The sequence below is a fragment of the Dermacentor andersoni genome, chromosome 7 (genome assembly GCF_023375885.2).
Source record: "Dermacentor andersoni chromosome 7, qqDerAnde1_hic_scaffold, whole genome shotgun sequence".
Taxonomy (NCBI): Eukaryota; Metazoa; Arthropoda; class Arachnida; order Ixodida; family Ixodidae; genus Dermacentor; species Dermacentor andersoni.
Genome location: NC_092820.1, coordinates 111,003,896 through 111,148,074, shown reverse-complemented (window position 1 = coordinate 111,148,074; position 144,179 = coordinate 111,003,896). Strand labels below are relative to the sequence as shown.

The 144,179-nt window shown below is 46.8% G+C and overlaps 4 protein-coding genes across 4 annotated transcripts in view; 3 read left to right on the top strand and 1 right to left on the bottom strand.

Annotated features, from left to right (window-relative positions):
- Positions 1-234, top strand: part of LOC126534646 (protein toll-like) — an 18,316-nt gene extending 18,082 nt beyond the window's left edge. Inside the window, exon 3 of the mRNA XM_072289496.1 lies at positions 1-234. This exon is cut by the window's left edge and continues 3,031 nt beyond it. The gene's annotated coding sequence lies outside the window, so the exon portion shown is untranslated.
- Positions 235-32,447: 32,213 nt separating this feature from the next.
- On the top strand, positions 32,448-91,620 carry LOC129385807 (keratocan-like). Its single transcript, XM_072289495.1, has 3 exons — positions 32,448-33,515; positions 83,806-84,093; positions 91,615-91,620. Exons 1-3 carry the CDS (start codon positions 32,628-32,630, stop codon positions 91,618-91,620), a joined length of 1,182 nt encoding a protein of 393 aa, XP_072145596.1. The 5' UTR covers positions 32,448-32,627.
- LOC126534620 (protein toll-like) lies at positions 41,273-71,369 on the top strand. Its single transcript, XM_050181889.3, has 5 exons — positions 41,273-42,111; positions 48,165-48,733; positions 61,963-62,101; positions 65,351-65,666; positions 70,375-71,369. The coding sequence occupies exons 1-5, from the start codon at positions 41,379-41,381 to the stop codon at positions 70,754-70,756; spliced, it is 2,139 nt and encodes a 712-aa protein (XP_050037846.3). The 5' UTR covers positions 41,273-41,378; the 3' UTR covers positions 70,757-71,369.
- Positions 91,621-133,512: 41,892 nt separating the features above from the next.
- Positions 133,513-135,469, bottom strand: LOC126534626 (uncharacterized). Its single transcript, XM_050181896.3, has one exon. It carries the CDS (start codon positions 135,367-135,369, stop codon positions 133,786-133,788), a length of 1,584 nt encoding a protein of 527 aa, XP_050037853.1. The 5' UTR covers positions 135,370-135,469; the 3' UTR covers positions 133,513-133,785.
- Positions 135,470-144,179: the final 8,710 nt, after the last annotated feature.

The window sequence follows — 144,179 nt, the reverse complement described above, 5'->3', positions numbered from 1 at the left end:
AGCCTGAAGCTATTTATCTCCATATAAGATTCCGATTGTCACATTATTTGTGTGACATGTGGATAGCTGTATCTTATTTGATGCTTTTTAATGAATAGTCGTGCACATGTCTTATGCTGCTGTTTGGTGTGGCTGTTCTCGTGCTTCGGACAATTTCAAGTCGCTTTTCGTGGCTTTTCGTTCTGATGCCCCTGTGCATGTATTGTCACGAGAATAAATAAACTTCAATCCTGCACCTCCCATGTGACTGGTGCTGTTACTTTTCATAGATACAATCTCTGGAGGCTGCACCGCACTTGCAGCGTGATCCGAGCTTACAGCTGTGGAGCATCGTTGGCTCGTGGACGCGCTTGACCCATATTTCATGGCGCCAAAATGCTGCGGATTTTTAAGGTGCGCTTGCAAGTTGGCGAGCATAGTAAGCACCGGCCACCAGTGCACGGTCATAATCGGTAGTTAACGCCATGGTGAATAAAAGCGTATTGCCGGGAGCGTCGGTTCTAGACGATAACTCTGGTGGAAGGGGTAATAGCCAGCAGTTTCAAGACGGGAAGTGCCGTAAATAAAATAATGCAATATGGACAAAACTCATATTCATGAGGTTGGTTGAAAAAGTACTTTGATAGCATGCCTATAAGGGTTCGGCTCAAGCAATCACTAAAGTCGTTCGTTTGTAGATAGTAGGAAGTGGTAACTGTATGTTGCGTAGAGCGGACATGCATGATGCCATCAATGAATTTTGACAAAAAGGTACGCCCATGCTCTGTGAGTGTTTGACATAACAGATAACATCATGTGGGAGAAGTCCGCTGTATACGTTGTGCAACTGGTAGGAATGGCGCGTCTTATAGCGTTGTGAGTCTCAAAATCTGCAGTAACAGCAACGGACTTGTTCTTCGATGAATATTATGTATGTGTAGTACGATGTGTATTATGCATTATGTATGTTCTCCGAGGTCTAAGCCGTCATAATAAAGGTTCCGCCGGGATGCTGAGTGGCTGCAGGGAACCATCCTGGAGCAGGGCTGGCTTCTTGCGAAATTAATTAACATAGGTCACAAGCGGCGACATTAAGTGGTATAACGCTTATGGCACGAGTATAAAAAACAGTGCCGTACTATAGGCACGAAAGACGCCGAAGTGTCCCGGTCGCGCAGCTGGTGTGTTGTGTGGTTCTCTCAGAACGGCTTTAATAAAGGAAATAGCTCTCTTATTTAAGAAAGCAAACAGCTTTCCAGAAACGTTTCGCTATTCTGTAGCATGCCAATAATTGTCGATGGTTTGTGCACAAATTTTAATGCTACTAGCATTCTTAGGATCCTTGAGGTACTCTTTGGTGTCTGTCCGTCCGTCCGTCCGTCCGTCCGTCCGTCCGTCCGTCTGTCTGTCTGTCTGTCTGTCTGTCTGTCTGTCTGTCTGTCTGTCTGTCTGTCTGTCTGTCTGTCTGTCTGTCTGTGCATCTTTACATTTCCCACCAAATTCGAACACTGGGTAGCCTATGGTCTGCTAAGCAGAGCATTGAGTTGCTGAGCTCAGGGCACCTGGTTCGATAGGAACCATCGGAACAAGTTAGGTTGCTTGGGGATACAGGGCACGTGCTGCTGTTCAATGAAGCTCTTTTATACCATTGGGTCACTTTGTATCTGATACTGGAATTGTGCCACGCTTCAATGAACCTCTTTCGAGTCAACTTAGATGACTGGATGTATGCCCCTGGGTAAGTGCCTTTGTTCTATGACAAAAAATAATTTAGAATAGCTTCGGTGCTGGATGTAATTGAACCCACGCCATATATACTCAATCTCGTCTCAATATATAATCACACGTGTGCCACGGACGGGTTTCGCGGTGGCGACACTAGATGGCGCAGCGTGTCCAGAGGAAAATACGCTGCATACATGACCCGTTCATGAAGCCTCTCTGGGATGGCTATACGGCGTGTCGCTACATTACTTGAACGCTAATCGTGTCAACGTCGTCATTCACCAGGAGACTGATTATGTCGTAATTTCTTGAAACGGGGCTTTCTTTGCCCACCTCCCTTGCGTATGGCATATCGTCCTCGTATTACTCTCGCCAAATACACCAAGTTAATCCTAAATATAATTTAATAATAAACCGAGCCGATCCCACTATTCGACATGACAACTTGGAGGGCCAATTCTGACCCCAGTGCACAATATCTACATTAGTAAGAAGTTTACTAATGTTACTGTTTTGGCATGTTGATAGGACATGAATGCAGCTTATTGCGCATAAGACGAAGATGTGTATCTCAGCCTTTCCTTTGTCCTTGTATTGTGCGCAAAAAGCTGCATTATTCGCAAGAACTTTAATGCGGTTTGTAATGCAGGTGAATTCTGGGAGCAGTAAATAAAACATGGACGTGGGTCCAACGATCGTGGATATGGGGCACAATGGGGGATCATGATTTGGAACGCGTTCTCGGTTACGCCGCGCGCTATTGGCTTAGTCCGCGCCGAACCTTGAGCCATGGGTGCGCCACGTTTTTGGTGACGTCAAACAGACGACATGCTTCTGTAACATTTTTGGTGACGACACGCGGCCACGTTTTTGGTGACGTCAAAAACGACGACACTATCCTGTCAATCACATTCAAATCGAGCAGATCGTCTGCTAGGAACAGAACGCGACGAGAGCTGTGAAGTTCGACTGGTCATGCGCTCGTTACGAGCACGGCTGGTGGATTGGATTCGACCCAAAAGGCGACTGCGGCTACGGACTGGCATGTCGGATCCAATCCATAGTCTAATTCAAGAAAATGGCGCTTGCAATGGGAGCTTCAGTTGTTGCGTTGGCGTTGCTCGAGATCGAAGCAGAGCGGTTGCAGATGCAAAATGCGCTGAAAGAGAGGGGAGAAAGCGAATTCCAGCGTCGCTTTTGTTTCTAGAAACGAACAGTGCGTTGTTTTGCGACGAACTCGACCCTATCATTGGGTGCATTAGCCAGTGGAATGTTGTTGTGGTGTCTTGAAAAGCGTGCCACTTTTCTCGTCGCTTCTTTTTTTAACGCAGTAGCGTTAAAGGCCCCGTCTTGCAGAAAATCCGGCTTCGGCGTCCTGCATCCAACCTCGACTGTAGTTCTGTCAAAAATCAGTCCGAACCATGCAAAGCCAACCACGCACACCCGAACACGCAGATCCTCCGTGTAGCACAAACAAGTTACAGAACTATTTGAATTTCTCAAAGGAAAATACGTCAGAAAATTTGTAAAGTACGACTTACACATCACCTGAGGAAAGGGAGAAGAAACAGAAGGGAGCGCACTTGCCCCGCATCGGTTTCATCTCTCTTGAATGGTTCGACAGGAAATTTTGGCAGGGCCACGCATTCAAGCATACCAACGGACTCCTGAAGTTGACGTGAATCGGTGGATACCTTTGGACAAAATGGGCCAGCATTTTTGCGACTTTTATTCCTTCTTTTCCGTGCATCGCAAGTGGGTGCCCCGTAGGGCCTAACTCCATGTAGGTCTAGCGAGCCCGCCAAGCCAGTATGGCTGATACACGTATGGACGACGAACTCTCCTCGGGAGATGGAAGATGGCGAGGAAAAAATGGGTTGCCAGGTGGTCTCCAACCGAAGATCGCGATCTGCAAAAAAGACTTGAAGAGCTGGTGGAACCGCCGGTTTGACCCAAGAACCACAAGGAAATGAGATTGCTAACAAACGTGCCGCTGGAGCCGACAAGCCGTAGCGCCGGAATGTGAAGGCTTCAAGGATGCCGCAACTATAGGAGGAGCAGAGGAAAATCATTGTTAGGCCTTGTGGAGGGCCTCAACCTGAAAAAAGGCAGCACTGCAGCTATTGGAGAAGCGATCGTCGACGCGGCCGGACTTATAGCAGACCAAGCGAAGGGAAACATTGTCTGTCCCAACTTCGCACAAAATATCGTGATGGTTGGTACATGGGACTCCGATCATTCCGAAAGGTATGTAAAAATCAAGAGTGTTAGGGTCATGGAGGCGGAATATGAAGTAAGCGCTTATGACACGACCCCCACACTACGTTCAAGGTTTATTAGAAGAGTAAGCTATTAAAGTAATCGAGTAACCTATTAGAAGCAGCGGTACCAAATACCATATGTAGTGAGAGTAAGAAGAAGAGGGCGCTCTAAAGCGGAGACCCAAATGGAATCGGCTCAATGGACAAAGGAAACCACTCCGGGTGTCGGAAGGCGTTCACGTTCAAAAAGCACATTAAGATCAAGACAGCGTTCAACATCGAGGGGAAGAAGCCGTTGCAGGTCTCGGTAGGCGCAGGTGCGCTTCGAGGAGCAGGAGCTGAAGACAAAGAAGAAAAATGAACCAGGAGCGACCTGGGCGTAGAAAGTCAAAGGTATTGTGAAAGTCCCAGGTAGTAGGACAATAGCCTCGCAGGAACAAAGCAATGATGCCTGAGTAGAACAGCTGCTCAGAGAGGTTATATCGCTAAAGGAAGCAAATGAAGATAAGAAGCAGATGCAGGAAAGGAACAAAGGGTCGAGGGCAGATAGCGGCAGTGTGGCAATAGCGAGGCAGGTGAGTAGAAGTAACAGTAAAGCGGAAGAAGGCGCACCGGTGCCCAAAAAGAGAGTTGGAATTGATGTGCTCGGTTTTGGAGGAGATTAGGAATGCGATTAGAGACCTAAAGGACAAGTAGACAGCGTTAACCTTAAGGCAGACATAATATACAAGTGGAAATTAACAGCCGAGAAAAGGCTGAAAAAGCTAGAGGCCCAAGGAGAAGATGAGGAATATATGCCATCAGAAGCCAAAAGCACTAAAACACTCCCAGAAGTGGTAGATAGTAGTCAAGATAACAATGACAGGGGGTAACGGCAATAATAATGGATAGCAGAAAGAGACTTAGTGTGTGGCAGTGGAATTAAAGAGGATTGCAGCAAAAAAGCGCGTCACTAGCACAGATAATCAAACCAGTTAAAAATAGGCCGAAATTAATAATGCTGCAGGAAACTTTAGTTGAGCAGATCGGGCCGTCCGGCTTTAACTCGGCCTGCAAACGCAAGGAACTGGGCAGAGGAATCGCCGCCCGAAATGACAAGAACATTCCCAACATAGAGCATGATTTAAAATTAGGGGTGAGTCAACTTGAATAGATATTAATAGAAATGTTCCTACAGAGACATTGATGTAAAGCGGCAAGCATTCTGCCTGAACATATATAGCAGTACCAAAGAGATGAGACAGAGCTTCAGAGCAATTTTTAATAAGGCCATCGGGGTAGCCAAAAATGCGCCCCTCCTAATGGGAGGGAACATCAATGGGAGGGTCCCCCAAGGCAGATGAGGAGACGGAGGAGAATGGAGAGGGAATCGAGTCAACCGGCACACACTGTGATGCCGATACTAGACTGCAGAAAATGGAGGCTTTACAGGAAGAGCTTGTCAAACAGGTCGAAGAGCTAAAAATGAGCTAAATAGGGAGCCTGATGCACGGAAGGTAGTTGAAGAAAGACTTGAAGGAGCTGAGGAAAAGCTGAACAGGGCCAACATTGGGAACGAGAATGTCCGTGACAATGGAACGCAGACCCCCGACGTGATATGAGAGGGAGTGCTACCAAAGTGCGTAGAATGCGTGCGACGTGGTGAAGGGTTAGCTGGATAGTACGACACCTACCTTGAAGCCGCCACGCGGAAAAAGCCGCAGCACAAGGGACAATGCAACTTGTCGAGTCCGAATCACGCGAAAAAGGACAAAGGGAAGCAGGGATAGGTAGGAGAAATTGAAAGGGTGCATCTCGCCGGTGACTCAAACCTGTCAAGGTGTTCAGAAGCAATTCTGCAGAGGGTGTGATAAAAGAGTGGCGGTAGAGACATTTCCGGGGTGGACACTGGGTTCTGTCATCGAGCGAGCAAAAGAAAAGCTTGCGGAAAATACCTACGTGTGCAATCTCTTCTAAGTAGCAAGGGGCTAAATTAAGTCCTAAACAGAAAAGGGACCGGAACAACCCAGCACTTGGCGAAGGGGGTGGACGACTTGCACGAGCTGTCCCCTCAGGTGCAGATCGTGGCGTGCACTGTGCCGTAGGTGCCTGTACGGGACAGTCATGTACAAAGTGCCGTAGTGGCAGCAAATGAGGCGATATGGAAAATGAGCTGAGCGAAAGGTTTCGAGGTTGCCGAAATAAAGAGGGAAGTGCGAAGGTGTGGTCGTTTTAAACGAGACGGGATCCACTTCAATTAAAGGCTTGGATGAGAAGTGGGCTAGCGACTTGCTGGCCGCGCTGTTGCTTTTTCCAGCGTGCCCATGGGCGCTAAGGAGGCCACAGTAGGTAGCAATGAAGGAAGTCCCCTAGGGTAACTGCATAATAGCATCACCGCAAATAAAATAAAAAGGAGGAAAACAAGAAAGAGCTCGCCATGCAATAGTCTACATCAACATGCAGGGCGACAGAAGAAAGGAAAAGTTGGCAGAGATTGAGGAACAGTTAAATAGAGAACAAGTAGGGGTGTATGCGGTTACAGAAACGCCTCTTAGAGATTCGGAAGAGCCGCCACTGATTGAGAATTATGTTTGGGAAGGGTGCAACAGAACTAAGTCGGAAAGGAAGGGGGGGGGTATCGAAATGCTCATTGATGAGGGAGCCAAATGGAAAAGAGTCAATTCAAAATGTCAAGAACAACTCTAATTATCAAGTACAATGAGTGGAAAAAAAACTTGGCTAAGCGTAATATATTTGCGGACCAGAAATAATTACACAGAGCAGAATCAAGAGTTAATGGAATGCATAAGTGCTGATAATACGGGTTTAGGAAATGATGCCAAAATTATCCTGTTAGGTGACATGAATGCCCCCATGCAGGATCTAGATGGCTATACTGACAACGGGAGGTCAATGCTAGATCTTTGTGAGCAACATAACATCGTTATCATGTATACAGGGCCTGAGTGTAAAGGGCAGATCATGGTGGAAGTGGGATACCATCAATCATCCATTGATTACTGTCTGATGATAGAAGGAATTTGTGATAAGTTGAGAGAAATGGTCATTGACGAGGAAGGGTATAATAGCATAGGGAGTGACCATAAACGCATCATTTTGAAAATGGGATAGGTAGTTGGGAAAGAGAGCAAGGAGTGCAGAATGGCGAGTCCAAATTGGAACGTTGAACAAATAACAAATATAGTCACTAGAGTCGAGGAAGAACTTGGCAAATGGCCAAGTAAAAAGTGGGAATATGTTGAGCTTCTAAGAGTAATAATGACAGAAATACGGAAAGAAAAACAACATTTCTTATGAACAAAAATTCTTACGAGAAGACTCGCAGATTTCTTGGAATAATCATTGATAGAGATCTCTCATGGAGACCACACGTGACCTACTTGGAACAGCGTCTGACAGGAATTTCCCAGATTTTCAAGTTTCTGGGTGGAAAGATGCATGCATGTCAGTGCATGCAATGTTGGAATTGTACAGGGCTCTCTTTATGGGCTCCTTGAGGTACAGTTTGCCCGTAATGTCCAACACTTGCCAGACAAATCTTCGTGCTCTACAGGCTATTCAAGCTCGGGCTCTCAGGGTTTGTCTTGGTTTGCCAAAATGCACATCGACAGTAGCGACTATTACAATCGCCCGGGACCAACCCATACAAACACACATTGCGGTGGAAGTGTTGAGAGTGTACATTAGGCACGTTGCCCATGCCCGTTCCCACCATCTGGCAACACTACCATCAGAAAGGCCGCAGACATCATTTTGTACCACGATTTCGGATTATTACACCTGCCTTCCATCAGCCTTCACCCCCGCAACTAAGCCATCGATTCCTCCATGGTGTTTGGCTCGACCTGCAGTGCACCTCACTATACCAGGAATCAGGAAAAAATCTCAGCTGTCATCACCTGCTCTTAAACAACTAACTCTTCTCCTTTTGCACGACAGGTACGCCAACCACGTACATATTTATATTGGTGGATCGGCAACCCTCCTGTGTTCCTTTGGAGCCGTGGTTTTCCCAGCGAAAGCCACCACCATCGGTTTCAAGACATTTCACCCAACGACACCGATGGCTGCGGAACTTGCAGCTCTTCGGGCTGCACTTCGTCTCGTCAGCCAAGAACAACCGCGAAGATGGTCAATATTCAGTGACTCGAAGGCAGCACTGCAGTCTTTGCTATTAGCCCTGCGGCGTGGACCACACGAACAACTGATATATGAGATCAGAGAACTAATCCATACCTTGACTGAGAAAGGACACCACGTGACATTTCAGTGGCTTCTAAGTCACTGCGGCCTCATAGGAAACGAACACGCCGATAACGCTGCTCGGTCGGCTCTTCAAGGAGACGAAGAGGAGCCGATACTATTATCAAGGACAGATGCCGCAAGAAAACTTCGAATGCTCAGCCGAAATATTACGTTCTCCTTGTGGAATGTAGGAAGTTTTCAAAACAACCGGCTGCACAACCGAGACTCTTCTCTACGCCTTTGCATTCCAGCTAGACTCTGCCGTCGCGTAGCTACGCTGCTTTGTCGAATATGGCTAGGGGGGGGGGGGGGCCTTCACCAAGTCTTTTGCATTCCAAACGGATGGGCCTCTTGTGATAACTGTGGTAACGAGGAAACTGTTCAGCACCTTCTTTGTGAATGTCCTCGCTATAATTTACAGAGACGATCGCTCGCAAACGCGATAGGGTGTTTTGGCCGAAGACCTCTAACAGAGGAAGTTATATTAAAATGCCGCCATCACAAGCCATCGCATCAGAGAGTGACAAGGGCTCTGTTGCAGTATTTAAGGGCTACAGAATCGGTCAAGCGGCTGTAGCATGAACAGATGTTCATAGTGCTGCAAGTGCTACTGTGCTGTGCCGTGACAGTGTGCGGCGACAGTGACAAATTGTGATTCTATGTCTGTGCTCCCTTCTTTCTTTATCTCTACTATGTTATCACTTTTCCTCCCTCTCCCCTCTTTCCCCAGCGTTGGGTAGCAAACCGGATCTTCCACTCTGATTAACCTCCCTGTCTTTCCGCTTTCCTCTCTCTCTTTCTTTGAGAAAGCCGAAGAGAAAATTCCTGAGCGCACAACCACAGGGCTAGACGAGGTTCCCTTTAGGCTGATAAATGAACTACGACCAAAAAGTAAGGAAGCTCTGGTGAAAGCAGTGAAAATACTTAAATACATAGACGAATACAAGGCAGTTGGTGACAAAGTGGAATGAATTTAATTTATAAAGGTAAGGCGGAGAAAGATAGAATTCACTCGTATAGACCGTTGACCATTACATCGCTAATATACAGGCTAGCAATGCAGGCAATCAAAATAAAATTTCAAGAATGGGCAGAGAATAATGGTGTTTTGGAAGAACTTCAGAATGTCTTCAAAATAGGTAGGCGTTTAGATGATAAGTTATTTATTCATACTCAGTGTATTGAAATGCCAAATGTAGAAAGCAGACCGTTGTGGCCTTTTGGACATTACAGGAGCCTATGACAACGTAGACCGCGACATTTTGTGGGATATTCTGGTAGGGGAAGGCTTAGGTGACGATTATCTACAGCGTATGAGAGAGATTTATCTAAAAATGCCATTTGCGTTGAATGGGAAGGGAAGAGGAGCCAGAAGAAAGTTCATATCAACAAGGGACTGAGGCAGGGGTGCCCTTTATGCCCTCTGCTATTTATGGTGCACATGGTGCGGATTGAGTGGGTGCTAGAAAGAAGTAATATCAGGTTTAATCTCTCATACAAACAGGCGGGTACAGAAGTAAAGCAGCAGCTTCGTGGTTTATTTTATGCGGACGGCATTGTGTCTCTAGCTAACAAGCAAAGTGATTTGAAACGTCTGGCTAATATCTGTGGACAAGAAGGCAACAATTTAGGTTTGAAATTTAGTGTTAGAAAATCAGGTGTTATGGTATTCTATGAAAACAGCGAACAGACAGTGGAGATACAGGGCCAAGAAATACCTCGGGTAATAGAACAAATATACCTTGGTATATGGATAAACGAAGGCAATAGATATATGGAAACACAATAAAAAACAAAAACAGTAAAGGGGAAAAGTAATGCAGCCATAATGAAGCACAGAGCGCTATGGGGATACAATAGATACGACGTCCTCCGAGGTATGTGGAAAGGTGTAATGGTTCTAGGACTTACTTTCGGAAATGCTGTTGTTTGCTTTAAATCAGGGATACAATCAGCACTCGACGTGAACCAAAGGTCAGTGGGTCGCCTCGCATTGGGCGCTCACGGGAAGACTACAAATGAAGCTGTGCAGGGTGATATGGGCTGGACTAGTTTTGAAGTGATTGAAGCTCGCAGTAAAATTGAGTATGAAGAAAGGCTGAGAAATATGGAAGAAAGTAAATGGCCTGGGAGAGTGTTCAGGTATCTCTACAGAAAAAAACATTGATTCAAAGTGGAGGACAAGAACTAGGAAGCTTACCAGCTAGTATGCGGCCTGTATGGTGGGCAACACAGCAACAAAGAAGGTCAAGCGGTAAGTCAGAGAAGTTGAAATAATCTCATGGGTGGCGGCAATGAAAAAGAAACCTGCCATGAGTAACTACTTCAGAGCAGAAAACGAAATAACGAAAGGAACAATTTATAATAGCTCAAAGGGAAGCTCATTACTTTTCGAAGCGAGATCGCGATGCCTTAGAACAGGCACCTATAAAGCGAGATATAAGAAGGAAGAAGAAGCATGAGCTTGTTGCGGCAAAGCTAGGGAAAATATGGAGCATGTTTTATTAGAATGTGAAGACGTGCGGTGATTTAGGCTCCACTGGCCTCCTTGAAGCCCTTGGGTTCAGCGAGAGCAGTGGAAAAGTCAAAATATCCGCAATAGGCATTAGTAATGGGCGATTGCAGGATTGGTGGAAGAAAAGCAGGGAAACGACAAAAAACGGAAACATACGAAAGCACAGTTCGCAATAGGAGATCAGAAAATTTGGTTGTGGGAGTTCATAGTGTTTTTTTTTCTTTTTTATTGTTTAACCTAAGTAGGAAATTAGGCAGTGTAATTAGCAAGATCTTGGTGGCGCAGCCCAACGCCCCGTTCCAAAGGGGACGCTCATACCATCCATCCATCCATCCATCCATCCATCCATCCATCCATCCATTCATCCATCCATCCATCCATCCATCCGTCCGTCCGTCCATCCATCCATCCGTCCGTCCGTCCGTCCGCCCGTCCGTCCGTCCGTCCGTCCGTCCGTCCGTCCGTCCGTCCATCCATCCGTCCATCCATCCGTCCGTCCGTCCATCCGTCCGTCCGTCCGTCCGTCCGTCCGTCCGTCCGTCCGTCCGTCCGTCCGTCCGTCCGTCCGTCCGTCCGTCCGTCCGTCCATCCATCCATCCGTCCGTCCGTCCGTCCGTCCGTCCGTCCATCCATCCATCCATCCATCCATCCATCCATCCATCCATCCTTCCATCCATCCATCCATCCATCCATCCATCCATCCATCCATCCATCCATCCATCCATCCATCCATCCATCCATCCATCCATCCATCTATCGCTGCCCCCGCAAGAGGCCGCGTTTCTACTAGAAAGCTCGCCTTCGTGGAAAGCGTCCGCCGCCAGTGTTTACCGCAAAACATTACGGTTACATAAGCTGCAGTTGCCGGGAACCGTGAGAAGCAGTGAGAGATCTTTGAATGCTATCGTGTTCCACTCTTAAAGGTGAAGCTTAAAAGCACACTAAAGAGAAATATTAAGTTCAGCTAGATTGAAAGAATAGGCCTTTGTAATAACAAATTACCATTCTTAGCGAGTAGAATTTATTTCTAAGCAAGAAAACGAAGAAATTGAGAAATTGGAGCAACCACCGGTCGTGCGTTTTACTACTGCTACAGGCTAAAGGTGAAAAGTAAATTAGATAAATTTCGCAACAATAAGTCATGCTGTAGGTCATAGTTATTGCTGCAAATTACGGCCGTCGCACTCACTCCACAGTAGTGCCGAGAAATTCTGGTTTCGCAAGGCCGCGCTGACCGCGCTCGCACTTTCGCTTGGTGAATGGCAAAGATTTCATTTAGTGGCGTGCTATGCTGTCGACGTTGTGTCCCGAAAGCTTTTGTAAGCTTTAGTACCCAGTTTCCAGCGGTGAAATGCTGGGTCAATTTGATATCACGGGAGTGCCCTAACGGTAAACGTCGTCTGAACAAGGATACCGAAAGCTCCTACACCAACATGCACTACCATGCACTACCATGTAATCCGGTTGGGCGAACCTCTACGTCCTGGCTGGCTCAGTGCATTTCCCATGCTACAGCGGGTAGGAAATGCGCCAATCAGACTACATGAATGCTCGAAGCATTTCTGCCCTGAGCATTATGAGCATATTTCCCTTCTAAGGTAGTCAATGGACGTGCGTTTTCAAATGCGACTTCGTGGCAACAGTCTTCTGTCGATGTTGCCTTCATCCCACGAAGAACAAACGCCCTTGCTGCAAGACGAAAATTTCATGGTGAGTAGAGCCTCTTTAAGACGCGCATGTTATTTTCCGTTCAGTACTAAACTCAACAAGTGTGCGCAACCCTTTACGGTACTGATAGCCAGCTGCCTTTATTGACAGGCTAACGTTGGTGACTTGGTCACGGAAAATGACAATGATGGAAGCGCCATTAAAAGCAACGCGCATTACGAGCCCAATTCTCTCCAAAGGCAGTCAATCGAATTGCCAAGCTCGACTGAATCGCAACGTTGTTCCGTCGGTATTGCCTTTATTCCATGAAGAGCAAGCACTATTGCTGCAGGTCGTAAGTTTTATAATGAGTCGTGCCTCTTTCTTGACACCGTATGCTATTTAACTTTCAATACTAAAGCTCAGCAAGTGTGCGCCGCCCTTCACGTTAGTCATTGCCAGGTGCCTTTATTTACAGGCTAACGTTGCCGACCTCATCACCGAAAATAACACTGCTGGCACCTTCACCGAAAGCAACGCGGTGGTATGTGTGGGGGTTTTATCGCGATGGTGGAAGTTGTACGTAGATCAGGCGCAACACACAGCTTCGTAAACTTTTGGCACATTTCAGATGCTTCCCTATGGTGCGAAAGGCGGGGAGGCGCAGACAGATTTCCTGCATTTCCCCGCGAAAACAAGCAGTTTTCGCAGCGTCGGGATTGCGACAGGAGCGCAGGCTAAACCTCTGCACGAGCATAGGTAAGTACACCCGAACTGTTACCTAGCGTTTAACAAAAACTACTAAAGTTTGTATGATGGAGTCTGAACCAGCAACAAATCTTATCTTTTGTTTGGTAACATCACCAAAAAAATATAGGACAGACTAGTAGAACCTTTTCTACTTCAGCATGTTTGAGGTTGCCTTGTATTATGCAAATTTAGTCACAATTGCTGTCGTCTTCTTAACTTTTCAGGAACTACGTGACACAGTGTCATTTTACTTCGCATGGTATTTCTGTGCTCTCCAGCTGCTCAGGTGAACACATCTCCGAACGAAATGAAATGCAAGGCACTTGAGGTGAATGTTCGGAACATACCTACGCCAATGACATCAACTGCTATCAAGAGAAGGTGTACCACTTGTGTCGGGAAACTAGTCAAGCACCGGAGACATGCACCAGCAAAGGACATCAGCTCCATTTCCTCGCCTAACGTATCCCCAGTACTACAATACCCTTGCATGCATTACACAACGTACGAGCCGGAAGAATTGACCTGCACCTCAGAGGTGGCATTTGGTGAGTAAGTAAACATCGCATACTGCTGTGCACGTTGATGTATAAAAGCTCAGATACGAAGGTGCAAAATGTATCCGTGCTCTTTGCGTGCTTATGGTAGAGTGATATGTACTGATATGAAAAACAATATGACAGTTATAAGTGATACAAGGATGCATGTGATGCATAGAAACAAAAGATATACCTACAGCTGTCCACGTCAGTCCCTGGCCTGCAGTAACTAATTGCAGTGACAGATGTGAAAAAAACCTTCCATCATTTGAGTGAAACTGTCGCAAAGTCACTCTTAGAATAATGGCGTAGCAGATTGAGGGAGCCGTCCGGCATTTGTGCATGCAGATTGCAGATAATTTCAATCCTGTGTTAGCAATTATTTGATGCACAGGTGCAGCATTAGGTGCACTTCAATGTAATGTAGAGAATAAAGGGCAATTATTGCTGCTAAAAGAGAAAAGTGTGCGAAATTTCAACGCAAACTTTTTACTGAGTGAGGGAGGGAATTTGTATGAGAGTGCCTGTATAAAAGTTTACAGTAACGTTTTCTTTTTTTTGAGGTACGATATGAATGACGTCTGTACGGAACACAAAGATTGCTTTCTTTTGTCCCATGACAACATGCGGACCTACGCACTTGCTTCTCTACATTATGCACAGTGAGCCTCTCCTGTTCTGGGACACGCATCACAGCTAAGATTGAATGCTCACGTTGACATTAGCACACGTGAGCGAGCCAGCCACTACAAGGAATGAAAGCAAAAGGCAACGTCGAGTTATCGGCTGCAATGCTCTTCCCCAGTTCTAGTGCTGCTGGAACACTCAGAATTATGAGGTTGATGTGTTTTTAAGTCATGGGCGGTCAAACAATCTTCAGTTACCGGAATGCATATCTTTTCCAGCTTTCACTGCAGCAAGCACTTTGTTTCAAGTTTCCTGAATATCTAGCCAGCCACATATTGAACAACGGCCCAATATCTCGGCAGCAGGTAGTAGTGCATATTGGTCCTTTGTGTAACTATTCACTCCAATGGTAGAATGTTAGGGTGCAAAATATTTGTAAGCTGCTGTGACCCTTCATTAACATACAAAACTGCTAATCTGCTTTCTTTTCATGTAAAAAATCTGTACGGGAATGTAATTTTCATAATTTGGTGCAGCTAATTTGCACTAAGCATAAAACTGGCATTCCGAGAGTAGTTTGTAACGCTTTAGGATTACTAAAACCAAACAACAGAATGAAGGAGTCATTCCCAAATTTTCAGTCACTTTTATTGAGCATAAGAAAGGGAACAAAGCACATAGACAAAAAATATCTCCGACATGAAATGAAAATGTTTCCCAAGAACAGACACTGGCATTATTCCAAGCAGCCTGGAAGTTCATATTACATCTTCGCTAGCACGCAATGCATGCAGCTACATAAATTGTAGCATATAATTTCAGAAAACCCTAATGGAATAGTAAGGAAAAGCTCCGCATGGTTCTGCATTTGTAGATGGCATTTTTGTAACATTCTCTGCTTATGCAATGCAGGAAAATTTGCTGAGTATTGGAGAATGTGGACGGTCAATTTCTGAATTTGTGGCTCATATGCGCTACCGAAGATTCCATTGCGATTACGAGAATTTCAATGTTGTTTCATTTACTTGCATCTCTTTGATGCCGTTAATGCCTGCAAAGCTTTGTTAGGCCAACTCGGCATTTTTAACGTAATCTATTCTTTTTGCATGAACCGATGAGACATTTAGGGCTGAATGTCTTCGACATCTGTCACGTAACGTGGGAATCGGAATGATGTTACAACCTGTGCCTCATTCTTGCATATCATCATAAGTAAAATACAAAACACGAATACAATTCACAAGATTTACTTTGTTTTTAGCCAAGGCCTTGTGTTAGCATGTTCTGTACGTCAATGCTTGTTACGTTGTTCTGTGTTCTAGGCAGAGCTTACATGTGGGTGGCGTTTCTCCTTCATGTCCCTTAAAAGAGTGCACAATATTTTGTAATTGCTACCATTTTTTTCATGCTGATTGCTATCAGACATAAAGCATGTGCACTGAACTGTACACGCAGCACATAGAGTGGATCAATACTCAATATGGAGGCCAAATTTCTTGTAGGTCTGGGATGAACACCCGAAAGCACTTCTGGTGGCAGGTGGTGACAGCAGCTTGGAGCTCTGCAGGGACGAGCGCTGTGACTCGCCAGGCCACAGTGCCAAGTTCTTGACATACTCGTTCTTGTGTCCTAGCACGGGAAAGGTAATACACACTGAGCAAATTGAAGTCAAAGATGTAAGTAGAAAAAAAAGCATCGAGCATCATGTGGCACAATATTTGATTACTGCTATTTTGCAAACATCGTGCAATGATTGTTACATGTTGATCAAGCATTCCAGGAAGCACGAGTCAATCGCATACACGCCTCAGTATTCTTTTTAGCTTGTCAACGCACAGGTGAATGTGCACACGCTGTATTTAGAAGGCCCATCCTTCCTTGCAGCAAAACCTTTCACAATTCCTACGCCCTTGACGGTTTACTTACACACACCTGAATTGATGTATACATAAAGGGCCGTGTGCACTGGAAGAAGACAGTGCCGCAGCGATATGACTGTTTGTCATATTCTTGTGCTTGTGTGATTGTTTCAACTTACGGTAGTGGAGATGGGCGGTGGTGTTGAGGGGCCTTTTAAGAATAGGGTGTAAGATGGGTTATTTGCGCAGCTTCACTTCCTGCAATTATATGTCCTGTCTTCTAGAGTGCCCAAATTCAAGCAAGCTCGCAAATGGACAAAGAGGGCCTTAATAGCAGCCTCCAATTTCTCTGTTACCAAGGAATCTCCATAAGGTCCCTGACAACAGACCACCAAACAGCAATAAAGAAATACATGAGGCTGCATTGCCCCGCCACTAAACACCATATTGACGTCTGGCCCTTTGCAAAATGTAGTTATGAATGTAATTAACATATTTACTGCTGCTAGTAAAATACCTTATGTTGCTTAATAGGCTCATCGCAAGGCAACTCCTGACTGCAATGATTACTGTTTACTAAAGAATAATGCATCATACGCCATCATACTTCAAACATTTACATTGAAGGTACTGTCAAGCACAGGAACATGTCTTTGGATTGCAGCGGGAATGAGAAGATTGTGTGTCGCGATGATGGAAACAGCAAACTTGTATCCTATAAACGACGATTCTATTTCTTATTTGGCTCTGAGAGTGGTGCAAAAATGGCGTGTCTCGCGACGGTGGAACATTGCAACGAATGTGAACAGCGTTATGCCGCCAAAAAGCTGTGCAGAGAGAGTTATTTTGCTTGGAAACATAACTGTATTGTCTAAAATTGTATTTCAAGTGCATCTACTAACTGTTGGTTGCATGATAGATTAATTTATTTCGTGTTTTTAACTAGCGTGGTTTGAAAGTGGCACTGCCAACGTGCAGAAAAATGGAATGGTGCATCAATGGGCCTTGAAGTCTGCCCCCGTGACATCGTGACATGCAGCAGTGCTAGTAGCATAATGTCAGTGATGCGAGGGCCACTGTCTTTTTCAGGTTATCGAAAATTAATTCCGCATTTAAGGCATGCCGGCGTCGTCACAACAGCATTGTAGGTACTCTTTACGTCAATGTGCTTCCTTGACGGTCGCACGAAAGGCTTGGATTGACTACTCAGGCTCTGCCTGAGTAGTGTAGAAGGGTTCTTCATTGCATTGTATTCCAATTCCGTTCCTTGCTGATGCTTCTAGCTAGTCTTCTTCATCTAGCTATGCATGCATGCGTTATTAATTTTTCATGCAGACAAGTACTTTCTAAAAATTTCTCAAAATACTGCGTAGAATTAATGTTGTGGGAAAACTTGCATTTCCAAACATGCGATTATAGGTGTCCAAATGAAAAACTTAAAGCTTGTGCGCTGATGACACCTATTAGAGCCATAATTTTAGTGCTTTACACAAAGTAATCCTGCAGAAACGCTATGTGCTTCTGGTATCTTACTTTTACCACCATCGCATCCACTAGTCGGTTTTTCGGGCGTCCATACAGTTTTAAGATGCTGTGCAAAGCGAAATACTTTGTTTTAAACATTCCTACTCACTTACCAGCGAATTCTCTGCACGTTTACGCTGCAAACGATAAGCTTTCTATTCCGTTACAAAATAGGAGGTCTTTAAAAAATTGTAGACAGTCACTTTATTTATTATAGATATAGTACCTTGAAATAAAAAAAAAGCTACACACTTACTTCTGGCTACACGACCATAAATAATGTGTAGAAGGGTTCTTCATTGCATTGTATTCCAATTCCGTTCCTTACTGATGCTTCTAGCTAGTCTTCTTCATCTACCTATGGTGCAAGTTCACAAGATATGGACAAGGAAATTATGGTGCAAATTTTTTACGGGAATGAGAAAAAATTGACACCTGCTTCTCGGAAGGCCGGACGCAGGGAGCTGTTGAGCTGGATACAACCCATTGTGAACCATCGTACTGGCATGCATGTGCTTGTGGAGGAAATGGAGACTTACTAGTGGCGACATGGACAAGTTTCCTAAACCACATAGCTGACATCCATGATGGTCACGGCAACCTCTATCCTCGTTGCCTCCATGGACGATTCATCAGAGTATCAAGGCTCAAAATTGGTAACTACAAGTAATCTGCCAGTTAAAGTGGCACTGCATGCTCTACAGTGTAATTACATTGTCGATCAGTTCAGACTGAGAACGTTTTTCACAACTAATCAAATTTACCACAGTGCGCATTGTCCGTCTAAACATGTGATGAAGGGAACAAAACATATATGTCCCATTTTTTCCCACATTAGACTGTTCAGCGCACAAACTAGTCAAAGCCATCGTCATGGTCCGAGTGCTTCTGAAAGACATCTGACAGCTGTCGCCGAACACGCGGACATACAGCCTGGAATTTTTCCCTAGTGTCCTGAACGGCTATGCTCCTACATATACCGCATATACATATGAGGGAATGAAGACTCGGTAAGCATGCATGCGTTATTAATTTTTCATGCAGACAAGTACTTTCTAAAAATTTCTCAAAGTACTGCGTAGAATTAATGTTGTGGGAAAACTTACATTTCCAAAACATTGATTGTTTTCCTTCATTTCAACGCACATGCCAACAAAGAGCAAGCAACAACAAAGGATGGAACACAGAAATGTCAGAGCAAGACATCCTAGGCTACACATGGCATGATGACTGTTTGTCCGCTCAAGATGACTGCTACATTTGGAAAGTTTAACTGTTTTACGTCTGTCTTTCAGTTAGCAGTTCTGCTCTACAAGTGCTCAACAATACTACACCTCACATTGCATTTACAAGCGATTCACAAGCTAGTGTTGTAAAGAGCAGAGCACTGCAGATTGTGGCAGAATAATCTTTTTTCTCGTGGGGTGGTTATAGAGCCAGGATAGCGGCACGTACTGTAGTCGTTGCATATGCAAACATTTTTTGAAGTAACTGCGATCACGATGCACTGACCGCTTTTTCTCCCAATGCATTTTACCACAAGCAGACATCCTCTCTTTTTACAGGTAGGTTGAATGCAGAAAAGCTAAAGTTCTTGCTACTTTTACGCAGGACTGTGAGACACACTCGCAGCGACAGACAAGGAGCAAAGTTTCATATGATGCATTAGTTACGGAATGTCGCTCTTACTTATTTGTTCCCACATCAGGTCACTTTTCCCGATATTTGCTATAGTTATAAAATAAAATGCAGCGCTGAAGTTACCTGGTTTGTCCTACTTTGAGATTACGTGCAAGATCTACAAAAGAAGGTGACCGAGCTTTGCATCGAGCATCCGTCATTACCAGAAGCATAAGCTCAGGCACCAGAAAAATTTGCACCAGCATTATTGCCAGAGAACGAACCTAGGCTCTCCAAAACTGAGTTCATAGCGGCGCGCAAGGCATGAGTTTTAAAGTTTGGCACATGTAAAGCAGACAAGCAACTTTTGCAGTCAACACAAACCAATTGTTAGAAGGCTATACCAGTAAGTTGGAAAAGCAAAGACACAAACTTCATGCTCGAAAGGCTTTGCGCTGCACTGAAGCGTGGAAGAGGACGAAGCAAGTCAAATAGGTTGTTCCTGCAACTGATGTCGCATGCTTGCAAGTACATCATACTACTGCTATCGACTGGCACAGATGATGACAAGTTTAAGATCATAAGTCAAGCAGAGGACACTTGGTGGCATGCACATTAAGCGCGAAAAGCTTTGTGCTACCCTAGAGTGTAGTAGTGAGGCAGCCGAGTCGCATAGGTTGTCACTACAACTGATGCGGTATGGCCACAGAAGTACCATAAGGCTATTTCTGGGCTGAACAGATTATGCAAGTTTCAAAGCATCTTCAGTCAAGGACCACACACTTGGTGGCATGAGCATCGTGTGGGAGGTGTATCAAGCTGATGAAGTGCAATACTAACCCTTAAAGGTACGCACTAAAGTGGGAACAGTGTTTCACGTTCAACGTGCCGGCACTGAAAAGAAAAAAACTAAAGAGCATTGCGAGTGGCTCCCCTCCTGCTGTTTAACTGTATGGCTGTCTGTGATCATCAAATTTTAATCGCGCAATGTTTTGGAAGAAGACCGGAGAAAAAGCTACATTCAGTAGCTTGACTAGGTCCGGAGTCCCTGGTTATGACATGGGAGGCAGGAAATAAGGAAATAACATCAACAACATGGAATGAACACAAGTGGAACATCTCATTACGTAGTGCATCCATGCGCATAAGTACTAAAGATAATATTTACAGAAATGTACATCAGGGAACATATCATAAAGAACAATTACAGGTGGTCATTAAAAGTTGGATGTGGCAGGTAAACATATTCAAAAAGCACAGAAAATATCCTGGGCCAGCTAAGAAATTACCGCTGAATATGACAGCAGTTTCACCGCCCGGTTATACGATAGGAATATTTTTGGCAAAGGATGCAAATGAACTCGCCATACCTCTAAAGCTTTCCGTATGGGTAGCAGAATAGAACCCACCTCGCGGCACACAGGCACTCAAGCTCGGTAAAGTTGGAAAGCACATGACAGCTTCCGCAGTCGCACCTGGAAAGCACAAACGTATGGTGAAGTAGGCAGCAGTGTTGAGCTGTAATCTTGCAGACAAGTAGCCTTAGAAACCACACGATGCGCTTACTTGATGTAGCCTAAATGCTTCCACAACACCCACAATGCTTGCTTTAGAAGTACTCACAGACGCACTCTAAGAGAGGCAGCGTGCACTCTGTTTTACTTATAACTAAGGCGGTAACTGGTTTCTCACGCACTTTAGAAAAGCTCACAAATACTACGCCCGCCAGAGTAATATCATTCTTTATCATCACGCGAGGCACGGGGCTTAGTCAAACAGGAGTTAACAGCTTACGCGGGTCTTTCGATCGCAATCGAGCTCGATTTAAAGCGGATTCTTGCAGCGTGATTGAGAGAGATCGCTGCTATACTGTCCACCGATTCGGGCTGAGTTGGCTGAGCTCGCAGAAATTAAGAGCACGGACTTTGTCTCACCACTAATTCTCAATGGACGGGTAGCGATTGAGGGGATCCGGATCAAGCACCATTGCGATCGAATGTCAGTGTGCGGGTATCTGATACTCATGTAATTTATCAGGCAAGCATTTAGGAAGAGTCATATGTACCACTCGGTGCTTCGCAGACGCCGCTGCAGGCGTGCGCCACTTTCAGCTTCCTCGCATCACGAAGATCTTGAGGCAGTGTCGTCGTGTGGCATCTTCATCCTCCCTGTCCTTAAAGCTTTCCTACACCCGTTTCCGCCGACCAAGTAATAAATGCGGTGATGGCGCGTGTATGGAGGGCCTTTACCTGTCCTGATAATCCTGCGGAGCTATATCGCGTGCTGCAGCGCTCGCAGTGTGAGCTCGCGAGATCGCTTGGCGTTTTTCTTCGCTTCGGTCGCTGAAGTGTAACACAACAAATTCAGCTGGAACTCAATTACGCGCACTACATCTACACACGCTCTAGAACAACGGCGTTCGGTGAAATATGTGACACAGGCACACGCGTTATCACAGGCTCCACGTCCACAAAAACGCCATTTCATCTGTTGCGCGGTGTCGGCGCGACTTGACTAGCGAGCTGTGAAATCCGCAAGACAAGCTCCTGAAATCCGCCAACTATAGTGCTCTCTCTAGGACCCCCGCTATTCACAGAAAGCGGCGGCAGAGACGGTGACGTCAGGTCCTCAATTGTTGGCGCGGGCGATTCAAATCGAGCAGTGGCACCAGTTACTTTCGGTGGCAGTTTTTGATGCGACTAATTCATTTATTGGCGCGCAGAAAGTTTCCCCAATTCTAGCGAAAAGAGGATGTAGCTATGGGCCCAAAAGCAAATGATGGGCAAGCCCATAACGGGGACGATAGTTGTATGATCAAGGAATTTTAATCCAGCTGACTAGTTTTTCCAGTTAAGAGAATTAGGGTACATGATTTAGTATTGTTCCTTGCGGGCAGATCGCGTTAACTAAGTTGGTGTGCAGCTAAAGCTCTAAATTATGTTGTTTCAAATGGTCGCCTGCATCGCTGCGGTTATAAATATGCATCCATTTACCTTTCAACATGGATCACAAGCAGATATGGTTTAGGCTATCTATGCTCTCGCAGTGCAATGATATGCGAGTTATAATGACATAAGCCGTGGCACTCAGCATTCGACTTACTCCGAGATTAATGCGGATGACCGAAAATGGTTCAGCAATCACAAATGTTCGATTATACGAGAGCGTTGCACGAATACCATGCTTCCTTAAAAGTTATACAGTTGTTTTTCACGTTCTTGGTCACAATGAAGGCGAACCTCGCTAACTGCATGCATCTAGTCGACGATCGCATACACAGAGCGCCATGTATTGTACAGCCGTGACAAGTACACTTTGCGAATCTGGATGTCCTGAGTTGTCCTAAATATTTCTCGCACCGTTGATTCCATCCCAGAGAAGGAAAGTGCCAATGAAACAATGCAGTAGAATGATCGTTGCATCAATTCCGGCTTCTATGTTGAATGAGATGAGTTCATTTGCACACAATGGCACAAAGCAGTATGAACATCGGCTATTCAATATGACCCGACAACATATTTAAGCTGTCAATAAACCATAAAATTATATATATAATTACTCGTTTCGCACTTGCGGCCTAGGACATGAAGAATCACCGGCAGCGGGATCGTAGCAGCTGTCGATAGAAAGTACCCGTGTATTAGCAGACGGCCGTTCTACGCTTTCGGTAAGCACGTATATTTCTGATCTTCGTAGCAAGAGCTCCAAGACAATACATTGCAAACAATCGCTGTTTTTGTATTGTTAGCGCGTCTAATGCACCACTCGTGTAGATTTGTGGTCACTGCGGTGAGTAGTATCAGTTAACTATTTCCTGTATGGCGTGAAATGAGAAATTTAAGCTTTTATATCTTGCTGCAATATATCGCGTACCTGTGACTTGTTTGCATTGCTCTATTTTTCCACTGTGCAGGGACGTTCAGCGTCACTCGCGCTTATTTCACTACACACATCACGGAAATGCACCGAGACCGTATGCACTTGCATGGCAGACGTTTTCAGGAATAAGCCGACGACTTCCATGACGTCGTCTTTTTTTATGCCACGAAACACAATGTGCTTGGCCAGCCCAACATAATAGCCTTAAACTGAAGACCGCTATAGAATATCCTATTCGAGGACGCACGTGATAGCGCTGAAGCTGAGCATCAATAAAGTCACGGTTGCAGCTGCCATCTTTGCTCAACCGTGGCACCCCCTCTATATCGTGAAAGTCCTTAAGAGGACATTCAACAATGCGTCGACTGGGGTCCTGGGTTGGTCGTGTCTTTGGAAGGGCTGTCGACGCGTTTAACGTCAAACGTTATGTTCAGTGATTACCAATACATACACCCGTATCGGAATATACCACCTACCCTGGAAGACCAAGAGCATATCGGTTTTAAGAGGGCGACGGAAGGATCGAATAAACTTCACCTTCATCGATTCCGACAGTTCGTGGCACCTGCATAATTTTTTTCAGGATAACGCTATGTGGTGGCGTTGCCACGTGTCAACCTGTTGCGGTTTCTCATCGGCGTATGGCCTGATGCTGTAATTCGCTTGTAAGCGACGCCACCCGCCGAGGCCACTGATTGTGTTTTCCTTGCAGGGGCTGTGGGACCACCTGCTCCGAATAGCCGCGGGGTGGGAACGACAATGGGAGAAAAACACTGGGAGGCCGGCTATGGCGCATAAAAAGGCCCCCTGATACGCTTTCTGTCTACTGAAGAAGCGACGAGATTTAACGGGATTCACTTCACCGAGGACGTGGGGCGTCGGTTAGGTTACAATTTGGCAGTGGTAGCAAAGCCGCGCACAACAGAATACTGTCTGCTAGCAATAAATAATTTTATTTCTTTGGTGCATTCGATCGTTAGCCTGCGAGGCAACTCATGACGACCGGGCTTTATCGTCGACTACCTGGGTCGCTGTGTATCTCATCGCTACGCTTGCGTATTGCTTCACATTTTGGCAGCAGCAGTAGACCGGCGCGAAACATACTCAGCTACTTTTCGAGCATTTTATTTGTTCAGGGAAGTTTGTGTATTGCCCTATTTTTGGATAGTTGAATACGAGTGCAACTGTATGTCACATTAGTGTGGTTTTGACTATGTCTGCGTTTGCTGTACCCTATTTTTCTTCACAGATATATGGACGACAGAGCGCGATACAAGAAGTTCTGATCTTCCTTGTATTTCTTTTTTCTTGGGGGGGGGGGGGGGGAGGGGGGAGTCTGCCGATGCTACGGCGGAGAGGAGAGTACTGTTCTCTGAATCTTGCAAGACTTAGCAACAGCCTACCATCTGAACACGCAAATCTAGGCCCAAACTTTCAAGAGAACTCCGCACAGAAAACTTGATCGAGTTTGCGTTTTCTACCGGACTACATCATAAACCTCGAGAACGCTGCCTGCTAGCTATGGCTTGCACGTCGAATACATCATTTGTGTGCCCCTTCCATTTTGATTGGTTGCGTCTTCCTTCAGAGCAGAGAAGGCAACCAGAACTACGTCTCTTTAACTTTTCTGCTTTTCTCTATATATGGGATTATTTGGCTCGGGGAGCAGCCTTAACGCTTTAGGTTACAAATATTGCTGAAAGTGACAATGAAAAACGGAGACTTGGCACAGAAACATTATATTGACGCAAAAAAAATCCAACCACATTAAACTCCACTTTGCAGTTATACAAGTGTTCTTTGTTGCTGTGATACCCATTGACCCAGGTTGCCTTGGAAGAGGTTCATTAAAGAGCGACGGATACCTACAGCACACACCTCGTGGCCCGTGTGGCACATGTTTTCTGACTTCGATATTTTCAGCATTCGTCCGCGAGAACAGCCAGATACAGAAGAAGACTCTGCGGACACCACTCACCGTGGGAATCGACGTAAGCGAAGCTTTGTATGCTGTTTGCTTTGATTGGCGATAATTAGCGGTGATGTTCGCGGCGAATATGTAATTTTTTTCCGCGTTTACTCCGATACGAAAGTGGTGAGTTGATGTTTAACGTTACCTTGCGTGCACCACTGCTGTTTGTCGGCGTGGTCCACACAACACACATGAAAAGGTGCTTGCTGGAGACGTTGTTGTGCGTCTTTGTTCATTATTCCTGAGAGGGCTAACAATTATCATCGCTTCCCATGGCACACCACATTGTGGCAGCTGCGGTCTGCATCACTGTTCGCTGTGTATATAGTGAAGACGCTCGTGTTCCGCGTGATGCTTCTTTCGGGCCTGGGTGCCCTCGACGAAGAGTGCACGCTTCGGAGCCATTTTACTGGCGTGTGTTTACGTGATCCTTCTCCATACGTGCCCAGCTCGCTGTTGAGACGCCAACTCCAAGTGGTCTCTTCAGGCTATGGACGATTCTAGTGTTTCAAAGAGCACGCGATCACCACAGCTCAGCACCTGTATCTTTGTCGTATTGCAAAGCACGCACAGCAAGTGCCATACGCAAAAACTGTGAAACGCCTCCATCGCGGCACCGGCCGGGATGGATGGATGGATGTTATGAGCGTCCCCTTTGGAATGGGGTGGTGGGTTGCGCCACCAAGCTCTTGGTATTATACTGCCTAATGTCCTACCTATGTTAAACAATGAAACAAACAAAAAAAAACGCTATGAACTACGACGCCCAAATTTTTTGATCCCCTATTGCGATCTGTGCTTTTCTACGTCTCCGTTTTTTGTCGATTCCCTACTTTTCTTCCACCAATCCTCCTATCGCCTCTTACTAATGCCTATTACGGACATGTTTGCTTTACCACTGCTCCCGCTGAACCCAAGGGCTTCAAGGAGGCCAGTGGTGCCTAAATCGGCCGCTGGGTAGACGTCTTCACATTCTAATAAAACATGCTCCGTCATTTCCCTAGCTTTGCCGCAGCAAGGACACGCTTCTTCTTCCTTCTTATATCTCGCTTTATAGGTGCGTGTCCTAAGGCATCCCGATCTCGCTTCGAAAAGTAATAAGCTTCGCTTTGAGTTATCATAAATGGTTTCGTTCCTGATTTCGTTTTTTCCTCTTAAGTAGTTACTAATGGTAGGTTCCTTTTTCATTGCCGCCACCCATGAGCTTATTTCAACCTCTCTGATTTTCCGCTTGACCTTCTTTGTTGCTGTGTTGCCCACCATACAGGCCGCATACTTGCTGGTAAGCTTCCTAGTTCTTTTCTTCAACTGTAAATCATTGTTTTTCCTGTACAGATACCTGAACACCCTCCCAGCCCATTTATTTCTTCCATATTTCTCAGCCATTCTTCATACTCAATTTTACTGCGAGCTTCCCTCACTTCAAAACTAGTCCAGCCCATATCAACCTGCACAGCTTCGTTTGTAGTCTTCCCGTGAGCGCCCAATGCGAGGCGATGCACTCACTTTTGGTTCACGTCGAGTCCTGATTGTAACCCTGACTTAAAGCAAACAACTGCATTTCCAAAAGTAAGTCCTAGAACTATTACACCTTTCCACATACCTCGGAGGACCTCGTACCTATTGTATCCCCACAGCGCTCTGTACTTCACGATGGCTGCATTTCTCTTCCCCTTTACTATTATGGTTTTTTCCTGTATTTCGACATATCTATTACCTTCGTTTATCCATATACCAAGGTATTTATATTCTGTTACCCGAGGTATTTCTTGGCCCTGTATCTCCACTGTCTGTTCACTGTTTTCATTGAATACCATAACACCCGATTTTCTAACACTAACTTTCAAACCTGTATTGTTACCTTCCTGTCCGCAGATATTAGCCAGACGTTGCAAATCACTCTGCTTATTAGCTAGCAACACAATGGCGTCCGCATAAAATAAACCTGGGAGTCGCTGCTGTACTACTGTACCCACCTGTTTATATGAGAGATTAAACCCGATATTACTTTCTTCTAGCGCGCTCTCCATCCTCACCATGTATATCATAAACAGCAGCGGGTATAAAGGGAACCCCTGCCTCAGTCCCTTGTTGATATGAATGTTCTCCTTGCTCCTTATCCCTTCCCATTCAACGCAAACGGTATTTTCTAGGTAAATCTCTCTCAAAAGCTGTAGACAACCGTTACCTAAGCCTTCCCCTTCCAGAATATCCGACAAAATATTGTGGTCTACGTTGTCGTAGGCTCCTGTAATTTCTAAAAAGGCCACATACAACGGTCTGCTTTCTGCTTTCGATATTTCAATACACTGAGTAAGAACCAACAAGTTATCATCCAAACGCCTACCTATTCTGAAGCCATTCTGAAGCTCTCCCAAAATGCCATTATTCTCTGCCCATGCTTGAAGCTTTAATTTGATTGCCTGCATTGCTAGCCTGTATATTACCTATGTAATGGTGAGCGGTCTATACGAGTGAATTCTGTCTTTCTCCCCCTTGCCTTTATAAATTAAATTCATTCTACTTTGTCGCCAACTGTCTGGTATTCGTCAATCTTTTAAAGTTTCTTCCGCTGCTTTCATCAGAACTTCCTTCCTTTTTCGTCCTAGTTCCTTAATCAGCCCAACGGGAACCTCGTCCAGCCCTGTGGCTGTGCGCTTAGGAATTTCCTCTTCCGCTTTCTTCCAGTTTCAATTTGTCAGCAGCAGCTCCTTTTCCACTTGGGTCTCTTTCATGCTCTTTTTTTCTTCAAATACAACCTCGTCATTGCCTTGGAAAGATTCGGTTGTTACTTTTCGGATGTAATTTATTGTCGCTTCTCCTTTCAGTCTGTTTTCATCTTCGTCTAGGATATGTTGTTGTATTGTTGTTGACTTCCTGCTTAATAATTTTATGTGGTTCCAAAATATTCTAGGTGCGGCCTTCTTTTTCTCACGTATTTCTGACAACCAACGTTCACTTTCACGTTTTAAGTTTGCTTGCACCAGTATTTCAACCATATATTTTTTCTCTGGGTATATTTCCCATTTACTGGTTACTTCATCCTGCGGCAACTGCGCCTTCTTTGCCTGCCTGTGCTCTCGAGATGATTTCTGTCGTTCCGCGATCGCTTCTCGTATCTCCTTGTTCTACCAGCTTTTCGGTTTCTTTTTTTTTCCTTTCCAACGAACATGTCGTTTCTGTTTCCGTATTTCTGTCGTTATTACACATAGAAGCTCACCATATTCCCACTCTTTTCTTGGCCATTTGCCAAGTTCTTCCTCAACTCTAGTGACTATATTTGCTATTTGTTCAGCATTCAAATTTGGACTGGCCATTTTGCTCAGCTTGCTCTCTTTCCCAACTACTTATCCCATTTGTAAAATGATGCATTTATGGTCGCTCCCTATGCTGCTATGCCATTTCTCATCAATAACCATTTCTCTCAACTTCTCATGAATTCCTTCTGTCCTTCTGTGTTCTGAATTCCTTCTGTCGTGCTCCTACCTCGCCGTGCTGGCAATCAATGGTTGATTGCCGGTTTTCCACTTCCCACGTGATCTGCTCTGCACACTTGGGTCCTCTGTTTATGATAACGAGGTCATGTTGCTCACAAAGGTACAAAGGTCTAGCATTGACTTCCCGTTATTGTCGGTATAGCCATATAAATCCTGTATGTGGGCATTGATGTCCCCTAATAGGACAATTTCAGCACCATTCCCGAAACCCTTAATATTGGCGCTAGTGCATTCCACTAACTCTTTATTCTTCTCTGTGTAATTTTTTCCGGTCCACAAATACGTAACGCCCAGTCAAGTTTCTTTCCCACTCATTGTACCTGATAACCAAAGATGCTCTTGACATTGTGAATTTACTCTTTTCCATTTGGCTCCCTAATAGATGAGCATTCCGACTCCCCCTCCCTTTCCTTCCGGCTTAATTCTTTTGTACCCTTCCCAAACATAATTCTCAATCACTGGCGGCTCTTCTGAGTCTCTAAGCTGCGTTTCTGTAACCGCATACACCCCTATTTGTTCTCTATGTAACTGCTCCTCAATCTCTGCCCACTTTTCCTTTCTTCTGCCGCCCTGCATGTTTATGTAGCCTATTGCATGGCGAGCTTTTTTTGTTGCTTTCCTCCTTTTTCTGTTTTCGACGGCGATGCTCTTCTGATGTTCCCCTAGGGGACCTTCTTCATTACTATCTACTATGCCCTCCTGAGCGCCCGCGGGCCCCCTAAAAAAGCAATAGCGCGACCACGAAGTCGCCAGCCCACTTCTCGTACCAGCCTGTAATTGAAGTGGATCCCGTCTCGTTTAAAACCACCACAGCTTCTCACGTCCCTGTTTACTTCGACAACCTCGAAGCCTTTCTGTCAGCTCATTTTCCGTATTACATTAGCAGCCACTACGGCTCTTTGTACGTGACTGTCACGTACAGGCACCTCCGGCACCGTGCACACCACGATCTGCACCTGAGGGGATAGCTCGCGCAAGTCGCCCACCCCCTTCGCCAAGCACTGAGCTAGCCCTGGCCCTTTCCTCTTTAGGACGTCACTTAGCCCACCTGCTACTATAACAAGGTTGCGCACGTAGGCATTTTCCCGCGAGCTTTTCTTTTGCTCGCTCCATGACAGAACCCACTGCCCGCCCTGGAAATGTCCCTACCGCCACTCTTTGGTCGGCTTTCACCCTATCCACAATTGCTTTTGAGCCCCCAGCCAGGTTTGAGGCGCCAGCGATAATCACCCTTTCACTCTCTCCTACCTCGCCGTGCTTCCCTTTGTCCTTTTCCGCGTGATTCGGGCTCGACAAGGGACATTGTCCCCTGGGCTCCTGCTTTTTCCGCGTGGCGGCCTCAAGGTGGGTGCCGCTCTTTCCAGCGAACCCTTCATCACCCTGCATGCGTTCCACGTATTTCGCTGACACCCCCTCGCCTGTCGCGTCGGGGGTCTGCGTTCCATTGTCACGCACACTTTCGTTCACAATGGCGGCCCTGTTCAGCCTTTCCTCGGCTGCTTCGAGACTCTTTTCGACTTCCTTCCGTGCATCACGCTCACTGTTTAGCTCATTTTTGAGCTCTTGCAATTGTTTCAGAAGCTCTTCCTGGTAAACCTCCATTTTCTGCAGCCTAGTATCGACATCACATTGTGTGCCGGTTGATTCAGTGCCCTCTCCGTTGTCATCCGTCTCCTCATCTGCCTTGAGGGACCCCTGCGCACTGCTTGCTTTAGCGTCTTTCTCGCCATGTATTGCACGCCTTTTTGCAAATACTACAATACTATAATAATGCTAATACTGATGCAAATACTATAATACTATATGAATGCAGAGCGCATGCCTTTTAGCAAAGACCGATAAGCACAGGATCCAAATCCTCAAAATGTTGCAAAGCAACTCTCGCCACTGTTTGCAAACCAATCAATGCCGCGGAGACCGAAGGTACGACACGCTCTCGCACGCGCTCAACCACGTGGCCACGCTGTCACTTTTCTACCAAAACACGCACAGTAAAACCACTAATAGTTATTTGTCTTGCCCCTTCCAAGCTATCATTTAAAGAGTACAAACACTCAACGTCCCACCCGGCTGCACGTGTTGGAGCACGTGGCACGAAAGGACTCTTTAACCATCCTGCAAGAACAAATGTATACGAAGCACACCCGCGCACCCGAAATACGAGACAAAAAAAAAGGAAAGAAAAAGAAAACCACCCAATGACTACTTAAACGCAAAAAATCAGCAAATAAAAACAGAAGCAAGCTCAAAGCATGCCGAAAAACTTATTTCGTTGCCCCCACGGAGCCCCGAAAAGCACGCCCATTCGCCACAAAATCCAAACAGGCCCGCTGGCAGGATGCGCGGATACGAGCGCCATCTGGTGGTGTCGGAAGAAACCCAGCGATGTGCGCAAGCAGGACCACACCAGCAGTACCCGGGAGGTCGGGAGAATAGGCAAAGAAAGCATCGCTTTAAAGACTCGGTTGAGTGAAACAAGAATGCCTGACATTCCAGCTGAAATTGCTACGATAACACACGGCATGTTTACAATAACACAGCGCTGCCGTGTGCCACAATAACACACTGCAACAGGAGAGTAACTGGAACACCCGTCTATTTCCTCCCACAATTTGGGAAATAATATCTGGAGACTGGTGCTCCCCTCAAGATTCATTTGAAGTGGATACGTCTCACAAACTCATCGGCTACAATTCGTAATTTGCAATATGTACCGTAAAGTAGCTATTTAAGAAAATAATTACTGAATTTTTGTTTCATTGGTCGTGCATGTGTTTCTATTTCTCATGCCGGTTATGACCGCCTTTTGGAATAGTCTATCCGAAGGACAAGTTGTTACACTCCGCGGCAGATAACATTTAAAAATGTTCTGAACGGGAAAGTGATCACACCGAAAAGCAGGCAAATCACTGAGGAGCATGGGTCGGATCTAACAGAACATATAGAAGTTTGGAATATAGCGAATAGCTTGCCTAAATGTGGTGAAGAAGCTCAGATGCAGTGAATACTTTAAAACGAGCAGGGTACAGGGAAAAGGTTGTGCCGAAGCGTTTGCAAAGTCCTTCGTGGATTTCATGCATTGGCGAAGCAGATGGCCAGGATTTTCAAAAGCTGTTAGAAACTCCCTTATACAGCAACTTTGCGTCTTTAGTTTACGAGTTGCTCAGCTCTTTAAACACCTGCGAAATCATTTTTTTTTCTCTTTATATTTTTCGAGGGAGGAGGGGTGAGAGAAGTACAATAGTGGTTTCTTCTTTAAATTGATACAGACAAGAAGAGTGCCAGAGAGGATTACGATAGAGAACTAAGTAATATGGTATGAATTCATCTCGCGGCACGTGCAGCGCTCTGGCAGAAATCGAAAAAACTAGCGAAGCGTACACGACACGTCTGAAAGTGGATTTTGCTCGCTGTGTGCGTAGCTGAAGAAATAAATATGTAGATACCATCGGCCGACACTTCGGCGCGATTTCCATAGCGTACATCCTTCCGCGTTGATTTCCTGCGCCCCTCGCTAGCCTTGACAGAGGGCTGGTCTTCCGCCACTTTCGTCATGGCAAGAAATCACAAAGCGGTCGACTGTTTCCGGCCATGCCGGACGTGAACAGATCCAATAAGAATAAAATAAAAAACACATTCAGAGGAACTCGTAGCTGGCGCCGATGTACCGTTTCATTTTCTCCTCACTTTCAGATGTGGAGAGTACGTAGAACGCGCGAATTAGCTTCATCCATGTCCCGAATTCATGAAAACATGTCGAGCTTAGGAGATTAGACGACGAGCGGGTGGTTGTGCTTAGCGCTTGTAGCTCTCGCCAAATTAGTAAGGCACGGCAAGTACGGCTCACAGACCGTGTGCTTGTTGACGTTCTCATAGAAAGTGCACCGAGAGTGCTTATGGACAGCGTGTTGCGAAGGACAACTCAGCCAAAGTTTCGTGTGAACAATCTCCGTACTACCCCTAATCTGCTCTTCGAAGAACAGTTTTCATGGACGAGAAAGTGCGGGTGCATCGAATTAGCTCTCTCCGAGACCCTTTGCTCTGTGCTGCTGCGAACAAATGCAAAGCCCATCTAAACAGCGTAGTGCTGGAGGTTCAGTCTAGGGGGCAGCCTGCGCTGTGGCGGAAGAAAGTGGATTTGAACGTGCCCCAGTCAACACCAATGCGTCGTCGTCGTGTTGCTAAGATCTTATTAGTGCTCATGTTGACATGTACGGTGTGCTTATCCTCCAATGATAAATGGCCCAGACCAAAGACAAAATGTCCGTTGCTTGAACGCTGTACCTGCAAGTTTAAGAGGGAAGGCGCCGTCACTTGGTGCGCGAATATCTCCAACGCCAGCGAAGTTGATTCTGACATGGCCAAGCTGCAGGGCGTCATGTTGAGAAGACTGTCGTTATCGAACATCGACATCGCCGATCTTCCAGTCACCTGGTTTCGAAACCACTCGATGATGTTTCTGGATATCCTCCACTGCGGTCTGCGCGACATCAAGGAAACAGCGATTAGTGGCATAACATACCTACTGCACTTACGACTGGACAAGAACGAGCTAGAGAGTGTTCCCGCTAGCTTGACCATTGCAAAGCGTTTACTTTGGCTCAAGGTCAGATGGAACCGGATTAAGCACCTCGAAGGCATGCTGAGACTGCTGGAATTGAAGGAGCTTGACCTTAGCTACAACGAAATTGAGACGATCAGCGAAGATTACCTCCAGGGTTTACCAAACCTCGAGGACTTTCTCTTGACCACCAACAAGATCAAGCACCTGCCGCGGAATCTTTTCAGAAACACAACGCGGTTGAAAACGGTGAAGCTTAGTAATAACCAACTTTCCTCGATAGACGGCTTGTTTGATCGACTGCACCACTTGGAGGTAAGACTATCTTTCTAAGTGATCAGGGCATCTGACGTCACATTTTATAATATCAGTGACTGTGTTGTGATACCGGCTTTACACGAGACGCACAATTAAACACTTTGAGTACTTCAGACGAAAGGGTACCCGCCGTGGTGTCTTAGCGGCTTTGGTGCTGCGGTATAAAGCGCGGGGTCGCGCGATCGAATCCCAGCAGGGGCGGCCGCACTTCGATGGGGGCGAAATGCAAAAACACCCGTGTCTCGTGCATTGAGGGCACGTAAAAGATTGCCAGGGGCTCAAAAATTAATGCGGAGTCCTTTACTACCGCTTGCCTCATAATCAAATTGTGGTTTTGGCCCGTAAAATCCCAGGTAGAACAAACGATATACATAACGTTTCTATAGCGTTTGTCTGAGACGATAAAAACAGTTTAAAGAAGAGACAACTTCGCTGGTAAAACGTCGTATATGTTTGCAAACGCCCGGCTTAATTCTTTTTCTGAGTCGATATAGAACGAGTCTTCGAAGCGTACTCAAAAAGCTGTTCTGGAAATAGGATTGGGAAAGACACAAATGATACGTTTGCCAGAGCTATTCATATATGATTTCTAAGCGCTTTTAGGACGATATCAAGAATTTGGTGTAGAAGTCGTGTTCAAAGGTTTACGGCAACCTGAAGCTCGTTTTCGCGGGTTCCAGATGAGTCAAATTGCAGCAGAGCTCCTGGTGCAGTGCCAAGCACTGTTGTCTACAGAGTCCGACGCATTTTTATATTTATTTAATTGATTTATTTGGTTTACAATACATGATTGTCACGATGCCTGGGGCAAAAGGTGTCACTATATAGTTACCTAACTAGTCCTCTAGGACCATATTAGCATTCATTCTGCAAAATGTTCCCGTACAAGAGTGAAATTAACATATCAAGTCAATGTTATTGAACACGTCCACAAAAATGAATTCCGAATACCGCTTTTGGTATGCAGCAACGATGCTTACTACCAAAATGGGAATGAAATCCCGCAAAGAAAAAATGGTAGCTTCTTCACAAGCGGCGAGGACAGGGCAATTGTGCGAAGAGCGCACGAAACGTGAAGGTGATGACAAAGCAACGCTTCATTGAAAAATAAATGCATATGCAAGGTTTGAGCAAAATGTATGACAAATGCAAAGTAACTCGAAATAAAACCCCATGAACAATTACTAAAACTCTCAAAAACAATCATTAATTGACTGGCAACTGTTGAACAGTGACTAGTACTTACGTAAACAAAATTCGTGAACACACATAAAATGATGAACAGCAAAAACACGGAATGCGCTAAAGTTTGTTATGTAGCGCAGTAAAGACCACATGCTTCCATATGAAGAGAGCAATGGGTTATTTAGAAATTCATATCACAGCAGCTGCAGGAAGTGGACTGAAAAATGCGAGATTGAATCGTATGGTAGCTGCCTCCAAGGAATGTTACCAATAATCTAGAAGCTTGAAAATAACGCAAAAACGAATAACGCCGCATATAATCAAATACCTATCCTGTGCGTGACTAAAACCAAACAAAAGAAACATGTCAAAACTGAAAATATTGCATTTAGGATACCTGGACATATATAATGGTGTGAGAATTAAAACAACCATGAAACCGAAAAGCAACAGTCGTGCGAATATAGTATAGAATGATCAAACGGCGAAATCAGTGTAACAAGTGAGTGCAACTGTAATGTGGTGTACGATGAGACTGAGTAAAGCTACATAAATACAATAATCTTAGCACTCTAGTACACGAAAAATTATTGTGTGGGCCTCATATTAGAAACTTACATAAATCTATAAATGAACTGGAATGCACTGGAAGCTGCACTTCTATAACCAAGGAGATGATGGATTAGTTTTATTGGACCTTATATTGGACTTGATTGGATTTTATGGACTTTATTGTGGTCCTTTTGGGCGCGCGTGGGGACAGAGAGGCGCAGCCTCGCTCACAATAAATACTAATCGGGTTATCTGAAGCGCATTGTGAAACGGGCACATACGCACCACTCTGACAAAACAAAAGGCATAAGGTAGCAACGAATCATTTGCAAGCCAGTGGATACGTTAGTGCACTGTTATGTCACACTTTGCACACATCTCCAGTCTCCTAACGTAAAAAACAAAAAACTGAATGTCAAAATTTATCACACATGTAGGCCTGAACAAGTACTTTACCAGTTCACCCCCGCTTATACATCTCAAAATATTTCGCACACAGTGCAGCCACAGTACCATTGATGAACAGCTTGGAAGCACACCCCTTAACGTTCTGCAGCACCGCTGGCAATGGAACTGCCCTACATGCTAGTACTTCAAATCTTTTCAATGTGCACACACTTGTGGCCCTGGACAGGGATGCCCAGATATTTGCACTGGCGCTCCATTTCGTGGAAGTTGGCACGTATTGTGCACTAACTACTCTGGTAGCTGAAATGTTTCGAATAAAGATGCAATAAGGATATATACGGATAAGGATATATACATATAAGGATATAAAAGGATATATAAGGAACATAAGGATATATACATATATATATATATATATATATATATATATATACAGGCATATACGCGCACTTGCTCTTCACTTGGTGTCTGTGTGCAAAATTTTAGTGCAATGAGGTCCGGAGGCTCGACTTCGTAAGCCTTGATACCGTCTTCACTTGGTACCACTGAACTTTAAGCGCTTGCTAGGTAAGTCGGCAGGCCTACACATTCTTTCAAAATTTTGCAATACGTAATGAAACACATAGCAGCACAATTAAGCTACAATGTGAAAAACATGAAATTTTATTATGACCTATGAAAGTGGCGCGTACACAAAATATGCAACTACAGAACTGTATCAAGGTCACAAAAATCAGCATAAGGAATGCTAACTATAAAATACTATCTCGGATATTGTTTTGAATAGGCTATTCAATGAAATGAGCACATCATATGTAGATTCTAGATAAGTATAGCAAGAATTGAACTGAAATTAGCGACAGATTATGTAATGACAACGTAAATTGTGTTCACTTGCCTTTCCTGTGCTAGCAATTTGAGTGCTTGCATTTCTCAAACGATTAGGAGAACGTCCTTTAAAACAGATGAGGGAATATGCCCCAATTTGTTGGCATGTTCTCCCACTATTTCACCAGGGGCCACTGTGTTGATGCCAGTGGACTGAATGAGAACGATCAGTTGGCACTTGGAAGGGAGCACGAATATTTAAAGGCACTATGCGCTTAATACATTGTCACGTTTTAAGTCACCTGTCAACCGCTGCCTACCAAAAATCCAAAAAGAGCGATGAAAAACAGCAGTTTAGGCAAATATGTCCGTGCTATGAAAGGATGAATTATAGGTGATCTGCAAACGAGTCATGGAACAAACGGCACGCATCTCAGTATAAAGTATATCACTACATCTGGCGGCATTTGATTAGGGCACACGAAATCGCAGTGACGTCAATACCTGGTCACTATCAATTGAGAAACGCACAATTTTATAAAGCAATTACATGTCACGCGCAAGTCGCCCGTCATGAAGAGCAGACATACAAAAGTCGGGTAGGAGAGAATCATATTTATAAAAACGACGCCGACCAATATAGCTATGACACATTATGCGTATGAACTTACGCTGAACATCGTCGTTTCGAATGGAATAGCTAACGGAGACGACATTCCAGGCTACTGACGCGAACTCAAGGCGTGGTGTGACGAGAGAACAGTAAAGAGTGTGCAGACACTCGTATCGATGACATTTTCTTGTTTACCTAGAAATAATGCCAATACGTCTCAATGCGCACAAAACAATTGAAGATACATGCAATCGGAAATCGAGCTTTCAGTCAACAATAACAAGACGGTCTTGCACATGGGCACCATCAGATACTTTTCCGCCAAGAACAGTATAAGTAAACAAAATTGCCTCGTGTTTTCTAGTAAGAGACAAAACACGTTTTCTTAATATTCAGTTTCAGCCTATTGATCAAGCACCATTTCTCGACGTTGCCAATGTCACCTTGCAAACCACGGCAGTTCTCTGAATTCTCAATCTTGCAGATGATGAGCAAAACGTGAACAAGGTGAATGCAGGAGCCAACTTTCCACAAGTCGACTTGTCTTCTTCAAGGCGACATATGCTTTCCTCCCCACAGTATATATAGGTGGGGTTCTTTTAAAGGGGAGAGGGTGTGAGGCGGGAGAACGCGGACAAGAGGGACAATGTGTTAGCGTGTCGAATTGAGAGTAGAGAAACGCTGTGTACAAGGTCATAGCCAGCCCCCCCCCCCCCCCCCCCCCCCCATAACCCGGTCTGTCAACACACGCGCGTTAGCCGGCGTGTCAAGGGCGCCTGACACGACGGCTGACAAAAAAAAAAAAAAAGAAAGGAAAGGAAAGGGGATAAAAAAAAGCGGGGGATACGCCAAGAAATCAAACTAAGTGTTGTTGCCTATAGCTTGAAGTTTAGCATAGCGAATAGATTCTAAAGCTCCCTTTGAAACGTTTATGCCTATTGGTTGCAATGTATTGAACTTATGGATAAGGTATGATTCTCTGTATTTTCTTTCTCGTTCAGAAGGGAAATTTGACTGTAGGATGTAGAGTTTAAGTTCATCAAAGTTATGACCTGGTTGGTTGAAATGCTCGGCGAAGACTTTGGGAAGCTTTTTAGCTGTGTCCGCGCGATGTCCGTTTAATCTGACGTTCGTTGATTCTCCTGTTTCACCGATATATTGTTTCTTACAGAAGGAACATTCAAGCATATAAATCACATCCGAACTTGTGCAAGTGAAGCTAGATTTGACTTCATGTGTATAACTATTTGCGGTGCTTTTAATTTTAATGCCACTTTGAAGGTGCCTGCAGGTATTGCACCTAGGGCGACAACTTGCTTTTATTACGGGGGAATGCGGCTGGCTGACTTTTGCGTGCACTAACACGTCTTTAAAAGAAGATAAGACTTACTTATGTAGACTCCTTCCGACCAATTTTTAGGACGTTTGATGTGAAAATACAGTGAACGCTGGTCGCCTAGCTTTTCGATATTTGGAAACATTTTGAGTGACAGCTTGCTTTGGATATTTCTGCCAAGACCCCTAAATAACCGTAGGGTCACGTGACTCCCCTAAATGAAGCCTTACTACATTATTAGTACAGATTGTCTATTTGAAAACTCGTTAATTAACTCGTAATCCTTCCCGCTCCTCACAAAACCTAAAGATGAAGTTTCATGTTCAATATCGCTGATAAACTACTGCTTATACCCACATGATTTTTATATATTATGGACATTATTACTTTTAATTTAGGACCGTAGTATTATTTCACGGATTTGTAAGCGGCAAATTGTTTTTTAATGAAGAACAAGTATATTTAATATGACCTTGCGTAACCTTGGTGAAACCATTCTATACATGTAATGCTTCGCCTTAAGGGTGGGCGCACACATCACCTAGCTGACGATAAAGAAATAATTTACGGGAGACGTTCATCCACCAAAATTTGCTGCACGCCTCATATCGTACTCATACGCTGCGGCGCATTGAAATCATAAAGCATTTTTGCATGCTTTGAAGAAAGGCCGCAAAATACGAAGAAAGTATCGCACGGCTACAGGCGCGTCACTTATCGTAGGCTTTTGCGGGCTTCTTATCAGGCCTGGAAAAACGTTTTTTTTAATCTAGCACGTATAGGGCAAGGGAAAGATGTACCGGGAATTTTTCAAGAGTGCCTACAATTTCTGGATTGACAGTTTGACCTGTTGAGTTTCACGTACGTAGAAACGCTACGTGCGCGAAGATCTTGCCGGATCTAAATACGTATGCGCCGAACGCAGGGAGACCCTCCGCGTCTCACGTATGCACGTGAAATCTGTACCCCTGCGTCACGCGTGCCACGTGTGTGCGACGGGCTTTGCGAGCTACCAGGCAGAGAACGCAGCACAAGCCGGGCTCGGACGCGCAGTTCGCGAAGGGCGAGAAACACGTGATTGCTCCGATTACGGCTCGTCTTGAACCAGCTTGGCGGGAGCAGCGTTCCCGTATGCCGGCTTGAAGGCGCCAGTAGACCACACGGAAGCAACGATCTCAACGTTTGCCAGGCCTACCTTGCGCCAGCAGACTCTTGCCTACGCGAACCGATGGATGCGGCGCGTAGCGCACGTAGAACTGTCGCGTTTACGTACGCAAAACTTCCGCGTACGTAAAACTAAAACTGTCGAGTATTTGCCTGATTGAAATATTTGTGAAGTTAAATAATACTGTCATTCACTTAAGTATGCTACGTGATTTGTGTGCGGAAGCATTGTGACTTCTCCAAGTTATCGCCATTAGCTACTTCCTAAGTAGTACAACGTGTTTGCGTTCCGTTCTTCGCTTTGCTTTCTCTGTGTTCGTTAATCACCGTACCGCAACCATTCAGTACTCATCGCGACGTAGCTACGAGTTCATATTAGGATTGCTTCATTACATGCTTCTTGACGTGACACGTGACGTGAAGTCATAGATGAGTATCTCGGAGCCAATCTCAATCCCAATTATCACGTGACCCTGATACTTGACGTCATTCATCGTGACGCGTCCTTAGCATCTCTACTTTATTCAACCCTGAGCCGCACTACTTCACTTTACTTCCCCTTTATTCACTTTACCTTAAGTCACCTTGCACTAACATTAGCCGCCTTTCTCTAACGTCGCAGCCAAACGGCTCCGACGTGACGTGTGCAGTGACACACAAACTAGGCACTTCTTTATTGAGCCAGATCTCGTGTCGCACCGCGAAGGCTTGGGTTCGATTCCCACACAGACCCAAATGTATAAACTTTCCTTTTCAAGGCGAGTAATTTACTTCGTTTGCAGGAAGCTCCCCGAGAAATGTGTCGTCAATTCGAGCATTTCTCGAAGTGTTCTTACTCGTTACGCAGTCGGCCATTTTTGGTATCATCGCTTGATCACGCTGGCTGCTGGGTGCATATTAGTCATAACGCTTCCGCATTAATTACTAATCACGTGTTTGGGGAAATACCGCAGATAGACTGAAATGCTCCAAATTACGGCAAACAACATTACCTCGGTTCAGAAAGTTAGGGGGCCCTAGCATATATTAAAATTTTGCCGCAAGTTACGCGGGACATCTTGTATAGCGACATCAGTGGTGTATGTTCTCGATACATTCGGGTTTTACTATACGACTGCCTACAGTGAACGGTGTAAAAGACAATTGACGTCAAACAAGTTTCTTGGACCGTGGCAGCTAAGCCCGTGCTATCCCTGCCAATGCGTGACTTCATCGTTTCATCGGTGTTGTGCTGCTCTTTATAGTTTTTATTTGGAACCTATTAAGTTGTGCACTACGGCGCCATACTATCTTCTCTGTGCATTAGATGACACATGGAGGCCATCCTCTACCCCTTTATTTCTGCTGTAAAATAGAATCCACTTGTGCTCGAGAGGGCACCCATGTGGCCGTAGGTTGATCTTTCAACGGCAGGAAAGGCTAAAGATTAAAACAGGGCAACGTTACCTAATCGAAACTATTTGTATTGCACATCACAAGCATCTTCCGCACTATCCGATAGCAAAATATGGTCGGTCCGTTGAAGGTGTGCTGTAAAAATTCTATAGGTTGATTTTTACTGTTGTTGAGGGTTCTTGAATTTAACCCATAAGAATCAAAGTTGTGGTTACATGTTGACACGGTCTTATTTCCATTTCAGGTTCTTCACCTCATGCACAATTTGATACGTGACGCCGACAGCCTTGTCAAATCAAAATTGCCCAACTTGAAGAAAGTTCGTCTCGACGAGAACAACTTAAGTGTCATTACCAAATTCGCACCATCAAACTTCCGAATGAGAGAGCTCAACTTGCGCCAAAACTCCATCACAAGGATAGAGTCCAGTGCTTTTATGCCCCTTACAGACTTGGTCATTCTAAACCTAGCTCACAACAGCATTTCATATGTGAACGAATCGATTTTCTCATTCAGCTCAAAGCTGGAATATCTAAACTTGTCTAGAAACAAGCTAATTACTCTAACGGGAGCGTTCAATCGTGTGCGCCAAATCAGGGGCTTACAACTCTCGTTCAACCATATAGATAACATCACTGGTGTCTTGAGTGGCCTAAGTCGGCTCCGAAAGCTCTCATTTAGAAACAACCTGCTTAGTTGCATTCCGGATGGAACCTTCAGCGACAACGGCGACTTGCTGACCCTTGATTTGGCTTCAAACAACATCCGGTGGCTAGGAAGGGATGCTTTCAAGGGTCTCTTAACACTACGCCAACTGCGCCTGCAGAGTAACCAACTACTTTCTCTGAACGGGTCAGTGAGAGGTTTGCCTAAACTGGAATACCTGGGCCTGTCTTTCAACGTGCTGCAGGTGGTGGAAAGTGGGGAGTTTGAAAATGACGCCGCTTTGACTACCATCTCTTTCGCAAAGAACAACATCAGCAGTGTTGAAGGCGCATTCACTGGTGCCACGGCCTTGCGGTCCTTGCACCTCGCCGATAACCGAGTGAAACGACTGCTAAGAAGAGACTTCTCACCCAATATGTCAAGCGAGATGATCATCAAACTCGAAAGTAACGTACTGCTTTGCGATTTCTTTTCTTCAATCCATGATTATAGCTTATATTAGTTGTGTAAAAACACTGCTTCTCGAGGATTTAGTCTGAACGGATAATTGTATCGCCTTCTTTTTTTAATAACTGTATTCACGGAGTTGTTGGTGCTTCTTAGATAACGCCGGCTACTCCTCTTCTGTTGATTCATCATGTGGTAGAGTAAAGTATTCAACAAAGTATGAAGAAGAAAAAAACTTCAGGGACAGAAGCTGCAAATTACGCATACACACAACAAAAGAATATTGTTTCTGAGCAGTCCACAAGCGTTCGAATGTATATGTTGAAGAACACCCGGTGACTCTTTGGAGTAAGAGTCACTGGACGTGACTCTTACCGCAAGCTAGCTTTTCTGTGTGTTTGTCTTTATGGGTCGCTCAGCTTTCCTTCTCTGAAAGATCATCGTTTCGATTGTCCAGCCAGGGTAATGTGATATCTTGTTTTCTTGCCTCGGCATTCTCGTTCGAGTTGAAGTGCCTAATATAGAAACGCTCGCTACGGGAGAATGGAACAAGATCTCCAAGCGGAAACTGCCCGTCCTCAAGGGATGTTCGTGTTGATGAAGACGGCAGTCAAAGAAATGCTCAGGTTAAAATTTAAAGTCCGTGGTAGTATTAAATACTTCAAGGCACACAGTGCCCTGTTCGAAAATGACTCTTACGTGTCCTCAAAATTAAAAAAAAGATATATGTATATACGCTGCGAGCAAACAGGATCACATCCTGCGGTGCTACTGCGCCTAATGTGCACCTTCTCATTCTAGGCACTCACCGCATTCTAAAGTGTCACTGGGGGGAATCAGATGCCGTTAGATGGAACAACATAACGTGCCTGAAACTGCGGCGCGAAACCCTGAAGGAGTTCGATCGGCGCGCTTTGCCTGACACTAGCTACTCGGGTACTGGCGTGCTCACACGAAGGATGAAAGATGGTTACGGTACACGGCCGCTTCTCAGCTTAAGAGCTGAATATGAACAAATAACCTCACACAATGGCGAAAGCTGAAAACAATGAATGTGAGGAAATAGGCCCTCAGAACGGGATGAGCAAACGGTAACTCCGTAGCCATTGTTGTTCGGGCGCTGCAGTGGTGGTAGAGCTGGTGTGATTCGCGGAGAGCGCGGAAAGTCGACAGTGATGCTGGAGTCACCAAGATCTACGAGAAACGAAACTTTGAAATCAAAGAACCGGCATGAGTATGCAGAATGCATCTTTGAGGCGTAGGCGCCCGTGTCGTCCTTGAAAACAGGGTGCGAAGATGGAGGAACGACGCCGAAATTGGTTGGCTCGCTAGGCGAGCCGGCGCATGTGGTGCGTCGCCTTGCTTGGCGAAATGTCGTGAAACTTACTTCGGACTCGCGTCTTAAAGGGACACTAAAGGTTACCAGAAACTCAAGTTAAAGTGGTATAGCAATGTTCTAGAACGTCTAAGGCGTCAATTTAATCGCGAACAGAGCTTTAGTAACCGAGAAATTGAGGTAAATGCATGACACGATTTGAGACCCCCCAGCGACATTCCGGTACTAGCCCGATGACGAAAGGACTCCTCATAATTTGTGTTACTAATACTCAACTACTCGTATTAAAAATATCATTTCATTCGATTATAAGACGGAAAAAAATGCTACTTGTCTACGTCTATTCGACTCTAAGAAAAAATAACATTTTGACGTTACCCTTCAGTAATATGGGTGTTCGAAAGGTTTCGTTTTCGCTCGACTCTGCGCGCTCGACTCTGCGCCGCGCACGCTTTGGAGTTTCAGTACTTTCGTTATCGCGTCGTGCTGTGAGGGTTCTGCTGGCTCGCGACACTTTCATTTGGAACAAGCAGCGAGAATGCCACGTCCATGTGATGTCGTGGGAAGCCCTCGTTGCTTTCCCACTCCGGAGAGCCGGTGTCGAGGCCGCCGTCGTAGTACGCAACGACGCCGGCAGTGCGAGCCCTCAGCAGCAGGTCGCGCTCGTCGGTGCTCAAATCGCTGAAGTTGAGCCCACCATCGCGAGCCAATCTGTCGGTGTCAGGGTCCATTGCGACGAGCGTCGAAGTTTGCGCCATAGAATGAAGTACCAGCTTATGGGCGTCTTGCGCTGGAGTTTGAGGTATAGTAGCGGCGCCTGGTGGCGGTGCGGGAAACGACATCTGGGTCGCGCCAGCTTGGGTCGTATTGAGCCCTGGCTGTGGCGAAGCACGTTTCTAGGCCGAGTTTTGCGTCGATTCGCACTTTTTTATGCCCTGTTGCGAGTGCGAAAAGGCTCGTCACTTCTCACAGACCACGCCGACCACGCTGCGAGCTCGCCGCAGCCTATAGTTTAACGAAAACGGACTCTCCGTGTGCCGTGGGACGTAATGTGGGACGTAATTCGTTTCTCCTTCCGCTAGCCACCATACTCCCGCTTTCGCTCTGCTGTCGGCTCTGTCTTGGCTCTGTTTCTGGCCGCGCGTTTGCGTTTTGCGCAGAAAAGCCGTAGCGCCGTCTGCGGACGCCGTTCTACTCACCGTTGGCGCAACGTCACTATGAGACCATGATGTCAGTACTCCTCGATCGGAGGGCGGGCGATTTGAACTGCGCTAGCGGTACGCGGACGCTTCAGAACGCATTTTCTCTTAAAATAAGTCTCTCCTTGGCACGAAACAAGCCTTTCGAGGTTTCTGTGATGGTATTTCAACAGTCCACGTTGACTTAATAGTAACCTTTAGTGTCCCTTTAAGTTGGCTGCGTTATTAACGACTTTATTTCCCGTCCGAGGGCTCCGATTGAGAATGTGGCGCAAGCGGTGCGGTTGTTAAGCAGAGAGTGGGGCAGAGTAGGACCGGGGTACTGCGCGTGTTCGGGAATGACGGGAACGCCTAATTGCACGGAATTTCCAGGAGCGCTGTATAAGAGCTGACACTCTCTCTCTCTCTCTCTCTCTCTATCTCTCTCTCTCTCTCTCTCTCTCTCTCTATATATATATATATATATATATATATATATATATATATATATATATATATATATAACCTAACGTATATATATATAGGTAGTATAACGTATATAGGTATATATAACCTAACGTATATATATATAGGTAGTATAACGTATATATATATATATATATATATATATATATATATATATATATATATATATATATATATATATATATATATATATATAGGTACATGGCGGATACAGCGAGAAAGTAGGAAAGCAGTGCTTGTTTTTAAGGTGGCTTCTGTTTCCATCACAAATTATTAGCTAGCCTGAATTGACCCTTCGAAAACCAGTAAGGCCGTGTGCTGTGAGATAATTGGCAAAAAAAGTTAAGTTCACGTTCAGTGCTTTCAATGTTAATTTGTTTTAAGGTCGCAAAAATAATTGCAATAAATAATGTCTAAATCCCGGTACGACTACTGCATCTCAATAATTGTTGTAGTTCAGCATTTTAGAACATGCGCTGCTCGTGGGATAAAGTAGAAAAACAATGCAGACATTCATAGGAGGGGGCGTCGCGTGCTTTAACATTTGAGTCTTTCATTGCTGACAGCAGTGGAAAACGGTTCGTGCTTTTTTGCATTACGCTACGTTTCTCATTTATTTTTGTTAAGTAGTATTGGGGAAGCGAGGCCTTCAGAATCCGAGCAAGGTTCGCAAGTGGCATGAGCAAGGGCGCCTTTCTTGCTTGCATCGATCAAATGGAGCAGGACGGGGACGCGATCAAAGGAAGACAGAAACCCGTACAGTGGACAGAGGAGACAGGAATAGACACTTTGTATAAACTCTGTGGATTCCAGCCAGCAACGCGAAGGGTAGACGTCGCCAGAGAGCGTAGGACACGCGAAGGAAGATTGTGGGTGGTGCTGGCTATCTACAGGGCGCATTGAACATTCGCGCATGTTTGGCACTGTTACTATGAGTCAACGGCCGCTTAAAAGAATTCATGCAGCGCGCGCATAGTTCTTGTTATCCGTTTTTCACACACATGAGCTACAGCTTCACCACCAGCTGCGCGTCATTCGCCTAAAGCCTTGTCTGCGGCCGCGGTGACATTTTTTTTTTTTTTTTTGAGGCAAGGATGGTACGTGGTGTGGTCGCGACATGGGGCCCTATAACGTAAAACTATTCCAATCTGTTTTTATTCCATTCTCCTGAGTCAAATGTACCTAACCGCCGACGCAAGCATGAGGCGGTCACCCGCAGAGTTGTCACAACAGATCAATCAAATGCCCTCCTCGTTCATAGGAGGTCACTTTTGTTTGCTTTAAAAACAAATAACACTGCCTACAGTAACCGGTTTGTTTTATCTAATCGGTCAACAAGAGGCGAAGAGTACGCTCAACTGGAGATGAGTTCGATAGGGCCGAGCTACTGCACTCAAAATCGATGACCGGATAAAGAGGGCGGTGCCAGCATCTGCGAATGGTCCGCTTTCCTTCACATAGCTCGCGGCGGCTGGTGGAAAATCACAGCGATATATAACGGAAGCTTAAGAATGACGATAAAACGGATCATCAGCAAAGAAGAGTTGGCAGAACGATGTCGTAAACGTGCCGTAAGTGCTAGAAAACGTTACACGGACACGCAAAAGGTTTTATTAGACGCCGATGAAGACATGCTTGCCAGCAAGTGCGAGTATCCAGTGCCGGAGCGATCGGCGGCAGCCATCTTTTATTCCTTTCGGAACGTGGCAGCCTGCGGCTATTCAGAAGAAAATTAGGTTTTGTTCGGCGTATTAGTGCATCTTTAACGCGTACACGTCGTCACTTTGACGCGGCGAGTTTCAGCGGTTTCGTGACGTCGCGTGACAGTCAGGTGAAGTGGGTGCAGCCCGAAAGCTGTTGACCAATCGCAGAGGTCTAATGGCGAAAAGGTGCCTAATGAGAAATAATAGTTTTACTTTTGTTCTTCGCAGCCATGCATAATCAGTGCGTGCACATCATATCAGAAAGGGAGTAACCGCGGTTTTCGTGACGTCGCGTGACAGACAGGCGAAGCAGGGGTGGTAAAAAAAGTTGTTGGTCAATGGCGGAGGGATGATTGCAGAACTGGAATAGAAAAGCTTGGAATAGCTTTACGTTATAGCGCCCTTGATCACATGGCCGAATTCTCTTCGCCGTTTGTGAGGCCTTTTCGGCAGTGCTAGAACCGTCATCGCACAGGGTTGCTGCATCAGCACGCAAGATATCGCACCGTGATGCGTTTCCCGATTTGCTTCCCTAGTTTTCGCGTAGTTTGCTCCGATGAAATCTGGAATGACGCAAGACTCGACGTGTCTATGAATCAAGATACATTCTAGCTTTCCCGTTGGGCGGAGCCCAGCTTGCGTCGGCAGAGCCATGTTGTGCAGCGAATACTTTACCTTCAAGGCAGAACACTGCGTCAAACTCAATGAGGACTGTAGCCGAACCGACGATATCTAAATGCGATATTGAAAGGTGCCGATAGCGATATATATCTAAAGGTGATATTTTAAAGGGCCGGTATTTAAAATAATAAGTAGCCAGATAACGGCAAAAAAGCAAATATGGCTCTTATGTACCGAAAGCGCTTATTTAGGGAACGTTTGTTTCTGATTGTGGTTAGGAAGAAAAGCTCCTCCTAGCTGCTATCTTTACATCGCAGAGACCCGAACCAACCGGTACCCACCCATTGATTATGCGGCGTTATGCGGAGTATGTGGATTAGGCGACCTGTAGCGCACCCTGAGAAGCGGAAATTTTTGTGTGAAAGAACAGAAATTACCATGGAGGCTACGCTGCCACTCAATTTATATCAGTATTATCTTTCTTAACGAGTTAGTGAAATAACGGAGTGCAATTTGAACCTGCAGATTGATATAGAGGTGTGATTGCTTGCGCCATTGCTGCCTGCTTTAACGTGACAACGTTTGGCTCACGTAATTGCTATGTAACTACAAGGTTCGTCGCGCATTTTGCAAAAGAAAGGGGGGGGGGAGAAAGACCACAGCTTACCCGTTAACCACACTCTTTTTGCCCCCTTGATGCTATCTTTCCTCTCTGTTTTCTCCTGCAGACAATCCCTTGATATGCGACTGCAGACTCGCATGGCTCTTGCCCGAGAGCAGCGAAGTTCGAGTCGTCGAGTATCCTATCTGCGACGGGCCATGGTGGCTTAGAGGACAGCCGCTCCTGAACCTAACAGAACGAGATTTGCTCAGACGGGAAGAAGGCTGCGACTCGGGCTGTCGCTGCGAGTGCCACAAGGATTCGCTCGGACAAGGATCGATTGGTGTCAACTGCTCGTCGGTGGCAACGGGCCGCATTCCCAAGGCGTTTCCCCGAGGCACGACTGAATTGGATTTGAGCGGAAACCGGCTCAAACACCTCGGCGACTTCGGCACAAAGGCAGCGCTACATTTGCGAGTCCTGTCGATCAAAAACAATCTGCTTGAGAGCATCAACGTGACAGACATTCCAGAAGGCGTGAACTCCCTCGACTTGAGTGACAATATCCTGCGCCACCTGCCATACGACCTCGTAACACGTCGGAAGCTCACTTCCTTATGGCTATCTGGAAATCATTTTACTTGCGACTGTGCCGACTACAGATTCAGGCGGTGGATTCAAGCTCATCAAAACGTGGTAAGCTTCCCATGGAGAAGAAGCATTGGGGCACTGGTTTGTATGTGCGTATTCACTATGTTGTGGGGAGAAGGGTCACTTCTGGCGCCATGTTCTGCATTCAGTATTTCGCGGTAACAGGACCTTGTTTTGTTGCATATGCGAAGCATAATGAGAAAACAGACCACTGTTGTAAGGTTTCTGAGAGGAGACCTGTCAGTGGGTGGCATATCGCCAAATGCGGCAACAATACAGAGCTACAGTGGCTGAAATTGAAAGCAAATTTAAAGAGCAATGCACTTGGCTTGTCTAATTGTGCCTACTTCATACCGAGGCTCCTTTAAATCAATTTCATCGGATGACTTTTCTTCAGGCGGAGTTCTTTCTGTCATACAAAGATCATTTGAAAATGCAATGCGGGAACCTTTCAACTGAATATTGATGACACTTTTAGACCACAAGACGCAGCGAGCATCAATATGTAAGATTTTGAGTCCAGCCAATAAAATTCCTTTCTGCCTCAAACACAAGGCAGGAAGTCGACGCATGTCATTGCATCGGGATTTAACCCGGACGCCAACAAGGAAGTTTTTCTTGCTGCTATTGCCGGTAGCCGACAGAAAAACGCTGCTGCCTCCTTTTTTTTTTGTTCGCTGGGTGCAATTGTTGTACGCAACGAGGCTATCTGGCTTTTCATAATGACCCGGACCCGTATTCACTAAAAGTTCTTACGATAGATGTGATCGTAAGGGAAAATTCCATCCGTTCGTGATGCTGGACATAGGATTAGTGATGGTGGCTGTAAGTGGAAAATAACAATTGCGGAATACTGTTTATAGAATACGGCCCTAGTATAATATATACTATTCGCCGCAAGGCAGAGCTATAGATGGAAGCATCGTCGCCACTTCAAGTGCACATGCGGCCACCATTGAAGTGCACACTACAGCGCCTCACTGCTGATGATTTATGTCGTCTGTAGGCAAATAAAACGCGCTCACTGCTCTGAACTGATGGCATATAGGCCCCAGGTACCACATTTTTCAGTCAAACGCGCAGAATGTTTCTTAAAATAAATTTTAGGGTTTTACGTGCCAAAACCACGTTCATATCATGAGGCACACCATAGCAGGGGACGCCGGAAATTCGGAGCACCTGAGCTTCTTTATCGAGCACCTAAAACGAAGTATACGGATGTTTTCGCATTGCGCCACCACCGAAAAGCGGCTGCCGAGGCCGGGATTACAGCGCAGTATCTCTATGTTGCAGCTACTGACCTTGCGTAGCGCAAAGACTACAGCGCAAGCCCAAATATTTATTTACATCGTCGAGAAAACTGAAACCATCGTTTACTACTTCTGTTCAAAGAGACAAACAGTCTTTAGAGAATGCGCATTGCATACGAGTACATGTAAACACGCAGTGGCCAGCAGACAACCCGACGCACCATACACAGTATGGTTCAGTATTTGTCCACCAGGCGGTGACTCCGCTCGATGTCGTGCCAGGACTTACTTTTGGAAATGCATTTCTTTGCTTTAAATCAGGGGTACAATCAGGACTCGACGGGAACCAAAGGCCAGTGGGTCGCATCGCATTGGGCGTTCACGGGAAGACTACAAATCAAGCTGTGCAGGATGGTTTAGGCTGGACTAGTTTTCAAGTGAGGGAAGCTCGCAGTAAAATTGAGTATGAAGAACGGCTGAGGAATATGGATGAAAGTAAATGGGCTGGAAGAGTGTTGAGGTATCTGTACAGGAAAAGCATTGATTCACAGTGGAGGAAAAAACTAGAAAGCTTACCAGCAAGTATGCAGCCTGTAGGGTGGGCAACACAGCAACAAAGAGGGTCAAGCGGAAAGTCAGAGAGGCTGCAATAATCTCATGGGTGGCGGCAATGGAAAAGAAACCAGCCATGAGTAACTACTTAAGAGGAAAAAACGAAATGAGGAAACAAACATTTTATGATAACTCAAAGGGAAGCTCATTACTTTTCGAAGCGAGATCAGGATGCCTTAGAACACGCACCTATAAAGCGAGATATAAGACGGAAGAAGAAACATGTGCTTGCTTCGGTAAAGCTAGGGAGAGTGTGGAGCATGTTTTATTAGAATGTGAAGACGTCTACCCAGCGGTCGATTTAGGCGCCACTGGCCTCCTTGAAGCCCTTGGGTTCAGCGAGAGCAGTGGAAAAGTAAAAATGTCCGCAATAGGCATTAGTAAGAGGCGATTAAAAGATTGGTGGAAGAAAAGTAGGGAAACGACAAAAAAACAGAGACGTCAGAAAGGACAGTTCGAAATAGGGGATCAGAAAATTTGGGTGGGGCAGTTCATAGTGTTTTCTTTTCCCTCTTTTTTATTGTTTAACCTAGGTAGGACATTAGGCAGTATAATTGCAAGAGCTTGGTGGCGCAACCCACCACTCCGTTCCAAAGGGGACGCTCATAACATCCATCCATCCGTCCGTGACAAATGGCCACCGCCGCACATGCCAAGAGCGCATTGAGGGCGCAGAGCTGTGCGCTCAGACGTGCGTCTGCGACATGCAACGCGGGCAGCTGCTTCGAGGCCTGTTGCTTTCAGGATGCGCAGCCATAGGAAGTGGCCACCGCCTTTTCACGCTTGTCGCCGTGAAAGTGGGCTGTGAAGTTCTCTTTTTGACAACAGTGCCAGCCATGCAATTTATGGTGCAGACGTCCAGGAGATGCAAGGCGTAGACGTGCCTTATCGTCTCGACAAGCTTTTCACTCGCCATAGTTTCTAAGTTCAGTAAAAAGAACTCCGGCACTCGAGCCAACGGGTGCTCCAGGTATGCCGGCTCGATCAGCCGGCACGAGAATGATGGGTAATGCATAGATTTGCGTCGACTTCGTCTTTCTGGCTTGAATTGCTAATAGGTCTTTGCAATTTCACCATATTCAAGAAAACTTTGGTTTGTAAATACGCCAATTCACAGTTAATACGATTGCGCGGTAATATTTTTTCCACTCAAGTGTTCCGAATAATATGATTAGTTCTAAATTAGAAAGAGAAAGCGTAATACATACTACAACCAGATCGTCTCAGGTCACAACCACGACCACACAAGTCCTTCTGGCGCCGATCATTCCCGTCATATGTAAACTTTCCTAGCGCTGGTGTTCCCGCTAGTAACGATAGCAGCGAATATAATTCGCGGCTTTGTCGCAGCAGTTTTCTTTCCGGCTATCTAGCTAAATACCTAGAAAAATTTATTGTTTTTACTTGCGATCGGTAGGATTTGTAGATAGGGGACCACGCATAAATTATCGGCTAACTGTAAGTGATGCCTTCCACGTCATGAACTGCTAGGCAGGTCCACAACTACTTTCAAAGGAGAATATGACGGCATGTGGGTCCCAAATCAAAGCGACCGACCATCTTTTGCTAACAGTGATCTTGCGCACCGGCTACTTGAGCCGTCATTACTTCACATGTATTTCAGCTTGCTTGCGAGCATTCCTCAATATTTGGAAAGGTTACTAGCATTCGGCATTTCACCGAAGTTGATGACGCCGACGTCACAACGCAGCCTTAGCAACCATGAGAGGTGGTGCTTTTGACCTTTCCAGACTGCGACAGCTCATGGCAGCAATAATCATGCTGATCCTCACTAGGCCTCGGAACTTGTTTGTGTAGTTGTTTAAGAAATTATCTCAGTATTCCCCGCCAATGCTTCGCTGTTCGTTTATTTTCTCTTTGCTGTCTATTAAGTATTGGCTTTACGGGGTACACTGACTACAATAACACGCAGTGCTTACTGGGACGTAATAAAATATGCGTCATGCGTGTCGTTGAGTTGTCGACACGGATATTCAAGATGCTACGATAGTATTTGTATTTATTTATTTTTTCAAAAATAAGGCATAAGAACGCAATAGCATAAAACTGGGTCCCTTCATAGCCACATTGCAGTTTATCATCGAGCATCAGTAGCACTCGTACTACATCGAAGCACTGAAACAAATTCCCACATAACTGACGTTCGTTTCCTTGAAAAGAATCTCGAAAAGAATTCTTTTTTTTTTGTTGAAAAGGGAATAACAAAACGCATGAGTGCGCGTACTAGATCAACAGCGGCATTACAATAAAACGGGTCATAATAATTTAGTTTTTGACGCTGTTGTAATAGAGGACTTGCACAAGGCCGAGAACTCTGTGCTGCCGTCAGGCGACGCTGGTGTTTGGCCGGCATTGTGAAAGATGGACGCGGGATGGCTCTAGCAGAAAGTACGTTATCGGCACTAGCGCATGCATGTATGTATTGCGCTTTTTCACTGAAATGCGACTTGCCCAGATTCAGCAGGGTATCGCTATGCAAACACTGTTTCTATTTGTACAGTTGCGACCAGAAAATTGCGGAAAATTCAATACGCCATTCAGTGCGCCGATTTCAACTATGACCTCGACCGCTTCGTGTCCGTGACGATAGTTCGTCCGTATTTCGCACTAGTTGCAATAGTTATGTTCAGCGTAAAGGAATATTCACAGCGCACACATGGCTCGGTATCCGTTTTTTTACCCTCGTAAGCTGCTTTTCACTCGCCTAAAGCCGTGCGGGCGATCACGTTTGTTGAGCATGATGACCGGACGTTGTGGCCGAACACCGCCCCAACGACCGAGCTCGGGTAGCCGGCTGTGTGTAGCCTGGCCAATTGCTTATCAAAGCTAGTATGCATCGCGTGTGGGCGCGACTTCATGAGAGCAGGTTCAAGGCAAAGAGTGACTATTCCTCTTTTGACTAACTTTGAGTGTGCCGAATCATACGGTAGCAATTCCTTCTGGGCACGTGGGCTATACTGCCAACATACGTGGACTTTGTCAAAAATAAAGACAGATCAAAAGACATTGCTCCAGAGGGTGAAGGGAAAAAGGCATACGCCTAGGCCAGACCAAAAACGAGGCAAACCAGCAGTGGTGCCATACGTCCACAAGCTTTCCCACAACTTGAAGAAAGTCGCTACTAGGTTTGGTGTGCCGGTTGTTTTCTCGGCGCCACGCAAGTTGGCCGGACTATACCCGCGCATAAGCCGCGTTGACAAAAAGTCAGCATGCCAGAAAAAGCACACTAGACAGTACGTGAAATGTGTGACGGGCGTTATATACGAAATACCGCTAAAATGTGGGAAATCCTACGTTGGTCAAACGGGGACATGTGTTAATGACCGGGCTCGGGAGCATGAATTGTCTGTAATCAATAAAGGTAATGCGCATTTACCTGTGCATTGCACGGTTTGCCTGGAAGGCAGATGCCAGCCACTGCTACGCGAGATAAAGATACTTGGCAGGAGTGGTGATACGTTAGCAAGAGAACTTTTGGAGTCATATCACATTAAAGAGAGAGGCACGAGTTGTATTAGTGACACGTCTGTTTTACTGTTTGAAAACGAGTTGCAACTGTTAAAAACGTCACTGGAATCGTTCTAGGCAACACTGATGTACGCATGCGCATTTGTTCATTCTCCCTGCCCTGCTGTAAGAATAAAATCAGTTGAAGTTCAGCGCCCATCTGTTGTTTCGTACTCTTCCTTCCAAAGTCTTCATTTTCCTTTTTTGGCGCAACAATGTATTCTTTAGATCCAACCAACTCGCCCAGCAACAATTTCTATTCGAGATTGCTGTTTCTTACACAGAGGGTTGGATTTAGACACAACCTATAAGTGTAAGGGTCAACCTGGACTACCTCAGCAATCAGTGGTTTTACTGTGGTACTATTCTATTAAGAAACGTCTTAAATGACCTAAATCGAATATTAGGGATTTGAACTGGAAAATCTGGATGGTTAATTTTATGATTATTACGGTGAACATTAATGTTCAAGACCCTGGCACGGGAACAACAGTTCGTCGTTGGTTTTGAGTCTTTCCTAGAGTCACAAGGGTTACTTTTATCCAGGCAAAGTAGTCGCAGCAGATTTCATATATGAGAAGGAAATTTACGAAATTTATTTACGCGTTAAGAGACAAAGCCGGCAATATCGTTACTAATATGGACGAGATAGTTCAAGTGGCTCAGGAGTTCTATAGAGATTTATACAGTACCAGTAGCAGAATAGCGAGAATGTCAGCGAGAATAGTCTAGAGGAATTTGAAGTCCCACAAGTAACGCCGGAAGAAGTAAAGAACGCCTTGGGAGCTATGCAATGGGGGAAGGAAGCTGGGGAGGATCAGGTAACAGCAGATTTGTTGAAGGATGGTGGGCAGATTGTTATAGAAAAACTGGCCACCCTGTATACGCAATGCCTCATTACCTCGAGCGTACCGAAATCTTGGAAGAACGCTAACATAATCATAATCCATAAGAAAGGGGACGCCAAAGACTTGAAAAATTGTAGACCAATCAGCTTACTGCCCGTTGCCTACAAAGTATTTACTAAGGTAATCGCAAATAGAATCAAGAACACCTTAGACTTCTGTCAACCAAATGACCAGGCAGATTTCCGTAAAGGCTACTCAACAATAGACGATATTCACACTATCAATCAGGTGATAGCGAAATGTGGGGAATATAACCAACCTTTATATATAGCTTTCATTGATTACGAAAAAGCATTTGATTCAGTCGAAACCTCAACAGTCATAGAGGCATTACGGAATCCGGGTGTAGATGAGCCATATGTAAAAATACTAAATGATATCTATAGCGGCTCCACAGCCACCGTTGTCCTCCATAAAGAAAGCAACAAAATCCCAATAAAGAAAGGCGTCAGACGGGGAGATACGATCTCTCCAATGCTATTCACAGCGTGTTCACAGGAGGTATTTAGAGACCTGGATTGGGAAGAATTGTGGATAAAAGTTAATGGAGAATACCCAAGCAACTTCCGATTCGCTGATGATATTGCCTTGTTTAGTAACTCAGGAGACCAATTCAAATGCATGCTCACTGACCTGGAGAGGCAAAGCAGAAGCGTGGGTCTGAAAATTAATCTGCAGAACACTAATGTTTGACGGTCTTGGAAGTGAACAGCAGTTTACGATAGGTAGCGAGGCACTGGAAGTGGTAAGAGAATACATCTACTTAGGGCAGGTAGTGACCACGAATGCGGATCATGAGACTGAACTAACCAGAAGAATAAGAATGGGCTGGGGTGCGTTTGGCATGCATTCCCAAATCATGAACAGCAGGTTGCCACTATCCCTCAAGAGAAAAGTGTATAACAGCTGTGTCTTACCAGTACTCACGTATGGGGCAGAAACCTGGAGGCTTAGAAAAAGGGTTCTGCTTAAATTGAGGACGACGCAACGAGCTATGAATAGAATTATGGCTGTAACGTTAAGGGATAAGAAAAGAGCAGATTGGGTGAGGAAACAAACGCGGGTTAATGACATCTTAGTTGAAATGAAGAAAAAGAAATGGGCATGGGCAGGACATGTAATGAGGAGGGAAGATAACCGATGGTCATTAAGGGTTACGGACTGCATTCCAAGAGAAGGGAAGTGTAGCAGGGGGCGGCAGAAAGTTGGGTGGGCGGATGACATTAAGAAGATTAAGAAGGTTGCAGGGACAACATGGCCACAATTAGTACATGACCGCGGTAGTTGGATAAGTATGGGAGCGGCCTTTGTCCTGCAGTGGGCGTAACCAGGCTGATGATAGTGATATATATATATATATATATATATATATATGTATATATATATATAGGTCCCTCAAAGAAAATTCATGGGACCTCGAAGAATTGTTCACTTATGTGACGGCCTAATTTGAACATTTACTAAGCCTCATAGTAGAAGACAGTTCAGTTTCACAGCCTCTGAGTCCCCTCCCACTACCAAGCGACTGGCGTCACTCGGATGAGCCGTGTGACCAGCGCATTCAGTTAAGCACGTCAGGGAGCTTTGTGTGTTTTGTGCCTATTCAGTCGCACAAATGCACAACAATGAAAACAGCCATGCACATACAGTGCGTGGTTTTACGCGCAAAACCATGATTTCATTATGAGGCACGCCGTAGTGGGGCATTCTGGAAATTTCGGCCACCTGGGCATCTTTAACGTGCCCCCAATGCACGGAACACAGGTGTTTTTGCATTTCGTACACATCGATATGCGGCCGCCGCGGCCGGGATTGGATCCCTCGAGCTCGTGCTTAGCAGCGCTACACCATAGGCACTGAGCCAACGCGGCGGGTGAAAAAAGGCATACAATGCCTTGTGAAAGTTTTAATACGCGGACACAGTCAAGAAATCTTTTTTCTGAGGAAAGGTAACGTGAAAGGTTAAGACATAACATATATAAAATTACACATTATATAACAATTTCTGAACACATGTTATGACCAGAATTATTTGCATAAAGCAGTGTGAACCCATAACGCAATAGTGCAATCACTTGTCAAGCACCCGCAGGGGCGTCTGCGTCAGCAGGCTTTTGGTATGTTGTGACACCACGTACCCGAGCACAGGAGTGGTGGAATCTCCCGCGTGTAGCCGTGTGCGGCTTAGCCGTGTCCGGGGAAACGGGGAGCCTCGACGTAGAGCAAATTCTGGGTGTTTGGACTGTTAAGGCTCCCGGCGGAGGCAACACACTCCTTTGGCCTCTGGTTCGCATAGACGGCGCCTCTACACTGACCCACCTGGAGAAAACCTTCAGTCGCCCTTTCCTCTCCATCTTCTCAAATCTTCGTCTTTCTCTCTCATTGTTAGACCTTTCCCGTCTTCTTATCCCTTACATTTGATTCCTTTCTCCTTGGCGGCAACCTTTAACCTGGGGTAGCTATCCTACCTTGGGTACTCCATATTTGGTGACGGCGTACGACTGGCGTCCTGCAGGCTTTTAGGGAAGCTGCGCCGCGTCCTCCTGTTGGGTTCCGTGGTTGGCGGTCGGCGCTGTTGCCGAACAAATTTATTTTTCTCATGGCAACACAAACTTCTGTTGCCTGTGATCGGCGTCTGAAAAGATGCCGCACCGAAGCACCATTCCAGTTCTCCTTTCGGAGCAACGCTCCATCATTTCCGAAAAACTATGTGCTGTACAGTGAAAGCAACATACCAGTAAGAAAGCTCTCCCCATTCCTAATGGCCAATTGTCTAAAAGACAAAATCGTACCTACATACAAAGCCTCAAAATGTCTAGTGGGCCCCTCCTCGTAGAATTAAATGATAAAGATTAAGCAGGGAAGCTCTCGGAAATTAGCAGCATTGGCGACGTGACAGTGACCGTTTCAACCCACAGACCACTTAATACAAGCGGGGGAGTAATAGCTTAAGAAGACTTTCTTAGCTTGAGTGACGAGGAGATGTTGAAAGGTTCCAGAAACAAAATGTTGGCAAAGTACAAAGAACTTTCATCCGGAGCAACGACCAAGAAATCGCAAGCAAACATGTTATCCTTACCTTTGGAACAAGTGTAATGCCTACCTTGCTGGATGCAGGTTACGCTAAGCCACTGCCAGACCATATATCCCCAACTCCAGACGATGCTTCAAGTGCCAAAGGTTTGGACATGCTTCACATGGATGCCGAGGACAAACAACTTGTCCTATATGCAGCTCCAACGATCACCAATCTCAGAATTGCACCTCTTTCCCACATTGTGTTAACTGCAATGGAGGTCATTGCGTGTACTCGCGGTCTTGCCCCTGCTGGAAAAAAGAAAAAGAAGTAATTGCACTAAACATGAAATAAAAAATCTCGTTCTTTGAAGCCAGAAAGCGACTGTCATACCTTTCGCGAGGTAGTTATGCCGATGTGACGAAGGTAGGGGCATCGTCACAGAGGCCTCAGGATTCCTGGGATCCCACGCACCATGCTACCGTAGTGATGCTTCTCGCTCCCGTGGTGGAAGCAGCCAGTGCTGCTCCATCCTCTTCAAAGGGGCGGCAGACACCAGTTCAGCAGGGTTATAAAATCAACGAAACCGTGAGGCCCGAGACACGTGTTTCACGCCCAACTCTCGGTCCTCCAGCGCTTCAGAGAGAGTGATCGAGGTCCACCCAAAAACCCCGGTGTCGTCGACGCTGAAGCACAAGCGCTCTCTCGAGCGCGGAAAGAGGGACAAAGTCCCAATAACTACTCTAAATAAGAAAGCGATAACCTAAAGGTTATTGCTCCTTTGTATCAGCTTTCTTTAGATCCATGTCATCTAACATCTTTCTTATCTCCTATTCACTCGTTAATGCCATTTTTTACCCTTCAATTTGCTAATGGCTTTTGTTATCCATTGGAATTGTAGAGGCTCTTACATAACTTAGGTGACATCAAAGACGTGTTATTTAACTTCTCCCCTGTGGCTTTATGCTTACAGGAAAGAAACCTAGGCGAAAAACACAGAAATGTTTTAAAAGGTTTCACTGTTGGACGGGGCGGCCACACTCAGACGAACCGGCTTTCGGGTGGTGTAGCCATTGTTGTGCAGGGCGGTATTGCAGCTAGAGAAGTTCCCATTACCAGTCACGTAGAAAACGTTGCTGCCCCCGTTATAGCTCACAAAACCATCACCATTTGCTCGATGTAAGTCCGACACCAGGCTCATTTTACTACTAAACTCGTAGAAAATATAATAGGTAAATTACCGGAGCCATTTGTTTCGGTAGGGGATTTTCATGCTCACTGTACTCTTTGGGGCAGTGTCAAAACTGGCCAAAAGGGCAACTGGTTGAAGATTTTAATCGGTCAAATGATATCTGCCTTTTAAATTCAGGTGCACCGACCTACTTTTCACCGACTTCGCGCGCTGTTAGCTGTTTAGATTTAACTTTTTGCTCACCATCTCTTTTTAATGATCTTAAATGGGAAGCCCTCGACACGTCATAGGATAGCGATCCCTTGCCCGCAATCATCAGACTTTTGTCATCACCACTAATCTTACTCACTAGGCCACACCAGAGGAAATTACAGCTCGGCGACTGGCCAGATTTATGGAAAACGCGAAACTGGAAGTTGTCTTTTCGACAGAACTAGGCTTTGCTGAACGTAACAAAAAATCACTGATGTCAGAATCTCAGCAGCAGAAAAGGCAATAACACAGTCACCCGGTATTGTGCGCAAAATGCTAAAACCCTGGTGTACAAACGAGTGTACCGAAGCCAAAGAGAACAAAATAAGGCTTGGGGAATCCTTCGGACGTACCCCACTTATAGCAACCTTTTAAATTTCAAACAGGCCAAAGCCAAAGCACGATTTATTCTAACACAGGCAGAGAAATCGTCACGGCAAAAATATATATCTTCAATAATAATACAGTCACGTCAAAACGAATGTGGGACCAGGTCAGGAAATTCAAAGTAGAGCACACATGACACACAATACCACTACTCACATGTCCAGGCACAAAGACAACACTACAGGACCAGGCCAACTTATTAGGCGAACACTTTACAAGGTCTCCAGCTCAGCAAACTACTCAAATGCTTTCTTAAAATATAAAGAGTCGGCGGAGAAACAGAGACTGCCCTCAACTGGGGCTTCAAATGAACCTTATAGTAACGTCCTCACAATGCAAGAATTGAACAGAATTCTCTCTGCCGGTAAAAAAACGGCAACAGGTCTTGACTGTGTCCACTACACAATGCTCGCACACCTATATCAAGCTTCAGTAGAAACACTTCTTAAACTTTTCAACAAGATATGGGAATCTGGAGTAATGCCTACAGACTGGAAAAATGCAGTAGCAGTGCCTTTTTTGAAATCAGGTAAATCCGCAACATGCCCAAGCAGCTACAAATCCATTGAATTAACACGTTGTCTAGCCAAATCCTACGAGAGTATCATAAACATAAGGCTCACATTCATCCTTGAATCAAGGAGCCTAATAGACATGCACCAGTGCGAATACAGAAAGGGCTGCTCGACAACTGACCACCTCGTACGACTAGAACACGAAATACGTGAAATACGTGAACATGAAATACACAAACAACACTGTCTTTACACAGCATAACATAACTTTACACCCCGCCCCAATACTCGGAGATGAACCGCTAGTGCCCTTCACTGACTTGTTGAGCTTTTTAGAAGAAACTGGTTTTTTGCACAGACTATAAAGTAACGCAGCGTTCGGTGCTTTAACATTTGATTTCTTAGTATCTTGTGGCTGGCGCAAAAGTGGCTAAGACCACTTTTGCGCTCCTGCGCCTTAGCCATCCCTGGCTAAGGCGCAGGATGGCCTTAGCCACTTTTGCGCCATTACACCCGAATGAACTAACTTCTCAAGCATGTGTAAGGCCATTGCTTTCAGTCATTTCCGGCGGCCGAATAAAGGATTACAGGGTAATAGATTATCAGGCGGATGAATGAATAAATGAATGAATGAATGAATGAATGAATGAATGAATGAATGAATGAATGAATGAATAAGACACAGCGATATCTCAAAAGCGCGAAAGGACACGAGAGGAAGCAGAAACAGTGTCGATTTCTTTATTGAGCAGCTTATACAGCATATGACGAAGAAAAAAATTAGTGCGGAAAATGCATAGCACAGACTAGACAGTTTTACGACTAGCGCAACCAGGCGTCTTTGCGTCCCCGAAAGTCTTTAACCCTGCTCGCTCTGTTATGGACTCGGTTTTCCTTCCCTTGAATAACTTTTTTTCTAAGCCAGGTGGCTTTTTTTGACTTGTAAGAGGGCGCCTTTCTCTTTCATGTTGGAGACACCAGTTCGTTGTCTGATGCGATGGTTTCACGATCAGCGAAAAAGTGTTCCTTCCGGCACGTGATCTGGTAATGAACACGTCGGCAATCGTATTGAAATTGACTTTGCGGGAGAGTTCTTTGAGAGCGCGCACAATTCCCAGATGGTTCAAACTGGTTGGTCCAGTCGTCGACCGCAAGTGCGTTTTCAGCCGCCGCAGACAACAATAAAAAGATCTCACGGATGTGTGCTTGTATGTCCCGTTACCATTGCCTACTGGAAAGAGAAGCAGTCCTAGGAAGTAGTAAGGAGGCGTTATCACGTGACAACCCCGGCAAATTTCGCCACCTCCCTTCCGAATAAATGTACAAACATGTTGCAAGCAGCTTTGAAACAGCAAACCTGATCAAAAGCATCTTGGAAAGCTGTACGACATAAACGTCTAATACGAACCAATACTAGAAATTGAGATACCTGCGCTAATTATCCATAATTACGCAGAAGCGAGGGCCGCTTTAAATGGCCTCTTTATTTGAAGCGGTTCGTTTTGAAGGCAGGCTAAACTTCTGTAACAAAGCCCCAAAATTCTAACTTAATCTTTAACTAAGATATAATCTTATGTTTATTCCTCCGGGTTTTTTCCCACATTTCTTCCACAGATACGGGATGCAAAAGATATCATATGTGCCGAAAGCCCGAGCCCAGGAGTGTCTGGAAAGGCGCTTCTTACGTTAGGGGAGAAGGACCTTTGCCCAACCGTGGTGCCGAGACGGACAACGTACCTCCTCCTGTCCATGGGTGAGTAATTGGTGCGCACTGTTCTACTAATAATTAAATGCAGTTCTGGCTCACTAAAAGTGAGCCTAGTGCGTGTCCGATTGCACACGTCACGTGGTCACGGAGACGCGTTTGTGCGACTGCTCGCGCCTTCGTCGTCGTGTTCTTCCTCAGGCTCCATCTTGAGAGCGATCTTACGCGGAGGAGGGACGGACTCACAGACAGCGTTCTCATTGGGTAACAATAGCAATGTTTGCGCATTTAAAAATCCGAGCACACCAAAACACTTCCTATAAGTTGTGCGTGCGAAATCATTTAAGTGCGACTTCAGACCACGGGGCGGTCCTTCGAGAAATGAAGTACTTTCGCGCAAGCGAGCGCTTTGAGACGCTTGGCGCGTTTTTATTTTGCGTAGCTGAGGTGCAATGAATGCGTGCTCTCGCGCAACCGGGTTGCGGAGCGCGCAATTAGCTGAGCGCCAACTTTTATGCTTTTTTGTGAGGCAGTGCTGTAGTGCGAAAGTTCTGGGTCAGCTGAAGGTTTACGCCTGGCGAGAACTTTCTGAGGTAGCAAGGCTAAGGGTACGGAGCCGAAGAGCACTTGTTTTACTGCGCCCCCACATGCAGTCCCCTAATGAAAACATCTATGGACTATTCAGGGTAAATGAAAATATATCATTGACTGTTTCTGTATCCTGTTTAATGATTGAGTAGTCAATAAAACTGTAGCGGAGTAGTAGCAGCAGTAGTAGAAAACTTAATTTGTTATTTTGTCCCAGACGACAGCCAGCGTCCGATCGTAAGCAAACTCGACCCCAGTCCGCCATGCCGGCACACCGAGGAACAAACGCACACACGCATACAACGCATGTAGAAACGCATACAACGTGCGCTAAGAAGCCCCCTCCGTAGTGCCTAGGCAGAGTCATATATTGAGGGAGAGATTTTCTCTCTCGCGCCCGCTCTTACTCGCGCCTGCGCACAAAGTCGAGCGATCCTTCAAATGAACCACTCGTCCTCTTTACCATAGAGTTTCCTACAAAAATCTATGTTCTTTAACGGCCTTCCCTCTCCTCCTGTGGCAGCTGCAGGAGAGAATAGCCGCCGCATGCCGTGCTGATGTTTGCTTCGCTGCAGACAACACGTATTACGAATGGGCTTATCAATAAACCAACCTCTACTATGGTACAGACGTAATGGTTAAGTGCTGTCTTCAGTACGGGATCGCTCGATTAAACAACAAATGCTGCCTGAATAATATAATTGCATCCAAAATACGCCTGTAATACCTGAAGTGCCGTGACAAATTTCAAAAGTACTTTTTTTCGACTGCTGGATTTTGCTAAACCTGCATATTTTACGCCACAGTTTTCTAAACAAACATGATACCAGGTTAAGCTATTGCATTTTGCTGGTGTCGTAGAAAAAAAGAAACATTGAAAAGGTAATTGTGTACTGCTTGTCGGTCAACAGTACAAGAACCTTCCCATATGCACGTGTGCAAAAGTTGCGAAACGTTCACGACGAGTCAACTCGTAATTGGCACCAGTATGCGCTCGTGGTGATGATTCGTTGTCTCCTCAGTTGCAACTAACCGGTTAAGCGAATAATTCCTTTGATAACGGTAATTAAGCCTTCTATAGGCGTAGCACTGTTCGTCTCCTTACTTCGAACGGAATGTGACACGACGATTGCCTGAAAATCACACGCTTGGCAATAAGAGATACCTCGCTCACGATCTAAGGCGACGATTGCAATATGATGTAGTTGGAACGACGGTGCAACCGTTAGGTACCATTTTTTTAGATTATATATTAGGCTTTTGTTTGTGCTCTTGGTGTTCGGCGACAAATATCTGCATCGCGAATTTTCACTTCGTGGATTTGAACATCACAGTAGTGCTATATGTTTTGGTAGGCAACCTGAAGCGCCAGTTGAACGGAGCTTTACGTTGCTTCTAACGCATACTGTACCTCGGTGGATTGTTGCTTATTCTAATGTAATAACTTTATCACCAGTAACTTAATCAAAACAACACAGCCGTCTAGTCACGCCAGTGAGGAGTCTCGCTACCGCACACGCACTACGTACTTATTTATTTACTTTCTTTTACCCTTTGGCTGTGCACGCTAAAGAGGCGAGGGGCATATTACAGAGCGAAATTGAAGATAGAACAATTGGTACAATAACAATATAGATCAGGATCTACAAAAAATACAAAATATGTTCAGTTGCAACTAAGAAAGAGCAGAGTAACTTCAACATCTAAATATAAAAAACAGGTTAAACAGAAAGAACAAACTGGGTGCAAATAATTAGGCAATGTTAAGCATGTTATTCAAAAAAGTGTTGAAGCTTCGTGTATCCGTAATAGCAGTAGCTGCTTCTGGCAGGTGATTCCATTCGGAGGTGCTCCGAGGTAAAAATGCATTTCGATTCTCCAGGAAATGCGCCCCAGGCATTTCCTGGAGACCGCTCTAGTGTTTTGCCTCACATCACGCACACAGAGATGCGTGACCTAGACGGCACTTTTCGGTTGAGTTGGTGCGTGGTCATACAGTTTTCTGAGCCAGCAGTTTTTTGCGTCGTTAAGTCGCAGGCCAGCTCAGGCATCTTTACCTTCTCCAAGCGGGCTGTCTGAACCCAGAGAGCGCATTCGTACCTATTAACAGTGTACTTCGTTAAAAGAATACAGAAAAAAAGCGGTACAGAGTGTTTGCTGCTTAACCGAAATAGAAAATGTATTTACTGTAAGCGCTGCTGGATGACGTTGTTGAATAACCGACGCAGTGGCTTAGCGGCTATGGTGTGGCGCTACTAATCCCGAGGTGGCGAGATGGAATCGCGGCCGTGGCGGCCGCGTTTCGATGGGAGCGAAATGCGAAAACACCCGTGTTCTGTGCATTGGGGACACGTTACAGATCCCCTGGTGATAAAAATTAATCCGGAGTCCACCACTACGACGTTCTTCATAATCAAATCGCGGGTTTTACACGCAGAACGCCAGAATTCATGGTTCCAAAGTGTTCCAGAATAAAATCATGTCAAATTCAGGCTCACTGTGTTGCGAATTGCCATTGCTGCTGACGGTCCAATGCTACGCCTGTGTGTTGGGGGATGAACTTTGCCCTTTGCCCTGCTTGCGAAAGGTAGCTGCGCTCATACAGTTTGAATAAACTTCACTAAACGGAATGCTGTTGTAACATAGAATATGGATAGTCACTGAACCTTCAAGTTTCCACCAGTCGGTTCCATTGGGTTTTGTGAACAGGGCTCCTGGCGATCCTTCTGGCTCTAGCGGCAACCTACCTGCACAAGAAGCGGAGGCTCAACGCTTGGCTTCGCGACTGCAGCTTCTGCGGATTGTCACCGTGCATCTCGGAGGACACGGACAAGCTCTTCGACGTCTTCGTCTCCTTCAGCAGCAGGGACTTCGGCTTGGTGCATGACCAGATCCTTCCGCTACTGGCAGCTCACGGGTTCACGTACTGCACGCACGAGCGCAACTTCAAGGGCGGCTTTCTCCTGCAAGACATCATTCGCGATGCCGTGGCCTGCTCCAGGAGGACACTGCTCGTCTTGACCAAGTGAGAACAAACCCTTTTTTCTGCGTACCTCTAGAATAAGTGTTCGTAACTTAGGGAGAACTTTACTGTGGCGTCTCCAGTTGGAGGCGGCTCTTCCGAAAGCCTACTTATCGAAAGCCTTATCGGAACGAGAGACACACCCATCCGTGACTCATGGAGCAGTGAGGAGACGATCGAGCAGGTACTGTGTTTGGTGGTGGTGGTGGGGCAACAGGGGTGGTTAATCTGGCATTCATAAGCGGCAATTGTTCCACCTGAGCCTTCTGTGAGTTGAGACCAGGGGTGCGTCACCAAGTGTCGAAGAGCGCCGTGTAGGACATGAAGGCAATCGTTTCCATTTGAACTGTGTTCAGCATAGAAATCGCTATGCCGGCTACATCATACACCATTTTTGCACACAAAGATTCTTGGACAATGACGCCACGCGTTTGCACTGCGCGCGTTTGCATTTGCAATTGTGCCCATGTGTTTGCACTGCTGATGTCAACCTCTATCTCTGGTTCTTCTTTTAATCTCTTATCCCCCGCCTCCCTGCTTAAGGCACCAAATTTGACGTGCCATCTACTTTGTCTCCCTACAGTTCATTCCCCTGCATCCTTTTCTCCGGTCAAGAATGTCGTTAATTTTAGAAAGATTTTAGTCACCTTATAACAATAGCTTTTCTGTTTTTTGTTTGAACAGATTATCTGCAGCGCCTTTGTTGGCTATATTGCGGGGGCATATAATAAAAAAAAAAGATTTCATACTGTTGCAGCCAACCAAATGTGCTGATAACAAGTTCCATGCAGCACTTGTGTTTGGGAAAAACGAATGCTTAAATAGATTTATCCTGGAGTCGTATGGTCGAACTGGAGGAGTGATACTGCGCTGGTTGAATATAATCTGAAGCATTAATTGTCGTTTTCGTTGTTTAAAATTATTTAAAGATGTTTCGACCTTAGAATAATATTTCTATCCACTAAAGGATCGTTTGGGGCCTTAGCGACCATATGGGGATAATGGTCAGATCAGATAGACCGCGAGTCTTTGAAACGGTGTCCGTATAAGAGGCATGTTGCCCAAAGGGGCGACACCAACTTTTCCTTTTGCTTTGTCCTCTGGCACACATCGCAACACCGGACAAAACGTTGATGACACCTGAGCCGCTAAAATAATCAAGGGATTTCAACGAGCTTCGACGCTTCACGTCCATTCTATTCCAAAAGGGACATATGCTTCTACATTTATCACTACGATTGAAGACACACGAAAGGATTAAATGTTTACCAAACTAGGTAAATTAAAGTTGATTTTGTAGGAGAGATGCAATCTGAAGGCCTGATGCCGTTTACCGGGGGGTTCAGTTTTCGTTTTTTACCTTCATTTTTTCTCATACGAATGCTGACTCGTCACTCTGGGAAACAATTTGAAGCTATGACTCATAAAATTGTGTAAGGTGCAGTAACAATTAAATCATAATTAGACAAAACCTTGAAAAATTCAGTATCTTCATCATCATCATCAATTAGTGACTTTACTTTACCGATTAGGTGGTTCTGGCTTGATTGCCGAAACAAAAGCAAGTTACCAGCACTGGTCTAAGTTCCAACTCAGCAACTGCACTCTGCTGATAAGGTCACTGAGCACCACCACTGATCGACTATCCTTATATGTACTCTTTGCGTGATTTACGGATAATGTAATGTTGAGCTGTTGCCATCAGTGAGTGTTCAATTGTACACTCAGTGCAGGCGCACTTCTGTATCCTTCTTTCTGGCTGCGGAAGCTATCATAAGGGCATTGCTATCAGAACTCATAGGGCCGCGATGACACAGCAGAAAATCCCACACAGTGTAAGTTTACCGAAGAATTGGGTAATGAGCGACGGAGTCCTCATACAGCCATTGAAGATTACCCAACTGGGGTCAAGCTTGAGTGCATCTGCATATGGGCTTTTACTTAAGGTTCTTGGAATGTCACTCTTCAGCCAGAATTTCACAGCGTTTCTTCATATTGCTCTACTTGGTTCATGAAACAATGCAAACAAAAGTAAATTAAGGAGAATCTCCCGGCATTTCAGAGTAATCTTTCACCTCGTAACTACTTTCTTAGTAACCATCCACTGTCTCAATTCCCTCGTCCTAGGCGTCCACATTACCAAGGACACTTTCATGGCACGCACACAAAGAACACGTCATTATTCAACAATCACTTTGTCTATTGAGGCGTAATTTCTCTCTCACCTCTAGCAGTATGAAGCTTTTACGTCACAAAACATTAGTGCGTCCTAAATTTGAATGTGCGTCTTGTATTTCGAATCACCATGTTAATTCCATGGTCCTTTGTATCGAAGTAATCCAAATAGCTCTTAAGCGCAATAGTCGATCGTTCTATTCACGCACAGCTAGAGTTAGCAAAAGAAATCAGCTCCAAGTTCGCCCGTTCCTTGTCAATTCTTGCTACGAAGTCACCCTGCCGTTTGATATTAGCTGCATGACACTCCTTTTTGTAGCAACAAATAAGATCTAGCCTACGAGTCTGTGGTTTGAATGAAGTGACGTTTTCTAAAAAAATTAACCATGAAATATAACCATGAAAAATAAGGCGAACGCAGATATGAAACAAGAACACTCTAAAGCGTTTAGAAATAATTCTAAAGGTTCGTGCCAGTCGTAAGCACCAACATGCCATTGTGGAATGAAAGGGGCGCTTTCTTTGCATACCATCCCGGTTTTGACACGACTGCTAAGTCGGTCAGTGTCATGGCGGATATATTTATAGCTCTATATGGGAAAGAGGTGTCGGCATCGAATTGTAAATTATTGATCTTACCGATTCAAGAAGCTTCGCTTCCCGTGTGTGCCATCATTTACATTAGATCTGCACATATATTTAACCCATCTTTACTTGAAGAAGCAGAACTATTGCTTCCTGCCATGGCATTCAATTCGCCTATTCGCATGTGCGTTTTGAAATCTCTTTTTCAATGTCACGCCAAACGAAAATCTCATCTGGCTGCATGTTTCTCAGAGACTGTGCCTGTCTTGTGTGTTGCCCGTAGTTGTCGGCATACTTAGTTATTTGATGTTAAATTACGATATTGCTAGTAAGTCCACGTCGGCTGCATTTAGATATAATATGTCACGTTGTACTTCGAGGAACAGCGTATTTCTCAAGGTTCATATACATTTAAATTTGTAAGGTATGTTGCATAATGCAAATAAAATGAATGCCAACGTACTAATGTTTATATCTGACTTATCAAGCAGCAATTATCGTCGCCTTTTTCGCAGAATGATATACAGAGAAAATAGCGATGGCTGCTTGTACTTGTTGCAGATTTTTCGTGAGGAACTAGTGAAGAAATCATTCTTTGCTTGCAAACCCATAGCAATGATGGTGAAATATTTTTTCTACTCGGCTCGCCATGACGTCACCCTCCTCTTTGCAATGAACGGCATCCCACGGCTTTTTGAAGCAAGAAATGAAATCCGGTCTTCAAGTAGGCGGTGTGCATGAGCTGACGAGTTCTAGAAAACTTAACCTTGTAATCTCTTAGCCCCCTCATACACCCTTCTCTTTCTCCCTAGAAATAAATAAACAACAATGAATACAACATTCCAGGAAGAGTTCGAAAGTCCACAGAGTTGGGAAGAACAACGTCTTAAAGTAACTGCATTCTGGGTAAAGCCAACAAGGATATGTGTTCGAATTTCGTGGTCTCTATGAAAGCATCTTGTGTATTAGAGCTGCTCAAGCAGTGCAATATCCGTAGTTAGCTTGGCTAAGTTTTTGTTTCCGCTGCGGGCACCACAGTTTAGAGGTATTAAGCAAGTTGCGTAGGAGCAACGGTCGGTGTTGTGACCGCTGACGTCATGCTTGGACGTAAGAGTGTGAACAGCGCATCCCTACGCCAGTCGGCGAGTGTATCTTTTGATGTCCTAATATGCAGCTCCATATCGCATTTACTGCTCAAGCACCGTTTTCAGAATCCCTTTGCATGTCTGCGTGATTGTAATGGCGCATTAGGTGTTCGTGTCGTAGTGCGCTGGAAACGCCAAGAAGGGAACTGTCTAATGGCAGAGATTTCGATTGCGCGTAAGGGTACGCAATATTCACGTAGCCATTGGCCTCTGAAAGTAGCAGTCCCGCCAGGACGCATGCAAATCAACCCTGTTCTAGGGTAGCAACGTGGGGGAGATGCTGCTAACGAACTGCTGAAAAGGATGAGAACGCGTTGTTGTAAAATTTTAGAAATGCGTTTTCGGGTCGCATATATTCACTTTTTACGCCATGTGCCCCTTTATAATAGGACGCTTTAGCTCAAGGCGAACTGCACTTTCCCTGTTGAAACGCATTTCAAACAAAGAAATGCTTTTATTAAAGAACTGTTAGACTAACATGAACGAAGTGGGTTGCATTCGACAGAAACAATAGAAGCAGTAGGTAGAGGCTATAGAAAGTGATAATTGAGTTTTTGTGATTAATACTGCAAATTTCTACAATCTTTGTAAAATTAAACGGTAATTTAAATAAAACATTCATTTGCTAGCGTCACTAGAGTCTGCATTCTACCTTAAAGCAGAACAAGCTTCATGGAAATCGGTACTGTGATTGCCCAAGAGACCAATTTCTTCCGTTCCTAATCATTTGGATAGATGTGGCCAAGTAACAGAGCTCGAGGCAGATTCACGCAGAAAGCGACGAAATCTCGTTTCATGTTTCGCAGGAACTTCGCGTTGAGCGAATGGTGTCGCTGGGAGTTCCGGTTCGCCCAACAGCGCGCCCTACTGGACCACGTCAACCTGCTGGTCATTGTCTTGGTGGACGAGGAGGCACTGGACGCCTTGGACGAAGACCTGTGCCGGTACGTGCGCGAAGCCAACCATCTGCGCTGGGGCGAGCCCAACTTCCAGAAGAGGCTGCTGCACTCACTGCCCAAGAGAAACGCGAAGAGGAAGCTCATAGGCGACAGCCAGGGATTTGCGCCGAACACCGTGATCGACGTTGTTAGCACCCAAGATGCGGAGCCGTTTTCTCCGAGCACGTATCTCAGACTCGGTCCGCAAGGACAGTGTTCTAACGTCAACTCTGAGGAAATATCACTTTGACTACTTTGAATAAAAAAATATGTTGCGTGTAATAAGGGGGAACGAATCTTGCCAAGTCTTCAGGGCTGGTAACTGTGACATTTCTTTCTGTTATAGCTGCCTTCAAATAGAAGCTGAGCAGACGACGCGTGCACCTTGGCCTGTATTATGGAAAACATCTAACGCTATAATTGTCCGTAGGGAAAAGAATGATGGCGAATAGTGTGCTGGATAATTCGTTAGCGACGGCGGACTACTATTAGTAAAAAGCTTTGTGAATACGGGGCCCTATGCTGCTTAGCGCATATGATGCAAGTGCCAGGAAGTCGTCTCCGCTATCTTTCAGCGCGCCTCGTCCAGCCGCGGAAGCTCCCTAAACTCGGAGTTAGCGCCCACGTACGCGCGCTCTGAGTCATATGCGTTGCTTCCAGTGAGCACTTGTCGCGCACTATATTGTGTCAGAAACGTCTGCTTTTGCGAAATTTTTGTGACGTATCTACTAGTAAATAAAACGTAGAATTTTTCACGAAGGCCGCCGCAAATTGATACTAGCAGAAAGTAGGTCTTTTAGGCCAACCAGAATTTCATTGTGGAAGTTCTTGAAGGTAATAAAGTGGGGCTGCTTTGTTCAGTACTGTCTGTAACATGTATTCGGTCAAAAAATTAACACAACATGACATATACCACTTGAGCGCTCATGCTGGGCTGCGTCCTTATAAGCAAGAAAACATCGCCGCAAGATGAATGAACGAATGACGCATGCCTGGCGGCCTCATCCATATCAGCGACGCATTGTTACCGCTCTCCTGTGCCTCGTGTCATCACCAGCTTAGCGCTGTCTACCAGGGGCATTACGTCATCCAATGCCCCTATAAAAGACTGTTCACATGCTTTCGAGTTCGGTGGGCACGGCGGGCCGAGCAAAGGCATGTAGCCTAACACGCGCTTCTTCTGTTTCACGCAGGTCGCTGATTATTGCTTCACAATTATGAGCGATTCTCGCTGTCTCTTGGTTCTGCCATGCCCACAACAGTGCATTGTTATTATTTGTGAAGTGTTTAGTGTGTGCAGGCTCAAGCTCTGCGTAAATGTTGAGTTCAATCTCGGTCCATGTACGAGAGACACCAGTACAAAAGATTTATCGTGGCAACAGACAATCAATAGGTGGTGCTATTGCTGTTTTGGTGAAGCAAGGTATCCAAGTTTTTTTTTTTTTTACCGTGGCTTATTGATAACGGGAGCGCCTCCTTAAGACTGTCTTGCCGGGGCCGGTATTTGCTTTTATTTCTGGTTTACCGACTACCTGATTGACCACAAACTTTTTTGCCGACTTGGCTGGTCACATGCCTAAATTCATTCAGGATAAAGCAGTTCTTGTTGGCGATTTCAATCTGCCTGGATTGGATTGGAATTGTCCTGTTTCTGGTTCTGGCCCTGGCATGCATTACATTCTTGATATTATGTTGCAACATAACCTTCAGCAGGCAGTTACAAAACCCAGGTGTGTCTAGGGCACCTGTGCTTGCATACTTGACCTGGTGTTATCACCCGATCGATGGAAAATTTTCGTGTCTCGGTGGAAAACGGCATCTCCGATCCCAATATATTGTATTGTTCAAGCAGCATCTAAAAACCCAACAACTCTCGACGTACAAAGCCTGTCTGTGTAAAAGAGTTTTCGCGTGCCAGGGACGAAAGCGTGCTTGATTACCTTGACCTATGCCTTATTTATAATAAAGGAAATGATGCGTATCTAATATGGGATAAGTTTAAAGAAATCTGCATGTACTGCAGAAAACGTTTTATTCCCAATAGAATAAAGAAAGCGTACAAAAGAAATCCCTGGATCACGCGTGAGGTCTTGCATTTAAAACGAGCCCTAAAGTGATTAAAACGATCACGTGTGTGCCGAAGCGCAATAGCCGCCGCACAACTTGCACTGCGTCAGGCTGTGAGCCATTCAGAACGTCACTACTTTGAACGCACGCTGCCGAGCTTTATTCAAAACGCTCCGCAGTAGTTTTGGAGACACTTGTCCAGGAAAAACAAGCCTGTGCAACAAATTATGCACAATCGCGTTTTTGTCATCGATAAAGCAGGCATTGCTGAACATTTTAATACATATATTTTAATACATACATTTTAATACATATTTTTCGAAATCAAACTCCGAAATACGTCAAACACCTGCATCGTCTCCTCCCGAGCCAAGCATTGTGTCTTCCGCATGCGTATTATTCATGTTGTCGAATTTGAAAAGTGTCTCTAGCTGTGTTCTTCCGCATTCGCGAGTCGCGCGGATTGTGCCAATGCTTAAGAAAGGTACCGCACCCTCTGTTACAAATTTTCATCCTACTCGCCGCGGTCGCATAGCGGCTATGGTGTTGGGCTTCTGAGCACGAGGTGGTGGCCGTATTTCGATGAGGACGAAATGCGAAAACACCTGTGTACTTAGATTTAGGTGCACGTTAAAGAAGCCCAGATGGTCCAAATTTCCGTAGTCCCCTACTACGGCGCGCCTCATAATCAGATCGTGGTTGTGGCACGTGAAACTCCATAATTTTAAACAAATTTTCGTCGAATATCACTTACGTCTTCTTCTTCTAAACTCGTTTGGCACATTGTTACCACTTCTATAACCACCTTTCTAAACGACAGAGACATTCTATCTTAATTTCAACACGGGTTTAGAAATGGACTTTCAACAGTCACACAATTATAACATCTGTAGTTCATCGCTTCGCTGATATTCTAAACAGGTCCTGGCCGATTGACGTTATTTTTCTAGATTTTAAGAAAGAGTTTGACCTTGATACATATGCAAAACAAATATGTAAGCTTGAATCTACTGGGCTTCCTTCTTTCGTCTTTAACTGGGTGTCTGTTTACGTTTCTAACCACGCGCAGTTCGTTAGTATTGATTCTCATTATTCCAGCTACCTCCTGATAACTTCTGGCGTACCGCATGGAAGCGTGCTGGGACCATTACTTTTTTGATAAACATTAGTGACATTGTTGATATGAGTAGTGAACCAGTGCCGATTAGGCTTGTTGCCGATGATTGTGCATTGTTCAATGTGATCAGGTCTTGTGTAGATCAACTAATTCTTAAGTTAAACCCCAGGACATTCATTCCTGGTACAATCAATGGGACATGAAACTTAGCAATGAAAAAAGTCTTCATGAAAGTTACCAATACATAGAGTAGCCTCTCATTTCCATATAACCTTCTATCTCACCCGCTCGAGGACGTTAATGAATACACATACCTAGATGTTACTATAACCAATGATCTTAGCTAGAATAAACATACATCATACATATACACGTCAGCATTTAAGAAACTTTGCTTCTTCACGCAAAAATCAAAAGCTACCCCTACTCGCGCAAAGCTCTTAGCCTACAGCTGAATCATCAGACCTAAACTTGAGTACGCATGCACCGTCTCGAACCCTCAACACAACATAACTGCGAAGCATTGGAAATGATCCACCGAAAACATGTTCAAGTTATCTGTAACAAATACCGCTCTACTGATTCTCCCATGACCCTCATGGCTAGCATAACACAGATACACTGGAAATACGAAGAAAACTTCAAAGATTCAGATTACTTTTCTTAATTAAAGATAACAAACTCTCCATCATAACTGATCCATTTATTACGTCCACCATAACACGCCTAATAAGAAATCATGAAGCGGAATCCTTAACACCGTACAACCTTAGAGTAAATGTTTTTAAATACTATTTCTTCCCACGCACAGTAACTCAACAGAATTTACTTCGGACTGATCGACTAATAAGTATTGGTGCCCTTGAAAAAACTGCTTATTCTTAGTTGCACAGTTATTTCCTGTTCCTGCTGTGTGTCATTCTCTACATGTTGTGTTTACTGCAACGTCATTTGCTGTGCTTTTGTTGTTACTGTTGTTGTCATTTTGTTTTGCCCCTCCTACCAGGACCCATTCAGGGACTGCAGTATGCTGTAGATAGATAGATAGCTAAATAAATAAACGAATAAATAAATAAAATAAATAAATAAATAATTTCACAGCCGTCAATTACCGTTGTTGGCAATCACCCTTATTTATCTCGCCTGTGAGAATGACTCGTTAAAATGACCCGTGGTCGGCTAGCCCTCATTGTTTGTGTCGTTAATAAAGTAGATGCGTGTCCGGAAATCGGAGAAAGGTTCACGAAACGGAAAGGTATCACGAAAAGCTTATTAATGGGAACTGCACTTGTTACGAAAGCCCATCCGGACCTTATGTGTGGTAATCCCTCTGCCACCTTAGCTAACCGATCGCCAGAGCTTGAAGCCAGAGCGCCGCCGAAATATCGGTGAATTCAAGCACTGTGACAGCAAATTCAAGCACTGTGACAAATGATATGATAAACATTGAAAGTTCGGGCTTCCGCGGAACTGATTTACGAGAACGCGAAAGATTCCAGGGAATATACGAAGGAACTAGATTTAGAAAACACAAACCGGACGCCGGAACTGCGGCATTTTGAATAGTCCTGTTAAAGCTTTGCGATATGGAATACTTTAATACTTTGCAATGTGTTTGGTCATATAACGGCAAGCAACGCTACCGAGGGAAAGGAGCCACGAGCGTTCAAGACGAGTGGCATTGAGAGATTCAAGTCCAAGAAACGATTTTTTGAAGACCATATACTCATCGGCATTTATAGCTGTACGAATCATGTAATCATAAAGAGACACATTGAAGTTCAATTTCTCAGCCTAGTGGCCCGTTTCGGAGCATGTCTCTGGGGACGCTAGAAAAAATGTAACGCTAGGTTGTAAAAGTGCAGAGCAAAGCCAGTCACAGTAACAAAGCCTAATTTAGTGACAGGCCCTTCAAGTTGCCTAAAAAGCTGTCGCCACAAAACAGTGATTGTACTGAAGTGTTCGCTTCATATGGCGTAATCCTTCAGACTTGCTCAGCTTGTGCAAGACCAAAACGCGTCACTTTAAATTCTTGCTCCAGGGTTGAATTGACACTTTGTTCTTAAACTATAGGCGAAAATAATCCTTACGGTAGATACTTTGCACGGAATGTCCCGTTAAAAAATGGACACTAATAAGATGCAGACAAAGACAGGTCGGGAGGTGTGACGAATGAATCGTGGCAAACTTTGCTTCTTCTGGCACGTCGCTGGTTTGACACACGTCTGAGCAGTGGGGTACGGCTTAAAGGAGGAAAAAGAGTAGATAATAACGATGGAGTAACTAAAGTGAAGGGAGGTACAAATAAACCAGTGTGCTTTTAACTGTTCTAGGTGGTTCCACAGTTACTAGTGAGTCGGACGTCCCATGCAACCTTCAATGGGTCAACCCTACACCCCCGATGATCTCAACTCCGTTCCTATTACACCCCCAACCGGTGCTACGGGTGCTATAGAAGCGAAGCTAGAGCTACCATTACGCTACCACAACTATGGCTCGCCGACGCCACGTTATTGACCACAACGTCAATCATAACGTTAATCATCATACTGGCTGAGAACAATTTCGCAGTCATCGCGTCATGTAAGAGTTTCGGAAATATGATCTCCTGCTTGAAGCTTTTACTCTACAGGCCATTGCGGAGATACGCGGCGAAATTTGCTTATGCTTTTCTGTCTACCTGCATTAGCCGTTTTGGTGTGCCATCAGCGGCGACCACTGATAGGGGCAGACAGTTTGAGTCGGCAATTTTCACCTCTGTGACATCCCCTCTGGGTTGTGCTCACATTAGCACAACTGCTTACCGTCCTGCATGCAACGGCATCGTCAATAGGCTACACCGACACTTAAAAGCTCCACTCGCCGCTCAGTCTCACGCGGAGGATTGAGGACCGCACCTTCCAGTCGGGCTGCTCGGCCTTCGGTCAACACTCCGACCAGAACTCGCACGCTCTGTAGCTGACATGGTTTACGGCTGCACCCTCCGTTTTCCCGGTGACCTCGTCAACCCGGTATCTGCGCCGAATGTTTCGGATCCGTTTGCGTTCGTCCAGCAGCTACGCATTTTTATGTGCGACTTGCGTCCATCACCAACCTCTGCTTACACGAACAAGCACGCCATTTTCCTACTCTCTAGCCTGCAAGCGTCCTCACACGTTTTTGTCCGTTTTGACACGCCTCGTCGTTCTCTTGAGCCCCAGAACGAAGGTCCTTCCCCCGTCATCAAACGTTCTGAACACAATTTCACAATCCACCGTGGTGAGCGTGAAGACACAGTTGATGTGGAAAGGATGATACCCGCTGTCGTTATCAATCACTCCGTCTGCCCACCTCTTGAAGTGACTACGCCCACTTGCCCGCAAGGGGGGCCCATCTGTGGCAGACTTGTCTTCTGGCGCGTCACTGGTTTTAGACATTAGCGAGTAGTGGGGTACGAATGAAGGGAGGAAAAAGAGGAGTTAGAAACAACGGAGTAGATCAAATGACGCGACGTACAAATAAACCCCTGTGCTCTTAACTGTGCCTGGTGGTTCCACAGCATTACGAAATTTTAGTAACGCCGAAGGCGATAGCGTTGTTTATCACTAACAACAAGATTCAGACAAAATATGCCAGAAACATGCACAGTTAATGGTCTGTTAGGCGTCAGTGACCTGCCGCTTCACTGCAGTACTGCATTTCATGAATGCATAAAAGAAGAAGGAACCAGAAAGCGCGAAAATATGTAACAGCTGACGGATCGCTGTAGAAATTCAGCCGTTATTGGGATGTTAAGGATTCAAGGTGTGCTTAGTTATCCCTACGTGGATGAATGCGAAAGCGCCCGCCGTAGTTGCTTAGTGGCTATGGTGGTGGGCTGCTAAACACGAGGTCATGGGATCGAATCTAGGTCACAGCGGCCGCATTTCGATGGGGGCGTAATGCGAAAACACCCGTGGTATTTATATTAAGGGCAGGTTGAGAACCCCATGTGGTCGAAATTTCCGGAGTCCTCCACTACGGCGTGACTCATTCAGAAAGTGGTTTGGTACGTAAAACAAGATAATTTAATTTAATTAATTCGCAAGCACGCGACCACCGCGGCATGATTATGCCACAACGCAAGGTCGTGGGTTCGTCTACCACCAGAAGTCGCAGCTTCGAGAGCCCTAACTCGATCTTACTTAGCTGTGCCTTCATTAAGTTCGCCTTCATCATAACACCAAAGGTTGAGGTGTCGACTCCCACTAATGGCCGCGTATTCCAGTGCCTTAATGAACTCCATCTATTAATTAACTCCCCCTTAATTATTACAAAAGGTCATGGGTCTGACTTCCAGCAATGATCAAAGGTTCACGGCATTTTTGCAGCATCGTGTGGTCACGCCGCGAACGCACGATTTTCCGCCTCATGAGGCATTAATGCTTTCGCATTAATAATGGCTGTCATTTAATCAGGCAGGCGATTCGGTCTTAATGACACTTCGAGCAAATGTTGCGGTGCTAATTCTTAATTTAGCTTTTTTTGTTATCGTGCACAATTTCTTCAAGAATCACTCTAGAAAGTTTGCACGTATATAACAGAGTGGAACGACCCTGTCAACCACATACAGTTGAATGATGTCGAAGTTATCGAACGACAGTGTATCGCGGAAGCGGCTAACACGTTATCTTTGTTGTTTGGTGAAGATGCTGACTTTCATCCTATTGTTTAGGTGATTTCCACTTTTTTATTAACAGATGAAGGCATTTCGGCTTTAGTGCCAAATGTGGAATAACAAATATCCGGGTCCTCACCCCATCTCAAACGCCGTTTTTTTGTTAAATAAGATGGTGCGTGAACTATGTGTTCATTGTATTTAGGCAGAGTATGGATAACGGAGTTTACCTCATGAGTGGAATGCCGCCGAAATAGTTCTTATCCATGGAGACGAATGAGGAGGAGGAGGAGCAGTAGTTCGATCTAGCAGTAGGCGGACCTAAATTGCAATGTTGCAGGCGTGTATGCATGGATGGAAGAATGCTAAGTGCGTACCCTTTGAAACGGGACAATTGGTGATGCCACCAAGCTTTTTCTGTTTATTTTGTCCAATGTCTCATTTATATATTATTTTTAAAGAGACGAAATGTTTTCATCAAAAAATAGTGTGCCTTCCTCTTCACAACCACACACTCTCTCTCGAAGTTTCGGAACCACCATTGAGACCTTCCGCTTCCGTTGTTTGTAGGCTCCCAACATTTCTGCTGCCAAACCGCCAATCGCCTTTATTAATGTCTGCTGCGGCATGTTTACCTTCCTTCTGCTATCCCTTAACCCAAGGACGTCAAGGAGGCTGCGGGTGCCTAAACAGGCAGCTCGGCAGATATCTTCGCGTTTTAATACAACAGGTTCCATATCTTACCTAGCTTTATCGCAGCAAGAGAATTGCTCCGCCCGAGCGCCAGCTGTTGAATGCGGTAGGGTCTGAAACCCGGTGCAACTTAACAGCCAGTAAAGCCAGGGAATTCACACGGAGCGCATTACCCTGTACTTTACCCAATCGAAGTTTACCCGGCGCAACATACATACGCCAACCCCATGTCACGCAAATGAAATGTTCATCATCATCATCATCATCAGCAGCAGCAGCAGCCTGGTTACGCCCACTGCAGGCAAAGGCCTCTCCCATACTTCTCTAACTAGCCCGGTCATGTACTAATTGTGGCCATGTTGTCCCTGCAAACTTCTTAATCTTATCCGCCCATCTAACTTTCCGCCAGCCCTGCTACGCTTCCCTTTCTTTGGAATCTCGTCTTTAACCCTTAATGACCATCGGTTATCTTCCCCCCTCATTACATGTCCTGCCCATGCCCATTTCTTTTGCTTGATTTCAACTAAGATACCGTTAACTCGCGTTTGTTCTCTCACCCAATCGGCTCTTTTCTTATCCCTTAACGTTACATCCATCATTCTTCTTACCATAGATCGATGCGTCGTCCTCAATTTGAGTAGAACCCTTTTCGTAAGCGTCCAGGTTTCTGCCCCGTACGTTAGTACTGGTAAGACAGCTGTTATACATTTTTCTCTTTAGGGATAAAGGCAACCTGCTGTTTATGATCTGCGAATGCCGGCCAAACGCACCCCAGCCTATTCTTATTCTTCTGATTATTTAAGTCTCATGATTCGGATCCGCGGTCACTACCTGCCCTGAGTAGAGTATTCCCTTACCACTTCCAGTGCCTCGCTACCTATCGTAAACTGCTGTTCTCTTGCGACACTGTTAAACATTACTTTAGTTTTCTGCAGATTAATTTTTAGACCCACCCTTCTGCTTTGAGTCTCCTGGTCAGTGAGCATGCATTGCAATTATCCCGCTGAGTTACTAAGCAAGGCAATATCATCAGCGAATCGCAAGTTGCTAAGGTATTCTCCATGATCTCTACTCCGCAATTCTTCCCAATCCAGGTCTCTGAATACCTCCTGTAAACACACTGTGAATAGCATTGGAGAGATTGCATCTCCCTGCCTGACGCTTTTCTTTATTGCCATTTGGTTGCTTTCTTTATGGAGGACTACGGTGGCTGTGGAGCTGCTATACATGTCTTTCAGTATTTTTACATACGGCTCGTCTAAACCCTGATTCCGCAATCCTTCCATGACTGCTGAGGTTTCGACCGAATCAAACGCTTTCTCGTAATCAATGAAAGTTATTTATAAGGGTTGGTTATCTTCCGCAGATTTCTCTATCACCTGATTGATAGTGTGAATGTTGTCTATTGTTGAGTAGCCTTTACCGAATCCTGCGTGGTCCTTTGGTTGACAGAAGTCTAAGGTGTTCCTGATTATATTTGCGATAAGCTTAGTAAATACTTTGTAGGCAACGGAGAGTAAGCTGATCGGTCTATAATTTTGCAAGTCTTTGGCGTCCCCTTTCTTATGAATTAGGATTATGTTAGCGTTCTTCCAAGACTCCTGTACGCTCGAAGTCATGAGGCATTGCGTATACGAGGGGGGGGGGGGCACAGTTTTTCAAGAACAATCTGCCCACCATCCTTCAAGAAATCTGCTGTTACCTGATCCTCCCCAGCTGCACTCCCCCTTTGCATAGCTCCCGAGGCTTTGTTTACTTCTTCCGGTGTTAGTTGTGGGATTTCAAATTCTTCTAGACTATTCTCTCGTCCATTATCGTCGTGGAGGACTTTAGGAGGAGCCGAATCACCTCTCGCCAAAATATCCCGTGTTTACACGTGGGAAAACATTTGCGCGCCAAAACCAGATATGAGGCACGCTGTCGTGGGAGACGGCAGATTAATTGTGACCACCTGGAATTTCTTAACGTGCGTCCAATGCACGGTACGTAGGCGTTGGTCCGTTTTGCGCGATCGAAATGCAGCCGCTGCGACCACGAGTTGATTCCGCTGCCTCGGGCTTATAGGAACGCAATCTTAGAACAACGCACTCTAAGAACGAAACTAAGAACAGGCCTGTCTAAGAAGAGGGCAGTTGAGTTCCGTTTTATCAAACAATCACTTTTTTAGATGGAGCCAGCACAGCTTTACATCTGGTCTATCGATCATGACAGAGTCACTATCAATTAATGAAATATTGACTACCGTGGAGTGATGTGGGCAAGTCGACGTACATTTTCTGGAGTTCGATAAAGCCTCGGACCGACAGCACAATAAAAGATGTTGATAAATCTGAACAGCATTTACTCAAGGACCAAATTTGGAGTTGCCTCGACTCGTACTTATCCCATCGGAAGCAGTTCATGTGCATATGCGCTTTAATTTCTTCATTCGTTCCAGTGTTTTCTGGGGTTTCACAATGCTGCCTGCATGGGCCACTTCTTTTTTATAATTACCCTGCAAAATTTCTGATGGCTGTTACTTACAGCCCCGCTTTTGAGCTCATGGATGTATTGTGCACTCATACGTCCAGTTCATGGATAGCCAATCAATTTTATGCCAGTATTTGCAAGCAATAAATTGCTAGTGCCGCTCATGCAAGTCACTTTAAACATCGCGATACGTGAGCACATGGTAATTACGGAGTAGAAAGCTACAAGATGAACAAAAAGTTGCAAGATGAACAAAAAGTTGACAGTTGACCGCAATGGTCTCCATGTAGGGTTCCGCAGACCACCGTGATTAGGACAGCACCTTGCCTTACGTGACATTTGCCTACAACTCGTCACGCCATGACACCGCCGGCTTTTCCCTCTTTTATCTCTTGTTTGGCCGCCATCCCACATTGCCATTCGAGACTCTTTTGCCGTTATCAGTGCACCCTGTTACAGACTACGCCCGCGATGCAGCTTCTCGGTCTGCAACGGCTCTCCAAATTGCAAGGGATCGTCTTTATGCCTGCCAGCTGTCCCAGAAGGCCCGCTACGATCGCCATCACACAGACGTTAATTACTCTCCGGGCTCTTTGTCCTTCTCTGGACGCCTTGCCGCCACGTTGGCTTGTCGGTCAACCTTCTTTCCCACTACTCCGGGCATTACACGATTCTACGCCAGATCACTGACGTAACGTACAAGATCGCTCCCTTAAATAGGCGATCATCTTCCGCGTCCGCCACTGATATCGCGCACGTCTCCCGGCGGAAGCCTTATGTTGCCGGACACGATCCTGCTGCTCCTTAAGCGTCGAGACGGCACCCTCGCCGGCGGGGCTTCTATGTTAGGCGTTATTCCCGCGCACTGCATCACGCATCCTGCCGAGCGCAAAAGAATGCGTCAGAACGACGGTGAAGTCGGCGATCAGAGATACATCGCTTGTTGTTGTTCTACCATCTAGCCTGCAGCCGTGTCTCTCTGTATATACTTTGTAAATACAATATCCTGTCCCTTTTGGCTACTCTCATTCCCGTGGCAATATAGGCACCTTAGAGATTCTCAAACACTAATATATCACTATTACTTCACTTAATATTTGCCTTGAGTGTCCCTTTAAGAACTTGAAGATTGGCGCGAGGGCTGACTCTGGATATGTTATCAACTGCGGCGATGCAGCTGTATCCGGCCACAACTTCCCAGGCATCCGCAGGATGTCCTTCCTTTTAACTTGTCAGCGTTGATATCAGCGTTGCCACTCTCGTTGTTGTCTCAACCGAATGGGCATTCGCGTTGAGGACTGGCTATTCGGCGGGCGCCGCTGTACCTTTTTAGTGCGAGCGATCAGAATCCGCCCAGCAAGAAAAAGCCTACGACGTCCTCGAAGATTTCACTCGTAATATGTGATTGGGAGCTCGGCATGCTCAAACCAACGAAGTGCCACGTCTGTGTGCTTCTGAAGCCATCGAATAGCTCAGTTGCTTTATGACCAGGTGCATTTTCTGCGCTTTTCGTAAAATTTAAAATAAGAGTTGCGTCACGCCCGTGACACTGAAGACTTCAGCAAGGGGCATTAGCGCCGTAACACGAGGGCTTCATCAAAAGGACCAGGCGACGTTAGTAAATTGACCAGATTTATTTTCCTACAAGTCGCGAAAGCTGGGCAGCTTTATTTTGATAAGCTGGCGGCGACATTAGCGATCCTGTTTTCCAAGAAATGTAATCGATGTGTACAACTGGTGCTCTGTTCGGCGCTTTGCTGGAGTTAGCGTGCCGGAACCCTGTCCAGCTACTATGCCACGAACAAGCGGTGAGCCCTATTGATTATCATGTGAAGCGTATTCTGCAACGAGTTAAACGGAAAGTGTTATGGAAATGTATCCGGGGTCCACAATAGATTCATGCCACGAGCGAAAGCTGTGCTTAGTATCTATATTGGCATTCGCAATATATTTATCAGAGGCATTTAGTGACAAGGAAGCTAACACCCCATGCCCTGCCCTAACCCGCTGTTCGTGCTCGTGGACCAAACACGGCCCCAAAGTAATATGTAACGCCAGACTCGTAGGCAACGAATTAAATGCCGACATGCAAAAGCTACAGGGAGTCTACATCAACAAGCTCAAATTGGAGGACTTCAATATCACGGAGTTGCAAGCCTCGTGGTTTGCCAACAGGTCGATTTTATCGGTACACGTAATTAATTGCAGTTTACACGACATCGGGGAAGCAGCGGCACGTGCTATGACGACCTTGTCAACTATGCGGCTGATTAAAAATGAAGTGCAAAGGGTTCCCCTTGGTTTGACCGCTGCACAGCGTCTTCAAAGGCTCACCATACAGAGGAACCCCATCAAGCATCTTCAAGGAATGCTTACTTTTTCAAAACTTTGGTTACTGGATCTCAGCTTCAACGAAATAGAGACAATCGACGAGGAATATCTGTACGGCTTACCCGAACTCCGCCATGTGTCGTTGTCGCACAATAGTATACACATGTTACCGCCAAACCTTTTCATAAAAACAAGATTGCTGAAGGAAGTGGAACTTCAAGTTAACCGCATTTCTTCTATAGAAGGAGCGTTCAATGACCTACCCCAATTAGAGGTGAGCCACAAGTCTCATATAAGCTTTTATAGTTCATAAATGATTCGCGCACTAGCAACAGGCAGGTTCTAAACTGTTATTGTAGCTGAACAATAACAAAGTCGTGTACAGTGGACAAAAATATTTTACAAAGCACGGGATACGATAAAAAGCTTAATATGTCCCGAGCCTCACAATGCCGCACCGTATTCGCACTTCCAGATTCTACTAGTAAGTGCGGTTCTGTGGGATTCCATAAAATGCTGCTCCGACATTCAACGTTTTATGGGATCCCGTGGTCCGTAAGCTCTTGTTGTTGACCACGTCGAGCATTGGTGCATGAGTTCGGGCACACGCACGACGTTATAGACGAGTTTCAGAGTTATTTCTTCATAACTTTTGCCTTACTGTTTGTACCACAAAATTTCGCAGGAATATGTCCGTGGCACACACGCTAAGCCCATGCCGCGTGTCGATTGACGTACTTCATGCATGAAACATAAAATGATAAGGCGAAAATCGTTTCAAAACTTATGCCTGCAGAAAGCTAACAGTATGAGCTAATTCGTGCCAAGAATATATATTACTGGCCTGTAATTTTAAGGCGGACAAAGAAAGTGTTCAAGTGCAGAAGCTCATGGGCGGAATAGAAAAATATTACGGCAGAATGAATCTCACGATGACTCTCAATGGTAATGCAATTAGCATTCAAGCAATGTAGTCATGCGCAATGCTGCTTAGGCCACATTTATTTAATATCTGTTTTATTTATTCTGAGACTTTCCTTGCTTGGGGGGGGGGGGGATATACACAGTCACATTACTATATATATTGTTACGGTGAAGGGAAGGAAGAAGTTGGATTGGACGAGAGGAAGACGAAGTCTGGCAGTTGCCTGAACGCCATTAACCTCAGTTGTAAATATACATTATTTTACACTCGTGGGCCTGCTTTCTTCCTGCAACATTTTGGTGGAGGTGCGGGGTACAATCACGGAACTTCGCAGCGGACGTCATCTACCTGCCGCCAGAATGGCAAATCAACCGACACAAGCGACAATGCCTCAGCAGCCCGTGCCAACGGTCATCCTCACTCACCCGCGGGACCCAGGGACATGTTGTGGCACGGACAACGCCGACGTAGAGGAATGGCTTGCGATGTACGAGCGAGTGTGCGACAACCACAGATGGGATCCAACAATGATGCTTGCAAACGTGATATTTTATCTAAGAGGAACTGCGAAGCAATGGTACGACACACACGAAGCTCGCCTAACGAGCTGGGATGTCTGCAAAGAAAAAACGCGAGACCTGTTTGGCAGACCTGTCGGTCGTCAGCTGGCAGCGATAAAGGAACTTGCGTGCCGCGTTCAGACGTCCACGGAATCCTATGTCATGTACATACAGGATGTGCTGGCCCTCTGTCGCAAGGCTGATAACAACATAGGCAGACAAGATTGGTCACATACTGAAAGGTATTGCAGACGATGCCTTCAATCTCGTAATGTGTAAGGATTGTACCTCTGTGGATGCAATTGTAAAGGAGTGCCGGCGCTTCGAACAAGTGAAGGGCCGCCGCGTCGCTCAAACTTTCGACCGATTGCCCAATACCGCCGCGACATCTTCTTGCGAAGACCCGCCGCGGTTCGTTCAGCCCTCAGGACCGGAAGATATCACGCGCATCGTTAGCCGTGAGCTTGAGGCCATGGCTCCGGCTCCAGTTCGTCCCGACTGTCGGGAAAGCGTGCCCGCTATCTCCCTTATACAAGCGGTCGTTCGGGAGGAAATAGCAAGTTTGGGCATTCCATCTCTCTGCTCGGTGCGCCATACAAACACCTACCAGATTTCTCCGGCCGCTCGCTCCCAGGCGCAAAGCTTTCCGCCACGCCGTCGCAACCCAGCTGACTGGCTCACAGTGGTTGATAAACCCATCTGCTTTAGTTGTTCCGGTACTGGACACATCGCCCGTCATTGCCGTAACCATTGGTCGTCGCCCCCTCGGTGGTTGTCTCCGAGTCACTACCGCCAAGTACCAGAGAATCGTACTTTCTCGCCCTATACCCCGTCTAGGAACATCAACGCCGACAGTGCTCCACCAAGATCTAGCCGCTCCCCGTCTCCGCAAGGTCGTAGGTCCCGTTCGCCTCTCGTTCACCGCTCTTCGTCCCCTTCTGCAAGCGGTCGCTTCGCTTCGGGAAACTAGGCGGTGCAGCTCCCGGAGGTGAAGGTGTAACTACGACCCGGCCGACAAATCCTCTGTTCACCCTGCCTACATGTGGAAACCTACTGGACATTGAAGTTGATGGCGTTCCTGTTAGATCTCTCGTTGATACAGGAGCGCAGCTTTCAGTTATGAGCGCTGCTCTCCGCCGAAGGCTCAAGAAGGTTCTGACACCCGCCGTACTGGGCACTGTGCGAGTCGCCGATGGGAGTACTTCACCTGTCCTTGGAATGTGCACAGCACGTGTGACCATTGGGGGCCATTATACCGTTGTTCTATTTATCGTCCTTGAACACTGTCCGCACGACCTAATTCTCGGCCTCGACTTCCTTTCCAAACACTCTGCCCAAATTGACTGCTCCGCAGGTGTTGTACAGTTGGATCTGCCGCTTCCTGCCGAGGCAACAACTTGCGCTTCACACCGCTTATGTTCAGCTGAGTTTGCAAGGCTGTCTCCACAAGCGGCTACAAATGTCCTCCTGACGCCCTGTCCTCCCGTACCTGATGGCAAGTACGTCGTGTCGCCGCTTACTGACGTGGTTTTGTCGCGAAATATTGCCCTGCCGAGCACCTTAGTCCGGATCCGCGAAAACTGCACTCGTATACCCATCCTCAATTTTGGATTTTCGTCGCATGTGCTGCCACACGGTATCGCCATAGCGCATATCACTCCTTTGAAAGAATTTGAGGTTTCTTCTTTGACCTCTCAATCCTTCCTCAGTACCAACGGACCTTTGTCACCCACTCCTCCGTCGTCGACGCCTACGGACGATGTTTCTAAGATGATCGCCCCAGACGTTCCTTCCGAGCAAACAGCAGCTCTTCCTCACGTCCTGTCATCTTATCGGGACATCTTTGATTTGGACGACCGTCCACTTGGCCAGACATCTGTTGTCACGCATCGCATCAACAGCGGTGACGCCAGCCCCATTCATAGGCGGCCATATCGTGTCTCCGCAGCAGAAGGAGCCATCATACAAAAAGAGGTAGACAGGATGACGGACAAGGACATCATTGAACCTTCAAGTAGCCCGTGGGCATCACCAGTTGTCTTAGTAAAGAAGAAAGACAACTCGTGGCGCTTTTGCGTTGACTACTGTCACCTCAACAGAATAACAAAGAAGGATGTTTATCCCCTGCCTCGCATTGATGACGCTCTTGACTGCCTTCACGGATCCCAATGTTTTTCATCAATTGACCTCCGCTCCGGCTATTGGCAGATTAGCGTCGATGAGATGGACCGCGAGAAAACCGCCTTCGTCACACCGGATGGTCTGTACCAATTTAAAGTCATGCCCTTTGGATTATGCAATGCGCCAGCTACATTCGAGTGCATGATGGACTCTCTCTTGCGCGGCTTGAAGTGGTCTACATGCCTCTGTTACCTCGACGATGTGATTGTGTTTTCGCCGAACTTTGAGAGCCATCTGCGGCGTCTCATAACCATACTCTCCGTGTTTCGCAGGGCTGGCCTTCAGCTAAACTCCTCTAAGTGCCATTTCCGTCGCCGTAAAATTAACATGCTCGGCCATCTCGTAAACGCCGCCGGAATCCAACCTGATCAACAGAAAGTTCACGCCGTGCGAAATTTTCCTGTACCTTGTTCAACAAACGATTACCGTAGTTTTCTGGGCTTATGCTCTTATTTCCGGCGTTTTGTGAAAAATTTTGCCGACATAGCTCACCCTCTCACTGACCTTCTTAAGAAAGACGTCTCTTTCTCTTGGGGACCACTGCAGGAGAAAGCATTCTCCACCCTGATTGAGCGGCTTACAACTTCCCCAATTCTGTCACACTTTGACCCTTCTGCGCCCACTGAAGTACGAACTGACGCGAGTGGTCATGGCATCGGCACTGTCCTCGCTCAGCGTCAACAGGGCCAAGACCATGTCATCGCTTACGCTAGCCGCCTTCTTTCCACGCCCGAGCGAAATTACTCCATCACTGAGAGAGAATGTCTCGCGCTCGTATGGGCGGTCGCAAAATTTCGGCCGTACCTTTTCGGTCGGAGCTTCTGCGTCGTAACCAATCACCATGCGCTCTGCTGGCTCTCTTCTTTGAAGTACCCAACTGGACGACTTGCACGTTGGGCCTTGCGTCTACAAGAATATACATTTTCTAATATGTATAAGTCAGGGCGCCTGCATAAAGACGCTGACTGCCTGTCCCGCAATCCAGTCGATCAACCGGGCGATACCGATACAGACTCGGACATCAGTGTTCTATCCCTCTCCGGCTTCCTCCACATTGGCGACGAGCAGCGCAAAGATCCTGTTCTTCGAACGCTCATGGAACGCCTAAGCTCCTCGCCCAATGACCCGTCCCTCCGGATGTTCACCTTGCGCGATGGAACTTTATACCGTCGTAGCGTTCGTCCTGACGGCCCGGAGCTCCTCCTAGTCGTTCCCAAGCACCTTCGACTAGCCGTGCTCCAGCAGCTTGACGACGCTCCTACTGCTGGACATCTGGGAATCACTCGAACATACGACCGCCTGCGGCGACCCTTCTTCTGGCCCGGCATTTATCGCTCTGTGCGCCGTTATGTTGCTTCTTGCGACCTGTGTCAGCGCCGGAAGACGCCTGCTATGCCTGCCGCTGGTTTGCTGCAACCAACTGACATCCCTACAGAGCCCTTCTTCCGTGTGGGCCTAGACCTCCTTGGCCCCTTTCGAATTTCCATCAAAGGAAACAAATGGATAGCTGTAGCAACCGATTATGCCACGAGATATGCCATTGCACGAGCGCTACCAACCAGCTGCGCTACAGATGTCGCCGACTTCTTACTATACGATGTCATCCTGCACCACGGCGCCCCTCACCAGTTGCTGACGGATCGCGGCCGCTACTTTCTATCGAAGGTTGTCGATGATCTGCTCCGCTCCTGTTCTACAGAACACCAGATTGCTACCGCGTACCACCCTCAAACGAACGGCCTCACCGAGCGACTCAACCGCACGCTAACTGAAATGCTGGCCATGTACGTTTCCGACAATCACCGCGACTGGGACGTCGCTTTACCATACATCACTTTCGCATACAACTCGTCCCGTCACGATACTGCCGGATTTTCACCATTTTATCTGTTGTATGGCCGCGACCCCACCTTGCCCTTTGACACGTTGCTACCTTCCGCAGTACAATCACCCAGCACTGATTACGCTCGCGTTGCTATTGACTTAGCCGCCCGGCCCGAGAAGTCGCCCGTCATCGCCTCACAGTCTCGCAAGCTTCTCAAAAGCGACGCAACGACCTTCGGCACTGAGACTCCCATTTTTCACCTGGTTCCCTTGTTCTTCTCTGGACGCCTTCACGTCGCGTCGGCTCGTCGGAAAAACTACTTTCCCGTTATTCTGGACCGTACCAGATCTTACGCCAATTGTCCGACGTGACATACGAGATCGCCCCAGTCGGTCAGCCTTCAGTGCCTTCCAACGTCACCAGCGAAGTTTTTCACGTCGTCAGGCTGAAGCCCTATGTCCCCCCATTAAGTGAGGCTCTATAACTTGCACCGGGACGGAGCTACTCCGCCGGGAGGGCGATGTTAAGGGAAGGAAGAAGTTGGATTGGACGAGAGGAAGACGAAGTCTGGCAGTTGCCTGAACGCCATTAACCTCAGTTGTAAATATACATTATTTTACACTCGTGGGCCTGCTTTCTTCCTGCAACAATATGACTAAAGCTATTAAGTTTCGATACCCTAACTGAGAGTGCGTCTTGATCATCGTAGGCCTCACCTTCTGCAGAGGCGGCAAACCCACTACACAGCCAAGGGTTACGCTCGTGTCATTACCCCCCTTCCAGAAAGCATCGTCTCGATGATTCAAGTGCGAAACAGAGGGAAAGAAAACAGAGCACTTACACGGCAACACTGATAAAGTTTGCGAAGAGGAAACTGTCACACAAGCAGGATGAAAGCGAGCGGAAGTGAGAATGGCCTCGTCAACGTGAGTGATACAGTTTCTTTCCTGGAAACACGGACATCCGTAGGCAGCACACGACGGAATCACCGACTCGTGTCTTCAAGGGTAACGTCGTAGTTCACCTAGCTGAGGCGACGGAGGATTCTGTAGAGGCCGAAGTAGCGGCGCAGTAACATTACATACCGGCCGGTTTAGCGAATAAGGGTCCATATCCAAATTTGATCACCGGGTTCGTAGAGTACCTGTCGACGGCGAGCGTTATACCTCTGGGAGTCTATGGATTGCCCATTCTTCATTCGCTCGCGTGCAAGCGTGCTGCGAGCCGGGTAAATTCCTCCTCGTCAATGGCAATGTCGTAATGTTCGGGGAAGAGCATTACGTCCACCATGATGGTTGACTCACGGCCGTGGAGCAAACGGGAAGGAGTGAACCGAGTAGTTTCTTGAGCAGCAGTGTTGTATGCGAGTGTAAGGCAAGACAAAACATCATCCCAGTTCTTGTATTCTCTGTCGACATACATGGAAGCATGTCAGCGATTGTCTTATTTAACGTCTCTGTAAGACCATTGGTCTCAGTCAGGATGGTACACAATGGCGCGGCGATGAGCTGTACCACTAAGCATCATAACATAATGCATTATCTGAGTTGTGAAAGCTGTACCACGATCTGTAATGACCACTTCTGGTGCACCATATGAGAGGACTATGTTGTGGAGGGAAAAGTATGCAACGTCACTGGCAGTGGCTCGCTCGAAGGCTCCAGTTTCGCAGTATCGCGTGAGGTAATCAGTCGCAGCCACGATACGGCGGTTGCCAGCAAACGACTTAGGGAATGACCCGAGCAAGACCATGCCTATTTGTTGAAATGGTTGTGTTGGCGGTGAAACAGACTTTAGGAAGCCTGCTGGGCCCTGAAGTGGAGTCTTTCGGCGCAGGCAGTCGCGGCAAGGCTTCACGTAATGCTTGACTTCCTCAGGAAGCTTAGGCCATAGTAGCGTTGTCGAATGGCCTGAAGAGGGCTCATTGTGGCCAGTGGACAGAGAGAGAGAGAGCGCAAACATTTATCTGGACCATCGAGGTCGTTGCTCTTGAGGTCAAGTGGGTGGTGTCCTCATTCCAGGACTCCACTGGCCATGGCTGTTCGACGTACTTGCTGGACGAGAGCTTCTTGTCCCGTCAGGGTATCGCCTGTCAGCTGTACCTCCCACTGCTCAAATGTCGTGCTAGGCGTCTTTAAGTGTTGAGGTTTGCCCCCGCACCCCGACGAGATGTGAAAGAGTGTAGGGCGTCTGTCGCCGTACCAGAGGCAGATGGCGCGTTATGTTTGTGGGAAAATTTTGCTGTATTTATGTAGGTTTGGGAATGTGTTGGTCTGAGTAAGTCTGACAGCTACTGCCTTTCAGTGCTGAGCTTTCTGTTAGGGGAAGGATAAATCCTGCGGTTGAGTTGCTGGATCTCGAGTCGGTCGCAGTAATTGGGTGGCAGGGGCATTCAGGTAAAGGGCGGGGATTGATAAGACGATAGGTTTTGCCCCGATCGGTTGATTAGCGCTCGAGCTAAGGCGTTCGCCCTTTCGTTCCCCTCCAGACCAGCGTGCCCCAGCGTCCGCGTGATTTGATGGGATTCTTGCAGCCTCGGGGATAAAATCCGAGCCGCCACCAGCGGTGTTCGTCCGTTGGGAAAGTTACGGCAGGCCTGTTGCGAGTCGGTAACGCCATGAACTTCCCTGCCTACCCTGTCTTCTTGCTTTATTACTAGCGCCACGGCTATGGTATCAGCCACAGGTAGGGTCTCTGCCCTGACAGAGGCTTCGAGGGTCATGGAGGTGTCTCCCCCGTTCACGGTGGCTACCGCGAAGAGGCCCCCTGCAGGCTACGCCACCACGTCCACGTACGTTATGTAAGCGTCATAGAATATCGGCAACCAGCGCGGACGGAACGACAAGGAGATGTCCAATTCTTTCTATACAAAACCTTGTTGGGGCGACAGAAGGAAGATAGTGAACGTGTGAATGTCCGCAGCGGATGCGAACTTTGGCCTTCAAGATAGTCGATAAGTTGCCTGAGTTCTAAATCATCCCGCTGTTGCCGAGCCAAGTCAGATATATTAACAGCGCAAAGGAAACGACCATCACCATTAGTATCACTTGACACCGTTGCAAGTGGAGCGCGGGAAATACAGTCAGCGTCAGTGTGCCTTGGGCCAGACTTGTGGACGATTTTCACATCAGATTTTTGAGCACGAAGGCTCCACCTGGCATGACGTCCTGAACTGTCTTTGAAATTCGCTAGCCAACAAAGCGCATGATGGTCGGTAACCACTCTGAACGGACGAGCGTATAAATATGGCCGAAACTTAGCTATCGCACAGACAGCTAAGCATTCCTTTTCAGTGGTAGAGTAGTTCGTTTCTGCATAGCTTGAAGTGCGGCTAGCGTAAGCGATAGCACTTTCAACGCCATCTTGCCACGGCATGAGGACTGCACCGAGGCCAATGTTGCAAGCATCAGTCTGCACTTCAGTGTCGGCATCTGCATCAAAGTGTGCAAGTAAGGGCGGTGTCTGGAAGCACCGCTGAAGCACGGAGAAGGCAGGTATATGCTCCGGACCCCCAAAAACGGGAATTCCTCTTCGCAAGAAGTGTAAGGGGTTATGCGATCTTGGAAATATTCTCCACAAAGCGTCTGCAGTATGAGCAGCGGCCCAAGAAGCGACGCACGTCACTTTTGTTGGCTGATGGTGTAAATTCGGCAACGTACATACTCTTTTCTTGGTCTGGCCAAACACCTTCATTACTAACAACGTGGCCGAGAACTTCAATTCTGGATAACCAAAATCGCATTTCTGATGTTTTAATGACAGGCCTGAAGATCGAATTGCGAGGAACACGGACAGAAGTCGCTGCAAATGTTGTTCGAACTTCCGAGAAAAAACAACGACGTCACCTGAATAGGCGAGATGATTTCCACTTAAGACCTGAAAGCGCGGTGTCCAGCACCCTTTGAAAGATTGCGCGGGAGTCGATCATAATCCAAAGGACAGAACCTTAAATTCATACAGGCCATCAGGAGTTACGAAAGCAGTCTTATCGCTATCTCGTTCACCAACTTCTATCTGCCAGTATCCGCTGCGTAAATCCATTCAGGAGAAGTATCGGGCATGTCGAAGGCGGTCTGGAGAGTCATCTATGCGGGGAAGACGGTATACATCTTTTTTCGTCACCCACTTCAGTTTGCGCTAATCCACACAAAACCGAAGAGTGCCGTCCTCCTTCTTGAGAAGTACAACGAGGGACATGCATGGGCTGGTTGAGGGCTGAATTACGTCGTCGTCTACCATTTGCTTCACTTGACAACGAATCGCCTCTTGCTCCTTTTGTGACTCGCAGTAGGCGTGCTTACGCACGGGACGTTCGGTCTGGTCTGTTATTGTACGGTGCTTTGCGATAGGCGTCTGTGTTACTTTTGACGTGCATGCGAAACAATCGCTGAACATGCATAAAATACTTCGTATTGGCTCTTTCTGTGTGACTGACAGTTCAGGATTTACATTGACTGCACTGACAACCACGGTGTCGCTCTTGGCGTTTGCAGAAAGCTCCGCAAGCGTAAGACCTACTGCATCCGTAATATCTTCAAAGTGAGCAATGGCCGCTTGCTTTGCCAGGTGTTGCACTCGCCGCTTAAGTTCATAACTTAAAGCTCAGTCATTCGGCGGTTCTGTTGAATAATGCCACGGACGACACACACTTGCCGAGCCAAGAGCACCGACAAATTTGCATCAGCTATGCTGCTGTTATGGCCGCCGTCGCATTCAACAGTTACGAACATACTAGCTCGTGGCGGGAGTGTCTCAGTGTCATCAACAACACGCAGCGCTGTCTTGCACGTGGTACTATCTTGCAGTACCGGGGCATAGTTGTCGGTAAAAGTTATAATCAGCGCCAGAAGATCGATAGCAGCACCGTGCTCGCGAAGAAAATACATTCTTAGGATGACTTTCAGCGGGCACTCGCGCAACACAATAAAGTAAGCAACATAATTTGACTGACGGATTTCGAGCCTGTCGGTGCATCTCCCAATCGGCGTCAAGCGATGACCACCTGCTGTCCGAAGGCTTGGTCGGTGCCATGGCATCGTGACCTTTCTCAGTTCAGCAGCTAGTTCGGCACTAAAAACCGAATAATCGGCGTTGGTGTCCCCGAGAGCAGGGATCGCGTAGTTGCAGACTCGAATGGAGATGTCTGTGGAGACACTAAACACTTTTGTAGTCGACGGCATGCGGCGGTGAGAGAGAATCCGTGGCGGTGGGCTTGCTTATCCTGGGAGGAGGGTATTTTACAGATCCGTGAGCAGCGGCCTCACCCCCGGAAATTGCGTCTCCTAGTTTCCCCAGCGTGAGCTTGGGGACCTAATGAATCTGCCCCCTGTGCCATGAGCAACGGCAAGTGTTTGGCGAGGTAAGGTAGAACATCAAGGAGATGGAGAACGGGACTGGCGATGTGGAAGAGATGGGGACTGTTGGCTCGCCCAGTCATCATCATCATCATCAGCCTGGTTATGCCCACTGCAGGGCAAAGGCCTCTCCCATGCTTCTCCAACTACCCCGGTCATGTACTAATTGTGGCCATGTTGTCCCTGCAAACTTCTTAATCTCATCCGCCCACCTAACTTTCTGCCGCCCTCTGCTACGCTTTCCTTCCCTTGGAATCCATTCCGTAACTCTTAATGACCATCGGTTATCTTCCCTCCTCATAACGTGTCCTGCCCATGCCCATTTCTTTTTTTGATGTCAACCAAGATATCATTAACAAGCGTTTGTTCCCTCACCCAATCTGCTCTTTTCTTATCCCTTAACGTTACAACTATTATTTTTCCTTCCATAGCGCGTTGCGTCGACCTCAATTTAAGTAGAACCCTTTTCGTAAGCCTCCAGGTTTCTGCCCCGTACGTGAGTACTGGTAAGACACAGCTGTTATAAACTTTTTTCTTGGGGGATAATGGCAACTTGCTGTTCATGATCTGAGAATGCCTGCCAAACGCACCCCAGCCTATTCTTATTCTTATGATTATTTCAGTCGCACGATCCGGATCCGCAGTCACTACCTGTCCTAAGTAGATGTATTCCCTTACTACTTCCAGTGCCTCACTACCTATTGTAAGCTGCTGCTCTCTTGCGACGCTGTTAAACATTACTTTAGTTTTCTGCAGATTAATTTTTAGACTCACCCTTCGGCTTTGCCTCTCCAGGTCAGTGAGCATGCATTGCAGTTGGTCCCCTTAGTTACTAAGCAAGGCAATATCATCAGCGAATCGCAAGTTACTTGATTTGACAAGTTTGATTGTTGTGTTCATATAGGAGGTTGTGGCCAAGTACTGCACCAGGGTGGCCAATCCTGCTCTTGTGAGGGAGTGCGTTACCGGTTCTGGTCACCGGGATCAGGCCACACTCCAGGCGTGTTTATGCAATTTTATCAACACGCGGATTTTTTTTTTTAATCCGGTGGAAAATTGCGCGGCACCGGGATTCGTACCACGGACCTCTTGCACGCGAGGCGGGTGTTCTACCTCTACGCCACCGCTGCATGCTCGGGGACATTCACGATAGCTCGGGGACACTCACCATCACGGTGTCGACGTGCATCTGGGCGAATCCCAGGAAGGCCCTAACTGGCGGTATGTGCTCTCGCGGTATAGGTGACCTGCTTCATCACACTGGTAGCTGATTACCCGATTGCCTTGAGTGTTCCAAACACTGCATTTCCGCACGTTTAGACTTGGGCTTGCGGAAGGCAGAGGGTTGGAAAAGTATCGAGGGCTAGAGAAGGGCTGTGCCGTCGGTTGCGTGGGTGCGCGAGTCGGATAGCCGACTGCTGGCATAGGAGATATTAAGCCTTCGGCGTACGTTAGGAGAGGGGCTGCGACTGGCGGCGTGACCAACGGTTTTACCAGCTACCTATCCTCTTGCGAACCACATCACTTAAAATAGTCACGCGGGATTGAGGAGGCATTGCTTCAATTTGTTGCAGCTCCTCACGTACAATGCTGCGCACGAGCTCTCTTAGGGTCGTCAAATCAGGGGTCGTAATTGACGACGACAGAGAGATGTGTAGTTGCTTGGGCGCTTGGAGTGCGACGACTGCTGCGGCAGCATACGCTCCATCGTTCTGATTTGAGGAAGTCAGTTACGGTACTTGGTGGCTAGCGCACTGGACCTGCGAAAAACTAATGTTTCACGCACCGCATCAATAAGCATACTTTCTTCGGCCATGCCGGCTTCCGCGCTTCTGAACAGCCACGACATGTCCTCAACGAACATGGCGACACTTTCATTTGGTCTTTGATTCCTGGAACTGAGGGCATGGTCTGCTTGCTCCTTCCGGTCTGAACTTCCGTAGGCATTGCGCAGCGGGCTACAAAATTCTTGCCTAGTTGCTAAATTATCTTCATGGTTTTCGAACCAGATGCGCGCCGAATCCTCGAGGGCGAAGTAGACATAGCAGATGTTCTCGTGGTCTTCCCGTTATCGACGCTGGCACCTGGATTGTAGTGGTCCAGCCAGTGCTCAACATCCTCGAACGCGTCATCGAGAAAATCCACGGAGCACGCGTAGTGGTGGTCTCTCCAATCTGGATGCTCATTAAACTGGCTGTCACGGTTTTATCCTTTACTGAGGGTGAGTCAAGTTCTGGTGGTTGTCCTAGCTGTCGCCGTCTGTGCCGATGGTTAGCGTCGAAGGTGTTGCTAAGTTGGGAGCTTCCTGTCACTCAAAGTGCATGGAACAGTTTGCCCAGCATGTCCACCAGTCACGTTACCATATATATGACAAAAAACTAACAAGTTTGTTGTAATGGAAGCAGACTGTTCCTGTTCCGGAACCTTCGCTGAGAGTGCGTCTTCGTCGTTGTCGGCCTCGGCTTGTGCAGAAGCGGCAAACCCACTACACAACCAACTGTTATGCTCGTGGCAACATGATATACTTTGTCTTCGGTATCAGTGCACCTTACTGTTGTACTCGCTTGCCAAAGTCGCCAATGGGCATGACGGCGTGAGGACGCCATTCGGACGATGGCACGCTGACGAGGAAGAGATGAAGACGGCTTAGTGACGATGGCGAGACGGCCATGGTGTAACAAGGACAGAATGGCGATGCCAGCTTGAATACAATGGGATGATGACGTGTATGGCGACGTTGTCGTGATGGCGATGGTATGACGACAGCCGGATCACAAAACTTGAATGAAGGTAATAGCCCAACCACGACGGAGTGAAGGCAACGGTACGACAACCCGTGCTTAAGGGTACAAGAGTTTGAGGACGATCCCAGCGCTGGCAACCAGTTGTCAGGATTGGGGGGCGGGGGTCAATCCCATCGCTCGTAATCAGTTGTCAAGGTTGGAGTAGGGCATGCATTAGAGGGTAGCTGGCCCATGCCGTCGTCCAACTTTTCCACGCTGAGGACGTTGTAAAAGGGAAGTACTACTTCTCATCGAGAACGAGGAATATCGGTTTATTTACAGTTTATACATCACGACGTTGCAGTTCATCTGTCGAGCATGACTGCGACAGAAAATACCCTGAGCAGCCGCACAACAGCGGTTTATAAACACTCGGTCCCCCCTCGATCCCAAGGTGACGGAAACAGCCGACCAGGCACCGTAGACGAGTCGCCTCTTTGCGCGAGGGATTACATACAGACACTTCCGCACAGGTTCACGGTCCTCAACCGAGGTCAGACGGTCTTCGCAGAACTCGGGGCTGACGTCAGGAACGGTGCGTGGGAAGGGGCCTCGAACTACGTTCCCTCGGGGACTCCCTTGTTCACAGCAGACCATTTCGGCGGTGGCGGGTTCAGGCACAAAGCCTGCTTCGTTGAACTCATCTTGGCTCCTGCGACGGAGAGTTGAGGACGCGCGTATTGCTCTCCGCACACAGTCGACTTAGTGACGCCGTGGCAAGAGGGTTGCGGTGGCGTTCCAGGTAAAGTAGACGCCGCTGTCGCAACTGGCTGGGAAAACTTGCACCTCAGCGGGCCGTTCTTAACAGCGCCTCCATGGCCCGGAAAATCTTGACTGTCCAGCGCTGACAACCGCTGGGCAGGAAGAGTACGGCTGGTGGCCAGGGGGTGATGCCTTGGCTCGCAGCGATCACTTGTGTAATGATGTCGCCGCCCCAAAACATCCAACAAGGACAGGCAAATGCAAACCAAACCCCACAACACGACTGTGCGCCGAGATGACGTACCTTGGATCTCACTTTAGACCCGCTAGGCTTCAAAGAAAACATAAGTGCAGAAACAAAAAATGCTGCATTTCGCTATGGCAACTTTTGAAGCAATTTCGTGCTGACAAATTCAGCAATCACGGAGGGAATCCTGCTAAACGAGAGGGGATCTTCTTGGCTTAACACAATTTACAATAGTAACGCTAAAATTTAGGTGGGACCCTTAAATGCAGAATTCGAATTAGCCTGCTCAAACCATCCGCATTGCTATGCAACTTTCCTTTCTTATATCTAACCGAGATGTTGTACTCATCGGAGCAAGCAGCCATTTTTCTGTGACATTTGATTGAGCCACCTCAGAGGACAGTGGTCCGTCTCGAAGACAAACTTCGTTCCGTACAAGTAACACGACAACTTCTGGGTGGCCCAAACTAAACAAGCGCATTCCTTCTCTGAAGCGCTGTGTGCTTCCTCTCTTCCAGTTAGTTAGAGGATAGGATGCTCCTCGTTATCGTCGCCTACCTGACTAAGTACCACACCCATACCTCTGTCGCTTGCGTCGCATTGAACTATGAATTCCTTTGTGTAGTTTGGCGCGCGAAGCACAGGACGAGAAACCAATAGCGTTTTCAAACTTTGGAAACGTTCTGTATATCCTTATCCCAGTGTACATTACGCGGTGCTCCCTCCCGGAGGGCGTCCGTTAACTGACTTGCCATTTGCGAGTCATTCGGGGTGTAGCGTTGATAGTACCCCACAATTCCCAAAAATGAACGAAGGTTTGTTTTCGTGCGCGGCTGAGAAAATTCTCCAATCGTAGCTATTTTCAGCTCGGCCGGCCGTGTCGTGCCCTGGCCGACGTGGCCCATATAAGTAACCTGTGAGCAACCAAATCTACACTTTTCCGCATTCATCGTTAAGCCGGCTCCCCTCGACCATGAGAACACCTCTTTGAGGTGCGATACGTGTTGTTCCCAGCTGTCCGAAAAAATTGCTACATCATCAAGATATGGCAAGGCGAACTCCTGCAAGTCTCTTAGGACAATATCCATTAATTTAGAGAAGCTAAACGGCACTTTCTTCAGCCCAAAGCTGAGTGCGAGAGGGCGAAAAGTGCCTACAGGTGAGATGAATGCGGCATAGCGGCTGGCCCTTTCTGAAAGGGGAACTTGCCAGTACCGCCGCACGAGATCTATAGTTGAAATGTATTAAGCAGCGCTAACTCTTTCAATTCGTTACTCAATGTTCGGTATCGGGTACAGCTTATCCCAAATGATGGCATTTAACTTCCTGTAGTCAACACACGGACGAGGGTCCTTGTTAGGGGTTTCTACCAGTATTAGCGGTGACGTGTAGTCACCCCAACTCTAGCATGCGCTGTACCTCTGCCTCCACATTTTTTGCCTCTGTCGTGGAGACACCCTGTGAGGCTTTGGTCTTACAGGTTCGGTTGATTTCAGCTCTATTTCATGCGTTATTAGTTCGGTTCTACCCGGCCGATCGCTCAATCTGCCGAGATATTCCCCTAACACCCCTTTTAGCTCATCTAGCTGCTCGGGTGTAAGAGCGAGCAAGCTTACCGAATGTTTTACTACTTCTTGTAGGCCGATTTCAGAGAGCTTGCCGAATGTTTTACTACTTCTTCTAGGCCGATTTCAGAGTTGGAGGTCGCCCTATACTCCTTAAACTTGGTACTAATACCATCCGGCTCTTTGATGGTATAGTTAACGACTCCGCTCCGCTATACATACGGTTTCATCAAATTGCAGTGATATATCCTCACTTCCTTCCTGCGACCGGGCATTTTCAGAGCATAGTTAGAATCTGAAAGTCTGTGCAACACTTTAACGGGCCCGTCCCAGTGAACTTCAAGCTTGTTCTTTCTTGGAAGTTTTGAGGATCATTACCTGGTCTCCGGCGTTAAACGTACGAAGCCTCGCATTCTTGTCGTAATAGAATTTGGCGTTCTTTTGAGCCACTCCCAAGTTCTTTACGACTAGTTCTTGGGTTGCGCTTAGCCGTTCCAGCAGATTTAGCACGTATTCAACCACTGTAGCACGTATTCAACCACTGTTGGGCTCTCTCCTCTTTCTTCCCACATCTCTCTTAACAATCTCAGTGGAGAACGGAGTGTCCTCCTATACACTAGTTTTGCTGGCGGGAACCCTGTAGCCTCATGTGCGACCGTTCGCAAAGCAAAGTTGCCGGCAGACAGTTCTCCCAGTCCTCCTTGTGCTCATAACAGAGCGCTCGCAAAACTCGCTTAAGCACTGAATGCCACCTCTCTACACTGTTTGACTGAGGGTGATAGACGGAACTGTGTATCAACTTTACCCCGCACTTTTGCAAGAATGTGGAAGTCAGTGCCTAGTGAATACTGACCCTTGAAAAACCAACTCGTGCAAATACTGTCAAAAGCGTGTCTGCTACTTCAGTGGAGCTGAGCTCTTTCAGAGGGATTGCTTCTGGAAACTTTGTAGCCGGACACAGCACGGTAAACAAGTACCTGTAACCCGAATATATTTTGGTAGAGGCCCTACCGTGTCTATCACAAGTCGTCTGAAAGGTTCTGTTATTAAGGGCACTACCTTTAGTGGAGCTCTCCTTATCTCCCCTGCTTTACCCTAGCACTGGCAGGCGTCGCATGATCTTACAAAGTTTTCTACGTCTTTGAAACAGCCAGGCCAGTAGTATTCCATAAGCAATCTTTCTTTTGATTTGTTAATGCCTAGGTGGCCGGACCACCTTTTTCCATGACAGAGACTCGAAAGTTCCTCCCTGTGCTTAGTAGGTACGACTAACTGATCTAAAATCCTACCCTTTCGATCTCTGTAGTGCCGATACAACAATCCTCCTCTCTCATGTATCGTCACGTTACGCCTAGAAATGCCTTCTTTAGCTGTGTGATGTAATTTAGCTAAGCTCTCATCATTCTTTTGCTCGCCTGCCAGTGACTCTCTATCCACACGTAAGAGCTGATCAAAGTTCTTTGATGCCGGTGACAGTTATGACCCTGTCTCGCTTGCGAGTGCATCAGCGGGCTGTTCCTGCAGGGGTGAAATTTGACACCCTGGCGATACGCTCTCATTGAGCTGGTCAGCTGGCAGGCTTTTCTCAACTGTTTTTTCATCCTTCCAGCCTCGCTCGGATTCGGTTATTGAAGTTATCTCTTTTTCTGGTTCCGCTGGAGCAGCTTGTGCATTTCCAGCCGAAAGCGACGCAATTTTACGAGTTTGGCGTCGCGTCAATGCCTGTACTACACCCTCTCCCAGATTAAGCCCCTTTTCACGCAGTAACCGATTTCAACGATTCGAAAAAATGCAAGGGTACTGCAGTGACAAAACTTTGGAAACTGCAGCCTCGGTCCCTAGCTCCCCGAATGGTCCAGTGATTTTGATTTGGCCATGGGCAGACACACGCTGTGTTATTCTACAACCTGTTTGATCCATGCTACTTCTCAAGTGAAGTCATCTACCGTCACGTAAGACGGATGCACAATGTCCATCATGGTGGCACTGTCTCTTAGCACCCTGCATGGTTTGCCATTAACATGCAGGTCGTGAAGATATGGGCTTAAAAGTTCCATATTCTCGTCTTTTTCATCTACGTAGGAAAAAACTACGCTAGGCTTCCCGCAGTTTACAGCTATAGGTCCCAGTTTGTGGCATTTATAGCAGCGGATTGGTCTGAAAGATTCCAATTTTCTTTTCTGCTCTTTTGGTACTGTTTCCCCGTTTGATTTCTCCTCACTCTTTTCTGCAGGCTTTTCCTCCACGTCTACAGGGTCCGATCGTCTAGTCTGAGAACCCTTTTTGAACGGAAATGGTTTCCGCGGTCCATTTCGACCGTCCCAATTTCCGTCCTCGGCGTTCAACTTTCTACGCGTTGCGTACTCTTCAGCTAATTCAGCCGCCCTTTCCACAGTGTTTACATTCCCTCTGTCTTGCACCCAAAGTTTCACAGCTTGGGAAATGCTTTTGTAAAACTGCTCTAGACACATGCATTCAATGATCATGTCGCTGCTGTCGTACGCTTCCGCGCTTTTCAGCCACTCGACTAGGTTGGCCTTCGAGCCGTATGCAAACTCCGAATGCCCCTTGCTATCTTTCTTGCCTGTGCTCCTAAACTTTTACCGAAAAGCTTCGGCTGGAAGGCGGTATTTCTTCAGGAGACTAGCCTTAACTTTCGCATAATCATATGCCTCCTGTGCACTGAGTCTGGCGATTACTTCCGCAGCCTCACACGGCAACATAGACAGCAACCGCTGTGGACATGTACTCGGACCGAAGTTCATCTTCTCGCAAGTCCTTTCAAAATTGCTTAGGAACAAGCCTATGTCGGTCCCAACCTCAAATGGCTTTAATTGCCTGTCCATGTGGTATGATTCTGCCTGACTTGATCGTCCCAGAGCCCCTTCACTTCCTTGAGACACTGCAAACGTTTGCTTTCAAGTTCAAGTTGAATTTTTCTTAACTCACGATTTTTATCGCGTTCCTCTCTCTCTTGGTCTTTTCTCTATCGTTCTTCTCCCTTTTTCAGAAGTTCTAACCCCATTTCAATTTCTTCCTCACTGGCTTGTTCGGAAATTAGCTGCAATAATTCCGATTTTAGCATTTCCTTGCATACCTCTAGGCCCAGTTCCTCACCAACAATCAGCAACTCGTCGCTCAGCAGTGTCCTTAACTCCATGATTGCTGCTTGACTGCCTTTACTGCCTTAACTCCATGATTGCTGCTTTACTGCCGCTAAATCTACGCAGGAAAACACAACCTAGCTAACAATAAAAAATCTAGCTTCCCTACAGTTCTAAACAGAACACCCACAAAATGAAGCCTAGAGAGTCAAAGCAAGATCCAAGCACTCACCGCAGACACAGCACCCCGTCGCAAAGTCCGTCTCACCGCTGTCAGCCAGTCGTAAGAGTTTGAGGACAATCCCAGCGCTGGCATCTAGTTGTCAGGATTGGGGGGTCAAGCCCATCGCTCGTAATCAGTTGTCAAGATTGGAGTCGGGCATGGATTAGATGGTAGCTGGCCCATGCCGGCGTTCAACTTATGGACGCTGAGGACGTTGTTGAAGGGAAGTACTGCTTCTCATCGTGAACGAGGAATATAGGTTTATTTACAGCATCTACATCAGGACGTTGCAGTTCATCAGTCCAGCATGAATGCGAGAGAAAGTACCCTGAGCAGCCGCACAACAGCGGTTCATAAACACTCGGTCCCCCCTCGATCCCAAGGTGAGGGAAACGGCCGACCACGCACCGTAGACGAGTCACCTAATTGCGCGAGGGATTACACGCACACACTTCCGCACAGGTTCACGGTCCTCAACCGAGGTCAGATGGTCTTCGCAGAACTCGGGGCTGACGTCAGGAACGGCGCGTGGGAAGGGGCGTCGAACTACGTTCCCTCGGGGACTCCCTTGTTCACACGAGACCAGGTCGGTGGTGGCGGGTCCAGGCACGAAGCCTGCTTCGTGAAACTCATCTTGGCTCCTGCGACGGAAAGTCGAGGACGCACGTATTGTTCTCCGCAAACAGTCGACTTAGTGACGCCGTGGCTAGAGGGTTCCGGTGGCGTTCCAGGAAAGTTGACGCCGCTGTCGGAACTGGCTGGCAAAACTTGCACCTCAGTGGGCCGTTCTTAACAAGGGCGATTGTGTTATGATGGTGCAATGACTACGATGGCGTGGCAATAGCGGCATATTGACGAATAAAGGATGACAACATGATTATTAAGGAAGCACGTAGACGGAATGATGAACATGTCAGCAGTATAATAACGACGGCATTCCTAGTGTAGGCTTACGTTTCTGCATTGATGAGGTTCGTGAAACGGAAATGTGACGATGACTACACGATGATAACGGTATGACGACCACTGTGTGACGAAGATGGAGTTATGAAGACGGCATGCTGAAAGTTGGATCACGAGGTTATAATGGGGATGATCGAACGACCACGACAGCGTGACGACGGCAGTGACAGCGAATCGTGACGATAACTGTTTAACGAATACACAGTGAGGATGTTTGTTCGAGAAATATATAACGACAATGGTGTGACGGCGTCCGTAAAACGAAGCTCGTGTTTGACAATGGTGTGATAACGAATTCCTAACGGGAGGTTAATGGTGAAGCTGGAAGGATGAAGATGGTAGGACCACGACGGCATGACGACGGCGGTATATTCAGATCGAATTACGACAGCTTGATTACGATACAATGATGAAAATGATTGTCGTCGATTGAACGTCGAAGGTGGTGTGGCGACGACGGCATGATGATATGCTATCACGACGACAGTGAGAGAACGATTGCGTGGCAAAGAGGAAATGGCAAAAAGCGAACGGTGCTATTACAATGACGGCGACGGAACGACTGCGACAGCATGGCGACGATTGGGTGACAACAAATGCAAGACGACTGCATGCGACGACGGCGGCGTGCGAAGAGTTAGTTCACAAAGCTGCATTGACGACGATGCAACCCCCACGATAGCATCACGCCCATGAGCACCTAACTAGGTGGCCGTGCTAATAAACAGATTAGACCACATGGGCGGCGTAAGAGCGTAACTATGACGGAACGATGACAGACAGATCACGGAGATAGAGTGGTCACTAAAATACTAATTTGCACTAAAATATTGTCTATTCCAATTAGCAGTCTAATCCACACCGCCGTCTGCCTGTCTCTTACCATTACGCCTAAGATAAATCTCCAATGTAGTTTCGCGGTTCATAGCTTCTTGTGAGGCTTCTTTGTTAAACTTGAAGTTTTCGCTCCGTATACTAGTACGATAGAATGCAATGACTGCAGATAATTCGTAGTTGTCTATTGCGTTCGACTGGTTAGTATTATACCGTACTTGAAAGCCAAACGTAAAACAAGGTTAATCGATGACTCAAGAAAACTGCTATAGGTGGTGGCGCCATGCGCGCTAATGGCATTCCGATCATTATAAGGCGTTATCGTTCTTTAGCGCCTTATCCATTCGCGTCGAACCTATAGGAACAGTGATCAACCGAACTCCGGCGGCGGCTGCGTCTGGCGCCGCTGGGAGGGCCGTATCTTGAGAGAGGTCTGTGCTGGCGACAGAGCACGCCGACTTCTGATAGCCTCGTGTGCGATGTGTTCCCGCCATTGAGTCCGCGTTGACGAGAGACGCGCGGGCGCCAATCTTGAAGGCGATCGGTGAGGGGGGCTCATTGCGGCGAGTGCTGACAACTTTGTGCGCTCTGTGTTCACGCCGCGTAGCTTGCGTTGAAGCGAGAGGCAGCACGAAGTCGAATTCATTCGGTGCTTTGGGCGCTATCTTGAAAGCGATCGTCTTATGGCACGGACGGATGGCTTTTTTTTCGTTGGGTAAGCATACAAGTCCTTACGCATTTTAAACTAACAGACAAGTGCATAGCATGACACCGTCAGCAGTGCTATGCCACGCACTGTATAAGTGTACAATCTCTTTGCGGTGTAGAGATTGCGAAGGCACACTCGCACAAATGTCATCCCATTTATGGACGCTGAAGGCTTCAAAAGATTTACGGTAAGGTATTTGCCTAAAAGTGCGAACTGAAAAAAAAAAACATACATTGACAGTTATATTTCTAGCTGAGTGAACATTATGCTAAATGTATGTTTGCTAACTGCTCCAGGTAAATTAAATATTATTCTAACGCATCCCTCTTCTCGTCTAACTCGCCAGCACGAGGTGTAGGCCATGTGCCCATTGTCATATATTTAAAATTTTTTGTTGCCCTTGAGCAGTCCATGAAGGCTAATAAAAAAGACCATCCGTCAAGTCACTCCACCTGAACAAACCTACCACTTTCGCTGCGCACTCATCACGTAATCCTGTGATTCAGGACAGGTTTAACGTAGTATGAATAAATTATTTTAGAATCGTTTTCAGCTTGCAAGATTCCGTCACACAAAGCATAGCGACCCAACCCGAACGTAACAACCTCCTACTGCAGCCGTGCGTGCTAATGGGATTCCGCGCCAAACATTCACAAAAGACGGCATGCGGGCGAATTTATCGAGAATGCAACTATAAACATGACAATATTTTGTGACAATATTTAATTGTTTTGGCTGCACTTGGGAAAACCCTGCTTGGGTTAGTCGAATGCTTATCGGGCTCTTGATGATCTGATAAATTGGAATGTCTGCCTCGGTACAAATGTGATCGAGACCTGCTTATATACATATTGTGAGTGGCTGAACGGCATGTAAACATTTAAATACTGGTGATGGTCGGGACATATGAATGCTCTAAGCACGTGCAGACGCAGACAAACACACACGCACACACACACACACACACACACACACACACACACACACACACACACACACACACACACACACACACACACACACACACACACACACACACACACACACACACACACACACGCACGCACGCACGCACGCACGCACGCACGCACGCACGTTCAAAGACTGCACATGGCGGAAAATTTTCCCAGTTTAATTGCGATGAACATTCTTTGCCGAGTTCAGGCGTTTTGAGTCTATCTATCTATCTATCTATCTATCTATCTATCTATCTATCTATCTATCTATCTATCTATCTATCTATCTATCTATCTATCTATCTATCTATCTATCTATCTATCTATCTATCTATCTATCTATCTATCTATCTATCTATCTATCTATCTATCTATCCTCACACACCTGCCCCGAAGCCCAAGTTGTCCACCAGTTTGCACCATTAGTTTTGTCCACGAGGTCGTGAGGCTGTCGTGGTCGTTCCATCTTCATCGTTCCTGCTTCGTATCCTCATCGTCATGTTGTCGTCATGCCTTCTACGACGACCTAGTGACTCAAGTTTTGCAATAGCTTGGGCCACTAGCATGTGGTAGGTTTCCTGATGCCATCGTGGTCGCGCATTGTCGCCATTACAGCTTTTTCACCCGGCTCTCCTTTTGGCCCCGTCATTGCAACAATTGTCGACACCACACATTCGTTACCATACTGCCGTCGTGATACTGTTGTGCCCATTCTGTCCATCACTGCAGTTTGGTGATACGAATGTCTGGAAGTAATTGTCGTTATGGTCTTCATGATACAGTAGTCGTAACGCCATCGTGGTCGTACGCTCGTTGTGGTCCCATTAGCTGCAAATCTTTGTAATTTCATCGTCATCTTTGCGTCGCCATTATACAGTCGTCGTCCTATATTCGTTGTTGTGTTGTTGTCATGACATGGTCCTGGTAGTTCCACTTTCGTCATTCTAGCGTCGTCATATGGCTCTCGTCACGCCATCGTCATCACACGGTCGTCGTCATACAGTAGTTGCCACGCTTTCCTTCTAAAACTGTGTTTTTACCGTCTCTATTACTTCGCAAATGTAATTTCATTGTCGACAAGCCGTCGTCATTATAATGCCTTCGTCGTTTTCTCGACGTCATTCTAGCGTATTCAAGCTTTCATCAGTCAATCGTTATTATGGCGCCGTTGCTATGCCGACGTCTTTCAACATCGTCGTCATGCAATTGTCTTCATGGCTGTCATCGTCATGCTGTCGTTTCATCATCGTCATCAATGGAGAAACGTCATTCCATTGCCATCATGCCGTCGTCGTCACACGGACTTCGTCGTTGCGTCGTCGTCATTCTTGTCATTCTGCTAAGCACGAGGTCGGGGGAGGGAATCCCGGCCATGGCGCCCGCATTTCTATGCGGGCGAAATGCGAAAACACCGGTTTGCTTAGGTTAAGATGCACGTCAAAGAAACCCAGGTGGTCCAAATTTCCTGAGGTCCCCGCTACGGGTACTTCACAATCAGATCGTGGTTTCGGAACGAAAAACTCTATAGATAAATTCAATTTTAATTCGTTTTATTAAAGCGTAATGGTGCTAACGTCATTTAGTTGTGGTTTGTACCTAGGTTATAATGCCTGCGTCGTCATTGCGTGATGGTTTCGTCAACCGCTTTCGTCATCATGCCGTTGCCGTCGTCACCTCGCCATCACTGGCATTGCAGCTTCGTCAGCTGGTTCTACTCATACTCTCGTCGCCATCATATTAACCTCATGTCGTCGTTGTCTTGTTGGCGCCGTTACACCATAATCATCATTTCGGAATCGTTACGTTATTGTCATCATGATGCCATCATCATGCCGCTCTTTCTCTTTCCATCGACGTTATTCCTTTTTCGTTATTACAGCCGTTATTACAGCCGCTCTACCATCTGAGCTAACCAGGCGGCTAGCAGATGGCAGGGCGAAGTCGAATTTGTCGACAACACTTTTCGTGAGGAAAATTCGTCCCGTACCAGGATGAATTTTTCTTCAACTATGAGGCTTTTCTTTCGAGGATTAGGTTACGATTAGGTCGATGTCTGATTTTCCCTTTATTCATTACTTCTCTCCACCTTGCGGGTTTCCGCAGAACTACTACGTCATACAAAAATAGGCCGCTACTGGAGACAGTGTGTGTCACATATAGACGAAGCAATGGCAGCCTCAGAATGACTTCAGAATGATTTTGTATAAACAAGACTTCCTCATTACTGGCTGCTGTTAAATTGGTTGAATGTTAATCGCATTACCATCGACAGTGATCGCGAAATGAGTTCTCTCTTAATTTTTAGTCTCACAAACGTATATTCTTTAATTCCAGGTTCTTCTTCTGAGCCAGAACAACATCAGTGATACGGACACCATAGCAAGATCCACTTTGCCGAATTTGAAGGAACTCGCCCTCGGACAGAATTGCATAAAAGTTATTACCAAGTTTTCATTTCGTAAATCTCGAATTCGACGTGTCGACTTGAGCAATAACGCCGTGACCGATATAATGCCGGGAGCTTTCAAGCTACTCGACCAGCTGACCAAGCTAGACCTAAAAAATAATAGCATTTCATTCTTAAACGACTCCTATTTTGCACATGATTCGATTCTGGAACACATAGATATTTCTATGAACAGGCTAACGACGCTTTCGAAGGCATTCAATTGGACGCGAAAGATTGAGGTAATGAAACTATCGTTCAACAAAATTCTGGACATCAGCGATGCCTTCAGCGAACTGACAGAGCTCCGTGAGCTCTACCTGAGGGGCAATTTAATTTCTTGCATTCAGCCCCGCACTTTTCAAGGCAACGTTCACCTAATACACATAGACTTGGATTTAAACAATATCAGGTGGATTGCAAAGCACGCATTTGAAGGCCTTTTGTCTTTAAGAAGATTGCACCTCGACAGAAACCTACTGGTTTCCCTCAACGGTTCAGTAAGAAATCTGCCTCAATTGCAATATCTGGGTGCGTCATTCAACGTTATATCGAGCTTGGAAAAATGGGAGTTTGGCAATATCAGCGCTTTGACTGCCATTTATCTCGAGGGGAACAACATCAGCAACGTGGAAGGGGCTTTCATCGGTGTGACTGGCCTGCTTTCCTTGAACCTAGGCAATAATCAAGTGGAACTCCTCCGAAGAAGTGACTTTGCGCTGGAAATCTCGGGCTCTGTGGCGGTGACTATTTACAGTTACGTACCTCCTTTGATTTCTTGGATCCTTTCCCTGAATATAGCCCACATTGTTACACTAAATGTTGCTTGGCTTTGATGACACCGTCAAACAATTCTTGTACTGTTCCTCATAGCACTTATTCTGTGGTCCGAGTGCTGCTGCGCCTTCGTCATCATCCGCATCTGTGCGCCTCGAGTAAACCGCGCATGGTCAAAACGTTATGGAACCGAGCGATAGCAATCCGTGCATTTACCTAGCCCACCTTGCTAAATTTGCTTATCAGCAGCTTTAGCGACCGACCGGAGAAGGAGAATCGGAGAAGGAGGTGCCAAGGGCCGATACATAGGCGACAGGCAGGTTAGAACTTGAGCCATATGAGCATTGTTGAACGCTGTGTTTGTGCGATGTTTCGCTTTGATTCACATTCTTTTATCTTCCTGCATCACTCTGTGCAGAAGGAGGTGAACGTACCGTTACATTCCGTAAAAGCTTCGCTAAGCATTTTTAAGTCTGCGTAATGATTATGGAGATGTCTCATAATATTATAATTCGACATTCAATGAGTATGTATTATAGTTTCTGCGATGAAACGATTGGCCTGGGCGCTAAAGAACTTCAAACAAACATGATCATGAGAAGATCAAGGAGTAATTTTAGGGCAGGTAGAACGGTATACGAAGAACTAAGGCTGTGATTTTTTCGTATACAACAGGTATTCCTAAGTACACACTGTATGAATAACTTTTGCCTTGAATGTTATCAAATACATATTGTGTGAAATAAGCAAGACTACTGGCCGCCCAGCATAGCAATAAACCTGCGTTATTTGTTAATGAAGTTAGAAAATGCCGAATAATGCTCGAGTATGAATGGATGGATGGATAGAAAAACTTTACTGTGAGCCCTTAGATACGCGGTTATCGCGCAGCGGGCCGCTCCCACATTGGGACGGGCAGGTCGAGCCTGGCCGCCGCATATTGGGCTCTCTGGACACTGCCCAGATTTGGTGCCGGTAGTCGAAGCATCGCAGTGAGGTATTCCATCTTCCCTTGTCTGCTTGAACCGTGCCTTGTAACGAGGGGCAAAGCCAGAGCAAATGTTCTAAGTTAACTGAATCGCCGCACTGAGGGGAGATATTGCTATTATACGTGTCTGGGTAGATCGAGTGTAATAAACATGGGCTGGGGTATATCCCCGTCTACGAAAGTCTGAGGGTGATTGTTTGCGCTTTGGTCAGTTTCTTATGTGGGAGCGGATAGCCCCTCCTACCAAGCTAAATGTGCTGCGTGATCTCGTTGTAAGGGGTGGCAGAATCTCTTTTTGGGGGTCGGAATGACTGTTAAATAGTTCTTCATAAACATACTGGATTTATCAGGTGGCGCTCAGAGTGCCGCGAACCTGTCGCACTTACGGAAAACATAGTCCAGCTCAAACACATTGAACGCAACCCAAGTGGGCAAGCATGCGTCATCAGTAAAAAAAAAGGGGGGGGTCATGACATTTAGGAAAACAGGCACCCACTGTACTGGGGCTTCGCGTTGGCGCGCCAACATTCGCCAACATTCGCCAACTTCCTTTTATGCGAATATGCGCTTTTCACGGTAACATTTGAATAAGAGTCATATACGTGCGCGAGCCAGCTCGTGCCCGCATGCAAACCAATTCTCTTTATTTTTTTTTACTTACGACCTGTTTACTCGTTCTTTTTGTTCCATTTGAAATAGCACTGTACACAAACATCAGCTGTTTAATGACCGATTGCTTGCGGCGCCCACCGTGTAACATTGTCACGGTGGCTTAACGGCGCCGACGAAAATTGCAGTTGATTCATGGCTCTCTCTGAGGCACTACATTAATACCGTTGCTGAAAGTGGTTTTCTTCTATCGCATTTCAGCGGGTACATGGGGTTCACACTCCCGAGAACAAATTTAGATATCGCTGTTTAGCAGAAACTTAACCTCGGAGATTATGGCATGCAATGCATTGGCGAATTCTCTTAGACACAATCACCGAGGCTAGGTATAAATTGTATAGCAGTGTTATAATTTCGACCACGCCTAATAAAAGGAATGCTTGCACATCCCTTGTTGACTTGAGGACGGTGCGGTGACTTTGAAAGTCAGGAATAGATTCATTTCCCCCCCCGTGTTCTTACTATGTCGTCTTTGCTTCGATAACTTCTACGCAGCCGTGGCACTGATGTCGGCATTTGGACATACCATATTAATTTGTATTCTCACACTTTTCAGTTTGCGTTCATCAGAAAATGCTCCTAGTACCGTGAAAGTTGTTTTCTTTGCACTGGGCTGTTGCGAACTCAGCAGACGCAACTGGCATTTGGATGCTATCCGTCCGTCAAGCCACTTGCAGTCTACTAAGCAGCAAACCAGTTGGCAATGCACCGCTATTAGAGAAGGTTGAACACGTATTGCTGCAGCAATGCAACCAATCAAATAAAGGGTAAATGTTTATGCAACGTTATGCCTAAAAGTAAGCGGCCTCAGCTATACGGATACAGCGTCTAGTTAAGGTTTATCTCTATCTCTAAAATGCTCCAATGTTTGCTTTGTGATCGGTCTTGCGGTAGTTTGTGAAGTGGTGCTTGTCGTAACAGAAACCAAAAGCGTGCCCGGGCAGATGGTCATCGTGGCTAGACTATACACATGACAATACACATGATATATAGCCTAATGCGAATGTTAAACACAGGAGTTCAATGGCTTACAATCACTCAAGTGCGCACGCTGATAGAGATAGATTGCAACTTCACGACATACTACAACAGCCTGCCTAGTTCTTCGCGAAACTATTAGAGGAAATGCAAAGCGTGTTGTTTATCTGCGTCTGCTTATAAGTTTGTAACCACGTAGCGTTCGCTTACGAAGCGAAGCGTGAAAGTTGGAACTGCTTTCTTGTTTCTGATTATTTCCTGATTTATCTTCTCTAGACAACCCTTTGATCTGCGACTGCAGGTTGGCTTGGCTTATGAAAGAGGACAGTGAGATTTGGGCAAGAGGAATGGCAACGTGCGTGCAACCAAGGTGGCTTAAAGGAAAGCAACTGCGCGAATTAGAGCAGGAAGATTTCTTCAGGTGGGAGGATGGATGCGAGCCTGGATGTCATTGCAAATGCAACGGTGAATCTCTGGATAGGAGAGAAATTGATGCGAACTGCTCGTCGGCGACTATCGGCAGGATTCCGGAAGTGTTGCCGGACGGCACCATACGACTGGACCTAAGCGGAAACCAACTGCGACACTTGGACGGCGCTGTAAAAAAAGCAGCTCCTCATCTCGAAGTGCTATTGCTGAACAACAATGCCTTGTCTGGTCTAAACGTGACCTCTATTCCAGAGAAAGTGCATTCCCTCGACTTACGCGGCAATAACCTGAACCGTTTACCGTACTCGGTGGTGACACAACTGAACCTCACTTCCATCTGGCTGTCTGGCAACGCCTATTCCTGCGAGTGCGTGGACTACAGCTTTAGACAGTGGATTCAAGCTCATGGCAACGTGGTGAGAACTTTGACTTGGTGACTAGTGCTACTTGGTATCAGTCATATGGGGGTTTTAATAGGTTGCTGAAAAGTTTCTCCGGTGGCATAAATATTATTCTTTAAAGTGGGGATTCGGCTTTGGATTTGATTTGTAAACTAAATTGTTCTACTTGTACACCTCTTTCTACAGGTTGTGCTCATCATTTTCGCTAATAGAGTTTTAGGAGTTCTTCGTGCGAGTTCATCGAATATTCTTAAGAACGGATAAGACAGAAAATAGGCTTGGCAATATGCCACCTCAAATATTGAGCAATATATGTTTTTTCGAACCAATGCAGTGGATTCTGATGCGGTTGTAATCTTGCGTTCATCTTCGATAGGTTCGGGATGCCAGCAACATCGTTTGTGCAAGAAACTCCAACCTTCTCGTGTCTCAAAAAAAATTCGTTACATTGGGACAGAAAGACCTCTGCCCGCCCGCGATACCAAGAGGAGTGGTGTACCTCCTGCTGGCTTTCGGTAAGTGAGCTATGAGCTCCTAGAATGTTTCGAGCTTTGTGTAGTCGGGTTGTGTGGTGAGCGAAGTGATCTTAAAAATCCCAGCAACCTGTTGAAATGGATGTAATTTATTCGTCATGCTTGTTTTTAGTAGCTATGTTGGAAACTGAACGTGAGTATTTCAATGCCCGATGGTGGCCGTACGACGGTAGCGTCAATTGCACCCTTGCGGGAGCAATTGTGTGGGAGGCTTTAGAGCGCAGCAGGATCTCAATGGATCAGAACACGACAGTGGACGGATGCGAAGAAGGGAGTTCGCCGGTGTGGCACATACTGCCGAAGGTGCTCAGCGCGGGCTCTCACTAGAACAGTCAAAATGTAGTTCGTTGACTTTAAATGAACGTCACTTTTATTATCTAAGGCAAAATTATACAATATTCTCTCAAAGGACTTGAGCTATGAATCAGCAGGCAAGAAGACTAAACTCCTGGAAGGCATCGACTGGATTTTGGGTAAACAACAAGATACACGTGCCGAAGCGCTTACTGGAGAGGCCTCTCAAAGTTGTAGGTAGCTCCGCGGTGAATACGTGAATACCGAGGGTTGAGAGCAAATACAAAATAAGAGACTCGAATCTACTCGGTTTCGCAAGTACGTGACGGTAACTTGCGTATGCATTCTGAGGGCGAACTTCGCATTCTCCGACCAATGATTTCCGGTGATGGTTTGTTGAGCTGAGCTTTCATTACATGTGCGTTGTCTGTGACTGGATCAGAATTTTCTACACCTTGGTTAAAGCAGCTTCACATTGTCACTCACGGGTGTCGAGAAGCGGCGCGTCAACGTAGGTGCTCGGCGTATAACATGCAGCAGGGAAAGACCATGTGTGGGGTGGCGCTGTTGGTGCACGGGAGGAGAGCAACTGCGTCGTTGTCGCAATGAGGCGAAATGAGCGAAAAACTTTCATCAAGCAATGTCATTGTACCTTTCAATCGGAGAAATATTCAGACAGGCGTCGATCTTTGTTGACGTAAGAAGCGGACAACATGTACATTCATGGCCCTGAACTGATACATGGCGTTGGCTGGCGAGCAGGTCTCCTGGCGATCACATTAGCGCTGTTGGCCGCTTATCTACGCTACAAGCAGGTGCTGAAGATGTGGCTACGTGGTCGTGGCGTGTGTGGTTTGGCGTGGGGCGTCGCGGAGGACGAGCTGGACGCGGATAAGCTGTTTGATGTGTTCGTGTCGTTCAGCAGCAATGACGCCGACTGGATACACGAAGAAATCATTCCGCGACTGGAGGCCAGTGGCTTCGCCTGCTGCACTTACGAGCGCAATTTCAAGGGCGGCTTCCTTCTGCAGGACATCATTCACGATGCTGTGGCGTGCTCACGGCGGACACTTCTTGTTCTCACGCAGTAAGTAGTTGCTCTTTCACGTGCATCTGACTACGGAGGATGTTCGAGTAAACATTTGCTGATTGTCTGGGATGGAACTCTCCTTTTGGTTGTGATAGAAGTAAATGTACTTGGTAGACACACTTTTGCGATGTTGGTAAGGAGCTTTAGCGTACTACGAAGCATGTGTGCCGTCAGTGTGGACACGGTTTTTGTATAGTTTAGCAAACACTTATTTTATTATAATTATTTCAAGACAGCTTGGCATCTCCATTTTCGTGCTCTATTGTTCGCTTCTCGCATTCATGATGATGTGGGAGTTTGATTGTTAAACCTCGCACCATGATTAGGCATCGTATGCCTAAATTTTAGAATTTTGTGTCATTCTGCCTTTGCTACCGGGGGGTGGCTATGGTTTTGGGCTGCTGAGCACGAGGTCGCGGGATCGAATCCCGGCCACGGCGGCCGCATTTCGATGGGGGCGAAATGCGAAAACACCCGTGTGCCGAGATTTAGGTGCACGTTAAAGAACCACCGGTGGTCGAAATTTCCGGAGTCCTCCACTACGGCGTGCCTCATAATCAGAAAGTGGTTTTGGCACGTAAAACCCCATAAAAAAAAAAAATTGCTACCGGGGGTAATTTCACATACACCAGCACTAGGCCAGCTCGCGAAATTCGAAATACCAGTTCAAATTCCTGTATCTGGTCGACTGTCTTGTTTATTCAGTATATAATTGCATAACAGACAAAACAGCGCCAGGTCGCAGGCCTTAGCCAGGGTAGCGGCCAAACAGCAAGTGACAACAATGAGATGATATCCCGACTCAAAAACTGCCTTGACTAGATACGTGCAGACGCGTAGCGCAGCGGTACACTTACCATGTGCGCCAGCTAACATGTACCATGGTAAACAAGTCTAGCTTGATCGGCCTTCTGCTCCGATGAAATTAAATACATTTTACCCAAGTCCTGGAGAGGCCAACGATAGTGTTTGCGTTGTTGTTAATAAAATAGGTAGTACTGACTACATCCGAAAGTTTTCCTTTATTTATTCACAGTCACAATACCGATTCAAGGTTATGTATAACACACATGCAGACTTGAGTTTCCGTAGTACTCGACGCGTTACCATTTGCGTAAGTCTTCTTTATCCTGCCTAAGCAAAGCCTGAGAGGAAGGGCAATGAGGTCACCTGGACATTGTTCATTGCTACCCTACACTTTGGAAGCAGATGTAACATTTAAAGATAGGGACCGAGAAAAGACATGAGCGTAGGTCAATCACACGCACTATGCATGATTGGGCACTCATGTTTGTTGCCTTCAAGTACTATGAGAGACCTCATATGGCTTTCTGGGCTGAAGAGCCGTCGGGTCAGGTACCCAGGGCCATCGTTTCGAGTAACCATGACGAAGTTGTCGCGGCCAGTCGCTTTCGTGCAACGGCGGCTTTCCTTTAAGCCCTGAAAACAGAGCTGCGCAAGGAGTAGCAAGTCGTAAACAACTGAAAGCGATAATTGCAAACGCGCTCCACAAACTTTCCATTGAGATTGTAGCCACGAAGTTAAGAGTTACAACCTGCCTTATTATTTAGTACTTACTGCTTTAATAATTAGACCAAGAGATACAGGAAGCCCTTAAAGTCGTGCAGATGGTTTCAACGTCACAGAAGGCTTTATCTTCACAGAGCCCAGCAACGGACGTCAGCGTTCATAGGGGAACACAGATAGCGGAAAGTGACGAGACGCTGTGTGGCACGTACCCCAGGGTGCGATAAGGAGAGTAGTGCGTCAAAAACTTCCTGTCCAAATTACTGTGGAACGTACGGTCGAAGATGACCCGTAGAAATGTCGCGTATCACTGGGACTTTGCAGCCGGCCAGTAAGGTATCTTCTAAGCGCAGACAATCGTTTGCAGTCCGAAGGATTCGGAGTTCACGGTCTGTGCGTTGAGCGGTAACGCGGCAGTTGAATGAAGTCAATGCCGGGACGATTTACTACGCTTGCATTTATGTGGATCCGTGTCAGAGCGTCAGCAAGGGATTATCGGCACCATTAATATGCCGAATATTAGTAGTGAATTCGGAGATATATGCAGGCTGGCGAATTTTGCAGGGACTGTGCGAGGAACTTCTAGACGTGATGTCATAAAGGCGCGGTTTGTCGTCGATGACAATAAGGAACTGACGCCCTTCGATGTTGTGACGGAAGTGGCGGACTACGAGGTACAGTCCTAGCAATTCGCGATCTAATCTGCTGTAGCGAGTTTCTTGCCCTGTCAGCTTCTGTGAAAAGGAAGATATAGGCTGCCATGGTTTGCAATCTAGCCGTTTAAACATGGCGCCAGCAGCTAGGTCAGAGGCGTCTACTATAACGGACATTGGAGCGTCTGGTTGCGGGTGTGTCAGTAGACTGGTAGTATCAAGGGCGTTCCTGGCAGGAGACAAAATCTGATTGAGCAGCATTAGTCCATAATATAGGCGTGCTAGCTCGTGGTGTGCCAGAGAGTAACCTGCCCAAAGGCTGGAAAATTGAAGCATAACCAGGAGTGAAACGGCGATAGTAATTGATGCGGCCGTGAAATGCCCGTGGTTTCTTGGTGGAAGACGGACGTGGAGAATATTAAATTTCTCTAACACGGGATGGGACAGGTAGGTTGCCATGCTCCATAACTCGGTAGCCCAGGAAATTAAGATAAGCAACGCCAAACTCACTGACCAAGATGTTTACTACCAGGCCATATTGATGGAGGTGTTCAAACAACTTACGCAGGTCAGATTCGTGTTCTATAGCAGAGCGACTGAATCCAAGAATATCGTCTAAAAAGACGGAGCAACAAGCCAGGCCACTTGATCAACGAACCGCTGAAATGTTTGTGTGACATTACGGAGGCCGAAGGGTGGGTCTAAAAATTAATCTGCAGAAAACTAAAGTAATGTTTAACAGTCTCGGAAGAGAACAGCAGTTTACAATAGCTAGCGAGGCACTGAAAGTGGAAGTGGCAAGAGAATACATCTACTTAGGAGAGGTAGTCACCGCGGTTCCGGATCATGAGACTGAAATAATCAGAATAAGAATGGGCTGGGGTGCATTTGGCAGGCATTCTCAGATCATGAACAGCAGGTTGCCATTATCCCTCAAGAGAAAATTGTATAACAGCTGTGTCTTACCAGTACTCACGTTCGGTGCAGAAACGTGGGGGCTTACGAAAAGGGTTCTACTTAAATTGAGGTCGAGGCAACGAGCTATGGAAAGAAGAATGATGGCTGTAACGTCAAGGATAAGAAAAGAGCAGATTGGGTGAGGGAAAAAACGGGGGTTAATGACATCTTAGTTGAAATCAAGAAGAAGAAATGGGCATGGGCAGGACATGTAATGAGGAGGAAAGAAAACGATGCTCATTAGGGGTTACGGACTGGTTTCCAAGGGAAGGGAAGCCTAGCAGGGGGCGACAGAAAGCTAGGTGGGCGGATGAGAATAAGAAGTTTGCAGGGACAAAATGGCGACAATTAGTACATGACCGGGGTAATTGGAGAAGTATGGGAGAGGCCTGTGCCCTGCAGTGGGCATAACCAGGCTGATGATGATGATGATGATGATGATGATGATGATGTGACTCAGTGACGGCGAAACTGCGCCTCGATGTGGACGAACCAGCGTTCATAGTCCGAGGGCCAGAAATCAGGAAGTTTCAGTGTGGCGATGGAAGACATTCCGTTTTCTTCGAGACGTCGTTGTTCGGTAGCCGGTTCCATCGCGTCGAGAAGAATCTTGGCAGACGTATACAGTGTGATATGGTATCACGTCCGGGTCACAAACTTGTAGGAGCAGAAGGCCCACAAAGAATATCCGTTTATTTATGAGGTGAGTACGTTGATGTGCGGCTACCAACTTCGAGCCTATATACCTGATGGCGCTAGTCCAGTCTCTTCCTTCTTCCATTGCGGGGCTCTATGAGCATTGTCTACAACACTTTCTTTATCAACAGGGCTCATTTTAGCTGGGACTCCCTGTATGACCGACTGCGAGCGAGGATAATAGGAAAAGGCAAGGATCTCAATTATCAGCTGACACCACACGATGCAAGCGGATAATAAATACAAGAAAAGCCCAGAAGAAAGGAACAGTTTACGAAAACTGAAATGTAGAAATGACGAGATAAAAGCAAATAGCATATGAACACAAACCGATACTGTTCGCATTATGTATTCGATCCTCTACCCTCGAGCAAACGTGGCGGCCATCCTGCCATACCGAATTCAGTGGCATTTACTTGTACATACTTGACTTATCCAGGAAATGTGAGTCACAGCGAGGATAGCGTATGTGACACATCCTCTGAACAGCAGGCGCCGCGTAATACTTGTCCCGAAGAGCAGGCGACTGGCCAATATAACTTATTACGCTATTTCTTGGCATAAATTCTATCGAAATCGAGAACCTCGCCTTTCAATGAACCATAAGAATAGGAGATGTCGAGAGGTGCAATCATTTAGTTAGTATCAATCACAAGAATAACCCGCCGTGGTTGCTCAGTGGCTATGGTGTTGGGCTGCTGAGCACGAGGTCGCGGGATCAAATCCCGGCCATGGCGGCCGCATTTTGATGGGGGCGAAATGCGAAAAACACCCGTGTACTTAGATTTAGGTGCACGTTAAAGAACCCCAGGTGGTCGAAATTTCCGGAGTCCTCCACTACGGCGTGCCTCATAATCAGAAAGTGGTTTTGGCACGTAAAACCCCATAATTAATTAATTAATTAATCACAAGAATTGCGCGAAATTTCATGCGAAGGAATGCACCGGCATACAGTGCGGTTCTTCAGGTGCACTGGCCTGAGTGACAGTTTCTAGTTCTACTTTTGCAGCAAGGTTCAGTCAGTGTTTCCCTATTTCCCACTGGTGGGCAGCAACGGAAAGGCTTGTCTTTCTGACCCGAAAGGCTTTCCTCCAATTAGTTTCTCTTTTCCTTAACTCACTTAGGCAAAGATACTTGCGCTGATTAGATTGACTGGAATTCCGCGAAATGAAATACATATTGAATTCCATTACACTAGCTTGATTCCAATGCATAGGGAATCATTGCTCTATCATCGCTATTTGCCAGTGGTATCGTAACAAAGCCAAGCCCATAAATAAGAGGTCCTGTTTTCACAAATATTTCTTCGCCTTACTAATTGGCCGATATTACAGTTTCGGTGACTTGCGACAGAGATTGTGTTATGTATTATTGCCTACCAGCCATTGGGACTTGTTTAGAGATGTACATGTGACATCGCGTCGTCCAGATGAGCGACGCTTTCTAGATGGGTTTGCGCCTTCTTGCTGCTGCTCATTTTGACGTTAGAGTGCAATTAATAGTGAAAACGAATTTGAGAAACTGATCGTTTGCGTCTGGTGTCGCAGGAACTTCTTGGCAAGTGACTGGTGCCGCTTGGAGTTCCGGTTGGCACACCAGCGTGCTCTGCAGGACAACGTCAATCGGCTTGTCATTGTCCTTGTGGACGAGCTGGTGCTTGGTGCACTTGATGAAGACCTGCGGCTGTACGTGCGTGCAGCGAACTACCTGCGTTGGGGTGAGCCGAACTTCTGGGACAGGCTGCTGCACTCGCTTCCCACGAAAGAAGCTGAAAGAAAGCTCATCATCGAGGGAGTGCCATCGCAGCTTCCCGCAAGCGGCAGTGGCGACATCGAGATGAATAGCTTTTTAGATGCAACCATAGAATGAAGAAAGAAGATAGATGGAAACCCCGCACAGACCAAAGAGGTGCAGCATCATTTTTATTATCGCGAATACTCACCAGCCAAAATAATCAGAGCCGCGCATCTGCATGTTGCACTGGCCATGACGCACGCGCTCTCGTTCTGGATTCGGCTTGGCGCAGCCGCCGCTAAGAATTCAGCCTTCGGCCTTTTCGGATACGAACTTAGGGATTATGGCAAGTGGCTTCAGCCGATGTCACGGATTCGTACTATGGTGACGAAGTATAAGGCGCTGTTCACTGAGCTGACCGCTGCCACGAATCCTCCGCGGTTCTACCGGCCGCTTCCACTGTTTCGGCTTAGGTGGTTGCTCGAACAGCTCGACGCCATCGTGGAGCTGAATGAGGTCAGTGCATACATGGTGAAACATGCCATCCTTGCCAACGCCCTTGTGTGCAAAAGGCATAAAGATTGCGTCGTCCCGTCTGCCAGCCCACGGCCCTACGACGATATGCGCCCTGCGGTGCTGGACGATTACGGATCCCGGTACCTCCCACTTCCAGAGCTCGACCATGCGGTACCACACCTGCCGCCACCAACTCCTTCGTCGTCTATCGCCTCGGGTCTAGCACCGACAGCCTCTCTTCTTGCGCCCTGGCACCACGTCGAGCCGCACCAGCTTCCGTCGGGTAATGCCATATTGATGGAGACATGCGCTACTCCGGAGGCCTTCGCCCCTGCCTCTCACGCACCGAGTCCGTAGTAAAAGCATGCGCACCATTTTTACGTCCTGGGTACTTCTGATCACTGGTGTCTGCCAGCTATACTGTTTTCTTGCCTCTGCCGATGGTCCGCGACAGCTGTGAGAGCGCAGACCCAGAGTCAGCTCCGGCGCCGCCGTTGCTTATGCCTACAGCTGTGCTTCTGCCTACACACAACCCGAGATCCAAAACTACTGGACGTTGTGGCGCCCACTAAGTTTGCGCTGGTGCCATCCATGCGACCCTCGCGTCGCCCTTCTAGCCATACAATGGTATGGCACCACTCCATCAAAAAGAAAGCTGTGCCCAACTGTGTAGTAGTGTCGTGCGTGCAACCAGGATTGTGCCTGTTCTTTGGCCGCTTTACTTCTGCTGCCCGTATGTACGGCTATGTCCGCTTCAGACCAACATGTCGGCTTCGCCAGATCGTGCATAGAGCGTGCCTTTGTCGCTGCCCTCGTCCACTATGCTGATTTCACATTCGTCTCCCAGAGGATTCACAACCTCAACCGCTGCCCACACGTTGACGACTCGGATTGACAGCCAACCTTGTACATCCGCAATTGCAGCTTTATTTAGACTTCAGCTCGTGGGGGAAGCCATATGTAGCGTCGTCAATATCATCGCGAGAGCTCAACTGCCACAATCACAAGCGCAACAGACCCGCCGTTTTTATTTGGGCATTTTCGCTATTGAGCACGAGGCCGCGTGATCAAATTTCGGCGGCAGCGGCTACGTTTCTATGGCGGCGGAATGGAAAAGCGCTCGTGTACCGTCATAGGCTGCGCGTTAAAGACCTCCGGTGGACAAGTACTCCCTCACTTCGGCCTGCCTCATAATGAAAATGTAGTATTGGCACGTAAAACCCAAAATTTTGTTAGTCAGCACCGCGTGTCTGCATGTGGCAGGAGAAACGAGAAACGCGCTCTCGATCTGGACCGGGCTTATCGCCGCAGCCGCCCTTGTGCTCTCGGCCTTCACCTTTGTATCGAAAAATATGCAGGGACGGCCGCACGCCTCCTCGGCCACCGTCGACGGCCCGCGACGGTGGTTATAGTGCAGAACCAGAGCCGGTTTCTGCGCCGCAGGTCAGCGAGTCAGCTTCCAACATGTCGCCTGGCGTTCGCCCAGCGATCGGTCATCCAGGCCAAATGTGCGCGCCATTTGGTGGGCCAGCGTCCAGTATGCGCCATGCCAAAAGATTTCATTGGCATGCCTACATGTCAGCCATGTTATCAGCGCCATTATGTTGTCCACGTTCTCTCTTTATTATAATTTTCTGCAGTCGCTCGTAAAATCAACAAGCTGCTTGTCCTCGCTCTGTGGGTCTTTTGGGGTTGCAGCTCTCTACAAAGGAAATTAGGAGTCGTATTTATGTCCACCCGATCACAGTTTTTTTAGGTGGACAAATTATTATGCACCCGACGGATTACGTACTTCTTTAGATGTGGAGATCGTGTCCCAAGGAAAAGGAGGAATCGAGAAGTTATCGTCATCAATGCTTAGAGGAAGTTTGTATGGGCCACACTAATCAACGACCCGGATTCTGATATTTCTAGGTCTTAAGATCTCAGCAGGCGCAAGAAGCACATTTTCGCCGAATCAGGCTCAGCAGCACCGACGCGAACTACTTTAGGTGCATAACTGAGTCCACATACTCGTTCGTATGCTGAGTCTAAATTTTGAGAGCGACGTACAGACTGAACTGAATTTGAAAGAAACAAAAATGGAAGCAAAGCTTCCAGTTTATTCCCCTTATAATTAATAACCGCAAGAAAAAATAGTACAAGAATAGCACTCATACATTCGCCTGAAAGCACCTTAAAAATTTCGTTTTTCTCTGTGTCATTCAAATGTTGCTATACTTTGGGATATTGCGTACGAATATGTGCCTAGTTGCTTGGCAATTTGCAATATGTTGTGGTGATTCACTTTTCTCTATTGTAACACTTATATCACTATCACTTACCTACAAAGTAAATAAATACTGGCTTTGCCTGTATAAGCTGTCAGCCTAAAGCTATTTATCACCATGTAAGATTCCAATTGTCACATGATTTGTGTGAAGTGTGGATAGATGTCTCTTATTTGATGCTTTTTAATGAGTACTGGTGCAGATGTCCTTTGCTGCTATTTGGTGTGGCTTTTCTCGTGCTTTGAACAATTTCAAGGCGCTTTTCGTGGCTTTTCGTTCTGAGACCCCTGTACATGCATTGCCACGAGAATAAACCTCAAGCCCACACCTCCTATGTGACTGGCGCTGTTACTTTTCATAGATGCACTCTCTCGAGGCTGCACTGCACTTGCAGCGTGATTCGAGTTTGCAGCTGTGGAGCATCGTTTGTGCGTGGAACCACTCGACCCGTGTTGCACGGTGCGGAAATGGTGCGGATTTTTAAGGTGCGCTTGTCAGTTGACCAGTGCACGTGCATAATCGCTAGTTAATGCCATGGTCGATAAAAGCGTAGTGCCGGTAGCGTCGGTTCTAGACCATACAACTGATAGAAGGGGAAATAGCCAGCAGTTTCGAGACGAGAGGTGCTGTAAGTAAAGGTACTGTAATGTAGACAAAAGTCGCAGTCGTGGTGGTTGGCTGAAAAAGAATTTTGATAGCATGTCTATGAGGGTTCGACTCAAGCGCTCAGTGAAGTCTTTCGGTTGTAGATAGTAGGAAGTTGTAAGTCTACGGTGTATTAGCGAACACGCATGATGCCATAAATTAATTTAGACAAAAACACACGCCCATGCTCTGTGAGTGTTTGACATGCAGCACCTTGCATCAAAATAACATCATGTGGGAGAAAGTCCGCATCATAAGTTGTGCAACTGGTAGGAAGGGCGCGCGTTATCGCGTTGTGCGTCGCAAAATCTGCAGTGACAGCAGCGGACTTGTTCTTCGATGTATAATATACACGTGTAGTACGATGTGTATCATCTGTTATGTATGTTCTCCGAGGTCTAAGCCGACATAATTAAAGGGTTCCACCGGGATGCCAAGCAGCTGCAGGCAGCCATCGTGGAGCAGGGATGGCTTCTCCTGAAGTTAATTAACATAGGTCACAAGTGGCGACATAACACGGTATAGAAAGCGTAAGACACGGGTAGAAAAAACACCGCCGTACTATAGGTTCGAAAAACGCCGAGGTGTCCCGATCCCGCAACTGGTGCGTCGTGTAGCTCTCTTAGAACGGCTCAGCCTAGGTGCTTAAGAATGACAAGTACAAGGACTGAACCTTGCAATGAAGATTAGGACGGTACAAAGTACCGTCGCGGAGGTCCAAGAGTCGTAGAATAGCATCGGACGCAGAGCGTTCGAACCATCGTTGAGTAATTCGATGTAGGCGCCAAGACGTTGCTCCTCGGCGATACAGAGGAGATGGGACACAGAGAAACCGCAAGCAGCACTCTGAGTATTAGAGGGGTCACAGTTATCAACAGACTAACGCGACAAACTGTCATCGTCTCACTATCATGGCCACACTGCCATCGTCTTAAAAATCTGACTTTACAAGTCGGGCTTGTAAACCACCAACTTCGAGTACTCTTTGAGTTTTAAAGCACATCGACCAAGCCTGCCCATAGAGTCTTTTAGGTATCAAATCTGGCAGAGCGTAATAGTCAGTGATGACGGAGAAAGGTCGACCGTAGAGGTAGGATCGGAATTTTGCAACCGCGCAGGCAACAATAAGGCATTCCCGTTTCGTGATTAAATAGACGTGCTCCAATTCGGATAGGAGGCGGGTGGCATAAGCAATTACCCGATCCTGGCGACGCTGAAGCATATCTGTAGAGGCATCATTCGAAGTAGGTAAGAGTGGGTGGTGAGGTGAGAAGTGTGACTAGGAGAAAGAAGGCGGCAGCTTCTGAAGTACCTGAGCAGAACGATGCACCTTGTGGCTATATCGATCATTCGCTTCTGACCTAGAAGATACTTTGGGTCAACGGGTATGGGGCCACTAGGTATGGACCTTAACGGACAACTGCGTAACTGAGTATATCATATTGGTACTTGCCCATTTCTGGCCAGTCCCATAGAATGCTGTGCCAATGTGACATGAGAGTACGAAACCACTGCGTTGAGCGCTGCGGCTTGATAGATAGCCATTACAATGAAGATGCCAACTAAAGCACCCCAGGATACTAGGTACAGAGAACCGGCCACGGTGTTTAAAGGGAGGTGCATTGATTACAACAAGGTATGCTGCGTCGTTGGCATCAGTCGGCATTCTGGAAGACCCTGGATCGCCAATTGGAGTATCTGCTGATGTTCCAATAAGTTTCGTGATTTACGTATGGCATGCGGATACTGTAATCCTCATAAGCGATGAAGGGAATTCAACCTCCAGGAGACGCCTTTCTAAGACGATGTGTTCCTGAGCAAACTTGGTGACAAGGGGGCAGTGTATCTGCGCACGGCATTGTATTGTATCACACCTGGCGAGGGAGGAGTAAGTGCAGTTTAAGACTGCTTATTTTGTAACCGTATTATGATTATTTAAGACGTTCACGCAGCTTACGGTATGGCTCTTTGTATTTATGTATCTATGTGGATCCACCGTTGACCTCTTTCCCGCCAGGTTTTGTAACTTGGGTAGTGCATGCTCAAATTGATAGAACATCAGGCGGCTGGAAAGGGGTCGAACAGCAACCGCCGGACCGAACGCTGTCTTTGGCTACGTAGCTCTGGCTATGTGGTGCTCTTCAGTGAACCATTTCGACACTGGCGTGGTTCCCTGGGTATGTGCTGCTGGATATATGATACTTTGCAACGACCCTCTCACGTGAAGTTGGGTCGCTGAGCACGTGTCATTGAGTATGTACCATCCATCCATGAAAATCTTCCACGCCAAATTGGGCCACCAGGTAAGTGCCACATTGCATGTCCTACTGTTGAGTGAACCTCTTTGAAGCGAAGTTGAGTAGAAGTGTATTAGCCACTGGGAATGCGCCACCCTACAATGTTGAGGCAAATTTGAGTTGCTGCGTATGTGTGAGTGGTTATGTGCCGTCTCTCATAATAATCATTGCATAAAAAAATTGCGGCAGAACCCATCCAATGGTGACTGTCGAAGGTTTGTTTGTCACTCTGATGCAATCGTGCTCTCGTCATTCAATCGTGATAATGCTGCTGCTGTCGTGCCGTTGTTGTCATTGCGGCTTCGTAACATAGACAATACCATCCCTCCTACTTTGTCTTACCATAGTTATCAGGACGTCTTGGTAGTGTCATTGTCATTATTCTCGCTTCATCTGTCATGGTCTTACCAGCTTTGTCATCCGACTCTCTTCATGCCATTGTCATCCCGCCATCGCAATCATGCAAGTTTTGTGTAACAGTCATCGTCACGTCATTGTGATCATACACTCGTCACCCCGTTGTCCTCATGCCGTCACCATGCCATCGTCGCCACTGCATTGTCATCATATGCGTTATCATGCATCTTCACTGCGTCGTCATAGTTCCATTGTCTTACTGTCGTCAGGATCACTTCGGGGTCGTTTATCGTCATCACGCTTATTTCGACGTCCGACCATCGTCATGCCGTTTTCGTCATACAATTGTAGTCATGTCGTCATCGTCACGTCGTCTCCATGCAGCTTTCATGATATTCATTGGCACGCCATTCTAATGATAGACTCGTCATCATCCCATTGTCCTCATCGGGTTGTCCCGACAAAGTCTTCACTGCATCGTCATCGCACCATCGTCATGATGCATTCGTTGTCATACCATCGTCGACATTTTGTCGCAGTCCTTCTGCCGTCATCATTGTAACTCCGAGTTTGCTCAGCGGACCAATCACAGACGGACCAATCACAGACGCAGGCACCACCCTCTTCATCCGGTTATCGATTTTCAGTGCACTGGCTCGGCCCCATCGAATCCCTCTCCACTTGAGCGTGCTCCTCGCCTCTTCTCTGCCAATTAGATAAGACAAGCCCCTCAGTGTAGGCAATGTCATTCGTTTTTAAAACAAACGACAGTGACCTCCTACAAACGAGGAGAGCGCTTCATTGGTCAGCTCAGACAACCCTGCGTGTCACCGCCCGATGCTTGCGTTTGCGGTTACGCAAATTTGACGTCAGGAGATTGGAATAAAAACATATTGGAATAGTTTTACGTTATAGGGCCCCAGTGTTGTTTGGTAGAAGCTGGATGAAGGAATTCCTGTTGGGAATCGGCAAGCCGGAATCTATTTTGTCTGTGTCATCTGCAGAAGAAGCTGTGGACCATTTTCAAGAGGTGTTTTCATATGGTGTAAGCACGTTCCGTGGGGTTAAGGCTCGCATCTTGGTGCCGCCAGACGCCAAACCCACATTCTTTAAGCCCCGATGGTTCCCTTTGCTTTGAAAAACAAGTTTTAGAAATCGTTGCAGAGACTGCTCTACCAAAGCGTTGTCAAACCAGTGAACACTGCCAGATGGCCTGCACCTGTCCTTCCAGTGCGAAATCAAGATGGGCAGTTGCGCATATGCGGCGATTTCAAGCTGACTGTAAATCGCATAGCACTTGTGGAAACGTATCCCGTGCCACGCATAGATGAATTGTTCACAAAGCTCCAGGGAGGAGTAGGGTTCATAAAGGTAGACCTAAAGGACGCCTACCAGCAGATCGAGCTGGAAGAAGAGTCACATGAGTTCGTCACTGTCAATACCCCCAAGGGCTTGTTTCAATACATGAGACATACAGGCCCAGCCATATTTCAACGGGAAATGGAAAACTTCCTGGGAGGTCTTGATCATGTCGCAGTTTACTTCAATGACATCTTGGTAACATGCACTGATGACGAACATTGGGCAAACGCCTGGAAGATACTAAAGCGCTTGCAAGAGGTGGGCTTTAAGTTGAAACTTGTGAAATTCGAGTTTTTGTTGCGTGAGGTCCAGTACTTGAGCCTCGTAATAAGTGCTGCTGGGCTACATCCCGAACCCGCCAAGACTGAAGCAGTAGACAATGCTCCCGAACCTCGAGATGTGAAAGAGTTGCAAAGATATTTGGGCTTGGTGAACATCTATAGAAAGTTTCTCCCCAACCTGTCAGGTGTACTGCAGCCATTGAACGGCTTGCTTAACGCTAGAACGAAGTGACGCTGGATGGCGGTTGAGCAATGTGCATTCATGAAAAGCCAGGGTGCTGCACGCATCCGCCCGTGTCTTGGCCCATTATGACCCCTCCAATTCCGCGGTGTTGATCACTGATGCTCCCCCTCGTGGCCTGGGGGCAGTCCTGGCACAGAGAGAGCCTACTGGAGAAGACCATGAGGCTCCTTTGCATCAAGGAGCCTCACGGCCGTTGAGAAGAATTACAGCAAATTGGATAAAGAAGCACTTGGTCGCGCGTTTGGTACCACAAAGTTCAGGCAGTATCTCCGGGGACGGAAGTTTGAAGCGGCTACCGACCACAAATCCTTGTTGGGCCTGTTATGTTCTGAAAGGCATAGTCCGGAAACATGATCACCGACGCTTCTTCGCTGGGCGTCGTTGCTGGCAGGGTACAGCTACAGTTTGAGCTATAGGCATGGAGGCTTGATAGCCAATGTAGATAGGTTGAGTGGTCTTGGCTTGCCAAAAACTGATAGTTCTCCAGGGGCGCCTGCAGAGGTATTCATGCTTGAAGGTGTCCATCCCCGTGTCCGTTCATCAAAGGTGGTTGCAGAAGCCACTGGAAGAGATTCTGTGTTGTCAAGAGTGTTACATGATTTATTGTCTGTTCATGTGCACGACTTGACATTAGAGGGGAGGGGGGGCATACGTGTCCTGATTCATTGAGGTGAGTGTGCATCAGAACTGTGTGCTCTGGGAAAATCGAGTTGTGGTACCCTCCAGCATCCAAGGGGAAGTCCTTAATTTACAACACGAGAACCACCCTGGGGCCACAAAAATGAAAGCCATCACCCGAAGTCATGTGTGGTGGCCGTCGTTCGACAGCGACATCGTAACCACGGTTCAAGAGTGCTTCGTCTGCCAACAACAATAGATACCATTGAAACCAGTGCCTATGAGGCCGTGGCCGTTCCCAGACAGGGCCTGGTCAAGGATCCACGTGGACTATGCGGAACCTTAGCAGAATTCTTATCTTTTTTGCAATTGATGCATTCTCCAAATGGATAGAAGTTTTTCCCGCTTCATCACCCTCAGCGGAATGAACAATTGCACGCTTGCGGGTCATGTTTGCGAATCAGGGCCTCCCAGACATGGTGCTATTGGACAATGGACCCGCATTCGCGAGTGAAGCGTACGAGACATTCTTGAAGAAGAACGGCGTGAAGATGATGCTAGTACTACCCAATCACCCTGCTTCTAATAGTGCGGCGGAGAGAGTCGTTCAAACTATGAAAGTAAAATTACAGAAAGTTTGCCCAGGTGACCTTCGTGCACAAATAGCACGAATGCATTTATCATATAGGTCGTCACCTCATGAGGTCTACGGGTGTGGCCCATTCGAGCTATTGATGGGACGGAGGCTCAGGACTGCATTGGATCTGCTGCGGCTGGATCTAAGGAAAGTAGTCCTCCAAAAACAACTCGCTGAGAAGATGGAGTACGATCAAAGAACGAAGCCGAGGGTGCCAGCACAACCAGGAGACAGAATATTCACCAGGAATTCTCGGCCAGGTCCGAGCTGGATTCGGGCTGTAGTCACCAGGCAACACAATTCACGGGTGAGCTACAACTGGATGATGGGCGACAATGAACCTGGCATATCGACCATGTAAGGCCACAGTCGATGCCCGACCAGCACAAGCGTTGGTGCTCCAGCCCTTCTACCGCACGCTCGGGACCACTTTTGACTTTATCTTCAGGGAGCGGAGGTACAACTGACAGTGGTTTACCCAAAGCAATGACAAGCTTGGAGGGTCAACTACTACTATGCGGCGAGTCCTATCAGCTGGAGATCAGTAACACCATAATATGAACACGCACCGATTGCTCACCGCCTCCTTCCACGCCTCGGCTTCGTCGGAGCACTAGGCAACGCCGTCCGGTGCTTCGGTTTTCTCCTTGGACTGTAACTGCTTATATGCTGTTAACCTGTGGTGTTAAGGGGGGAGGAAGTGTGGTCTCTGACGCCACCAGGGGGCGCGCGATGTACAATAAAAAGCAGAGCATATGACCTGTGTGGTCAGGGTGCCTACGCCCCTCACAGCGGCTACTGTGTCTTCATTGCCGTGCGCTATGGCCGCGGGTCTGGTCACTACAACTCCGGTCACTACACATTTCGCTTCCTCTAAATTAACCTGAAACATTAGTTATAAACGCATAGCGCGTCCTATTTCTGAGATCGATCGTTTGGCATTTCCGGCCTCCGTAGTCCTCACGAGACGCGTCCGCATATCCACAACAGGATGATTGCTAATGGATTGTGTTGGCTTGAATAAGTTTCGCTCGAGGCACCAGACGGTGCCCTGCTCTTTACCGTATTCCTTATGTTTGCGCTCTCGTACGGTAAACTAACATTCTTAAAGGCACACGCACCGTAACGTATGGTGAAGATGCTTACGTTTACCGTACGTAAGGCGACAAACGCTATCTAAAACTCTCTATTGCCATGTTGTAGTGACGGTGAACCACCGTGGTGGTCCGACGCAAGTCAGGTAAAGAACTATTTATTGGGCGAACCTATGCTTTCCAAAACAAGTAAATCTCAGTACAGTGGTAGCGATGAGCACATGCGTCATTCGTCGAAAATCTGATCTGTGGATCAGGTGCATCGGCTATGTAAACATGGCTCCCTCAACCTCCCAGCATATTCGCTGGTTCTCGCGTGAGTTCTAGAACGTAGTACAAAAGAAATTCGCCTTGCACATGCACTCTGATTAAACAGGGCTTGGTGACAACATAGCCAATAGATAGAACCAGCGATAACATTCTAGAGACTTCAGATACAAAAATATCAAAAGGCGCATCTAGAGCTGCGTTCAGCACGTTCGTTCGGTCATCGGCGCGCGCAATTGGCCTACTCCACGCCGACGTCGCCCGCCGCCGGGCGTGGTCATGTTTTTGGCGATGTCAAAATGACGACACGCTCCTGTCCATCACCCTGCAACCGAGCACTTCGTCTGCTAGGCGCCGAACTGGACGGGAGTTGGCAAGTTTGGAGCGATCATACGCTCGTTACGAGACCGGCTTCGTATGGCGCGTCTCGTGGATTAGATCGGATACAAACGGCGGCTTCGGCCGCAGAATGGCACGTTCGGATCCAGTCCATAGTTTAATTAGAGAAAATGGCGCTTGCGATGGGAACTTCGGTTGTTGCATTGGCGTTGCTTTAGGAGGAACGACAGCAGTGGAGCTGCGAAACGCGTTTGAAGAAATGGCAGAAGGCGAATTCCGGCGTCACTTTCGTTTCTCGAAACAAATACTGCGTTTGGTGTGCGGCGAACTTCACCCCATCATCGGGTGCCAGCTAGCCACTGGTCCATGGAAAAAGACAAACAAGCTGGGGTGTCCATGCCCTCCGTCTTGAAATGCATTATCGCGATGTCAGTAATACAACACAGAGCGAAAAATAAAAGCACATGGTGGCTAAGAAGATTAACGCATTTACACACACAGAAAGAAAATGAAGTCCCAAAGATAGCGCTGGTAGAACGGCTTAAGGCGCACAACATAGAATACTTCAGGTCGTGAGCGGCGCCGCCGTGATCGCGTAACGCCGTCTGGCACGACCTCATAGTCCAGTAGCGTCCTCGTAGCGTCGGTAAACATTTTTCGCGTCGGCTGAGGGTACTTTGCTCGTTTTTGATACGCGGGTGGCCCAGCTGTCCGGCTTTTCCGGCGCATTATATGTTTGCGAAGACGTCACGGTGATGTGCCACAGGGTAACCTCTGTATCATCGCGGGTTTCATTCTAGCTTAAATGGCGTCATTTGCATTTTTTCTTGCACTGCCGTGTTGTAACCGAAGGTTACGTAAAGAAGGACGGCATTCTACGTCTTGTGCTCGAGGTGAACGTACATTGCAAACGTGTAGTGAGAGTTCTTGTAAATGTGGGTTAGAACCGCCGCGTCAGCTAGTCTGCTCTTTTATTCCTTTTGCCAGCTTATGTCGGTCACGCACACTCCTGTTAACCTCTTCCTGTGTAGCTTCCATGTGCCGCTGTGTGTAGCAGAAGACGCAAGTTGACTACTTCAAACAACCGTTTCAACAATGTTCTTGTTCCAATATCTACTGTTCTGTTTAGGCTGTGACATGTGTCGTAACAGATCAGAAATGATGTGTTCCCGTTTGCACCTCATTCATTAGGCGTGGCTGTACTCGGCGTTCATGTAAGTACTACATGAATGCCTTTAAACACACTCTTGCGTCTCAGGTTTCAACATATTTTAATGCAGGGACTCTGAAAAGTTCGTCATTCAGATATTCTAAATCATCGTATAAATTGTTCACTCATGTATACGATGGGTAACAGGGGTCAATTTCTTTTTTCAAGCAAACTTCTTGCATTAGCGCTTTGAACAATTTCCCGGATATATTACTAGCGCTGCTTCTGAACTGAAACAGCTATTATCCTCTGTGATAAGAATTACATTAAATATTGCATATCGGATTCTCTGACGTTAACAACAGCTTCCAGACTTACAATAGCTGCAGCTTGTACAGCTTGTACTGCAGAGCACAGCTTTCCTCAAAGCTTTAGCGTTAAAATCTGCGGAAAATATGCACGCTATGGTTCTGATCGAATTTAGGCGAACAATTGACCAATACGTAAATAATATGCGTGGCCATAATATTATATTATGCAGCTTCTCGCACAACACCGAGCTCAGAAAATTGGAGGGTAGCTGAGGAAGCAACCGTGGCCAGGGGCTAACTTCTGCAGCACGCAAGATTTGCCGATGACTCGTGCCTAAGTACACCACACAAGGGTCCTTGACCGTGCGTTCATGAAGCCGGGCCGCCTCGTTATGCTTAAATTATCGCACTACGACGACCTTCCGGTATCGGGGCATATAGGCGTCACCCGCGGGGAGGCGGATGGTCGAGCCGATCAGAACGTGTAGAATGCCGGCAGGAGACGTGCCTGCAGGTCCTCCCAATTGATGTCGTCGTGCGGGCCGGCCATGTGTTTGCACTTCCTCGTGCTTTTCGCCATCCGTCCGAAGGCGTACAAGCTGTCATCCTGCGCCGAGATCCCTTTGTCCTCGATGTTGACCACGACTGACGGCAAGTTGGCATAGCGCGAGTCGTCGAAGCGCGCCGCGCCCGATGACTCGCCGGTCGCAGCGGTGCCGCCAAGGCCTGCACCGGCCTCGCCGGCAAGCAACATCGCAGACACGGCTCGGTCGACCATGATGGCCGACGGCCCCGTGTACACGCCGCGTCGCTTCCGCAGTTGGCCCACCCGCTGCAGCGTGATCAGGTGCTCTTGCTTGAGCTCGGAGTTGAGCCACTGCAGCTGCCTGTTGCGCACGGTGAGCAGCGCGTTCTCATACATCAGTCGCAGCGCATGCATCTCTGGAAGCTGGTTGATGCCTTCCAGGCCCCTGTCGACACCCATCACCTGGTCTCGGCCGTCGCCCTGCTGTTGCTGGCTTCCTTCGCGTTGGCTGCCGCCGCTGCCTTCCTTCGGGGTGCCGCCGCTTTTGTGACTTTTGTCGCCGCTCCTGTCCTGTGACTTCTGCGACTTCTCCTGGGACTTCTCTTGGGACTTGTCCCCTTCCTTCATGCTGCCTTTGCTCTTTTGGCTCTCCTTGCTTTTCTCCTGGCTCGTGCTTTTGCTCTTGCTGGTCTTCTCACCAGTTTTTTCATCACTCTTGCTTACTGACTTGCTGCCGCTTTTTTCTCCGCTCTTGGTTCCGCTCTTCTCCATCTTACTCCCGGATTTCTCATGACTGTGGTCGCCGCTTTTGCTCTTGTCGGTCTTACTTCCGGACTTCTCGTGACTGTGGTCGCCGCTTTTGCTCTTCTCGGTCTTACTTCCGGACTTCTCGTGACTCTGATCGCCGCTTTTGCTTTTCTCCGTCTTGCTTCCGGATTTCTCGTGGCTCCTTTCCCCACTTCTGCTTCCACTCTTGCTATCGCTCTTGCTTCCGCTTTTCTCAGTCTTGCTTGCGCTCTTATCAGTCTTGCTTCCGGACTTTTCGTGACTGTGCTCACCACTTTTGCTCCTCTCTATCTTGCTACCGGATTTTTCATGGCTTCGCTCTCCCGACTTGTCGGTCTTGCTCCCCGACTTCTCATGGCTTTTCTCGCCAGACTTGTCAGCAGTCTTGTCACTCGCCTTGCTAGTCTTGCTGATCTTGCTCTTACTGCTCCCCGACTTCTCGTGGCTCTTCTCGCCAGATTTGTCGGGAGTCTTGCTCCCCTTGTCCTTACTATCCTTACTTTTACTGTCCTTGATTTTGCTATCCTTGCTTTTGCTGTCCTTGTGCTTGCTGTCCTTGTGCTTGCTGTCCTTGTGCTTGCTGTCCTTGCCCTTGGAGCTCTTTTCTTCGCTCTTGTCGTGGCTGCCCGACTTTTCCGTCTCCGAAGATTTCCTGCGGCTTTCCTTGCTGCCACTGTCACGCGACTTGGACGACTTGCGTGGCTTCTCGCCTTCCGCGGCAGTTATGCTCCCCCCCTTCGCCGACATCCTCCTCGGCGGCGGTGGTCCCTTGCCCCGGGAAGGCCAGGCGGGAGCCCCGATCGGCGGCGCGGCCCGGCGAAAAGGCGGCGGTCACGATAGCCCTGCGCGGCCCGACACCTCTTCCTTCTCTTCTTTTGTTGATCAAGCCGAATCGGGCAAGAAAGTGAATAAAAGAAGATCTGCCGATCCTACTGAGATATGGTAATCGGTCACAGGCGAAGTTTTTTTACAGTGAAGTTGTCTACGGCTAGAATCTCGGAATTTATTCGCGCGGTAACGTCGAGAGATACTTATCATCATCTGTGACGCACACCCCCAAATGCAATGGCTCATACCCTCACAAGGCAGAGGGTACAAGCACTCGCAAAGTAAAGCTAACAGTGCATACATTCCTTGAAATCATGCATACAAGATACAGAACAGCATGCGTTTCGAGAAAGAACAAGTTCTAAAGAAGCATCCAAATCACATAATTGATGATTAGGTGCTCCGGCGCCTGCATGCAATGCGAAGCACGTAGCGCTTCCCGCCTACGTTTCCCGCTAAAATTCACTGTTGCACAAGCTGCCACGGCTACGGCAGCTTGACTCTAGCATGCGCAAGAGTGAGTGACGCAACTACGACTTTGTATGTAAAAGAAGAACCCGCCTAGCTACTCATTTGCGCTGTGACAGTACTGCGCAAAGGCCACCTATAGCGAGGACTCCTGAAAAGTAGCGTGCAAAAGAGGCGCAGCGAATTTTTCTTCCCTCTGGTCGACTCTTTGTAGGTGCACGAAATAGCGCCGCAAGCCAAATGGCAGGCCGCCGAAACATCTTATGTTAATAATTAGGTAATGTACAGACGCCGACAAAAGTGGTATACTCCACACAGTGGGAGTCGGAACAGCGGCACACTGCATCGCGACGCCATCTACATTGACACACGAGTCAAGCGGCATGCCTGCAGATAATAAAGGGCACCCATTGGCTGTCGCGATCCCAGATGCTGCCTGTAGATGGCGTTGAGATGCAGTTTGCCGTTGCTCCGGCTCCCGCTGCGTGGAGTGTACCACTTCTGTCGGCGCACGTACATGTGAATGTCACCACGTGAATAAATTCAACCTACCTCGCAATGGTTAAGCGTTCTAGTCGCGTCGCTTACAGCTTCGCTGTGCAACCACATTCGCAACATAGATAAGGGACCATTTTTGTATCTTTACGGAAACATTTAGGCAGCTGCTATGCGAACATAACGCTAATCACGCAAATGTGGCCAACTTCTTCACTGTCTGTATCTCAGTACTCCTATTTTCTTGAACTCCCTACGGCCGACTTCTTCTTGAAGTTTGTGTTAAATTTTTTCCCTCCTTGCCTCTCAGTCAACTGTCCCTCCTGGCAAATACCCCGTGGCGGAAATGGTGGCGTATTCGGGAGCCAATAACCAGCACGTACAAAATCGAAGTAAAAGGCAAACAATGTGCAAGTTCAAAATTAAACCCTAGGTGCGTATTTCATCATGTCTATTCTAAGTAACACTAGATAGGGTTCGCTTGACGGTTTTATCTTCGAGGTACAACCAATATGCGTCAATAATGACACGATGAATAATACCAGATCTATCTTGGAAGCTGTATGTGGACAATGAGAAGAAAGTTCGGTGAGGCGGCTAGCTGTTTATTACGTAACGTTTTTGGGCTCGAATTTCAACATTCGGCGTTGTTCGTGCTGTCTCGCTCTGTGAAGAACATATTCACTCGCTTCCACCTCGCAAGCATTACTGGCCGGGTACCGTGAGCATATCGCGTAGATTTTTACATCATTCTTTCTTTTTCTTTTTGCAATGTCTGTGACACTTTTCTGAAGCAGATAATGAAAATATAAGAAATCGAAGTCAGTACATTCGCTCGATGGCGCCTGCTGTATAGCGTCAAGAATTTGTTGTGAAAAAGCCCTGAGCTAGCGAAAGAGACTCGGGTAGAGGCCTAAGTTTGTGTAAACTAATCAATATTGTTATGGAAGGATAAAAGAAGAGAAAGGAAGAAGAAGATCACGAGAGGCTGGCTGCTGCGTGTTGCTGCTGATCCGCCATCTTAACCACATCAGCCGAGGGTGTTTTCTTGGCGCCAATTGCAGCTCACATACACTGGGTTGAATATGGTTGCGTGACCTAAATGACGCTCCAAAAGTCTAACAGCATAGTGTTGTGAGGTTTTTGACAGCTGAAGGTGTTTCCCAAAAAGAAATTAGTCGTCGTATGGCTGCCGTGTACGTTGAACAGTGCATTTCATAGGCCATTGTGAAGCTTTGGAGGAAACGCTTGAAAGAGGGACATGAAAGTTTCAAAGACGATCCAAGACTGTGCCAAAGCCACAGTGCGGTCACCCCCAACGCAATCGCAATGGTTGATGAGCTTAGACAAGAACGGAGGATAAGCATCGATGAACGGGCAGAACCTGTGAACATGAGTCATGGTTCGGTTCACACCACAGCTCATGAAAATCTCGGTTATGGGCTATCGTATGTGCAATGAATGCCTCAGTTTTCGAACCACCGCCAGAAGATGGAGAAGTTCGGCGCTACCTTGACTCATCTAATCCGGTGCCACAATGAGGGTGACGACTTCTTGATTGCAGTTGTGGCTGGGGACGAATCGTGGGGTGCTATAACGTAAAACTATTCCAAATTTTTCTATTCCATTTCTGCAATCGGCCCTCCGTGATTGGCCAAAAGCTTTTTTGGACCACCCCCACCTTTCTATCACGCGACGTCACGAAAACCGCGATCGCTCCCCATATGATATGACATGTACACGCTGATTAGGCATGATTTGACCGAACAAAAGAAAAATACTTATTTCTTATTCGACGCCTTTTCGCCATTAGCCCTCGGCTATTGGTCAAAACTTTTCGGGTTGCACCCACTTCACCTGCCTTTCACGCGACGTCACAAAACCGGGAAAACTCACCGCGTCAAAGTAACGTGTACGCGTTAAAGATGCATTAATATGCCGAACAAAACAGAATTTCTTTCTGAATAGCCGCAGGTTGCCCCATTCCGAAAGGAATAAAAGATGGCTGCCGCCGATCACTCAGGCACTGGCTACTCGCACCTGCTGAACAGCATGAGTTTATTTTTGTACAATAAATCTTTCTGCGTGGCCGTGTAACGTTTTCAAGCACTTTCGGCTCGTTGACGACCTCGCTCTGCCCAGTTTTCATTGCTGGGGATCCGTTTTAGCGGCATTCTTAACTTTCCGTTGCATGCCACCGTGATTTTCGACCAGCTACCTCAAGCTAAGTAAGGGAAAGCGCACCAATCGCAGACGCCGGCACCACCCTCTTCATCCGGTTATCGATTTTCAGCGCCATCCTGAAATCTGAAGTTCGCCCACACCCGAACTTCAAGTTGGCCCATCCCAAAATTTAAGCAGATCCACCCCCAAATTTGAATTTGGCTCAACCGCACATTTCAGTCGTGCCAATCCCAAATTTCAAGTAGGCCCACCTTGAAATTAAATAAATTATGGGGTTTTACGTGTCAAAACAACGATTTCATTAGGAGGCATGCCACAGTGGGGGACTTCAGCAATTTGGGCCACCTGGGGTTTTTTGACATGCACCTAAACCTGAGTACACGGGTGTTTTCGCATTTTGCCCCCATCGAAATGCGACCGCGGCGGCCTGGATTCGATCCCGCGAACTCATGCTTAGCAGCCCAACACCACAGCCCCTAAGAAATCGCGCCGGGTTCCGCCGAAATCCAAGCTGACCCATCCCCCAATGTAAGTTGGCCCACACCCAAATGTAAGTTGGCCCCCCCGCAGCCCCAAACTTGAAGTTGACCTACTCCTAAGTTTAGATTGGCTCACTTGCAAGCTTCAAGTTGGCCTGTGCACAAATTTCAATTTGGCCCACTTCCAAATTTAAATCGTCCCAGCCCGAGATTTCAACTTCGCCAGTCCCTAAATATAAGTTTGCCCATCTCCAAGTTTAGGCTGGCCTGCCCCCAAATTTTAATTTGGCCCAACCTCAAATTTAACTTGCCCACACCGAGATTACAAGTTTCCCCGCCGGGAAATTTCAGGTTGGTCCACCCCCAAACTTTAGTTGACCAACGCCCAAAATTGAAGTTGCCCCGCCTCCAAATTTATGTTGGTACACTCCGAAGCTTAAGTTAGGCCCCTCTTAAAGTTTCAAGTTAGTCCACCCCCTAATTTATGTTGCCTTATCCTAAACTTTCTGTTGGACCATCCTACTATAAGCTTTCCCATGCATTTTCTAAGAAGCCTATGTATCTCTATGGGTATTCTCTTCTTATTTTTTTTTTTCCTTCATGTTGTTCCTTATCGCTTAAACGTTTTCAATCATCTACACTTACACTATCATAACGATTAAATTTGTTAACTTTGCAAATTACGCACTTTTGTGCAGATACAAGGCATTACACTTTTAGCATGACGGAGCTGGGGAGCTCGTCAAAGAAAACCGACGCATTAAAACGCCTTGCAGGTTTGTGGGAGACAGCTTATACATTATTTCCTTCTTTGTCTACCAGCTACGGTAGGTTATCACGAAATACCAATATTTCTTCACGCAAGACCTGTGAATATTAAATATTTTCCGGTGTAAATGCTTCTCAGAACCAAATCCCAAAGTATTATTTTGATACCTCGGCTCACACAGCTCTCTGCGTCACATTCTATTATGGCTTTTTCAATAACAGATCAACCATTTTGCCTGCTGAGCGAACGTACGAGCCAGCCGTAGTACCTCGGCATCAGAAGTTAGTCAGTGTGTCATACACGCATTTGCAGAAGTGCGAGAGTATATACTAGCTCATTTGCCTATGGTATCGCTCGCGCTAGTGATCTAGGTACTCGCACATTAGCTGTGTTTGGGAGCCAGCAACTCACACTATTCTTATCCTTCTCAGGCACTGTCAAAGTTAGGTTCTCTTTTTCTGCGTTTTCTGTTAGCTGCTATGCAAGCTGACCTCCACCTTCTCTTCTATTTATTTATTTATACATACTGCAGCGCAATTTGCGCTATAGCAGGAGTGGGTTGAGAAAAGGTACAGAAAATGCATTGGAGTATACAGCGGTAAACACAAGTGAACACTTTTACAAAAGAGCACCGATGAATGGAAATTACACCAAAAGTTATACAAATGCTACCGGGCATGGGTGAGCACGATTATGCATCTAGGATGGCGGTTGCAAAAATTCGGGATGAGCATGAGCGAATGGACCCAGGTAATGAATTCCAGTCTTCGATTGAGCGGGGAAAAAAGCTGAATTTGAACATCTTAGTACGTGCGTAGTTGGGTATCAAGTTTAGGTCATGATGTCTTCTCGTTGATGATCCTGGCGCGAAGTTAATATAATTATCATTTGAGAGCCTAACCAAAGAATTGACAATGCAATGCAAGAATTTTAACGATTCGACACGGCGACGAGAAGAGAGCGTGTTTAGGTTGAAGGAAGAAAGTGTTGAAGAGGGCGAAAACTCGCGATAGTAACGATGACATATGAATCACACATCTCTTTTCTGTATTGCTTCTAGCTTATTAATCTCTAACTGCTTATGCGGGCTCCAAACTACACATGCATATTCAAGAACAGGGCCGATTAGAGACTTATACATTAGTAACTTTGTATTTTTAGGAGATCGGGTTAGCGTTCGCCTCAAGTAACCTAATTTTTTTAGCGCTTCACTGCATATGTAATCAATGTGTTTAGACCATGACATGTTCTGCGTAAAAATTACACCAAGATACTTATACTCAGAAACCTTATCAACAGCACGGCCATTGAACGAGTAACTAAAAAGGGATGGGCGAAATTTGTTGCAGAAAGACATCAGAACGGTTTTATTGAAATTAATGTCCATTTGCCAAGTGTTACGCCAATCGCAAAACCTTGTAAACGACTCTTGAAGGCGCTAATGATCATTAGAAGAGTTTCTCACTTCATATAGAACGCAGTCATCAGCATAAAGACGGTTGTTAGAAGAGCAGTGAAGTAGCAAATCGTTTATATATAATAAAAACAAGGTATCCGAAGCTTTAATATTTCTTCTTGATAACAAACAAACACTCCTCAAAGTTCGAACAAACACATAGTTTATGACGTTGCAAGTACCCTACGGGTCTCTTGTTCACATAAAAGCGATACAAGTTGTGCTTTGTAGAACTTGTCTCGACGACTCGTCTTCTTCCGCGGCAGACGACGGCATTAAGTAGGCAGCCTCTCATCGGTTTCTTAGCAGGCGGAGAAGACGCGGCGGTTCTCGGATCGGCGGACGCTGACATCGGCACGTTCGGTACACATTTTTTCTCTTCTTTGATCGGTGGGTGGCGCCTGTGCTGCCGTTTCAGGGGTATTCAGAGGTGGTTGGGCTTATGTTGGCGGTGTTACTGCAGTCGCATACGAATGTGGTCGCACAAAGTCAAGAGTGACGCGCTTGCCGTTGCAACGTCTGCATGGCGCATTGCACGGTGCTATCGCATGGCCGAAAATAACACATCGGGCGCATCGAGATGATGTGGAGGACGCCCGAAATGACCTTCTGCTCCGCACTTGGCGCACGTCCTCTTGATTCATTTGTATCCCAGGATTACCTGAAAGTCAGTAACAATTATGAAATTCGGTGGAGGTTTTACCATGTCGAGTTTGACCAGTCGGCTTCCTTTGCTGATGTCGATCCTGTCCTTGAAAATATACAAAGTCATGAATGACGTGCTTGCTGTTGCAACGTCTGCAACGTCTGCATCGCGCATTGCACGCTACTATCGCATGGCCGAAAATAACACATCGGGCGCATCGAGATGATGTGGAGGACGCCCGAAATGACCTTCTGCGCCGCACTTGGCGCACGTCCTCTTGATTCATTTGTATCCCAGGATTACCTGAAAGTCAGTAACAATTATGAAATTCGGTGGAGGTTTTACCATGTCGAGTTTGACCAGTCGGCTTCCTTTGCTGATGTCGATCCTGTCCTTGAAAATATACAAAGTCATGAATGACGTGCTTGCCGTTGCAACGTCTGCAACGTCTGCATCGCGCATTGCACGCTACTATCGCATGGCCGAAAATAACACATCGGGCGCATCGAGATGATGTGGAGGACGCCCGAAATGACCTTCTGCGCCGCACTTGGCGCACGTCCTCTTCATTCATTTGTATTCAAGGATTACCTGAAAGTCAGCAACCATGATATAATTTGGTGGAGGTTTTACCATGTCGAGTTGGACCAGTCGGCTTCCTTTGCCTATGTCGATCCTGTACGTCTTTGAAAACAATGTCGGAAATGCCTCGGCACTTCCTATACGGGGCAAGTGCAGCAATCAGGGTGTCGTGACTGATACGACGTGGAACACAGCTCACCATCAGATAAACCACTGGAGTGCTGATGCGTTCCAGCAGTACAACCTTGTTGGTGAGCAGCAAAGAGCCTTTCGCTGCCATCTTGGCTTCCTGAGCCACAAAGAGGACAGCTGTCAAGAACTTATTGCCGTTGCGATGTTGCAGAAGCTGCAATCCTAGAGTAGAGGGGGGCGTCAACCGACATCGAAACCAATACATTGAAGCGAAAGTAGTAGGCTTTTGTTGTGCTTTGAAAGGGAGCTGATTCGTCCGTGACTGCTCCACCTGAGCAACCACGGCGCAATGCATGGTGTTAAAGGGAAGCTGAAAGGTTTTCCAGAAAAAATGAGTGAACATCTGTACATAATGGTTTTCAACCCTCGGAATTCGAATATCGTATCGAAATTGAGCGAATGACTGCGCAAATATATTTTATTTCGACGAAAAGTGCAGCAGCGGCCACGCCCAGCTCGCGCGTCTCGTTTCCGCCTGTGATTGGTCGGGCGCCTCGTGACGTCAATACTAGTAACCGACCGCTGCCGCTACACATGAAGCGCGGTGCCAGGTAGTTTGGTGCTGTTTTTCTGAGACGGTAATGGGAAATTTAGAGAGACTGCGTTTTTCTGAGGACTTCGGCGTTACTCCCTACATGTACGAGCCGATTGCGAAGAGCCGGCCTCTCGAAGAAGCAAACGATGCTGGTGCGAGCAGTGCTTTCGACGCTAACGAAAGCAAAGTCTTGGGATCTCCTCGTGTTGGAAATTCTCTTTGGTTAGTATGTTTTTTGCGAAGCGATCTAGTGATCTCGCCGATCTTTCGCCGATCTAGTGAGCTCGTTTCCGGTCAAACAACTGTAGTGTTGTGTTCCTGCATGCCTCCTCGTAGAACGTAAGCGGGGATGCGATCGTCGGCATTTGTGCGCTGTCCAAAGCTGTCGGCAATCTACAAAGACGGTTTAAACGCGTGAAAAGCTTCCAGGTTCATGCAGTACGTGTAGTGACCTTCATCTGTTGACTACCGCGTTGACTACCACTCACGTTGATTACCACTCACGTTGACTACCACGTACGTTGACTACCACTCTACATACACGCAGACGCACCAACAAAGGAATGCAGGGTCGATCGAAGCAGATTACGATGGCACGCACGCAGAAACAAGCGCGGTCAGGCACGGTCGCGGACGCTGCGAAGGAACGAAACACTAGAGTTGACGTCACAACACCGCGGTTTCCGGTCTCCGCTCGCATCGTCAGCGTCAGCAGCAGCGCGCGGCATACGACGGGGGGGGGGGGGGGGGGGGGGGGAGCTACAGAGCAATTTCAACCGACGATGACGTCGCTCCTAATTGCAAAAAAAACCCAAATTTTACCTACATGGTTTATAAGGTTCCCGCATCCGTATGTGAGCGCCTTATTGAATTCGACAGACTCTTCAGCTTCCCTTTAATGATACGTACTAGTCAATTAAGTC

Bases quoted from the DNA above. Each gene is read 5' to 3' on its own strand.
- LOC129385807 (XM_072289495.1), top strand. From the start codon at position 32,628: ATGGACGAGAAAGTGCGGGTGCATCGAATTAGCTCTCTCCGAGACCCT. The intron at 33,516-83,805 runs GTAAGACTATCT...ACCGCTGCACAG, and splicing joins ATCGACTGCACCACTTGGAG to CGTCTTCAAAGGCTCACCAT.
- LOC126534620 (XM_050181889.3), top strand. From the start codon at position 41,379: ATGAGAGAGCTCAACTTGCGCCAAAACTCCATCACAAGGATAGAGTCC. The intron at 62,102-65,350 runs GTGAGTAATTGG...TTTTGTGAACAG, and splicing joins GTACCTCCTCCTGTCCATGG to GGCTCCTGGCGATCCTTCTG. The intron at 65,667-70,374 runs GTGAGAACAAAC...CATGTTTCGCAG, and splicing joins ACACTGCTCGTCTTGACCAA to GAACTTCGCGTTGAGCGAAT.
- LOC126534626 (XM_050181896.3), bottom strand. From the start codon at position 135,369: ATGTCGGCGAAGGGGGGGAGCATAACTGCCGCGGAAGGCGAGAAGCCA.